Raw genomic sequence first — 101,086 nt, forward strand, 5'->3', positions numbered from 1 at the left:
TTTATGGCCAGATTATAAACTTCATGACGTGAATGAGAAAAAAAACACATATAGTCGCTAAAAATACTTAAGAAGTAATGGATGGTAAAGGTCTAATCTGTTGAAGGTCTGTAAGAATAATGAGCAATATTTATATCTAAGAGGGACAACTTTTGTAATCTTGTTAAATTTCGTTCAAAATTAATATGTAATACGCGGATGAATAAATTGAAAATACTAAGACATCTTAAAAAAACATTGCTATTTTCACTTAACGCTGATTGATTTATTTCAAAGATATCGTTTTAAAAGTAGAATATATGTCTTTTCTGTAGATTTTATATCAAGTTTAAAATAAACGGACTATTTTATGGTACCATCTGACGTGCGGATGAACATCTTATTAGCGGATGCGCTACGGCTTTCAAAGTGACTGAAAGTGAAAGAAAAGAAAGAGCAGTGACGACTAATAAAATTATTTTTCACCTAAAAAGGGAAATTTGGAGATTAAAAAATAAGTTCCTTAAGGGCCGGGTAAGATTTTATTTTCCTTTACAAATCGAACGATGCTGTGGATTTTACTGTGAAATTATAAACGGGCTATAATCCAGGACATGACAGTTTTTTTTCACGAATCATTGATCAGATGATCAAGCATTTCATTAAAAATACTAACTCACTGTTTATCAAATCTTGTTTAATTTCCTGCCAACAGAACTGAGATGTCACTTCATACAATTTATTTTAATTTGAAAACTGATAGCTTGAAGCCTGTGGAGAAATACATGTTAATTTGTAGGTCAAATGTGTCACACATATATGTAGGTAATCTGCTGGTAACCAGGAACAGATTATAGAGAACCATATTAAATATGCCTTGATGTCTATATTTTATTAAGTAATGTACAGGACGAGGCCTAATATATATACCTCTGGTATAGATCATAGGGTCTGTTCCAGAACTTAGCCATTTTGTGGTGAAGCCTAAGGTGTCTAAGCCTAAGGTTGCAACTTGCAGGAAGTCTCTAACCATACATGCTTTTACTGCTAGACAAAAGTTCTAACCATTACCAAGTCAAAGGTAGTACAGTATGTTTAAGGTAAATAAAAGGAAATAAATTGAATTGTGAATAATTGAGCATGCAAACCTTTTTTTCAAGAAAACTTTTACCGGTTAAAAACAAATAAACATTTTAAATAAACAAACAATATTTAAGCCTGACATCAGCATTTCTACAGAGAGTAGTAAATAATCTTAAGATATATAGACAAATTACAGGAAATTTCATTTCTTTTTAAAAGTCGGTCTAGTCAATGAAGGTAAAAGCTGGAAAAAAACATAACTTTGTCAGTTTATTTTTATCTTTGAAAGCTCTTATAATAAATACATTATTAATTAACAAGATTGCACAATCCGCAAAACCAAAGTAATTTGGTTTATACAGAATTTATTTTAATTTGATTGTGTAGGAAGCTATTGGCTTATAAACACACTTATGAATTCGTTCCTGGAACCAACCAGTTCTGAGCAATGAGTGTAAAGTTTCTTGCTCAAGGAAACAACGACTTGCCCTGTTAGGGTTTGAACCCATGTGGCTAGCGATCATTAGATTACTAGTCTGACACATTAACCACTTGGCCATGTTGCCACTTAACCAAAGTAATTTGATTGGTATATACTATTTTCCAGTGGTATTTAAAACCTGACATGGTAATTATTATCAATCTTTCTTTGTATTTAAAACTCAGAATATATGCACATACATGTACCTGTTACTGAAAACTCTTCATTTATGTTATTTTCTTTAATTCATGATCATATCTATTGTCTTTTACCTGTCCCTTCATCTGAAACATCTGTGATCAATTGGTTAAGGTTATTGGCTTCAAACCTCTTCCTCTCACTGAGGTGAGTTCAAATGATACAAGGGACTTTGGATTTTTTTCATTGTGCAGAAGCTATCCAGCTACCTGAGCTAGCTTAAGGATTTTGGTGGTTGTACTCCGATCATGCCTGTTTGTGCCAGAAATAATCATTTATATAATACACTTAGGGGCACCTGAGGTCTTCTCGATCAATAAAGCAGTTTTTTATATCAATTTGTATGTGATTCTTGTATGGCTAGAAGTTTTGGCTTGCAGTACTAGCCTGTATGGCTAGCCACTTCCTACATTGAGATGCACATATTGGTTCATGTGTCTAAACTTTGACATGTATTCAATTGTTTGTATACCAGTAGATGTACCGTCTAATTATGTACACTTTTGGGTCTAAGAAAACAACTTTGTTCCTAACAAATAGTATACAAACTGAAATATATATAACATTTTTTTCTTCTTCAATCCTGGAATATAAACTTATTTTTAAAAACAATGCTAAAAGTTTATAAAGCATGATGACCTTATTTCCTATCCAAAGTATTGAAGCAGCTTTTTGCATTAAAGTCCATTTATTGTATATTGTTGGGCATTTTAAGATTGCATTGTATATATATATATATAACCAGTTGAAACTGCTAGATTATAGTTGTACCTGTGGAAGTCACACTTAATGCTAAAAGATGAAAAAGGGTTTTAGTTGTAGTCCTTTGACATTTGTTGACATTTTGTTTAAATCTCAAAGCATTGGAATGATCTCTTTTCTGTATAGATAAGATTACGTTTAATAACTTTCATGAAAATAGTTCTAATTAGAGTGAGCTTGATGTATTGAATAATTTCAATAAAAGCAATCATGGAGTTATTGAGTACCACCAAGTCATTTCTCTGATAAATACTAAGATAAGATTTAATTAATGATATTGTTCATAATCAAAGTGTTTTATGCTTTGAAATGTTTTCTTTTTTAAAATCTCATTTCTTATTAACTGATTATGGCCACCAGGATGTGTTCACAAGTAAAACTAATTATCTCAGTGTTTTTAGAGACTGTGCTCTGTTTCACTTGCTGGTGTGTGTCATGTAGAGAAGGTGACACTATCTGGTGGAGATCAAGATTGTACTACTGGTACAAATTTCTAAAAATAGAAGTCAGGTCACAAGCCTGCTTCATAGTAAAAAATCAATGCAATTATAACAAATGATATCTATAGATACCTTCTTTCGGGATGCCTTCATTTATAATTTACTAAGAACTGACAATATTAATATTATGTACACACACGCACAAAGTATATCAATATATCTTTAGATTCAATGAACCAAGTTCTTAGATGAAGTTTGTGCTAGTTTTCCATTAATGTATTTTGTAATGAATATATATAATTTCAATAAACAGGACGTAATGATTCAGAATCAGTATCATGTAAAGTAGTAACTGAAGTTAATATATACTGTTTGTTTATATTTAATAAATTGATGAATGATAAAATGCTTACTTTGATGTCAAAGCCCTTTTTAGTTTGTTAAATAAGTCTCAATTGTTAAAAAGATACCAGTAGTGTGATTTTTGACACAGCTGGTCTTTTCAACATATCTTGATTTTATTATTCATTTAAATATTCATTAAAATCTTTGTCTGATGCAAAGTTGTTTTGCTAAATTTAAACAAAATTTTAACTCTGAACAAGAATACGGTATATCAAAAATTGTGCAAAGGTTAGAAAATATAATGTCTATGTACAGTTATTTTCCACTTCAACTATTAAAGTTTTTCAAGTACAGTTTTAATCTTCAAAAGGCATAATCTGAGTAATCTATAATTATAGACGTGTGACTAACACACGAGTGTCTTTAGGAAAACCAAGACGGCTGATCTCTTACCAAGAGGTCAATTGCCATGATCAATATATATATAGAAAGAATATATACAGAATAGCAAACAATGGTAACATGTGTGGATTATGGCTTCTTTCCAGTTGGTGGTATATTATCGGCACATTTGAAATAGTTAAGAGTAGCTTGCAATTTGCCTATTTACTTATTTAGTGCAACTTTTCTATCATTTCCAGTGTATTTGAATAATAATTTATAAGGTATACGAACAACAGTGTTACTTGGTGCTTTTCTGTTCAATGATTTCTTTTCAAACCTTGATTTAAATATAGCTTGCTGGACAGAAAGTGATTACCATGTAGCTTGTATTGAGCCAGGCCAATATATACTTCTATGCAGGCTGACCATGGTCTGTTCTGTTGGTAGTTCACTTTTTGCAATTTGATATTTAAATACTTTGAGTTCAAAGAATATCTCAGGTTGTGAATTCTTGTTCTTTAAAAACTGTTTAAAAGCATCAGACTTTGCTCTGAACTATGATCTGTTGCTATGTCAGACAAATTCAAAAGTCTTTACAACTAGATTGACCGCAATACACTTCAGTCATATGAAGCAAGATGTTAGATAAGGTCAGTATCCTCATAAGGATGTAATACAGAAGTCATTAGGCCTCCAACTTTTAAAGCATATACTAGAACAGTGTTGCTGTCATTAAACCTTTGATGAGAAAAAAAGCAGGTCATAAAAAATAATCAAAAAGGTTGGTTTGGCTTCCTGGACATGACAAAACAAGAAATACGAGTGTGTTTTATGTGACGTACATGACAATTAATGACACTGCAGTAAAAGCCTGTATAAATCCAGCATCATCATCCAGTAACAGCTTCCCCAACAACAGCTTGTCTTGTTATAACATGACATTGAAGGACGCCTACAAAACACAGGTCTGTAGCCTCATCAAACAGGACAAAGTATAGTTTGATGTTAATTAACACTGACAGGTGTTTCCAGCTTAACATCTGACCTAAACACATAGGGATATTATGTCTTACAAACATTTTTTGCTTCAAAAACAAAAGTATATATACTGTAAATCATTATTTTTCCTCGGGCACTAATTTTTGTGGTTTTTGTGTAAACTATGTAGGTCAATCCAGGTATATAAGATCCAACAAAATTATATTTTGGTTGCTGTACAATAACTTTTTTAACATTATTTACATTTTACTTTTTTGCTCAGACAGACTATCCACAAATTTAAGAACCCATGAAAAAGTCATTTTTGACAAAGCCACAAAATTTCATGCACACAAATTTAAGTGAATTCACAGTATGTATATACACTGAGCATATACTGTATGTGGGAATTTACTTGTTGTTAGAAAATCTTATATTTTTTTTTTAAAAGTTGAGTTGAGTAACAGTACTCTGGTGCAATTAATCACAAGCTTTGGTTATATGTCTTAAGGGGAAAAAATGATCAAACAGTTACAGTAAAGCTGAGTGAGTGTAAGGTCTGTACATTTATTTTTGTCTTTTTTTGAGTTCATCCTGTAGGAAACTTTATTAGAATGTATCCTGAAGGAAACTTGGTTTATTAGAATGTATGATCATACATTATCCTGAAGGTATCCTGAAGGAAACCTTGTTTATTAAATTGAGTTTGATGAATTTGACCACCAACTAAGCACAGTTGGGGTCACCCTGAGTGGGCATTAATACTTGGTCTGCTGATGACATTTAACATTATAAACAGAATTTGTACTATCTTATATTTATTAAGACTCGTAAACATTATTTTAATTTAAATAAGATTAAATAAGCTGAATGCTGTTTGAAAAATAGAAAGAATTTCAGCAGAAATATGTATGTATATTGATTGTTATAGAGTTATAAATGAATAAACCAGTCTTGTCTGGTTTGTAAGTTGATTCATTCAGTATACATGTACATTTTTATATTAAACACCTGTTGCATTTTGCAAAATATTGCAACAAACAAACAACAACATCGACAAAAACCCTCATCAAAACAACTATTGCTAGGTTCAACAGAGTTCACAGCACTGCTACATGTGTATATTAGCAAAGCATCTGGAAAACTTGAAGTAGTAACATCAACAACTTGAGGGGATCACCTCAAAAATTGGCCAGTGGCATTTAGATAATGGTTGTTATAGATAATGCTTAACACAGGGATCTGGCCATTTATCTGTCCATTGACCTCTGATTAGATCATGGTATTAGATCATGAGGGCATTTAATTTTTAAATTTATACATTGTTTACAGTCTATTGTGGTCTATTTGCATCTCATTTACTTTATATTGATAGTGAATTCATACAAAAATGTAGGTCAGAATTTTTTATTATTTTAGAAATGTTGCAAGTGTACCTATTGTTTTGTAAGCATTGATTATAACTGGCTGGTCCTGTGTCCTTCAAGGCCTTTAAATGCAATTGATACAGTAGAAATTTGCTGAGACTGATTCAGTTAGTTTGAAATGAGGCTCAGTTATTCTCGTATTGTACATGGAGCAGTGGTACAGTCAGTACATGTACAACTGTATAAGCAGTTGGTCAATAGTAATTGGTATTACAATAATGAAGGTGGTCAAACATTGTTCAATGTGTTATTAATGGTTAACTGTGTTTGATCTGGTAATTTGTGGTCAGACACTGATGTATTATGTATAGGATTTTCATACCTACGTGATATATTAAAACAGCTGTTGCCATACAGTTAGTTTATACAGTACTTTTCTATGATTATAACATTGAGTGATTTGTTAGACTAAGTACTTAAGGTTGCACCTTTCGCAGGAAGAAAGACTGATTTATATGAACCTTTTTACATTATGAATGTATAACATTTTCATATATCCCTTAAATACTAAACTATCCCCTGTACTAAAAATCAACAACCTCTGTTAAAAAAGACAGATTTGATAATGCACCATTTCATAGCACAGAGCAACAGATAAGGTGCGTATTTGCGTATTTACGCAATTAATTTTATAAAATACGCAATTGATTTTTTAAGAATGCGTATCAAAACCCATTAAAAAAAATGAAATACGCAATTGTCTTAAAAACCCGTGCGTATTGTCATTTTCATCACCGCAAAATTAATCTGTCGTACGCTCGTAGTTTTGGACAAATTATATCGATATGCATGCTATCCGAATATTCCCGAATCAATGCTAACTAATCAACGGTCTCCGGTCTTCGACGGTCCCCGGTCTCCAAAGACCGACTAAGCCATATCAATAAAGCATGAGACCGTAGATTTGTCTACTCAGGTCAACGGTCTTAAAAGGCCAGCAGAGACCGTTGATTTTGCGGAGACCGTCAATAATAAGGTCCCAGTTGTATCAATAGACGCTTTGAAAGCAATATGGCGTCAAAACAGTCGTAAATCAAAAATTAGTCAGAAAACGAACTTGTTAAAATATTATGAAATATAACATGAGCATTTTATATAAAAAATAAAACAATTGTGAAAAGTTCTAGTAAATTGTTAATCCTATTTTCTTTTTAAAAAAGTTTTAATAAAATTCATATCTTCATAATTGAATACCCAATTAATCTTGAAATCATAGGGTATCGAGTTTTTGAATACCCAATTAAATGGAGCCAATACCCAATTCCAAAGGAAATGATGGAGTAATACCCAATTCACTTTTAAAGCTTATCTGTTGCTCTGATAGCACCACTGGCACCGTGGGGAATAGCTGACTTTATAGGATATTAATGCAGTTTGTATATACTGTCTGCATGCATGATAAAATTTTAAAATTTTAGAATAAATTGGCACACAAAGTCATGACCACTACAAGTGGTCAAGGTCGTACAGCAGCAAGGGATTGTATTTACTGTATTTGTCATAATTATTAAAAAAAACAATTCTCATAATTATGGATTGTTACAGTTCATGTCTTGGCCTATTTTCTGCATGTATGATGGGATTTTAAAGTAATTAAAATTGATCACCATTAAAAAAATTAGACAGTAGACTGAGTTTTGTATAAGAACCACATTCTACACTTTTAAAGATCAAGGTCATACTTGGAGGTCAACTGACTTAAAACTTTTGTCATTGCTCGATGGAATGTAACAATATTTGTCTTTATCATAGTCAGAAAATGTCTTGTGTGCAGTACCCTTTTTGTGTCATTAGTCAAGCACTGAGAATTATAGTAAAGCACCCTGTCTTCAGGACAGCTGTTGTCATACATGACCCCAAGGTCAAGGTTTTACTCTGAAGTTTAGATATCATATGGCAGAGGTATCTGTGTCGATGGCAGCATTTCAAGTTGATCATTGACCTGGCAGTGTTGGGACAAGTGAAAGATTATAGGCAAAGCTCTTATTCAGCTATCCCAGGGCTCACTGCCCTGTACGTGGGTATGCATTACTTGATATTCAATTCAATTTAATATTTAAGTAACTGTCTCCATGTGTACAATCATGACTTTGTGTACTAACAAAATATATTATACACTTGTAACACACTCTGATAGTCCAAAAAGATAAATAAAATAAATGCAAGAGCAGGGCTAATTGTATTAATGTGAACAACATAAATGTTTTATCTCCGAAATACATTTATTTAGTTATGTAATACCTGGTAAAGCTGTACACTATTTATAGTCATTAAAGGACATTTTGCATGACCTAGTGACATACTGTTCATCTCCCGAGATTTAATTTCGTCCTCTCCTGTTATACATCGGGTTACGACTGGTCATTAAGTATTGAGACAAGTGATTTTCTATAATTAATTATATGGTAGAATGACATAAGTATATTCAGTGATTCAAAGCTATTATACACAATTGACTTGTGACAGTTTTAAATGACATCAGATGTTTGGTAAGTCGCCTGAGGACATATGTGTGTGTGTCGTATGCTAGATTACGATGGATGTATTAAAAAACTGTTTAATAAGACGCATTACCTATTGGGGATTTTTTTACTGTTTTTTTTCCCCTCCCAATTTGTAATTTAGATACAGAATGTGTGAAGGTTGGATTGGAGATTATTTGTGACATGTGTTGTATGAGATATTTCATGTTTTTAAGAAACATTAAAATTGTTGTGAAGTTTCTGGATTTTAGGAATTAACTGTATTTTAATTTGTGAAAAGAGAAGGAAATTTACTTTATAAAGAAGAATTCATCTGTGTAAGAGAAGGAAGTAAGTGCAGTTTCTTGTTTCTATACAAATGGAGATGGTAGTATTATATAATTATTACCTGAGCTGAAGATATTGTTATTTAAGTGTTAAATTTATCTTTAGATGTAAAGAGGATTAAAGTTTTTGGAGGTGTTAAAAAATAAGTGAATCTTTGTAGAATTCAGCAATATGTTTGTAGGTATATATTTTCAAAGCTGGTGATAATGCCAGGCTAAAATAAAAGTGTTTTTTTTTTCTTGGCATTATACAGATTAAAGTCATACTTACATTTTACTAGATTGAATGGCAAAGTATGTTTTACCTTTGAAATTTCACTTGAATTTAACATAATTTAAAGATTCAAATTCAAGTATATTTTGGACTATTTTAACCATGTTTATAATATAGAAGAGAAATATAGTTTGAATTGAACTATTTACAAAAAAAATATACTTGTTGGATTTTCTGTAGATGTAACATATATGTAATTAATGGTCTTAGTGAGTGGAGTGGGTCCGAAGCTAAGTGGTTACAGGTTGTTGACTTCAGACCACTTGCCTTTCACTCCTGAATGGTCAAATTCTCCCAGGGACTTTAGATTCTTTCATGTGAGGAAGCTATCAAGCTAGCTTTAAATACAGAATGTCTGTGGTTCTACTTACAAAAATGTACATGCATGATTGTGCCTGAAATAATGCTGAGAGGGGCAAAGTCTTACCATGTAAAGGGGTACTTGTTGTTCAGGCAAAATCTGCGATGCGGTGGCATATAGCGATTCACCTGTGTGTGTGTGTTTGTGTGTGTGTGTGTGTGTTATATAGATTATATAGTGAACTTAAAAAATCTTCTTGTAAAAATCCACTAGTCCAATTTCAACCAAACTTGGCAGGATTGATCCTTGGGTGAAGAGCTTCCAAAGTTGTTCAAAGAATTTCATTCCATGCAGAAATCTGGTTGCCATGGCAACCAAAAGGAATTATAAGAATAAATTTAAAAAATCTTCTTGTAAAGACCCAAAAGGCCTAAAGCTTAGATATTTTGCATAAGTCATTGTCTGTTAGACCTCTACCAAGATTGTTCAAATTAAAGCCCTGGGGTCAAAATCGGCCCCGCCCCAGGGGTCATTGATTTTCACTAATTGTACATATAGTAAAAACTTAAAATACCTTCTTGTAAAGACCCAAAAGGCCTACAACTTAGATATTTTGCATAAGGCATTGTCTGGAAGACCCTTACCAAGATTGTTCAAATTATAGCCCTGGGGTCAAAATCAGCCCCGCCCTTGGGGTCATTGATTTTCACTATATGTACATATAGTAAAAACTTAAAATGCCTTCTAGTAAAGACACAAAAGGCCTAGAGCTTAGATATTTTGGATAAGGCATTGTCTGGTAGACCTCTATCCAGATTGTTCAAATTATAGCCCTGGGGTCAAAATCGGCCCCGCCCCGGGGGTCATTGGTTTTCCTTATATGTATATAGTAAAAACTTATAGTATTAGTAAAAACTTTAAAAAATTTCTTCTAGCAAATGACAAATGCTAGAGGTTAGATATTTTGCATGAAACATTGTAAAGTGAACTTCTAGCAAGATTGTTGAAATTATAGCCCTGGGGTCAAAATTGCCTCCGCCCCGCGGGTCATTGATTTTCAATATATACCTATAGTAAAAAATCAAAAAAACTTATTGTCTGAAGGTACAAGGCTTAGAGCTTTAATATTTGTTAAATGATATCATCTATAGGTACTCTACCAAAGTTGTTCAAATTTTGCCTTTAGTGTCAAAATTAGTCCTGCCCCGAGGGCTATAGGTTTTTCTTATATGTATATAATAAAAACTTAAAAATCATCTTCTATAAATTTACAAAGGCTAGAGTTAAGATATTTTGCATGAAACATTATGTAGTGAACCTCTAGCAAGATTGTACAAATTATAGCCCTGGGGTCAAAATTGGCCCCACCCCCAGGGGTTATTGATTTTTACATTGATGCTTTGATGTTTGCTATATAATATCATCTATAGGTCCTCTACAGGTGTCAAAATTGGCCCTGCCCGGGGGCAGTGATTCTCATTATGTACACATAGTAAAAACAGAAAATAAAACACATGTTTTCTGAATGGGAGAAAGCTACAGCTTAGATATTTGACTTGAAATGTTGTTTCGTGGACCTGTATCAAGATTGTTTTGAATTAAACTCTTGGGTCCAAAATTTTGCCTTGCCCAACAGTGACCTACTTTCTTGTCCTTTGATGTGCAGCAATGAAATTTTGACCATGTGTACAGTTTTTGTTGTAAAATTGAACTTTGATATCAGGTGACCTAGATTTTGATGATGTGACCTACTTTCTTGTCCTTTGGTGTACAGCTATGAAATTTGAACCATGTGCACAGATTAAGATGTAAAGTGAACTTTGATTTCATCTGACCTAGATTTTGACAAAGTGTCTTACTGTGTTGTCCTTTGATGAAGTCATGAAATTTAGGCTGTGTGAAATATGACCTTCACCACCAAATTCACTGGACTCGAGTGCATTGATATATTCATACTCTGATCTTTTATTGAGTTAACAACAGATTTAACCACTAATCTGATAATAAGAATAAGATAGGTCAGGGATCTATGCATTATGACAATCTTCAAAATTGTATAGAAACAAAAAAATCTGTTCCTACACTACTATTTAGTGTTGTATTAATGCGGTGGCATAGCATTTTTCTCAAATGCAATCTTGTTTGCATAAGAATTTGTTTCATTCTGATGGTTTTTATGATGTTAATTTGATTGTATGAAAACTGTATTTCCCTTTAAGGTATTGAGATGTAATATGGAAATATGTTAGATATGATCATATCATAAGATGACTGTACGCTAAATACACATCAAAGTTGATGTATGATAGATTATTGAAACAGCTCATCCTCTCTAAGGTAACATCTGTATTGGCCGTTGAAGTAATACGTAATATATAATCATAGAAAAAAACATGATTTTATAAGGTTTTTTTCCATAAATCTGTTCATTAATGGCTGTGAGATACTGGTAAATAGAATTAAAGTTCTTTATTTTAAAAACTTCATATTGCATAAATAACTGCATGGCAATTCAAACGAATTTGGCATTTTAAATTTTAGGTAGATATTCTAGCTGATAACAACAACTATTACCATGTTTAAGATGCTTTTGCTAATTTATTGGAGTGCTTATATAATGTATATTTTGTATATTTATATGTGATGGATTTTATAATTATTTAAATTACTTAAATTATGCATATCCAAATGTCAGAATGGAGATATGCAATGCAGTATACTTCATAGTATACTCAGGTTGCATATTAGACAAGTTACTATGATGGCATGATATAAATTGTAATGTTGAGATAGAAGAAGTAAAATCATCTAATGTGTATGGTAATTCCCATTTTATGGAGAATGATTTTGTGTTGAGTTTTTAGTATTTGATTTAGTTCTCAATTTTTTTAATGATCTCCAAGAGTGATATGTGTCCTTTGAAAAAATCAGGTTGAACTAAGGTGCTTAGCAAATTTGCTCTATGCAAAAGGGATGGATTTAAAATTTATTTATGAAAGCTGTATATTACACTACAGGTGAACTATTTCAACCAGACATTGCTTGAAATCTTGCACGTTTTTATGAATGTATGGTATATATGATATGATAAGAATCATTCTGCTGCACAGTAATAGAAATAGATAGGCGGGCATAATTTCTGATCTTTTATCTCCATGGTGAAATTTCATATGAAAAAAAAAAGGTACCTATGTTGCATGTGGTTCAATTTTGTATTTGATTTTTAGCTATTCCTCTTTGCATTCTTATTGTAAAATGTTTGAAAGGTTTTCAATAGAAATGATTGCTTTCTAAAGTTGTGTGAAAGGAAATCTATTTTAAATTGTTGTGTTATATAGTAAATGTATGTAACAAAGGTTGGTTTTCATTGACTGTTTAAACATGGAATAGGAAAAATCAAAATATTGATGTCTGCATTGTTATACTGTTTGACCACTCACAGTTCATGATGATTTTTAGCTTTCTCCTGAAATGTACTGAATTTGATTTTATTTCTAATTGAATAATTTTAAGAGGATGCTATGGTCGGACCACCGTCCTTTAGTCACTGTGTACTTCCTTGTTGAAAAGCCAAAGTGTTATTTGCATTATCATATACAGTGCAGATATATTTTGATTTGATACTATCATTTAGATATGTCTTGGTTTGTGGCAGGACAGGATTGGATCATGGGAACTGAGGGGTACATGATATTACTATCCTTTCAATGAATCTAAAATGAGACCAGCATCACAGTCTTTTTCAGGATTTTCAACATTTTGTACAGAATCTCATTCAGCTTAAAATTAATGTAGTATATATTTAGCATTAGAATAGCATGTTAAGCAAATTTACAGAAAAAATAAGGTTTTTTTGTTATCATCATGCAATAAACTAGCCATGTTTCTAGGGATGTAGATTAGTTTTCACCTGTAGAATTCATGTCCCTGTTTATTACTCATTCCTCCTGCTTTTTGTCAAGATGAATAAATATTTACTGTAGCAGTTTCCCTGTTAGTGAATAAAAACTATCAGGAATCAAAGAATTACAGGGAAGTCTTGGAATAGGTGGAAATATCTGATTAAATTTATGACCCATTCATCTTTCAGCACTGTTATAATTACAAGGCTGGTTCCAGGCTTTAAGTTGAGTACCTATTTATCGCTATGCTGGATTAATGGGATGAGCCAGGTACATGTAGCAAGCAGACAATGCAAGCAAATGATCAGGAAAAAAAACAACATGTGATTAATTATTGTTAAGATTGAGTTATAGAAATCTGGAACATGTTTCTCACTGATCAGATAAAAACCAGTGTATGTCAGTAATAAAAGGTGATTTCTTTTCATTAGTATTTATTCCTGATCTATGTGCACTGGGCTCCGATTGGCTGAGTGTTATAAATTGCTCTTAATGGAAGCTATTTTTGAGCAAGCTTAGGAGCAAATTTGTAGTTTTATTCAGTGACATTATGCTCTTCTGTGCCCCAAATGATTCACAATTTGTGTCACAAAACAGAATTAATATCTTCATCAACCAGTGGCGCAGGAAAGTTGTGTGACATAATTATATTCAAACATCTAAATAGTATTATCTGTTTCTAGAAGTTGTGTTACCTGTAACGATTTAAAAAAATGAAAAACGGCTGACCTTGATTCCGGACACTTTATTTGAACTAATTTAGTCCCGTAAGACTCAAGTTTTGACCAGTGTATGATAACACTAATACAAACATCCATCTGTCTCCATTTTCACTTAGATGATGTTTACTATGTCAAAGGTGGGTCCACCTCTAAAAATAAATGACACTTTAAGTATATTACACTGGTACCTGTGTGTGTATGTAACGTTACAAGTACTTTGTGGTCACTATTACTATAAATCTATTGTCTACCATATAATACTCTCTTATCACTTTCTCTGATGTCCTAGCCATAAAAACATTTTGAATATGCACCAGTATTACTATTATTTAATCATATTTCATCAAAGTACATTTTGATAAGCATTAAAAATGTAATAATGTGTGTTTAAAAATTTATAAAACATGCGTAGACTTTTTTGATGTTTTAGATAAAGGGAATTGACTCAACCTTACATGTTACATAATGACTGTTAATATCACAAAATTTCCCCTGTATTATATAAACAATTTTTATTGTAATAAATAGATTGAAAATTGAAATCCAGCGTATAGAATGTTGATGGTCCTATGATGTACCAAGAGCCAGCCTTTCCAGTGAAGCTGTGGAGTTCTAGTGGAGTTGCTTTTATACTTTTACATTGTCAATTTTGTTTAAAGCAACTAAGAAATATAGTGTACAATAAATATACAATTTGTTTATTTTTTTCCAGAGTCGTAGCTCCAAAATGGCCACAGTTGGGGAACAAATGCAAATAAGCAACCACACATTGGATAAGGTGACGAGGGCAAAAGTTACGTTAGAGAACTACTATTCCAATCTCATATCACAGAATGAGGAACGAGAAACAAGGTAAAACAATTTGTCTTGTTGTGACAGACATTTACTAGTACTTGTAGTCACAGGCACGAGTATCGGACCTGGGAAGAAAAAATATGACCAGATTGATAAAAAAACCTGTGTTCATCTTAAAAGTGTCAAAAAAACAAAAAAAAATGTAAATAATGACCCCCTTTAAAAATATACTATAAGTTAACTGATAGTATATTTTTAAAGGGGGTCATTATTTACATTTTTTTTTTTGGTTTTTTGACACTTTTAAGATGAACACAGGTTTTTTTTTATCAATCTGGTCATATTTTTTCTTCCCAGGTCCGATACTCGTGCCTGTGCTTGTAGTCATTATTTATAGTCACTTTTGGAAACTGTAGACTAACAGGGTTAGTAAAGTTGCTTTTGGATAATCATGGTGCAATTCTCCATTCTAGAAATAAACAATGATTTTACTTGGATAAGCAAAGTTTTTTTTATGAAAATATTTTATTTCTTTGAAAATATTTTATTTTAGCCACAATTTAAATATTTGATGCTCTATACCAAATGTTATTTTCAGTCATTTTGGATCTCATTTTTAAGAATTGATGAATTTGTATGCTAGCTGGGTGAATACTGGTGGCAAAGGCTAAATCAGTTTTGATTCTAGGAGTATAAAGTTTAAGGGTACATAATATACTTAATGAGATTTAATTTCTCAAGGGTTTTAAAGCAAAATTTTTGCAGCTAGATAGACTTGTAGTATAGTTTAATCACCATGACACAGTTGGACATTTAGTTACACTAGCCTTTATCTAAACATTTTAATATATATATATATAATATATAAATCAGTTTTGACACCTTTTGAGCATATGTACAAGTAGATATATAATTACTTATATCAATATTGTTAAAGGTTACAGTTAACTATGCCCTGTGATAAAATAATATTGTTTTTGAAAGTTATCAAATAGTTATTCTTTCGATGGCTGGTATTGTCCACAAGTTTTAACATATGAGCCGCGTCACGACAAAACCAACAATGGGTTTGCGACCAGCATGGATCCAGACCAGCCTGCGCATCCGCGCAGTCTGATGAGGATCCATGCTGTTCGCTATCAGTTTCTCTACTTGCTATAGGGTTTATAAGCGAACAGCATTGATCCTGATCAGACTGCGCAAATGCGCAGGCTGGTCTGGATCCATGCTGGTAGCAAACCCATTATGTTGGTTTTGTCGTGACGCGGCTCATATTCAATCCAACTACCCTGAGGTTTCCAAAACATGGCATAAGTCCTATCAAAATAAATAATTCTTCAGAGGTTGTTAAGTTTTTTTTTTTGAAGCATTATCAGCAAATTGAGATGTGACATTTGTTGGTTTGATATAGAACATTGCACTAAACTGCCATAATTTCGTGTTACATACTTGTGATAGCAAAGGATGAAAATACATCTTGGCTGACTTTTAACACGGCAAACAAAGGGACATGTAGGGCGGAAATAATACAAGTTAAAGATATCACTTGACATGCCCTGTTGTGTGAGATAAAATAGAAACTTAAACAGAGACAGGAAATTTACAATGTTATTCCACAAAGTGGCTCAATTATCTAGTTTGTGATCTTAAACCGAAAACTTAATGTAATAAATATATGGGCCGCGTCACGACAAAACCAACATAGTGGGTTTGCGACCAGCATGGATCCAGACCAGCCTGCGCATCCGCGCAGTCTGATCAGGATCCATGCTGTTCGCTATCAGTTTCTCTACTTGTAATAGGGTTTGTAAGCGAACAGCATGGATCCTAATCAGACTGCGCGGATGCGCAGGCTGGTCTGGATCCATGCTGGTTGCAAACCCACTATGTTGATTTTGTCATGACACGGCTCATATACTGATCATTATAGCCCATCTTGCTACAAAACAGCCTTGCTTACCTACTGACCAAATTCTTACAAGTCTGGGTCAGCCCAGTTAGAAAATTTTCAAATTTTGAATTATTTTCTATAGGCTATGTGAGTTTGAATTATATATTATTACAACAATAGCCAGAGTTTAGATTACTTTTGACGAAAAGAATTTGAAATTTCTAGCTATTGGGAATGTGTATGATGAAGACTTCTTAAAAAGTCAATGCTTTAAATTTATAATTGCTGCTTTCTTTAATCTTACCTTAAAGTTCACAATGGACAGTTTTGTAATTCAAATCAAATCAAGTCCACTATTACACAAAGTTTACCGGTGGTAATGTGAAACAGTAGGTGATATTTTCTATTCCATTCGCCTTCAAAATGAACAAACAAAGAGACTGTTGCCAACATATTGTTTCTGTTCAGAAAATTTCTAGTGCATTACTTTCATATTCCAAAGAATCTAAGAATTGCCACCTTGCCAAGGCCAATTAGCTTAATGTACTTGATAAAGAGGGCATTCATTGATTGTATAGCATAAGATTTATATTTTGTAATTTATATTGTTATTATATTTAATTTTATGTGCCAATTGCAAAACACTGCTGGGTGTTGAATTCTTTGAAGTCTCTGAATTCTTACATGTAAGGAAGCTATTTAACATGTCTACTGAAGCTCTTTAGTTTAACTTCATTCCATGCATTAATGCACAAAGGGCAGTACTTGAGGTCTTTCTTCATGTATTAGTAAAGCTGGAGAACAACAGATGATCATCACAGTGCACATGTATTCCAATGGATGATTAAAGTTTGCCTGATAAGCCCAGTAGTATGAATTTTTAGTTTACTAAGAATGAATCTTTGATTATGACCTGCTTTACAAGTGGCATTCAACCCTTCCTCACTCATATTAAAATGTAAATGAAAGTTGGCTGATTCCTTGGGATGAACTGACAATAACTTTTTTGCTCATTAATTATGAGCATGCTGGTTGAAATACATGTACCGCTTTAAACTTGTTTGCAAAGTAAGAATTGTTATGAATGATGTTTAATATGTAAGTATGTAATTTATATTTTTAAGGTACCGCAAGTTGGAAGAGACGATGGAAGAAGATGGTCTAAGTGATGAACAGGTTGGTGTTCCTATGGTTACTGTAATATATTTATGTAACAATGGGCAGTATTATCATAACTATATAAATTGCCTTGTTACAGTGTTAATTCTTAAGGTGATATTAAGGATATATAAATCACATAACAAAGACAAAACATTACTACATACTACAAGCAATTGTGTCAGTGAGGGAGTGACCATTCAGTCTGTTTTAACTGGGACATTTATAACTGTTTAGAACCATGCCACTCTGCATTATTATGCAATCTGATCATACTCTTTTCTGTAATGGATTCTCAAGTCCATTTGTTAAGTCTGATAAATTTCAAATTTGAAGCCTTGGGGTGAAGTGTTCTGTATATTATGAAGCTACAAACTCAATTATTGCCCAAGAGAAGCCCAATATATGGTAAATCACAAAGGGTCAAGGTCAAGTTTTAGAGGGCTATGGCTACTGCAAAGCTTTATGTAGTATACATGTATGTGTAGAGGTCATGGTCAATTTTTAGATGAATGAAGTTCAAGGTCATTGATATTTTAAGAGGAATGGGGAAAAAAAAGAAAAGGATTGTTATTCAAGTTTATAATGTCATGATTACAAAAGTCTCATTATTATAAGCATAATAAATAGATCAAGTCGGAGGCTATTTTTATAAAATGTAAACAATTACTTCTTGAGGCTATTTTTGGTAAATAGGCTAACAATCTATTTATCTTTGTTAGCATTTTACATAATGGGGCAAATGAGGAGTGATGGTGATAGAAAGTTAATGAGATTAATTTTTTTGGCATGAAATTACATCGAAAATAGTATCTTTTAGTTAATCATTTTGCACCCAGTTCTTGCTTTTGAAAAGATTTTCAGAAGAAAAGCAAAGTTTACCAGTTTAAAAGCGTTAACTAACTGATATCTATGGAAATTTTTTTTTATTGGGTTTTGTTGACATTAATTTTGTTGACACTAAATTCATCGTGTGTGGGCTATGCTTGTATATGTGCATGCCCCTGGGTGCATAATTATGCATAAGAATATATACATAATGCGTGCAGATGTCAAATTATTGAAGTATATATTTACCCACCCATGGCCACTTATAATTGCTCAAAGGTCAAACTTAAAGTGACATAATGCTAATTTTTTTCACTGTCATTTTTAAAAAAAATTTAACTAAGTTTTTATTTTTTTCTGACTTCTCAATTGCATTGAAATAAATAGTTCTTTTGTCACTATTTTCCCTCTGATAACAATGACAACAAAAACAGCAACAACAATAATTATCTATTTGATGATAAGGCCACAATGCAACATGGATAATCATTTTATGTCCGGACTATCATCATCTAAACATGTAAAGGTTTAGAATAGATCTTGAAAAATTTGTTTTCTATTTTAAAATGTCCAGGATATGAATACAAGTGAGGGTGATTAATTATTACTTGTTTGTCATAAATCTATTTATAGTAACGAAAGGTCACCAAGTAAAGATAAGATCAAGGAAGTAGTGAAGAAATTCAAAAGTTTTACACGCCCTATTGACTTTAATTGATAGTTGATATATGACTGCGCAAATTGCTCACAAATGAATGCTTGAACACATAGTAAAAGTCATTATTAATTAATAGGCTTAATTTTTTTCAGGTTGGCGGAAATAATAACAAACTTATGCTATAAGCATTAAACCAGACTAGCCTTAACATTAGTGCCGTCTGCCAAGCTAACAAAATTTAAAAAAAATTTGCTATTGAAATCCCTTAAATGCTCAATAGACTGTTCCTAGTACAAAGCTGGGCAAGTCAATTTAACAAATTCAGAAGGATTAGAGTTGCAGAAAACTTGATGCAAGAGGAGCATAATATCATTGTTTGTAGGAGATTTTTTTTGGGGGGGGGGAGAAGAAAAGACAACCCGGATATATGAATAAGACCACTTTAATCTTTTGTTATGTTCGAGATTGGTTTCTACTTTGCTTTGCATTTATTGAAGTAGAAGATCAAAGAATGATATTTTATAAACAGGCACAAAATTAGCCATTGGATATAGAATAAACAGAGTTACAATGTATTCTTTATAGATGTGAAAATTTGATATGAAACAGGATAGAAATTGAGCTCTCCACCTCAAAGTGTGCATTTTTTTTTCAATCTTTTTGAAATAATCGTTTGTCTTGTTAAAAGATAGAAACTTTGAATGGTATTTTTTTTGAAATAAATTATTAATGCCTTGAAGTTGAAACTATTTCTGCATTGTGAGTTTGAAAGTGAATAAGATAGATCCAAAATGCAAGAGTGTTTTGTATAGTGAGTGCTTAGAAATAAGAATGTAATTGAAGAGTTTGACTTTTGCCTCTTTAGTATCATCTTTAGGTGTCAATGTATGTGAGTGACAAGTTTCATGAAAACTTACACCAGTAAATGCTCACCTTGGTTGAACTATAACCACTCAGTCAGTAATCTGCTTGAATCTAATTAGTTATTTGCCTTAAATTTGCTACAAATATAAGAGCCTTGTTTACCTGCACTTCTTCTGTGCAGTCTTACCTGAAGCTCTATACTGCTGGTATCTCAAGTTTTGTATTGTATTATTGGAATCTTCTTAAATTTGCAATGACTGTTCAAAGTTCAAGGCATCAAATTGAGACGTTTAACTTAAGGGTTAAGTATATAATTACGTGTCACCAATTGTGACCAAATGACAACTTTTATCAAATCCCTGCTGATTGTTATGATATCATCTGATCATGTTTATAAATAACTTTTTTTTTACATCACTTCATGGCGGCCATTGACATTTCTGAGCTCACCCAGTGTCAAAAAATAGTACATATTCTGTTTCTGAAGAAAGCAATATATTAATTTTCCCCCATTTTACTGCAATCGTGCCGCATTTTACCATATCAGAATGGTAATAAAACCTTTGTTAAGTACTTTTTATAGATATCCACCCCTGTTATATGACTTGGGTAAATTAAAAATGGGTTGATTTATTGACATGTGAAATTTGTGGCATCATAAATGAATGTGTCATAAATAGTCATATGACTTTGACATAGTTTTATAGACCTTGTTAACACTGGAATACAATCTTCTTCACAGAAAGTTGTACATGTATATCTAAATTGTGTTAAAAAATCATCAATATATCATTATTCCCTTTTCTTCAGTATAACAGAATCTGATGGTCAAATTTTTTGATTAACTAGTAGATTTTTCTGTCTGGCATTTGGAATGGTTCACTCAATTGGTGCATAGAGTGCCAGACCGACTTACATTTCTATGTTGTCAATTTATGTTAACTATTTAATTGGCAGACCCTTATATATCTGTGTTGACTTTCATGTAATGCACTACTATATTATGCACCAGTCAATAACTATCCCAGCATCCTTAAATTAGCCCATCTTATACCTTCCGCCTGACTGACACTGCTTGGTCAATGATGATATGCTCTGTTATCCTGCCAACATTGGGAATTCTCCAAAATGGACAGTGCAAGCGCATTTTACAGTGATTTTACATATTGTCACCTTAGTGCAATAATGGGTTTTTAACTCCTATTATATAATATAAGGACTTCACCCATTACTGCACTAAGGTGACAATATGACTGTCTGACATTCACTACTCTATCATAAAACCCTGAAAGTCTTAAAATTAAGACAAGTCAAGGTCATTTCACAAATATATAACTTGGTAGAAAATACAAATTTATTTACTTTTGTTCAAAATGTCATTTGGTCTATTGCAAACAAATTCATGGCTAGATATATTTAAATGTGCAATTGCTGAAAATCAATCTGGATGAACATAATTTTTTTTTAATAGTCTCTAAAAGTTGACTGCTCTTTTGAGATGAGGTGATATTCGAAATGTTTGTGCCTAATATATACTGAGGCCTATTTCTGACTATTAAAGTATATTTTACTGTGGTCAAGGTCACTTGATATGTTTGATGTAGGTGTATAAAGGTGGATATTGCTTGAATAAGATCTGTCATTAATCTGCAATAAAATATATCAAGATGTATACAGCAAACCTGATTAATTTGATCAATATTTAGTTCAAAGACAGTATTTTCAGCAATTTATAACTTTTCGACAGTTTAACTGATTTAATGATATCAACTACTTGATATAACTATCAAATGATATCAAGTCAAGTAGTGACTTTTTGAGAGATAGTTTTGTTATAACAAGCCCTTTCCTGATACCCTTTTATATACTGGTCTAAAAAATGTTGTTAATCTAGGCCATGATCTTGATAAAAAGAATTTAAGTGAGATAAAGTATCTAGGGAGATTTTATGGTACAATTTACTTTCAAGTGAGTAAAAACAGCATGTGCTCACTTGTTGTACAGTGTCAAGTTCATTTGAAGCACAGTATTTAAAAAAAACATTGGGGGGGGGGGGGGGGGGTGAGCACTCTCATGGTTCAATAACCAGCTCATCATCTTTCAGCTTGTACCAGTGAACATTATTTCTTCTATGTATTGCAGGCTTCTAGCTGATTAGGCATGTTGTAAAAAAAGAGCCAAAACTGCAACTTTGTCTCTGTCTATAAAATTGGTTGCTGAATTTTATCTGTAGTCCTCAGCCTATGAAATTGTATACCAGTGTGGTGGCATGATAGTTTTAGTGAGCTGAAACTTTCAAACAGATAACTCATATACATTTGTTTAATGCGCCAGTGATTGACAGTAATTTTTTAAACTCAAATTTCGGGTCAGAAATCAGACATTGCTTATCAGTATCTACAGTACAAGAAGAATTAATTGAAGGGTACATATTTAGACATACAAGATTACATGTATGCCTGACAAAATTATCATTTTTGAACAAGATTAGTAATTAATCCTTACAGACATTAAACTCAAACAAAGAAATTCAAAGATTTAAAAATAATATTCTAGAGTTAAATTTGAAAATGTTGCAACATATTTATGTTAAATTTGCATTGTCATTTCACCTACATGCAAAGTATGACCTAGTTTCTATTTCAATGGGTTTATGCAAACATCAGACGATTATGTTTTTGATTTGGTTTAAAGATTGCATTGTGTCGATTTTTAACTATTACCAGTTTTTATTACCGGTTGACCTGTAAACAATTGAATCTGTTGCACCTATGCTGTAAAGGATTGCCTTTGTTTAGTTTTTCAATTCAGGACGGTTTCCGTGTTCCAAAATTAACATTTTGACAATAATAGGAAGATAGTACTTGTTCTTTTTGTCAAATATATATTAGTAACATTTTGAAAAAGAGCAATTAGAATTATATACATGTATTTGCATGACAAAGTCTAGAAAGGATTTGAATCAGAGTAACCAGTGTCAGTTCTGCCATGTTTAAAAAGTTGTTTTTGTGCCCCCACCATGAAATAGTTCAGGGGTGGGTTGTGACATAGAGTTTACTACTTTATTCATGCACAAAATTGTATACTTCATGGTTCTGCACCTACTTGTCCAAGTATAAATGAATTTCAGAATGAAATAATACAGACATGATCATCGTAAGACGATAATGTGTCAATTGCAAGACCCAGGTCCCTAGCAGAACAAGGGATTGTATTTAGAAATTTTTCATATAGTATAAATTGAGTATACCTGGAGTTTGTGTCCAGTCTATGACTTTTTCAATCTGCATATGAAAAATGGGACTTGGAAAAAAGGTACCCAAGATAATCATAAATATACCATGTCTTTAGTGCAAGACCCAAGTTCAAGGTCAAGGTTGTGCTTGTGCTTGGCGTTTGAAGGTCAAATCCTGTGCTTATAAGTTATAACATTGGCATTCAATTGTCAGATATTTAGGATATGTCTCCACCAGTGTCAGATGATGTGTTGCTCATAATATTAATGTCTGCCCCTTCAAGGTCATTTTTTGCACTTGGAGGTCAAAGGTTAAACATGTGTATCGGCTTTCTTCTGTGCCTTAATATGACCAATTTATTCCTTGATAGATTGTCACAATTTTTATAGATGTCCTCGGCATGTCTTTTCATGTTACATAATACAGTTGTTATTTTGTTATCCAAAAACAAAACATCAAACTAAATATTATCTCTGTTAAATATCCGAACACACCTAGCTGTAATGACAATAATGATATCTAAATGCAGTATTCTAAACCATTTAGTACAAAATTATCTCCTTTATATTACTCAAAGTTCATATGTACTAAATATGGCCATCTTTAGTCAGCCACATTAGATCATTTACGTATAATAGTCTGAAATGTTTAATAATTTTCTAAAAAAATAGTCTGTTATTGTGGGAGATAATATCCATCTTGATTAACAGTTCTCCTTTACTGCATATTTTAATTGTTTCGTGGACAGGTTACCTTGGTTAAGAATAATAGCCACAATATTCAACATGGTGGTTTTGTGATAGTCTAGCTAGGGGCATTCAAGTATAGTAAGAATGACAAAAATATATTTAATTATTTATTATACTTTTGATTGTCAGCTACCGTATTATTTCGAGATTTTTATTTTTTATCTCCATAATATTGTTAATTTTGAGGTTTCTTGCTTGTTTTGTAGCCCATTTGTCCCTTAGATATACTAGCAGGTTGTGGAATGACGTAAAACACTTTTCTCCTGATTTTCTGTAGCCTTTCCTGCCTGAATTTGTACATCTAAAATGAAGTTCATATTTGTCCCTTAGTACATGAAATTCATCCCAGACTTTTCAAGCAAATAGATTTCAAAACCCTAAAACCCCTTGAGCTCCAGATCAATGTGAACAAAGTTTCATAAAGTCTAAGTTTGATCAATGCATAAATAGTGTGAATCTATATAAAGCTTTTATCTGCTAACTTTCAATTCAATTCATTTCAAACTACAACATGCAAAATGTGACTTTTTATTTTAACATATCTATAGATATTTTTGCATTTTAGGTGGAAGCCAGCTTAAATTACTTAATTTATTCACTTGACATTATATAGATCAGCAGGGGATTTCTTTTGTCAAATCATCACAATGTGCATGTGTCTAGCAATTCATTATATATAGGATCTTTAGACCATGCAAGCACATGTAATGAAATCTTGTTCTAACTGGCTTATTTCTTTTAATTGATTTTATTTTCCTGTTACCATTAACATGAGTTATGAAATTTAAAAGCAATTAACAAAATTGTTAAAGTTACTTTAAGTGAATCTGTTACATTAAATCATGTTATACTTGTAGACAACTGTTATACAGTAGTACAAATATTTCCCTAAAAATAAATCTTTTGTCATACAGAATTATTTTAGTTTGATTGTGTAGGAATCTATAAGCTTATAGGCACACTGTCGAATCTGTTCCTGGAACCTGAACCAGTACTGAGCAATGAGTGTAAAGTTTCTTGCACAAGGAAACAACGACTTAACCCTGTCTGGGTTTGAACCCATGGGACAAGTGATCATTAGATTACTAGTCTGACACGTTAACCACTCAGTCAATGATTTAATTGTTGACTCTGAATAACAATATATTAGACAACTGCAAATTCAGATTTTCTTCCTTAATTTGTGTAGTGAACTTGCCTAAATGATGTCAGGGGAAAAAAGTAAATGATGATTCTAAAATAAGGCAGCCAACAGAAGGGAGAATGGTAAACACAGTGATTGCAAAGACTGGCCATCTGGTTTTAACATGTATTGATAGCATTGACAATGTGTTACAGTATAAGCGCGGTAGAGACGCCGCACAATCTCCGTACAAGCACCATGGATAACTACTGTGTTCATTTGGCATTCCTTTTACGCTTTCATGGCACTCCTGTTGCGTTGTATGAGATGCTACTGAGTTGCTACGGTGTCCTTACTGCGATCCCACTGTGCTCTTATCAGAACACCAAGTGACGACATTTGTTTTGAGCATGCTCAAAATGTGCGCCATAATGGGTGGGTGTTCTATGTGGTGCCACTACGATGCTGTTGGAATGCTACGGCAATGTTTGCAATCTTATCTCGCTCTTCTAGGCGTTCTAAAATTTCTTTGGACGCCATTAGAACGCTTCTTTGGACGCCATTAGAACACAGCCTAAGTGTGACAGGGGTTTTACATATGTAGACAAGTCATTATTGCAGACTGCTGTAACATCTGAAGGGAAGACATTATTGCTTCAAAGTCATAGACATTACTAAATCATTCATTGTTCTCTTTAATATGAGTGTTATATGGGGTTATTTTAGTTTATACAAAGGGGAGGTCTGTATCTATCCACATTAACTATTAATGGCTTGTCTATTGTTTTAAGTAAACAATCATGTTGGGTTGTCCGATAACAAATCTAATGTAATGTAATCTACAAATTAATCCGTAATGTCTTCTTCTGTAAAATAGCGTGTCTTCCTGTTGAATAAGATCTTTTGAAATTTGCTGATCTTCATGAATTTAGGATGGTTAAGGTCAAGGCCTAATTGAGGGAATCATTCTTTACACTCAGGCAATCTGGCATTGATTTGAAGAGTTCGTTAAAGTTTGCTTATATAATGCCAGGACTGTTGGAGAAGCATTACAGCAGTATAGGGACTTAAGTACCCAACTGTATAGTTGTGCAAGGCTTGCCTCAGGCTCTATAATGGTAGCAATTTTTAAAATCATAATTTACAAATTTACTACTAAACATTCATTATTTGGTAGATCTCTTCTTTAAGGAGCTAACCTGAATCCCTCAAATGTTGTATTAACATTATGGGATGATCATTTGTATTCTTTATCAGTTGCAAAGACAGTTTTTTGCCGCAAATACCTAAGTATAGGGACTCCTAGACAAGGCTTGCCTGAGGCTCTATAATGGTAGCAATGGTTAAAATCATAAGTTATCAATTTACACAACCATAACACATTCATTATTTCATAGTTTATTCTTCATATGGAGCTCTTTTAAGGAGCTTAGTATAACCTGAATCCCTCAAATGGTGTATTACCATTATGGGAATCCAGGGATGATCATTTGTATTCAATGACAATTTTTTGGGCAAATACCTTTAAAAAAAGTTGCTTCATCTGAGGTCAGGATGTTATTTCAATTATTTAGGTAACAAGTTGAAATAATCTACATAATGTCAAATGATTACACCATAGGTTTTGAATGATTTGAATGGTGAAATAAGCAGTTTTCCCAAAGCTTAACAAGATAATGGCCAGCCCCCCTATAGTTCATTATCACATTTTGACAGGTTCAATCAAGGTCTCCAACAGTTAAATTTTACATTATGTAGTCAGTCTTTTCAATTATAAGGGTATATGGTATTATACCACTAAAAAGGGTAATTTCCTTAGCAATATAAAAATGTTACACTATTTTTGTAAATTTCAATTGCAATAACCTCTCCCTTTTACTATTACTAATTAGAATGTTAATTTATAGGTGCTAAGTTTAACATCACATGAAAATTAACACAATTTAGTACAGGTGATTACCTTATTTTATTTGAATGATTAAAGAACGAGGGCCATTGCATTTTGGCAGTAATGCATAGTACCTAACACTTAGCCATGAAAAAAACAACAAAAAAACACTGAGCCGCTCTTGACTTTAATTTTGTAAATGCTAACTAAGGAACAATAACTTATACTGAGTTAGTATCAAAGTACTGTAAATGAGTAGCCAAACTTATGTTACTACATTAGTCTCAATGATGGATCTCGATGTGTGGGCTGGCTTGCAAACTGACTCAGACTAATATCACTCAGGCAATGTTGTACTGTAGTGATTGCCAATTGCACTCATAGCACTATTAAGTACTTTTCATTCTCGACATTTATGTATTTTTCAAAATTTCATCAGAATGTACTATATTAAAGGTCAGTTAAAATAGTATGGAATGAGACATGTGCCCTTGGTGTAAGAGTTAATTTGTTTATGAAAGATTCTCATACAAACTTGTCAATTAAAATATGGAAACAATTTCCATTACAGCACTGTTAAACAGAAACTTGTGTTTTATTTTCTTGCAACAATTGATTCCCATAAAACCTGACAATGATTTGTGGTATTACTTGGTACTGTTGCAGTTAGGTTGTCAGTGCATTTCAAGAAAACTTCCCACTTAACGCAGCATTGAGCCGTTTGCCGATCAATATCGGGCATCAGAAATACAGGAAAATATTCCTGATTTATAGAAGCATTGTAAAACATTTAACAGTTTTTCTGGTGATCCCGGTATGTTTAAATTGGATAATTATCAACTGAGATGGTGGCAACAGTAAACAGTATTGATTCATTGCAAAAATAGTAAATGGAGTAATTATCTGACTGATTAAAATGTGATTTTAATGAGAATCAAAGAAAACTCAAAAAGTTATATAATGAAAACAGTCTATTTAAAGAATTGAAGAAACCTTGTGTACTGAAACACAAGAAAATCTTGTAATTATGCCATAGGAATGTTTTGAGAATAAAAGAAGTAGAAGCATTTTGTTTATTCCTAATCAAAGCAAAAATCATTCTAAACATTTATAAGCTTATTTTTAAATTTTAAATGCAATATAGTCACACAATAAAAAGCAATATTCAAAGCCTCCGGTGTTTGTTCATATAAGATTATCTTCAATGTATTGGGAAAAGCTTTATGGGGTAAGAATATATAAGAGAGAAAAAAATATCATAAGTGGGGTAATAGAGAGTTCAAGGCAAGTATTTGTCATTTATTTAATTATGTCAAACAGTTGTATATACAACCTGTCTAGAATATTCATAAATGTCTTGAACTTTCAGTAAATGATTATGTTTGAGGAGTCTTTATACACAATTATTGTATGGTAATGATGAGGTAAATATTCAAGTTGATGGGCCTGGCTAATGTGATGGGTGAATATTACATTTGCAAGATCAATAGACTTGGATATTTACCGATAATATACATACAATTACTTTTGTTATATGACACAGAGATAAAATTCTTAATTTTTCAAGCTGTCCCAATCAGAGTTAAAATTCTTAATTTTTCAAGCTGTTCCATTTCCTTTTTCATGCTAACAAACCCTTAATAAGAAGACGGAATGACCGGAAAGTTGTTTAGTTGTTTTGGCATTCTATTCCATTTTCAAGCGGGTAAATCTAAATGTTCATAACATTAAAGCTCAGTAAAATGTCTTTTTAGCTTATCTTTGTATTTTTTACAGAAAGAATGCTGTCTGAATCTGTAATTTACATATGAGCCGCGTCACGACAAAACCAACATAATGGCTTTGCGACCAGCATGGATCCAGACCAGCCTGCGCATCCGCGCAGTCTGATCAGGATCCATGCTGTTCGCTTTCAGTTTCTCTACTTGTAATTGGGTTTGTAAGCGAACAGCATGGATCCTGATCAGACTGCGCGGATGCGCAGGCTGGTCTGGATCCATGCTTGTCGCAAACCCATTATGTTGGTTTTGTCATGACGCGGCTCATATGATGTATGTTTTTGATGGATTGGCTTGTACTTGGACAGCTAATACTCAATATATCAATTAAAGCCATTTATGATTGGCTTCTAATAATAGACGGTTAAATTTAGCAGCACTGTATGATGTTATGACATACCATAGTTTTTGTTTTGTGGCAAATAGCCCTTTTAATAGACCATCAACACAGGGAAATTGGTTGTCATATAATAATCAGCTTTAATTGTTATAATATTGATGACAATTTTAGGAATTTTTCTGAATTCTGGATTTTCAAACTTATTTGTAATGTTGGTAATACTCCCATAACACTTCTCTTTCCCAATAAAAGATTTAAAAAGTTTGTGAAATACATGTCATATCATTGATACATGGAAATTTGAGTGTTCCAAAGGCATAGATTCCATCGCTTTTAATGACCAGTTACATCACTTGATATGATAATATTTGTAGTCTCTTGTTAAGATGTACTATATTATATATTTGCAGAAAAGCCAAAAACGTCAGCAACATGCAGTTAAAGAAACAGAATTCCTTCGCCTAAAGAGGTCAAGACTAGGTGTAGAAGATTTTGAGCCGCTCAAAGTTATTGGTAAAGGTGCTTTTGGAGAGGTAAGGAAATGTAAAATGATGTTATATATTTGAGCCGCGCCATGACAAAACCAAGAAAGTGCGTTTGCGACCAGCATGGATCCAGACCAGCCTGCGCATCCACGCAGTCTGATCAGGATCCATGCTATTGGCTTACAAACCCTATTACAAGTAGAGAAACTGATAGTGAACACATGGATCCTGATAAGACTACACAGGCTGGTCTGGATCCGTACTGGTCGCAAACGCACTATGTTGGTTTTGTAATAGTGTGGCTCAATTTTGTTGCTTCAATGATAAATAACAATATTGGAATAAGATTTCTGTTGTTAAATTCCAAAATTGGAAGGAGACCGACATCTATTTTGAAGTTGCAAAGTTAGAATGAAATTACAAAGCTGGAAAGGGGTGTCTGTTGTAAAATGCTCGCAGAGGTTGATGTCACATTACTGGCCCCATGGAAATAAGACAGAGGTCTTTGAATAGGATGGAATAACTATATTGGCATTTCAAGGCATCAGTTACAAATAGATTTGCATTATATGGAAAGTTACACTGATAAGTAACCTTACTTGAACTGTATTGATAAGTACTTGTCATTGCAATTTAATTCATAACCTGTTAAATTTGTGGAATAGATTTGCCCTTTGCTTTGACTTGGATGTAAAGGAATTGAATATCAAATACCAAAATAAAAAAATTGGACCACCAGCGGTATACTGGTAACAAAGGTTAATCATTTTAGGTTTATAGGGTTGAATTTTAAGTTAACTTGAGAATACAAGTATAAATGACAAGTTTTGGCAACATGCTTTTCTAACATTTTCAATCAAGGACTTTGCATAGTGCATTTATGTTTTATTAGTCAATAAAGCTTGCCATTAATAAATATTGCTGTGACAACTGTCATGAGTCATGAGTATTTATAAATATTTACTTAAATCTTAAGTTAATGTTTAACCTGGTTTTAATGTTTACATTGGTAGACGTGGCTTCCTGTATAAAAGTGTTTAAATGGCAGAAATCGTGCTTAGTTACTGGGTGAATTAATATCCTCAATAAAATTCTGGTATTGAAATCCCTTCAATCTTTGTCTATGCAAACATTTTACAAATCTCTTTCTGTTTTTGGGAAGAGAGTGAGCTTATTTTCCTTGTTAAGTTCAACTATTTTGATACATTGTTTTAAATAGTGTCCCTGTCTGGGAAAAATACTTGTTCAGTTTTGCTTTATGCAGAATCAACCTTTAATTAGTACAGTATGTAGACACACTTGTCACTGAGTGTCAATTAAGTTTTTAGCCAATGAAAAAGCTGGATTTTTCATAGATTTTTATATTTTGAAAAAGGAAATGAAAGAGAAAAAGTTGATCTGTAACTTGGCCTTGTAACCTGTCCTAGCTTATGACTGTTACTGACTGCCCCTTTTATTTGGTTATACAATACTTCCTTATTTGACTTAGCAACTGGAGTGGTTTCTTTTGTTTTTTTAATCGTCACGAAATCTGAAATCTGATTAGGTGGAACAACTCAACAAGTGGGAGAAGGAATAATTTACAAGGTTACATGCAATATAAATAATACCGACATTGATTGCTAATTTGACTTGAAATAACCTTGAATTTATTGTAGATTTATGGGTGATTAATGTGCAGTCAGAATACGGAAATGTTCTGTTTAACTTGTATTTGAATAAATAACTAATCAGTTCAGTTTGAAATAATGATTTTGTTCCATTGACTATATGATGAATATCTGTAGTTTCCTGTTTGTTGACTGAATATCATGTAGTTTCCTGTCCCTGTATGAGTGGGTATGTTATCTTGTTGTTATTGATTATATAACATAGAAATCACCTTCAGCTTTTAGATGGTTTGTAAAAAAAAAGTGTATGATCAATGTCATATATTATACATACGTGATTCACGTAATAACATTGCGTGCGTAGATGGCACGTGCCGAGCATTTTAAAGGTAATTTTCAGTCGTAAAAACAAGCTTTCTATATAGTGTCTGTTTATATATAACTTGCCATACAATCTCAATGATGCATTTAAATTGTAATACATATTTTATTGACACATGGTATAAAAGTGTCTGTAAAAAAGGCCTTTTAAATCTGAATGTGGTGAAATACTTGTATTTACATATGATTTGAATTGAATATTGAAGTTTAACATGAAGTGATTATACCTTGGCCCTGGAATCAAGTTTTTATTTTACTTTCAAACATAACAACCACCATAACTTTATTTCCGTACACTATTGACAACTTCTTGTAAACATACAGTTTTCAATAAAAAAAGGAGAATAATATAAAAAAAATACTGGCTAGAGACTGGACAAAATTAGAAGTCTTCCTTAATAATTATATTTTTTCACATATTTCCTTTGGAGAAACAGGTGGTTACGCTTGACCAAGAAATGCAGATTTCCACAGAATATTGTTGTTTAAAACAAGACAAATAGACAAACTCAACCCGTTACCCTTCGGACTTTGTGCAGGTAACTTGTTCAGCCTCCATTATCGAAACTGATTGTCATCACAGAAAAATGAAACTTTGAAGGTAGTCTGCTGACAATAAAAACCCTGATGATCAGACGAGGGTAGCCTGCACAGGTTAAAGTTAGTTTCAGTTTCAGGATTTTTGCTAAAACGGATTGATGAGTTGCACTTGACTTTGCTAACGTCCAGGTTTCAGCTGCACAAGGCATGATGGTCCACAAATAATGATACTGTCAATTATGTAAATGAAAACAAAGTATTTAAACTTGATTTTTGTGCCCCCACGTTAGTGGCGGGCATTTAGATTTACCCTTGTCTGTCCGTCCTTCCGTCCGTCCGTTCACTTTTGTGTCGCACGTAACTCAAAAAGTATTTGACCTAAAGTCATGAAACTTTACAGGAATGTTGATCAGTATGTGTAGTTGTGCACCTGGGTATTTTCGTCTGGATATTTTTAGTATTTTCAGAGTTATTGCCCTTGACTTAGTAAAATTTTGCAATTTTCAACTTGTGTCGCATGTTACTCAAAAAGTATTTGACCTAGAGTCATGAAACTTTACAGGAATGTTGATCAGCATGTGTAGTTGTGCACCTGGGTATTTTCGTCTGGATATTTTTAGTATTTTCAGAGTTATTGCCCTTGACTTAGTAAAATTTTGCAATTTTCAACTTGTGTCGCATGTAACTCAAAAAGTATTTGACCTAGAGTCATGAAACTTTACAGGAATGTTGATCAGCATGTGTTGTTGTGCACCTGGGTATTTTCGTCTGGATATTTTTAGTATTTTCAGAGTTATTGCCCTTGACTTAGTAAAATTTTGCAATTTTCAACTTGTGTCGCATGTAACTCAAAAAGTATTTGACCTAGAGTCATGAAACTTTACAGGAATGTTGATCAGCATGTGTTGTTGTGCACCTGGGTATTTTCGTCTGGATATTTTTAGTATTTTCAGAGTTATTGCCCTTGACTTAGTAAAATTTTGCAATTTTCAACTTGTGTCGCATGTAACTCAAAAAGTATTTGACCTAGAGTCATGTAACTTTACAGGAATGTTGATCAGCATGTGTAGTTGTGCACCTGGGTATTTTCGTCTGGATATTTTTAGTATTTTCAGAGTTATTGCCCTTGACTTAGTAAAATTTTGCAATTTTCAACTTGTGTCGCACATAACTCAAAAAGTATTTGACCTAGAGTCATGAAACTTTACAGGAATGTTGATCAGCATGTGTAGTTGTGCACCTTGGTATTTTCGTCTGGATATTTTTAGTATTTTCAGAGTTATTGCCCTTGACTTATTAAAATTTTGCAATTTTCAACTTGTGTCGCACGTAACTCAAAAAGTATTTGACCTATCTAGAGTCATGTAACTTCACAGGAATATTGATCAGCATGTGCAGTTATGCACCAGGTATTTTCGTCTGGATTTATTTAGTATTTTTAGAGTTATTGCCCTTCACTTAGAAAATTTTTGCAATTTTCAACTTGTGTCGCAAGTTACTCAAAAAGGATTTGACATAGTCATTAAACCTTATGGGTAGGTTGCTCAGCATATTTAGATTTGCACCTGGGGTTTGGCTTGTGGATTTATCCAGTATTTGTAGAGTTATTTCCCTTGACTTAGTAAAAAGATTGACAGAACAGTGGCGCGGTGGGGGCACCCGTGTCCTATGGACACATTTCTAGTTTTTTCATGTTTCTCATTTTGAAGGCAAATATTGGCATTATAATTATTAGAGTCCTTCACTTTAGTTAAATCTTTCTGTTTCTTTAGTTTTATCGGATTTAGATGGGCCATTGTACATTTTCTGTGGACGTTGTGGCCCGTGTCAAGGAAATATACTCAATAAACAAGTATATCAGAAACTCATTTATTGCTATTTGATTCATATACATCTTGATTTATTATCAACCAAAATGAAATGAAGATTAAACTTCCTATGAAACAGCCTAAAAAGGGAAACTTATCCTGTGTACCTGCGAAGTATTTGTTTACATTTTACAGTATTACAAGGTCTTGTATTAAAGATGTATGTTTTCAATATTGATCTCTTGACAATGATAAAAGTTAATGCAAGATTAATGTTCAAACTAGGGTTATAACAAGATATGAAATATTGACATGTGATACACCGGATTATACACCGGATTATCTGTCAAGATTCTCGGCCGAATGACAAACATTGAATGACAAGGAACAAATGATATCTCTCGGGTTTGAGGTCACTATATAAAATACTGTCTTGTACCTGAGTCATTATATATTTTAACACAACATTGTGGTTTTCTTGTTGTATAATGTTTGTCTCTTTCCTTGTAAGAGTACATATTGTGGTTAATAGATATTTTGTTTTAAGAGTTCTTTAATGGTCTTTTAAGTATTTTACCATATGGATATGGTCAATTAATCATTGTTATATAAAGATTTCCTTAGCTGATTTTACCTATAGGTTATAGGGACTGTACTCTGTGAGTGAAAGGGCGGAGGGACCCTCATTAGGCATAGAATACACATATCTACTTATATTATATTTAGGGCTTGTCTTGCAGTTGATTTTTGCGACGGACGCGCCCTCAGGCGCGTTCAGAGCTAAGTCATCTACACATGGGATTTCGTTGGCTACTATCGCGCAATGTGTCCTAAACCAATTAACAGCCCAAGAAATAGTACATGAATTTGATCCTTCAAAACTCCCATGCTTTGTCTGGATATCTTAATGTCTTCCATATTTAGCCTTTTCAATTTCAAATTAAGTTATCCAAGTTAAAATATGAACGTATATTATTGATAAAAATGTTGTAGTCCCGTAGTATTATTGCGCAATATGCAAATTACTGCTGAAACGATTTACCGCTGTCGAAAAAGTAGGACAGCAAATTATACTTCAATAAAGGTGTAACCTTTGAGTTCCAAGACATTATTAGTAGGAAATAAATATTTCTACATTATACAAAACATTATTATTAACAAATCAAAAGTTTTTCGTGACTCTAGGATAACTCGCGCATTAATAAAAGAAGAACTATTTTCGTGACTCATACCGCGGGTTTAGCTGAATATTCAGCAGTTATTAATATATTAGATACAGTACAATGGCTAGTATAAATATCTATTTTTGAAAATGCATGTAAGACACTTTACCGCCATGTAGTCTTTCATGGTAAGGAAGTTATAATATCAGTTCTACTTCCGATTCTTGTGGTTTGTTTACATATTTTACTAGGTCATGATATGAGTTAACCTTCGCTATTCTAAAAATAGATTCTGTTTCACCTGTTCTGATTTTTGGACAGGCGATTAGGAAGTACACATTAAACATGTAATTAATAAACCAGCGGATTGTAATGCAATACTTTTAGAAATGCTATACAATTGTAAGAAGCAAACAAGTTGAAAATGGAATTTAGTGTGAAGTTGAAAAGGACAACTAAACACTGTAGTGCTTAAGTGACATTTAAATTAAAATAAAAACGATGTGCTCTGGCCTCTACATCTTTACCTTGTAAATAAAAAAAATCTAAGAAATACACTATTAATTGCTGATGATTTTAACCAATTTATTTTAATGAGACATATCCAAGAGAAATAAAAATACAAATGACTTATATTTTATTGTCTGTATGCCCACTATGATATAACACGAAGCAATTCTAAATAGCATTCTCAAATGTATAATGTATTATGTTTGAAGTTTATTTGCCTGGATTTATTCTAGAAATATTTCGTTGATAGTTTTTTATCTATTTACATATCATTTCTTAGAATAAATCGATAAGGACACTGATTTACAAGTTTGACCAGAGTTTTTAGGCATAAATTTCATTCTGTATTAAAGTGCTTGAAAGTAGAAAATCTGAATTATATCAATTTGGGACACAAAATATATTGCTCTACAAATCTCGAACTTGTATGGAACAAATTTTCTCTGTTATATATTTTGTGTTTTGTTTTTTGTTTTTTTGTTTTTTTCTAAAAGAAGCCTTAATTAATGTCTCTCCGGTTGCATGTCCGTCGCATTCAGTGCTGCAGCACTTTGATTTTACTTTGCAGAGGAAATATCAGCCACAAGATTTCCTGGATATACCCAGGCAGAACTTGCTCCAATTAAGACACACTGGCTTGCCATTCATTATTGAAGCTTCTGTAATATTTCAGTAGTTCAATTATTAGTGTAATATGATAGGTCTTTCAAACTGAATTATTAGATACAGAAACTGATATTTTTTATTGCATTTTTAATTAAAGGTGAATATCTGTTGAGAGCATGATACTGGTTAATACACCTCAATACTCATGATTTTAGCGCCAGGTGTTAAAAAACTAATATATAAACAAAGATGACATGTTGTTGTTGTTGTTTTTGATAGGAAAATATGTGTCCAAAGGCACATTATGCCTAAAAAAAATATATATATATTTTTCTTTCTTTAGAAACGGCAAACATGAGTTTTATAACATTAAAAATAATTTAGATGCCTATCACCCTGAATGTGAAATTATTTGTGCATGTAGTGAAAGAACCAAAATGGAAACAAAGTATTTAAATATTTTGACTTCCATACAAAATACTAAATCACTATAACTGCCTGAAAATAGGGTAAAGGTAGAATGATTAAGAAGACATCTTGAGAAGTAATTAGGGATAAGTCGGAGTTAGTGATGATGAAGGATTACTTAAAATCCTTGTTTTGAACCTTTCGGGCTTTCAGATGGAAGCCCCATGCCTGAATTAACACATGTACAGTTCCTCGTGCCTGAATTAACACATCTATACATGTAGTTGTTCTAAGACTTTATCAACCAGACAGCAGCTGTAAAAACATCAGAATTTAAACAAAAAATCAGATTCACCAAATTTTGAGATTTGAGTTTATAAATCCTATTTCGTTCAAGCAAGAAGTTGATATGATATTTTTATGGTTTTTTTTTTATAATTTACAGATTTCATAAAAAATACACCTTATTTCATGCTTTTTGATTTGTGCGTAGGTGTAATTTTGTTTATTTATTCATGTAGATAAATTTATAATATCCGGATACACTGATTTCTCATACATGTTTATATACAGACCTGCTTAAGTTATGATTTTGTCACTTGCAGCATAATTCTGATTGATTTCCTTTATGTAACAAGTTTAAACATACTTTTTCTACTTTTGATAACTGCCTTGATAATTGCTTTAAAAGATTTTTGTCAAAATATTAAGCTTCTGAACATAGTTACCTTAAACACCCCTACTCCATTCTGTGTCTTAAACACCCCTACTCCATTCTGTGTCTTAAACACCCCTACCCCATTCTGTGTCTTAAACACCCCTACTCCATTCTGTGTCCCCATTTTGTCTTATCTAATCATTTTGAATAAAAAAATTGAAACATGTCCATCTTGCTGTTGATAATTTGATATTTGTTGTCAACATTAATTGCATATATGCCTAGTTTATTGTGAACAAATTTTGTAAATGCTCAAAAAAAAATTTGCTTCATAAATTGTTGCTATCGTTAATTGGTGACATGAGTTGGTGATTTATACCTTCTTTAGGAATGTTGAAAGTTTTATTGCAGTTTTGACAGGTTATATTATGGGCTCTAGTTAAATAGTCAATATGATATCAGATTCCATAAAAAGTATATCGGTAGATTAAGTGGATAAAAATTGAGAAATTTTGTACCAAATTTCAAATTTTATCAAACTTTATTGATTGGAAGTCTTTTAAAGCGACTTTTAGCTTTTATTTTCTGTTGGAAAAACAGTTCTGTGTTGTTTCAAATTAAGTATTTCAGTAATTTTATCCTGGAAAAGTGCATCATATCACTGTTAAGTCAACTACAAACAGCGTCTTGAGTAATGAGTGCTATTTATTAAATTATAATGTGTACATGACGTTCGTTTCTAAAAATACAAGATCCGGACACAAATAGTCTGTTTAACTTGTTTAAATATACAGAGCAGACTGGTAGTTTAGAGGTTTCAAAAGTCTTCCTTATTGCGGAAAATTTCATTTTCCATCTTAATTTTTCGATTTGAAAATTACATGTAACGATTTATCTGACAGTAACAAATTTAACCTAAAGAAAAGCTGAAGGCTCAATTAAGGAAGGTGGAGGGAGTTAGGTCCACTTGACAACTTCCTGAAAGATGCTACTTCTTGATAATTACTAGCTTCCTGCATTGTTGCCGACCTGGAACAAAACTCATAAATCAGTTATTATAAACTGTAGCACCCCTATAACTTTGTAATTGACTTTCCTTGCTTTTGAATATGTAATTATTGTTATTTTGACAAGTTGATATTAAAAAGAGGTCAAGTTAACGCACCTATAGATGAGTCTTGTTAGACTGGAGGAATATACTGTCCGACAAGTTTCGATACTTGTAATATCAAGTTTCGGACTGTGTTTTAGGAAGTGAGCGTCCATATTGTTGATTAACAATACTGAATGCTTAACACTTTTTCGGAAGCAGAATGGAAAGGTTCAAGTAGTTTGATATTGTTCTTAAAAGTGGTTTCTTCTTGTTTTGAAATGAATTGATGCAATTGAAGCTCGAAGTTGAAATTAAGTGTGTTATGTAAATTAAAGTAATTTTACACTGGAAGCATTAAGGATTTGAGTATGTTAAGCTATATTCATGTGACTAAATTGACTGTCATTATATTTATTCATTAATTTTTCTTTGAAAATGGAAAAGTCTGTTGTAATACGCTTACTCCAGATTAAGAATATTTTTTGTTTTTCCCATATTATTCAGGTTTACTAACAAATTTTTACAGGAACAGCTTCAAAAATAAGAGCAACATGTAAACTAATCTATTGTCATCGGTGCACACAACATGTATAGTGACCTGTGCACACAACAGGTAGACTAATCTATTGTGACCAGTGTACACCACATGTATATGAATCTATTGTGACTGGTGCACAACAGGTAGACTAATCTATTGTGACCAGTGTACACCACATGTATATGAATCTATTGTGACTGGTGCACACAACAGGTAGACTAATCTATTGGGATCAGTGTACACCACATGTATATGAATCTATTGTGACTGGTGCACAACAGGTAGACTAATCTATTGTGACTAGTGCACACAGCAGGTAGACTAATCTATTGTGACTGGTGCACACAACATGTAGACTAATCTATTGTGACTGGTGCACACAACAGGTAGACTAATCTATTGTGACTGGTGCACACAACAGGTAGACTAATCTATTGTGACTGGTGCACACAACAGGTAGACTAACCTATTGTGACTGGTGCACACAGCAGGTAGACTAATCTATTGTGACTGGTGCACACAACAGGTAGACTAATCTATTGTGACTGGTGCACACAACATGTAGACTAATCTATTGTGACTGGTGCACACAACATGTAGACTAATCTATTGTGACTGGTGCACACAACATGTAGACTTATCTATTGTGACTGGTGCACACAACATGTAGACTTATCTATTGTGACTGGTGCACACAACAGGTAGACTAATCTATTGTGACTGGTGCACACAACATGTAGACTAATCTATTGTGACTGGTGCACACAACAGGTAGACTAATCTATTGTGACTGGTGCACACAACATGTAGACTTATCTATTGTGACTGGTGCACACAACAGGTAGACTTATCTATTGTGACTGGTGCACACAACAGGTAGACTAATCTATTGTGACTGGTGCACACAACATGTAGACTAATCTATTGTGACTGGTGCACACAACATGTAGACTAATCTATTGTGACTGGTGCACACAGCAGGTAGACTAATCTATTGTGACTGGTGCACACAACATGTAGACTAATCTATTGTGACTGGTGCACACAACATGTAGACTAATCTATTGTGACTGGAGCACACAACATGTAGACTAATCTATTGTGACTGGTGCACACAACAGGTAGACTAATCTATTGTGACTGGTGCACACAACATGTAGACTAATCTATTGTGACTGGTGCACACAACATGTAGACTTATCTATTGTGACTGGTGCACACAACATGTAGACTAATCTATTGTGACTGGTGCACACAACATGTAGACTTATCTATTGTGACTGGTGCACACAACAGGTAGACTAATCTATTGTGACTGGTGCACGCAACATGTAGACTAATCTATTGTGACTGGTGCACACAACATGTAGACTAATCTATTGTGACTGGAGCACGCAACATGTAGACTAATCTATTGTGACTGGTGCACACAACAGGTAGACTTATCTATTGTGACTGGTGCACACAACAGGTAGACTAATCTATTGTGACTGGTCACACAACAGGTAGACTAATCTATTGTGACTGGTGCACACAACATGTAGACTAATCTATTGTGACTGGTGCACACAACATGTAGACTAATCTATTGTGACTGGTGCACACAACATGTAGACTAATCTATTGTGACTGGTGCACACAACAGGTAGACTTAATCTATTGTGACTGGTGCACACAACAGGTAGACTTATCTATTGTGACTGGTGCACACAACAGGTAGACTATCTATTGTGACTGGTGCACACAACAGGTAGACTTATCTATTGTGACTGGTGCACACAACAGGTAGACTAATCTATTGTGACTGGTGCACACAGCAGGTAGACTAATCTATTGTGACTGGTGCACACAACAGGTAGACTAATCTATTGTGACTGGTGCACGCAACAGGTAGACTAATCTATTGTGACTGTTGCACACAACAGGTAGACTAATCTATTGTGACTGGTGCACACAACATGTAGACTTATCTATTGTGACTGGTGCACACAGCAGGTAGACTAATCTATTGTGACTGGTGCACACAACATGTAGACTTATCTATTGTGACTGGTGCACACAACAGGTAGACTAATCTATTGTGACTGGTGCACACAACATGTAGACTAATCTATTGTGACTGGTGCACGCAACATGTAGACTAATCTATTGTGACTGGTGCACACAACAGGTAGACTAATCTATTGTGACTGGTGCACACAACATGTAGACTTATCTATTGTGACTGTGAAGCTATAATGTGAAGCTATAATCATTAAAGTTTGTTTGTCCTGGGGGATTAGCTTATAAATCACCCACATTTGTTGAGTTCTCGATAATATCTATTACAAGAGATTTTAACATTTAAGCAGTAGCAGAAGTGTGTGGTCTTGCTTCTTCATGTTGTGACTGGTGCACACAACATGTGACTTATCTACTGTGACTGGAGCACACAACATGTACTAATCTATTGTGACTGGTGCACACAACATGTAGACTAATCTATTGTGACTGGAGCACACAACATGTAGACTTATCTATTGTGACTGGTGCACACAACAGGTAGACTTATCTACTGTGACTGGAGCACACAACATGTAGACTTCTATTGTGACTGGTGCACACAACATGTAACTTATCTATTGTGACTGGAGCACACAACATGTAGACTTATCTATTGTGACTGGAGCACACAACATGTAGACTTATCTATTGTGACTGGTGCACACAACAGGTAGACTTATCTAATGTGACTGGAGCACACAACAGGTAGACTTATCTACTGTGACTGGAGCACACAACATGTAGACTAATCTATTGTGACTGGTGCACACAACATGTAGACTAACTATTGTGACTGGTGCACACAACATGTAGACTAATCTATTGTGACTGGTGCACACAACAGGTAGACTTATCTATTGTGACTGGTGCACACAACATGTAGACTTATCTATTGTGACTGGAACACACAACAGGTAGACTAATCTATTGTGAACTGGAGCACACAACAGGTAGACTTATCTATTGTGACTGGTGCACACAACAGGTAGACTTATCTATTGTGACTGGTGCACACAACAGGTAGACTAATCTATTGTGACTGGTGCACACAACATGTAGACTAATCTATTGTGACTGGTGCACACAACATGTAGACTAATCTATTGTGACTGGTGCACACAACATGTAGACTAATCTATTGTGACTGGTGCACACAACATGTAGACTTATCTATTGTGACTGTGAAGCTATAATGTGAAGCTATACTCATTAAAGTTTGTTTGTCCTGGGGGATTAGCTTATAAAACACCCACATTTGTTGAGCTCTCAATGTCTATTACAAGAGATTTTAATATTTAAGCAGTAGCAGAAGTGTGTGGTCTTGCTTCTTCATGTTGGTGTTTTAAGTGACGTGATATATCTTAAATAATAAATTATCTGATTATTTCAGTCAATTTAGTCTCAATTACAATATATTGTATACTTCAAGTCAATTTAGCAAGTTTCATTTAAAATTAATGTATCTAGATAATAAAGTGATTGTGTAAAGTGTGACGTTTCTGTTGATAGTACAAAATATATTACCATCGTATTAACAATAACTATTAACAATAACCACATTGAGTTCAACATTGATTGTAGTTTGGTTTATACAGAATTTATTTTAGTTCGACTGTGTAGGAATTAAGCTATAAGCTTATATATAGACACACTTTCGAATCTGTTCCTGGAACCAACCAGTACTGAGCAATGAGTGTCAAGTTTCTTGCTCAAGGAAACAACGACTTGCCCTTGACGGGGTTTGAACCCATGCGGTTAGTGGATCATTTGATTACTAGTCTGAAGCGTTAACCACTCGGCCATGCCGCCACTGATTGTAGTTTCTTAGGGTAGCATAGATTATGGGAACTGGTTGTGGTGTAATGTTGGATGAACTTGGATCCCCCATATATAGATTGATATTGACCATGATAGTCTATATATTTTGTTGGAAAAAAATCTCGAAAGTTTAGAAGAAGTGAGATTTTAAATACAAATTATACAGCAAATATAATATAAAGAATTGCAGACTAAGTTGGACTGAGTCTATTCTTTCATGCTCCCCCCCCCTCCCCTCAGTCCTCCTGCTAGCATGGGCTAAAGCAGTAATGATTCAGTCTTTAACACTTTAAAGTATTGGAATCCATGATAATTAAATGATTGACTAGAAAAAAATATCAACACTAATATGCAGGGCAAATGTATGATATTGTACGGATTTTTGTGCAGGAACTGATGCAGAGTAATTATTATTGTCATCTTCAAAGTCAAAACTTTGGTAGGAACATAATGAATCTGTATGCATATAAAATTACAACAATAAATTTTAATAAAAATAGTCAATAAAGATACAGAAGATGAGAAAGTTTATATAGAATATATTTTAGTAATTTATAGATACATAAATAGGAAAGAGGTGATTGTTAAGGTACATTTATGTTAAGTTTGTGAAAAATTAGTAGTACATTTCACCATGTCTTCTAAAGATCAAATAAGTTTTCCATTTTGAAACAGGGAGGCAATAATTAATTTGCAACAAATGTATTTTCAAGTACATTTTAGATTTAATAAAGTTGAAGGGATCCATTAAGTAATGTGCAGTTAAGATCACTGCTTTAGAATTACTCCCTTCTCATGGCAGTCATGGGTCAGAATCCTGCCCAAGGACAATAAATTCTTTCGTAACTTTATTATGGATAGGGCCTACATGTATAGTCAGTGGTGTGACTACTCTAGTGCCCACTAGTGTGCCCTAAAATAATGCAAGAAGGGGCTTCTCAGAGGCCTTCATCTGCCAGAAAAGAATAAAAGCTTCAATATGACCTTTTACAGTGTTTGAGTGTTATAAACCCCAATATAAAAAAAGAAAAGGAATATATGAAACAAAATATTGAAAGACACACAAAGTGAACTGAATTTATACGGCAGCTTTTGATATAGAGATTACCTTAAATGGTTGGCAGAATAATAAAGTGGATTTTATGAGATAAAATTGATCTGCAGAATCTGGTCATGTCTTCCTAGAAAACCATCAATACGTAGCTGATTCACTCACTCACTGTAAAACATCCATGATGCATTCAATCTTTCCCTGAATTTTCCTCTTACATAACATGCTATTTCATCATATGACTCAGAGAAAATTTTTAATGTTGTCTGAAAACCATGATAAACTAAATGATTTAAATGCGAAAAAAAAAAACCTGGAAGGAAAAATCTAAATCTTTGCGTGTAAGGTATCAAATATTGATTTTTATTGTTGTTTATTTTTTGCTCTACAAATTTATGAAAGCCAGTCATGAGGATTAGAATGATGTTTTGAAGAAAAAAAAGTATTTTGATGTTTTATTATTGATTTTTGCTAGAATTTTTTAGTTAAGTTGATATTGGGGTTAAGATTAAGTCTATTGTATAGGTTTTTTTCTATTTTTTACTTTTTGTCAAAAATAGTCAAACAGAATTCCTGAAGTATGCCCAAATTGACAAATTGACTAACAAACATCACCAGACCAGATTTAATATTGTAGATTTTATTATAATAAACCTCTTAAACAATTATACTTATGTAGACAGTTGTAAATTCAAGACATTTCCATTATAACTATATCACATGGTGAAGGTCATTGTGGATGCTATAGTAATTATGTCCAAGTTTGACCAGAGTTTATTAGTTTAACATTGTTTATCTTACAAACCATTGTTTATCATTGTATTGATTACAAAGGTAAATAAGATGGGGGAACATGTATTGACGTAAATTAATGCGATGACGCAGACATATTATGATATGTTATGTAATGCCATTTCATAAATTTATTGTTGATAAAAGAAAGGGTGAGAGGCCAACATCTATTGTTCAAAATAAAGACAAAACAAATACCCTGTATTTGACATATTTTATCTAAGTGAAGGGAAGTAAGTCTTGCTTGCAGTATTACTATCAGTATTCTCCCTTGATAAGAACTTATAATATTTATTATGTGTATGCATGTATTTTCAGGTACGATTAGTACAGAAAGTAGATACGGGTCACATTTATGCCATGAAAATACTCCGCAAGGCTGACATGATTGACAAAGAACAGGTAAATAGCGAAAGATAAATATTCATGTATCCCAGCTTTAATGGACTTAAAGACTGTATTATTCAGCAGTTTAAAATTATATCTTTTCCATAATTGAGTATATGTTTCTAGATAAAAATGACCACTGGAATAGAACTATGAGCAAAGAAATTTTTACAATCTTCATATAAAATTAGGTTCACATTTGACATTGCCCTTTATATAAAAATAGTCACTGTGTAAAGACATGCTAAACTGTAGGCGCGTCAATGAAAAATGTTTCTTTTGCACTTTACGTAGTCTTTATTTTGGGTATGTGATAAATAGAATATTATAGTCATGTAAGTTCATTACTGAATTTATTGCACTCGTTGAATAAAATAATATTTTGCTCGCCAGAGGCTCGAATAATATAATTTTATTCAACTTGTTCAATAAATTCAGTATTGAACCTTCACTCATTCAATATCCTCTATTTATGTACAATTTAAAAATCAGTCATGAAAAACATGTTACAACAATTTATTGCATAGACAGACAGGAAGACACCATATAGCTAAGTAATGTGATATTTCATGTATGACAATATGTATAGTTAAAAGCTTACATTAATTTCAGTGTTCATAGTTACTGCTTAAAAAAAGTAGAATTAAAGAAAAACCTGAATTAATTTATCACACTCTAGTCACTGTCAGACAATTTTTCAGTTTTATTACTCGGCATATTGATTTGCATGTCTCAACTGGTTATATATAAAACCATCCCTGGTTATCTTTAAGATAAATGTAACCTCACAAGTCTGTTTGTCTGACATAGAAACCTGTTCGTATAAAAAAAAGATCCCACATATTATTTAGGTATTGCATTTTTCGCTCCTCTATGGTGTCAGGTTTTCAAGTCATACACTTTGAAGGTCCACCTACAAGCTTTAGTTTTTAGCTCGACTTTTTTTTTGTTGAAAAAAAAAGTAGATGTATTGTTATAGTTATATATATTGTTATTGTTGTACCTGAATCATAACTTTTTTATTTCTTGGTGTATTGTCTTCATATTTGGCCACAACCACCCTTGGGACAAGACCTTTCAGTAGACCACACTAACCTTGACGTTCATCCATAAATGACCTTGACCTTCAAGGTTAAAAGTCCAAATTTTGCTTGTTCATGCTGTTATTGGCTATAACTTTGTTATTTTTGAATGGATTGTCATCAAACTTGAACATAATAATCTTCAAGGATATCCCTTAAAAATAACCAGACAGACCTTGACCTTCACTCATAAATGACCTTGACTTTGAAGGTCAAATTATTGAAATTTTCATTTTTTTGGCTATTATTGGCTGTAACTTTGTTATTTGCTGTAACTTTGTTATTTTTGAATGGATTTTCTTCAAACTTGAACACTATAATCTTCAAGGATAACCCTTAAAAATAACCAGACAGACCTTGACCTTCACTCATTAATGACCTTGACTTTGAAGTTCAAATTATTGAAATTTTCATTGTTTTGGCTGTAACTGGCTGTAACTTTGCTATTATTGAAGGGATCAACTTCATATTATAACAGAACATACTGAAGGACAAGACCTTGTTGTGACTTCACCACGTGACTTTACCACGTGACTCCACCATGTTACACCACCACATGACACCACCACGTGACTTCATGTGTCTTTACCACGTGACACCACCATGTGACTCCACCATGTGACTCTGACTGCATCACGTGACTGCACCACACGACTACCATGTGACTTTACCACGTGACTCTACCACGTGACTCTACCACGTGACTCCACCACGTGACTCCACCACGTGACTCCACCATGTGACTCCACCACGTGACTCCACCACGTGACTTTACCAAGTGACACCACCACGTGACTTTACCACGTGTACTATTTACCACGTGTATCTATTTATAGAATTTTCTATTTATAGAATTGCATGTTTCTATTTATAGAATTTTCTATTTATAGAATTGCGTGTTTCTATTTATATATATTATTTAGTATATTTATATATACAAAATATATAGACAAAACTTATGTGACAAGACAGACCGATTAATTTTATAAAAAGGAAACGTTAAGATTTTGTTCAAACATTTTATTGTTTGCTTTAGAGAAAGTAAAAAGACGAGCGTTGCCCCGGCCCGGCGGTGGCTCTTGTTGTTTTAATAGCTCAAATGTTATATTTGTTACATTTCTATGAACATTTCCTATATAAGTTCAGCTTTACAGAAAAAGTCGTAAGTTTATTCTATGTAAGTCGTCGCCTATTATTTGCTATTTTAAGATGCTCTAGTGTTTGGTTGTATTAAGTACTTAATTAATATTACTATTTTAGGTTGCTCATGTACGTGCTGAACGTGATATTCTGGTAGAAGCTGACCACGAGTGGGTGGTAAAAATGTATTATTCCTTCCAAGATGCTATAAATCTTTACCTTATCATGGAGTTTCTTCCTGGTGGTAAGTCATTCTAACACATGCAGGTACATGTTTATATCATACATTGTGTTCAGTAAAATATGTTTTACTCATTTCTGGCAAAATAAAATAGAAACAAAATGCCATATCTTGTCATGAAAAAAACAAAGTCAGAGAATTCCTTTGGTAGGGTCAGTTAAATGTTTAACTCTGTTATGATGTTGCATTTTTGCTGACTGTGACACCCCTAATTGTGTATATGATTGTGTAAATGATGATATTGTAGGTGATATGATTGTGTAAATGATGATACTGTAGGTGATATGATTGTGTAAATGATGATATTGTAGGTGATATGATTTTGTAAATGGTGATCAATACTGTAGGTGATATGATTGTGTAAATGATGATCAATACTGTAGGTGATATGATTGTGTAAATGATGATACTGTAGGTGATATGATTGTGTAAATGATGATACTGTAGGTGATATGATTGTGTAAATATGAAACTGTAGGTGATATGATTGTGTTAATGATGATACTGTAGGTGATGTGATTGTGTAAATATGAAAATGTAGGTGATATGATTGTGTAAATGATTAAATGTGAAAATGGTGATACTGCAGGTGACATGATTGTGAAAACGGTGATACTGTTGGTGATATGATTGTGTAAATGATGATATTGTAGGTTATATGATTGTGTAAGTGATGATCAATACCATAGGTGATATGATTGTGTAAATGATGATCAATACTGTAGGTGATATGATTGTGTAAGTGATGATACTGCAGGTGATATGATTGTGTAAGTGATGATACTGCAGGTGATATGATTGTGTAAATGATGATACTGCAGGTGATATGATTGTGAAAACGGTGATACTGTTGGTGATATGATTGTGTAAATGATGATATTGTAGGTGATATGATTTTGTAAATGGTGATATATTGTAGGTAATATGATTGTGTAAATGATGATACTGTAGGTGATATGATTGTGTAAATGATGATACTGTAGGTGATATGATTGTGTAAATGATGATACTGTAGGTGATATGATTATGTAAATGATATGATATGAATATTTCAGGTGATATGATGACACTGCTAATGAAGAAAGACACTCTGACAGACGAGCAGACACAATTTTATGTAGCAGAGTCTGTGTTAGCTATAGATTCCATCCACAACCTTGGCTTTATACATAGAGATATAAAGCCAGATAATTTATTATTAGATTCCAGGGTAAGTTTACAATGTATGTTTTATTTGAAAGGTTATTTTATTATTTAGTTACAGGTTTGTGACGGCCGGTCTGTGCAGGGCTAAGGTTGCAGTATTTCATTTTTGCATCAAAGATAGTTAGTCAGGTAACTTATAGAAGGAAGATGGTTCAACTCAAATGACTGCTTGTGTAAAGCAGAAACATCCCCTTGTGATTTGATATATGTTGATATGACTTAAAATTCAAGACATTTTAAACATGTATGTCTGAAAACATTCAACAAAAGAATGCAATTCATAGTGACTAAATTTTATACCATGTCTTAGTAGGTAGTGTTCATAAAGACATAAGGATAAGTACAATTCAATTCAACAATAAAATGTTTTTTGTTTTTAGCTCACCTGTCACAAAGTGACAGGGTGAGCTTTTGTGATCACTTTTCGTCCGGCATCCGTCCGTCCATCCGTCGTCCGTCCGTAAACTTTTACTTTAAAAGACATCTCCTCATAAACCACTGAGCCAATTTCATCCAAACTTCACAGGAATGTTCCTTTGGTGGTCAACTTTAAAATTGTTCAAAGCATTTAATTTCATGCAGAACTCTGGTTGCCATGGCAACCGGAAGAAATTTTTTTAAATATCTTCTCTTAAAATAAACCCAAGAGCTAGAGCTTAGATATTTGGCATGAAACATCTTCTAATTAGTGTCTTCCAAGTTTGTTCAAATAAAAGCCCTGGGGTCCAAATTGGCCCCGCCCCAGGGGGTCATTGATTTTCCCTATATTCATATAGTAAAAACTTAAAAAATCTTCTTTTAAAGAACTGTAAGAGCTAGAGCTAGGATATTTAGCATGAAACATCTTCTAGTGAGTGTCTACCAAGTTTGTTCAAATAAAAGCCCTGGGGTCAAAATTGGCCCCGCCCCAGGGGGTCATTGATTTTCCCTATATGCATATAGTAAAAACTTAAAAAATCTTCTTTTAAAGAACTGTAAAAGCTAGAGCTAAGATATTTAGCATGAAACATGTTCTAATGGGTGTCTACAAAGTTTGTTCAAATAAAAGCCCTGGGGTCAAAATTGGCCCCGCCCCGGGGGTCATTGATTTTCCTTATATGTGTATAGCAAAAACTTAAAAAATCTTCTTTGAAAAAACCCATATAGCTAGAGTTTAGATATTAAGCATGAAACATCTTCTAGTGAGTGTCTACCAAGTTTGTTCAAATAAAAGCCCTGGGGTCAAAATTGGCCCCGCCCCAGGGGGTCATTGATTTTCCCTATATGCATATAGTAAAAACTTAAAAAATCTTCTTTTAAAGAACCCAAAGAGCTAGAGCTAAGATATTTAGCATGAAACATGTTCTAATGGGTGTCTACAAAGTTTGTTCAAATAAAAGCTCTGGGGTCAAAATTGGCCCCGCCCCGGGGGTCATTGATTTTCCTTATATGTGTATAGCAAAAACTTAAAAAATCTTCTTTGAAAAAACCCAAATAGCTAGAGTTTAGATATTAAGCATGAAACATCTTCTAGTGAGTGTCTACCAAGTTTGTTAAAATAAAAGCCTGTTAAAATAAAAGCCCTGGGGTCAAAATTGGCCCCGCCCCAGGGGGTCATTGATTTTTCCTATATGCATATAGTAAAAACTTAAAAAATCTTCTTTTAAAGAACCCAAAGAGCTAGAGCTAAGATATTTAGCATGAAACATGTTCTAATGGGTGTCTACAAAGTTTGTTCAAATAAAAGCCCTAGGGTCAAAATTGGCCCCGCCCCGGGGGTCATTGATTTTCCTTATATGTGTATAGCAAAAACTTAAAAATCTTCTTTGAAAAAAGCCAAATAGCTAGAGATTAGATATTAAGCATGAAACATCTTCTAGTGTCTACAAAGTTTGTTCAAATTAAAGCCCTGGGGTCAAAACTTGCCCCACTTCAGGGATGTCATTGTTTTTAACTATATGTGTACAGTAAAAACTTAAAAAATCTTCTTTTAAAAAACCCAATGAGCTAGAGGTTAGATTTTAAGCAGGAAACATCTTTTTGTTGGTGTCTACCAAGTTTGTCCAAATAAAAGCCCTTGGGTTTAAATTGGCCCTGCCAAAGGGGGGGGGGGGGGGGGAGGGGGGGGGGCGGAGGTCATTATTTTTCATTATATGTGTGTAGTAAAAACTTAACATCATGAAACATCTACTAATGGGTGTCTTCCAAGTTTGCTCAAATAAAAGCCCTGGGGTTTAAACTGGCCCCGCTCCGGGGGCCTATATACAGGTGTGCGACCTCAGGGCCATCATGGCCCTCTTGTTTTGTTTGTTTTTTTTTTACAAAAAAAAAAAGGAAATTGATAGTGCTGCTTTTGGACAACATTTTCCCATTTTTGCAGTAAATAATGTATACAAATTGAAATTATACTGTATATAATATGCCTCTGAAATTGCTGCAGTTAATCACCTCAAATAAAACACTTTAATAAACAATTACTTTGACGTAATATTGGCTTGTTGCCAAATTAATTTCCTTTTATATTCAAGTAAATGGTCTATATTGCTTCAAAATAGGAATGCACCATGTGACATTGAAATGCAATTTGTGTCCATTGTCGTTGTATAAAACTATAGTGCATTATAATGTTCAACGACTATAGACATGAGGTACCTTTAAGAGTATATTGATATATATATATATATATATATATGTATATAAATAATATGTAAAGGTAATTCATATGGAAGTTCAATCCATTTTCCACTGATGTTGTGTAATGACGTACATCTCCTTATTTGAAAGGGAACAGTCTATCACTACTATAAGAGATTTTTGATATTTAAAATAGTGGCCAAATGTTGGGAGTTCATTCAGACTGTATACAAATAGAAAATATGTTGAACAATATTCTGTAATGATACAGTTATGGCTTGTGACTTCCTGTGCTCAACTTGTCTCATATTTGATGTCATGATGGTATACACAAATTACAATCTTCAGTACTTCAGTGCATACCAGTTATATAAAACCTTACTAAGCAAAATATTCAACTGCTATCAGCAAGTTGCCGGGGCAAGCCTGTTTCATTAGTAATATTAGTTACATTCTTCTTTCTATTTTGGTATTATTATTATCATTATCAAGAGACAAGTTTATTTACAGGTTTCAGATAGTCTAATATAGCTTTATACCTTCTAAATATGACATATATAATATATTACAGGGACATATCAAGTTATCCGATTTTGGCCTATGCACCGGCCTAAAGAAATCACATAGAACAGAATTCTACAAAGATCTCTCTCATGGCAAAACTGGTGATTTTAGTAAGTAGATTGATGTCTTACATATGCCATTATATGTGTATGCTTGTATATATGTTAATCACAAGAAACTTGTAGTTTAAGTGATAAATAAACATTCTTCTTCTTCTTCATACTTGATGTATTGGTACCTTTCATGGATATTTACATTTGGAAGGGGTTTCAAGGGCATTTATGCTTAAATACACTTTCTTACCTTTCTCGAAAATACAGCCATGTTAGTGGCTTTGGCTATTGGGTGGCATCCATATTGGATTGTTTACCCATATAATGCTATACATCTTAAACAGACTTGTCCATCTTTCAATTAGGACAAAACCATTCATCATTTCTAGGAAAAATTTTGACATAACTGGTACTGACTGAATAGTGTAGACCATGATCTTGGTCTGCAGTTGGCGTGTTTGATGCAAAGTTATTCCTACTTACATTTCAATAAATAACACTAAAAATTGGTTCATAAAAGTTTATGTTTATTTCTTTGATATGAAATTTTGATTATGTGTGTTAAAAGATATATTGTAGCAGTGGAAAATAAATTTAGCAGTGATTAACAAGGAACCCTAGTAAAGAAATGATTTATTTAAGTATTCTTTAGTTCTATAGATTAATTCACATAATTTGTATATTAAATTTTGCAGATTTAAATCCTATGGATTCCAAAAAGAGAATGGAAAGTTGGAAAAGAAATAGGAGAGCACTGGTATGTAGTTATGTAGTTGATGTTTTATTTTACTAGTAATATTGAATAATGATTATTTGAGCCGTGTCACGACAAAACCAACATAATGGGTTTGCGACCAGCATGGATCCAGACCAGCCTGCGCATCCGCCCAGTCTGATCAGGATCCATGCTGTTCGCTATCAGTTTCTCTACTTGTTATAGGGTTTGTAAGCGAACAGCATGGGTCCTGATCAGACTGCGCGGTTGCGCAGGCTGGTCTGGATCCATGCTGGTCGCAAACCCATTATGTTGGTTTTGTCGTGACACGGCTCATTTAATCCTTAACCTGCTGAAACAAAGTTTTTTTTATAAGTCTTTGCAACCAGTATAGAGCCAGGCCAGCCTGCACTAATGTTGCAGTCTGACCTGAGGCTCTATACTGTTGGTAGCTCAAGTTCTGTATTTTGATATATAAAAGCTATGTAACTGGATGGACGGTTCCAAATGCCAAGCAGGGCAAAGCCGGTACACAAATTGAGGAGTTAAAAGGTTTTTATACACATGATATTTTTCATTTTACAGCATTCATGGTTATTAATAATTATGTGATTAAGTAATGTAAATAATTATATAATTATTAATTAATGTAATGGAAGTGGTATAGGGGTGTGCCAACTTTGTATATAACTCAAATTACTCATATAAATTCCTAATCTATTTTTACTAATTACAGTAGAAATTTCTATATTTAGGCAGAAAATTATGGAATATAACACTACATAATCATTTATGTAATTTCAAATACATTGTTGAATTTGTTTGTTCTATTTACTTTTGGGGGGTCTTGTATTAAAATTTTAATAAAGTTGTTTTCTTAAGTTTGTAATAAAGACCTACTGTATGATTTTCTGCATTTAAATGTGACTGAATTCTGTATAAACTTTGACAAAGTAGCAAGGCATTTACCAAATACAGTACAATTATTTAGTTTGTTTCAAAATATTGTTTGTATAGGATTTTGAGAATTGTATATTTCTATATAATGGTTTATTACAGGCATATTCCACTGTAGGCACGCCAGATTATATAGCCCCTGAAGTATTTATGCAAACCGGTTACTCTAGTTCCTGTGATTGGTGGTCACTAGGGGTGATCATGTATGAAATGTTAATAGGTAAGTCTGCTATTGTACTGATACTTAAAACTATTGAAAATATAGTTTTGATGAGTTTAAAAGAGATAGTAACTCAGTCAGCATATGAAGTGGCGTGGTTTTTCTTTGGTGCCCCTTCGCACCTCCGATTTTCCTTTGCTAGTAAAGCTGGAGAGTTACCAGAATTAGTAATTTTTACAATGTAATTGGGTGTGACAAATCAGCAAAACAAAGACAAAATACCTTTGTCAGCTGGTTATATGTGATAAGGCTTACAAATTTTAAAATTGTTAACATATTAGGAATATAATATCTACATACATTTCAGCTCGTTTATCTTTAGATATGTTATAGTCTATATTTTGTGCAGGTTTCGCCATTTCTTTTCTAGTAAAATAAAATATTGTAAAGTTTACAAAGAAAATAATTAACACATTGCAAACGGCATTAACATTCCACATAAATTATCAAAAAGAGGTTAAAATTTGTAAAAAATGCCCTTACTGTGTTAGTCATGCAATAGAAATAAGGTGAAAACTACTGAAAAATCAGTCATTAATTGCGTCATGCTTGACCAACTTATTTTTGTAAATACGTACTAATAAACTTTAACCTATACTTAAATCTTGAATTTTCTTTCTTTTAAATCTTAGTACATTTCTCTAAAGTTTAATTTTCTTGAAATATTTTGACTCATCTAGAGGTATGTAGCTTTAATCTAGGATTTTTTTTCATATGATTTCAAATATAGAAATCAACTGCAAGAAAGAGAAATTCAGCTTGTATTTATAAAAGGAAATTTAAGTTTTCTGTTTCAGATTTAAGACAAAATTTACATGTGTATATTTTATGTGATGAAAGAGAATTATATAGGATTTTTTGTTGCAGGTTATCCTCCATTTTGTTCAGAAAATCCTCAGGAAACTTACAGAAAGGTGATGAACTGGCGAGAAACTCTCATTTTCCCTCCAGAAGTCCCAATATCCACTGAATCCAAAGATCTCATTCAAAAGTAAGTGAGTCTACACATGCTTGTCTATTTATGTATATTTCAAAATTTTGGGTAAATACAGATTTCTTGTTTGGGATTGTTTGTCTTCAGTAATAGGGATAAAGTCACTTACTGAAATTGAAAACAATTTCTTGGTTAAAATCATGAATGAGATTGAGTCTTTAATTTGGAAATAGGTTTCATTTTGATAACTTAGGTCAATGGTTAGACTCCTATAATGCAGGCAGTCTGACCGAACTCTATATAGATGGCTGCTCAGTTTTAGTATTTTGATATTGATAAACATTCAGGAGTATGTTTGCTAATGAACCTGTATATAACCTGTTGTATGCTGGGTAATAAACATGAAGGTGCTCTCATCTTCATTTAGCAGTTTTCATATGACCTATTTTTAGTACATTTTAGAAGCATAAGAGGGTGTTCTACTTTCTGACATCTCCATTTGAGGAAATTTCCAAAATAGCAGCTCAGTGACACACTGATTATGGTCTTGTACCACTAATGGAGTGATGTAAATTCAAAACAGGACAAAGTTGATAACACAAATTCAAATTCAAAATGTTAATTATTCATCTGTTCTCTGCAAATATCTGTCTGCTTGAATTATTTATGGACAATGTTAAAAAATGTTTTCCATAGTTTGAAGTGAGATCAATATTTATATGGATGTTATATGTTTATTTTAGGCTATGTTGTGATCATGAACACAGGTTAAGTAGTCGAGAACAAATCCAGGCCTGTTCCTTCTTCCGAGGATGTGATTGGGAACATATCAGGTACGCTAACATAACCCATTGTTCATTAGTACATGTGTATTGTTGATATGGGTCAGAAATTTGGTACAAGTGCATATATGAAGTGGGACATATTTATGACTTTTAGCTGGACTGTTTAACTGTTAAAAAAAGATAGGGCTACCCTTGGCACCTGTGCACAAGGGAATAGTTAAAGTTCTACATGCAACTTCTTGTACATCTGGATGTCCTATCCACTATAAAGATTTTTAATTGTAACTTCAGATTTGCCTTTGATATTATTATCTTTATAAAGTTTTTTGTGCAAGATAAATCTTAAAAACTATTGAAGGTGTTTACTTTTAAACTTTGTGCATATTCTAGAATCTTTATTGTAGTTAAATTTTCAAGACTCTGAACTATGATATGCAATAAAAAGACTTTTTGTAAATCTCTGCATTATAAAGGCTCTTGTCTCTTTGCTTATCTTAACTATCAAGCGCTGAAGATAGTCGCGATCCTTTGTTTAATAATTGCACATCGGTCGTGATGTATGAATAAAGTTTTACACTAAAGAGACACAATTATATTCATTATTTATAAAAAAGGAAGAAAATATAAATTGATTGTTTATTTTTTACTTATTGATGAACAAAAAGTTTTAATGATGAATGATATATATATAGTTAGTGAAACTGATTATGTTTCTCTGATGAAAGTTATACCACACATATGGAAACCAGTACGTTTTTCATGGACTTATTCATGAATACTTTGATATGAAGCAGAAATTTAAAGTGTGATGTAATGGTGTGTAATTTTGCAATGTCATGCTAATTTGTCATTCCTAAGCAAATTAAACAAATTATATATATATGATATATTAAAGCATATACATTCAGTTTTTGATAAAATTATGCCACTTTGCAAGATTTATACATTTATTTCATTGCAATCTCTAAAACATTTTACTTCAAATCTAATTTTTTAACAAACCTTAGGAGTAAAAAATTGTTTTAGGTTTAAAGCTTATAATTATGTGATGTTGATTTAAACAGTAATACAAGAAGAAAAAAATGAAAAGATTCAAGGGGACATTATGGCAAAGTGGCTGAAGTTTCTGACTTAATATCGCTTGTTTCTTTGTTCAAGGCCTTCTGATAAGATGTGATAGTGATAAGTCTCTCTGTCCTAGCAGTATGAGGGGCATTTTTGAGTCTGCCTTGACCAGTATACATCTAAACTGGCCATTCCTTCAACAATATTCTTATTATACCTAAAATCCAACCACAGAAAGGGAAGGGAACTCTTCTACAATATAGATTATTAGTTAAAAAAGATATTTTACAAGTTATATGGTCCAGTATAAAAAGTTTTAAGCTGAAGTAGCAACCAGCTATTTATACTCGTACATATAATCATGTCAAACTTCTTGATAATGAATTTGTAATACTGCAAAATTCCTTTATCAGACGAAAAATTTAAAAAAAATCATAAATTTTCAGCAGCTGGGTATATAGATAATGTGGTTACAAATATTCAATATAAGTCAACATTACAAACATTCAGTATTATAAATTTGTCTAGAAATACACATTACTAGTTTATGGTGTTATCCATAGTATAATTAAAGGTTGTTACTTTGATGTTATTACAGAGACCGCCCTGCTGCCATTCCAATAGAAATTAAAAGTATTGACGACACATCTAACTTTGACGAGTTTCCAGATGTAGACCTCAAATGGCGTAAGTGTATAGTATTAAGTTACATAGAATTGTTAATAGTGATTAATGCTGAGAAGATATCAGTAGCTTATCCGATGATCATGCTTTTACTGTGTCTGAAAACTTGTAGGCCATCTGATAATAGGTATCTTGAAGGATAGCCGAGTCAAAGTTAAAGTCTGTCTCTCATCCCATACATCATTTGTTGGAGGGCTTCTTGGCTTCGACTATGTTGATATACATGACACAACACATGACACAATACATAATACTATTTATGACAATATGAATGTTCTCGTAAAGATGTTTTTAGTACTGTAATTTTCAAGGGCAGATAACTCAAAATCAAGCATGCTTCAGGTATCATGCAAAGTTTAAAACAGTTCTTTTTAAAAAGGGGTATAACTCAAGAAAATTTCTATCATTTCACATACGCAGCTAAAGAATATAATCTTTCCCATAGAATTTTAGCACATTTTACTTTCTGACAGGAAATAAATTAGCAAGCAAATGTGCTCCTAATAACCCAAAGATTTTTGTCCCCCGCCTTTTCGAAGAAAAAAGGGGGGATATAGAAATACGTGGCTAAAAAGAACAATAGAGAGAACAATAGAGTAGCCACATAATTACTGTCCTGTGAGAACGTCCGTCTGTCCGTCCGTCACACTTTGTGTCCGGTCCATAACTTTTTCATTTATCAAAGGAATCTGAAATAACTTGGCACAAATGTTTGTTATAATAAGACGATGTGTCATGCGCAACAATCAGACCCCTACCTCTAGGGTCAAGGTTGCACTTGCTCATTTAAGGTCAACATTGTCTATTTGATGGTATATGTTGGGTCCGGTCCATAACTTTCTTATCTTTGAAGGGATTTTGTAAATACTTGCCACAATTGTTCACAATAATGAGACGATGTGTCATGCGCAACAACCAGTCACCTACCGCCAAGGTCAAGGTCACACTTGGAGGTCAAAGATTAACATAGTCATTTACAGGGTATATTTTGTGTCCAGTCCATAACTTTTTCATAGATCTTATTATTGTGACTATTTGTGCCAAGTTATTTCAAAATCCCTTGAACTATAAAGAAGTTCTAGATTCAACACAAAATATACCCTATAACAGACTATGTTAATTTTTGACCTCTAAGTGTGACCTTGACCTTGGAGGTAGGGATGCAGGTGTTGCGCATGACACATCCTCTTATTATAGTGACTATTTGTGCCAAGTTATTTCAAAATCCCTTGAACTATGAAAAAATTATAGACCTGACACAAAATATACCCTGTAACAGACTATGTAAGTATTTGACCTCCAAGTGTGACCTTGACCTTGGAGGTAGGTGACCGGTTTTTGCGCATGACACATCATCTGATTATTGTTAACAATTATGGCAAGTATTTACAAAAGTCCTTCATAGATAAGAAAGTTATGGACTGGACACGACATATACCCTCAAATAGACAATGTTGACCTTGAATTAACAAGTACGACCTTGACCCTGAAGGTACGGGTCTGGTTGTTGCGCATGACACATCGTCTTATTATAACAAACATTTGTGCCAAGTTATCTCAAATTCCTTTGATAAATGACAAAGTTATGGACCGGACACGAAATATACCCTGTAACAGACTATGTTAATATTTGACCTCCAAGTGTGACCTTGACGTTGAAGGTAGGCAACTGGTTTTTGCGCATGACACATCGTCTGATTATTATGAACAATTATGGCAAGCATTTACAAAAACCCTTCATAGATAAGAAAGTTATGGACCGGACACGAAATATACCCTGTAACAGACTATGTTAATATTTGACCTCCAAGTGTGACCTTGACCTTGAAGGTAGGCGACTGCTTTTTCCGCATGACACATCGTCTGATAATTGTGAACAATTATGGCAAGTATTTACAAAATCCCTTCATAGATAAGAAAGTTATGGACCGGACACGAAATATACCCTGTAACAGACTATGTTAATATTTGACCTCCAAGTGTGACCTTGACCTTGAAGGTAGGTGACTGGTTTTTGCGCATGACACATCGTCTGATTATTGTTAACAATTATGGCAAGTATTTACAAAATCCCTTCATAGAAAAGAAAGTTATGGACCGGACACGACATATACCCTCAAATAGGCAATTTTGACCTTGAATGAGCAAGTGTGACCTTGACCCTGGAGGTAGGGGTCTGGTTGTTGCGCATGACACATCGTGTTATTATAATAAACATTTGTGCCAAGTTATTTCAAATTCCTTTCATAAATGACAAAGTTATGGACCGGACACGAAAGTGTGACGGACGGACAGACGGACGGAGCCTATTTCTATATCCCCCTTTTTTCTTCGAAAAGGCGGGGGACAATAAGACGATATGTCATGCACAACACCTGTAACCCTACCTCCAAGGTCAAGGTCAGACTTAGAGGTCAAAGGTTAACATGATAGAATTTTAAATTTTGTGTTTCATTTTACTAGTATTTCTTTTATAAATTTATTGTTGCATTGGCAGATCTAACTGATCATAATTTTGGACTGAAAGTTCTCAAATCCATACCTCAATCTTTTGAAATACGATTAAATGTTGCACAATTTTATGCTTCATATAAAACTTCCCCGAGGCGGGGGACGTTGGTAACGCTGTTACAAATTCTTGTTATTTATATTTCAGCAACTTCCTTAGCCCAGAAGCCAGACATTGCTAAAGAGCAACCAAATAATAAAGACTGGGTGTTTATAAACTATACATACAAACGATTTGAGGGACTTCCAAAGTCCTGGCAGTCTAAAAGTTAGCAATAGTCAGTTGTGGAGAGTTGTACAACACTTGTGGAGAAAATGAACAACAATGGTGGAGACACTACCAATCATCCATCCTTCATTCATTGTGTGATTTACATGTATAATAAATTTGTTGTTGAAAAAAAAGAGGAAATTCCAATGTCAGGATTGTGAACTAGGTTTAACATGGGAAAAACAAATTTAACATTACACAGTTAGATTTAGTGTTTTGAGAAAAGAGACTTGAAATGAGTCAATATTGTACTATACAATCGACATGCTTAAACAATGGACACTTATGAAACATAGACACATTTATAAACAATTGACTTTGTCATCCGTCTAAAACTGTAATAACTTCAATTATTAATGATTAATTGATATAAACAATTGTTTAATCTGGAATTATATTTCTGTTTAGTCACAATGATTTTATCATATTCTTTATAACTAATTTGTTACCGTATTTAAAATTTGGGATGCATTTTACCATGTAGATGATGACTGGTATTTTGACTGAATCAACATTAGTGCATATTTTAGTGCATATTTTCAGGGGTTCACTGTAACACTTTCATAACTTAAGATTTGATCTTAACTCTGCTGAAATTTTATAATGAACTTGCCCTTTTTTGAACTTTTAACTTTCCACAAATAGTTTAAGACAGTGGTGGGTGGGGGGTGTATCAGATTGAGCAGTCAACAGTATGGAGTCCAGTGAGACAGTACTGATGAGCAGGCTGGTCTGGCTAGGTGGCGTAGGTCTTCTTTTACTGCCATCAGCCCTCCAAGGGTTAGGTTTGTTGAGATATGAAAGTGATGCACTGAACACTCTGTAATTTATTTTACATCAGACGAAACTTCCACTTTTTTTCCAAGTGTGAAGTATGGAAAAGATAAAATAACATAGCTATTTGAATAGTGCTTTTTTTTTTGAATTGTGAAGATTTTACAAGTATATTGTGAACTTTCACAATAATATTTTACAAGCTTTGTTGTTCAGATAAATAGTAAAATATAAAATATAAGGTAATCAGAAAGTGCTTTTAAGTGAAAGTGTAAAGTGTCTAAATTTTTGTTTAAATTTATATCAATTCATTGAAGGTAGTTTTTTGTTGTTGTTTTTTGTTTGTTTTTTTTTAAGGAAAAAACAAAACATTTTTTTCGTAAATTCATTGTGGAATTGAAAATTTATGTCATTTCATTTTTTTTTATTATTATTATTGATAACATTTATTTTAACACATCAGTCAGATTTAAGCAATAATTTGAGATGATAGAAAAAAAATAGCTGTGAACAGCACTTGCCTTGCTTCACGAAAACCAAATATTTCTGATTATCATTAAACTGTGTCTCCATGTTTATTTATTTACTAAATATAGTATATAATATTTGACTTTTAATTCATTTATTAAACAACATTGGCTGCATTTTTTTATATACAAGGAGGCAAAATCTTTTTTTTTTCGATTTTTTTTTTTTTTTTTTTTTTTTTTAACTTTATTATCTTTACCTTTCAAGTTTTTGTGTTATCTGGCTTTGATTGGTAAAATGAATAAATTAGATAAGTAAGTGGATAAGTGGAATGCAAATTAAAGAAATAGATTAATATTTTTAGTTTTGTTCTGACATTTCGGCTATCACATGGACTTTATCAGAAAATATAAAAGTTCAGGTGCATGTTACTATAGTGGCCATTTTTTTTTGGTAAAGAATGTAATGTAAGATAAAGACTGTCGTTGTTTTAATGGAGATGTCGAGGTGTTTGTATATACTGTGAAGAGTCTTTCATTTATATATGCTTCATATCATTACTTATTGTATATTTAGCAATAAAGCATGTACATTTGAGCCGCGCCATGACAAAACCAATACAGCGCGTTTGCGACCTGCATGGATCCAGACCAGTCTGCGCATCCGCACAGTCTGATCAGGATCCATGCTGTTCGCTTACAGTTACAAACCCTATTTCAAGTAGAGAAACTGATAGTGAACAGCATGGATCTTGATCAAACTGTGTGGATGCGCAGGCTGGTCTGGATCCATGCTGGTCACAAACACACTTAGGTGGTTTTGTCATGGTGCGACTCATTTCTCCTATCATTATATCACTGTCGTTCAAAATTAACCATTTTTTTTTTATTAATTATTTTCCTGTATTTATTTTTTAGCTCACCTGAGAATTGAAATAAGCTTTAAATGACATCCTCTTTTAAACCGTTCAGCAGATTTTGATGAAACTTGGGAAGAATGATCCACGGGTGCTACTGTACCAAAATATCTTTTTATTATTTTAGTTCGCTGAATAGGGATATTTTTTCTGGAGTTGTTGCCAACATGTGAGCGATTTAGGGCCATCATGGCTCTCTTGTTTTGATGTAGTGCAGGTAGTGTGTAATTGTGCATTATGTTTGTTTTTTTACATTTTTACCTGGAATAACTTTTTTTGCTGGACATAAAAGTGGGAAAGGTCTTTTATGATAAGTTGTAGACTAAATTTTCTACAATGTAAAATAAGTTTACTTAAAATTTCAATTCCTGCAAATCTGCTTAACTTTCATAAACTTGATTTTTTTTTTCAAAAAAAGGTATTTATGATCTTATTTAAACATTCTCATTAGTAGAGTATAGAAAAAATCAACATTTATTTCATTGGATATTGTGCATATTATTTATTTTGCAATAAGTTTCACTTTTGTAGCCATTTCACTTACACACACACAAAATACATTCCATACATTTTGATTGTTGTTTTAGTAGAGGAAAAAAAGGTTTCAATTGTGTTTTTAGGCTGACAACTTTGTCATGTTTTATTTTAATGCATGTTTTAATCATACTTTAACCGTGGCAAGATGTGATATATCTTGTTACCTTAGCAACCACAGATAATCTTGTTACCATAGCAACGACAGATAATCGTGTTACCATAGCAACTACAGATAATCTTATTACCATAACAACTACAGATAATCTTGTTACCATAGCAACCACATAATCTTGTTACCATAGCAACTATAGATAATTTTGTTGCCATAGCAACCACAGATTATCTTGTTACTATAGCAACAACAGATAATATGATGTTTTGTAGATGATTGAATGTGTTAGGGATTTTACAGAACTGAAAAAAACAAAAACAACTTTTATATTTGACCCTCTGTATTAAGGAAACATACCTTCAATGTGCACAATGATTGCTTTTTATAACACATTGATATTTATCAGTGGAGAATACAGTTCCCAGTTTGTACAGATTATATAGAGATTCTTGTTTTTGTACCCAAAAAAGCTAATATAGCATTTTGTATCAGATAATACTTGAAACAAATTGGGTTTTTGGAACAATTGTCCAAGTTGATAGTTATTTATAGATCTATTTAACATGACAACTTTGTCTTTTGACACTAAAACAAAGATACAGTTGAAGAATTTTAATCTTTTTTGTCACTGATTAAAAAAACAACAACAAAAACAACCGGGATTACAACATTTATCTCTCTCTTGTCAAATTGCAATCTAAATTGAGATGCTCAGAAACTAATAACATGAAGAAAATAGTTCATTTATAAACGAGTTGGTTTTTGAATGTATTTTGTGTTATTTGATAAAATACTGGATTTTATCAGTGAAATATATTTAGTATCACTTTCTACAAGACATTTGTCAAGATAATCAACTTTTCTTCCATTGATAAGCATATGATTGAGAAGATTGACGCTTCTGAGGAATATTTAAATAGATTTTTTTTATCGTCACTTTCACCATGCATGTTAATGAAAATATAAAATATATCTCACAGTTGTCAGTGAGACACTACCGTGTTTATTCAAATAGAATTAATGTCTGCTTCCTGTTATATACTTTGATGTTTGCAGTAAAGGAATATAGAGAAATGTAAATGTTGTGCATGCCTATGAAAATATATGAAAAATATCTCACAGTTGTCAGTGAGATATGGAAGAGGATGAATATATTGTGTAGGGATACTTTGAAGTTAATTATCCGATCTCAGAAAACGGGGATGTGATACAACATTGTAAGTTGAATTAAGAAATGCCATGAAAAAAGTTTTGATAATACAAAATTGTTATTTATGTAAACATGGAGATGTGTGCCATGAAGTGATTGTGTTTAAACATTTTATTTGTTACTTGATGCTGAATAACTTATCACCTGTTGATTAAATTTGCTAAAACTAATACTTGTTTTCCTTGTTTTTATACTTGTTTTTGAACAATTTTACTTCTAGCTGTCTTCGATGGAGACGATATCGATGTATCCTTTATATTTTTCTGTCGATCAATAATCAAAACACATTTTTAACAAATCGATAATTTTGATTAATTAATATAATGTCTATAAATTATGAAGATTCACCCAAAAACAGGAGGCCATGTCTGACACTAAGCTGTTGTTACATTATGAACACATTTCATAGCAGTGATGACTAAAAATGATTAGGTAAAAATCATGCAAAGGACATTTATAAACCGGACACAAGAAATTTTTATGAACAGAAGTCAGAACATATATAGTAGTAGTTTTATTATTTGTTTGGGTCGTCAGACCAAACAAATAATGGTAGCGAAATTTCAGAGTCTGATGCAGTTAATTGCAAATGCCGAAAGTAGGCCACTTTTTTGAAGCGGTTCTTTCCCTTTATATGTACACTAACGCCGAAATTATTCAGGGGAGATCACTGCGTAAAGATGGTCAAATGACAGGCGCATTAATTTTCAAGCAGAATAATTCCCGAATGGTCGAAGATTTCTAATATTGTTTTATCCTTTATAGATATACATGCTTATAATAAACTCCATGATTATTAACATCTGTGTTAAACAACAGTTAGCGTCGAAATAATTAGGGTTACAAACCCTAATTTAGAATAATATGGTTTTCTTCAGGCCTTTTACATATAACTTCACCGTGGCCGAGGTGTCTGGAGTTCAAATCCAGGAAGGCAACTCTTTTTTTTCAAGTTGTTTAAGTCAAATAAACATTGAATTGAATATCAGTGTTGCAATTAGTCTTAAAGCCAATTAACTACAACTAAAACGCTGGAAAGCACTGGTGGCACTATACAAAAACAAATTGGTTTATAATCTCACAACCTTCACCTTTCTGACATTCTGAGACCCAAACAAATTCAGCGCCTTCTGTGCTTTGATTCGGTAAAAGTGTACATGACATGGCAATGACATAATGATGCATAATGATACAATACATATAACAATAATCAAAATATTAAAGAGACTAGATATATGACATGACATAAGTATATGACAAAATATAAATATATGAGTCATGTAGTGGCCACCAATACCAGGGATAACACAAAAAAGAGGAAAGGATTCCTCTTATTTCCATTGTGGTCCCTGACATTGGAGGCATGACACAGAAAGTCATGTTAATTTGTATGAAATTGAAATAAATTCTTGTATTATTTAATAAGGCATTAATTGCAATAATTTAGTTGAGATCACAATATATCACAGTCCAAGTTTGTATCACATTAAAATCACAGTTCAAGTTTGTATCACATCAATAAATCATGAAATAGTGCATCACAGAAATTGTCAGTCAAACTGTAAAATTTTAATAAAAATATTATAAAACGTTAAATGTGCAAGCTAAAAATGGGTAAATTACTAAAGGACACAACATATGTGTGTTGTGCTTAAACTTAAGAATATGTAAAATCTGGGACTCTATTAGGACTATTAAAAGATTCAAATACTATTGAAAAATAAACTAAAATTAACTGGCCATTAAATGGGCTTTGATGGCATGCTTGAAGGTGTGGGAAGATTGAATATTTCTAAGATTTTGAGGAAGGCCGTTCCATAGTGCAATACCATTAAAAGCAAAAGATTTTCTACCAAAGCTTCCTACCTTTGGTAAAGAAAATCGTCCTGTGTCACTAAAAGAATAGCCTCCATAGGAATCTGATGATGAAAGTGCAGACACTCTGGACCTGGTACAGAGGTCATGGACCTGCTTAAAGGGGTACTAAATGCTCCTTAAGGTATTTTGCGGCTGTGTCAGACTTTATTTTATGGACATGGCAAAGAGTTATCTGATCAACTCTTTTGGAGACCGGTAACCAGTTAAGAACCTTAAATTGCTCTGGCCCAACATGTGACCTGCTGTCCATATTCAAAACAAAACGAACCAATTTATTCTGGGTTGTTTGGAGCCTTTTCTTCCAATACTGAGTCAAACTTGGGTACCAAAAAGAACAAACATAATCAAAATGGCATTGAATTAAGGACATGACCAAGAGTTTCCTAGTGTGGAGATCCAAGAATTGACTATTTCAGCCGGGCATTTGCTTTCATAACCACTGACCGTGCAATTTCTTCACAGGAAAGGTTCTGGTCCAAAGTTGCACCGAGATATTTAACTGAGCTGGTAGCCTGGATATTTATACCATTACATGAAATATTTAAAGTACCTTTTGACCTTAACTTTGGTTTTGAACCAAACAGAATAGATTCTGTTTTGCCAAGATGAATTGAAAGCTTGTTATAGACAAGCCATTCACTTACATACTCCATCTCAAGTGATAAAAGAGATTCAATGTCGGAAGTACTTTTACCACACACAAGAATCCCAGAGTCGTCGGCATACAATAAAAGTTTGTTTCTGACGACAGCACATAAATTAAAAATATGTATAAATATAAAATATGTTTATATAAAAATATATTGTACTAAAACCATCTAAACAGGTATGAAAGTGAAATATATACAAGAAATTAGAGTAAATATTGATGTATCGCTGATATTCGTCATCTGATATGATGTATGGTCAATATGCTTTGCTATAAATCAATGACGGCTCTAATCTGACACACCATTAATAGGCAGGCATAGAATCTGTCACAGAGATGCATCACCTTGAATTAAATTTTATTTCATTTTGGGTAAAATAGTGCATGTTTGTTAAGTTTATGTAACTATTAGTTTATATAACCCTGGTCTGTCAGGTTGTTAGCTTGTTATATTTAATTGAAATTTATTATAAAAAAATTTAATCATTCATATATGGCTGCAAATAAATGATTGTCATATATGCTGGGGTTATGTAAGTTTACAAAAGTGTACACTTTGGACACATAACCTGACATACCTTGGTAGTTATTTGGACATTACTAGAGCAATAAACTCAGATTAATCTATTTGTTTACTATACAATTTGATACACTGTCTGTGGCATAATGTGTATAGTGCAGCATATATAATGCATACTGGAGAGCATAAGATGTGCACTTACACTTTAGAAAATTGATTGATTTGACTAAATTAATAATGTAAGGGAGGTAAATACGCTAGGTTTCAAGGTTTATTTGAATACGTCAGGGCCCATATGGGCATGTGACAACATAAAACAGTACATACATACAAAATAATACAAAATGGCAAATAATATGTAAAAACAAAATACTACAAAATGGCAAATTATAAATGGTCATACAACTCCATGATGTAATAAAATTACAGTAATAACTGACAGATAATGGAGGATTAGAGAGAAAAATCAAAAATCATTGCGAGAAAAAACAAAGAGAAAAGACATAAATAATAAGCTAACATTATTTAAATAATAACATAATATTTTTGCAAAATATGGCAAGTTTCAAAAGGATATCTTTATTACTATGGTTCATTAATTTTTCAAATTTTAAAGCACTTGGACGTTCATAGAAATATTTATCAAGATACAGCTTTCTTGTATTAACTAAATGTAAACATTCAAAAAGATAATGGAATTCGTCGCCTAAAGAGTTACTGGTACATAGGTTACAAGTTCTAAGTTCTCTTAGAATATCATCAAACCTTCCTTTTTCAATAGGAAGTTTGTGATTCATACTTCTAAATTTAAAGAGAATTAAAGCTAAATTCATATGTAACTTGCTGAGGTATGGCTCAAAACAAAAATCCTGTTTATAAATCCTGTAATTTAGACATTTACTGGAATTATTAATTGTACTTCTCCAATTTTGCATAAAATGATCACGCAGTCTTAAGTTGACAGTATTCTTGAATGAAGCAGGAGATTCCACATTTTGATTTATCCAAAAATGCGACAATCCAAGATCATAAACAAAACAGACCCAATCTGATTTAATATTATTCAGAGTATATAAATTATGAGTTGTTCTATATAGAATGCTGATTATCTTATCATGTTTAGAATTAACTATTTTACCCCAGTAATTGAGAACTCTACTTTTAATTTGTGTTGAAAGTGGGGTAATACCCAACTCTCCATAAATCATAACATTTGGAGTACTCTGTTTCAGCTGTAGAATTATCTTTAGGTATTTTAATTGAAATTTATCCACAACACTCACATCTTCAACACCCCAAACTTCACACCCATACAACAAAAAATGGGTGCTATCATTGTATCAAACAAGTGTAATTGCATATCTATTGGTAAATTAAGTATCCTAGATTTCCTAATTACAGAAAACATGGCTTTACGGGCTTGATCAATAATGAATGTTTTAGTTCTGCTGAATTTACCATTAAATGAAAATTGGACACCTAAATATGAGAAATGCTCAACAATTTCAAGGACAGTCCCCTCATAGTGAAAGTTAGGCATATTACGCAAACCTCTCTTGGTTTTCCAAAATATAATAACTTTGGTTTTATTTGTATTTACTTCAAGATTCCAAAGCTTGCAGTAGTCAGACATAGCGTTTAATGCTAACTGAAGCTGCTGCATGCGAGCTCTCTGACAATATTACAGTGTCATCTGCATACAATAGTAAATACAGTTTAAGATTAACTTCCATTTCATCATCACTTAACATATCATTTATATGTTCTTTTAGAAACTGCAAACCTTCATATTTATCAGACATAAAATTAGTTAGATCATTCAAGAAAAGAGAAAACAATATTGGAGATAAGTTTTCACCTTGTCTTACTCCAGTATGACTAGTGAAAAAATCTGAAATTGTATTATTCGAACTAACACATGACTTAGCTTTGTCATACATATTGTGTATTATTTTAAAGCATTTCCCATCAATATTGTAACTTAATAATTTATGCCACATGGCAGTGCGATTTACAGAATCAAAGGCTTGCGATAATCTACAAATGCACAATACAATTTTTTTTCCATGTGCTAGATATACGTCCACTAGAAGTTTTAATGAAAATATGTGATCAACAGTACTATAATGCTTCCTGAAACCTGCTTGTTCTTCACATAGAATGTTGTTTGATTCCAAGAAGTCATTTAATCTGTTTTTAAGTACCGAAGTGAAAAGTTTTCCAAAGCAACTGAGTATTGTTATGCCCCTGTAATTATCCGGATCATTAACATCCCCTTTATTTTTATACAATGGTAAGATAACTCCCTTGCTCCACACATCCGGAAAGATACCAGAGTCTAATATATAATGTTAAAAAATAGCTTAAGTACAGCCAGCAGATTATCAGGAGCATTTTTGAGATACTCATTAATAATATTATCAAATATAGATGGACTTTTATTATTCTTAAGCGCCTTTATAGCCTTATCTATTTCTTGCTCAGTAAATTGCGAATTCAGTGCCTCATTAAACATTGGTAAGTTGTTAACATTAAAATTATCTACGTCATTTTCATTTCTTAAAATATCTGCATTCAAATTACTGAAATGCTCATGGAAAACCTCATTAGAATGATTAAATATGCACTGCGGAGTTGTCATGCCTGTTGAAGCTTAACACAGCCGTTACTTAATAAAATTTCTATAAAGCCCGCTATATTAAATCAGTGAAATGACCCTTTTACGATAATAATTCGAAATTTCATACCAAATTTCATACCGAGGTAACAGATCATAACATAACGTTCATAAATACCTACAACGTGTCATACACGGATGGAAAACTGTCTTTTGGAAAAAAAAACACCAGAAAACTGGACTGTTACAAGCTTCAAACTCGGCAAACATCTAGACATTTCATGATTTCGACAGTGCTTTATGTTATTAACCATCTTACTGAAGGAAACTGCTTTTCTTAAATACATGTCATACTTTAACCCTTTACCACATATATACGCGAAACAACGCACTTTCGACCCCCCCCCTTTTTGGGGCCTCAAATAGTGAAAAAATGTCCTATTTGGGCCCTAAACATAGGGGGGGGTTTGAAGGGGGGCGGAGTCCCCCTCATCGCCAAGAAAATTTTGGACTTGTGAGAGGCTAAAAATGACCCCAGGTCGACCATAATGTAACGTTTAACCAAAGCTGAAAAGCCTTTGACTCTATCTCAATCCCTTGAGAAGTTGCAGCACTTTGAAATAAATTTTGATGGAAAAAAATCGAGGCAAAATAGTGATTTTTGGCAATTTTGAGATGTCCCCTCGTTGCCATGGTAACAGGAAATTTAAGACTGAGCATGTCGTTACAAAGGCAATGGTCCAGTCAACATTTGTGCCAAGTTTGATTAGTATTGAAGCATTTTTCATAGTTTCATAGCAGTTTGAACTTGTAACAGGAGGCTTTTCAGTGAAAACGGCCATTTTTCACAATATGCTCATGGGGGAAAGGGTTAAGAAAATGTTGCCCTGCCCGTGAATTTGCAAAATGTACAGAAAAATGACTGTATCGCTTTCAGTTTTATTATACCAATGTTTACCTATGTTTCATGGCAAAGTAAAACATGTTTGCTCACAGATCGAATTTTCTGTTTGCTGACAGAATTTTAAACTACTTCAAGAGCCGATTAACTGAAGGAAAATTATTGGATAATGATAAATCATGTGCGAAACTGGGATATTTAAAACAACACCACCACCAACAGAAAGCCACAAACAACATGCAGCAGCACACAACAACAACAACAACAACAACAGCAGCAGCAGCAGCAGCAGCACTTCCACCCATGTTATTATGAACGAAACAAACATTTTTATGTTCTTTATGGGCTATATACTATAGTAAGATATCTTAATATACATAATTATACGTGACTAGCACCTGTGGAACGAACATTGTGTTTAATTTGAACATACCTATTATAAAGGTAACATAAAACACTGCGATTTTCATCTTTACCATTTATGTTCAAGTTTCTCAATAAATGATAAATCGTCGACTTTTTCAAAAGATGCAACAACAGAGCCATTTATCAGGTGATCAAGGTCATGTGATCAAGGTCAGGTGATCAATCTCACGTGATTAAGGTCACGTGATCAAGGGCAAGTAGTCAAGGTCATGTATTTTCACTATAAATAGGCGAAAATGTATAGTTTCACTATTTCATGTAAATTTTTTCAAATGAAAAGCACGTGATTTTTCAACGGGTCAAAATGAAATGTTATACCGGCGGGTACAGCATTTCTTGAGCAACATACCCGTCAGATGCCCACATAACAATGGGAGCAGCGAATATAATGTACATGTATCGACTCTACATATATATATTTGTTAAAGATACTATTTTGATGAGTCCACCAAGACCTATTGCATCTATTTCTTTAAAAGTAAGCCATTGAAACAACTTTGATTATTTTCTTTACATCAATTTAAGACACATGGCGCTAATATACATATGGCATATGCCGGTAGTATATAATAACACAAGTTATTTTCCAGACCCGTGACCTGCCCTATATATATTTCCATGCTAAGGAGGGATATTGGCAATGCTAAAGTACAAATGTTTTGATAGAATAAACAATATATTTGCAGCCACTGTTGAGATTTTTAGAGTTCTTTTACTGGTTTATAAAATACGAGGAAGTGGTGATGGCAATTTGAATGCACGTCTCTAGCATGGTCCTCAATGTTACAGCGGCAATACCGACAAATTGTAATAATAAAATGCATTTACTTCATTGAGTTACATATCTGGGATACAGTGTTGTATATTTATTTTTTAAAGTACACATGGACATGAAATTTTTAGTAAATGCAAACACATTTCTGTAAGACTTTTTCTTTTATTCAGAGACTTATATGTGTATAAACAGTATACATAGCTTTTTTAAAAACATATTATATGTGTACATTTATACATGTACTTGGCAATATGCAGAAAGGAATATTAAACAAAATGTATGAAAATTAAAAATTAATATCATTAATATTACTTAATAAAATGCGCAATTCAGGTCTTATATGCTTATACGAACAAACCTGTAAACAGAGACCACTCTTTTAGGTGAAAATGTGAAAACATGGTCTTTCAAACAGAATTTGAAAGACCCTGGTGAGAATGATGAAATAAAAAAAAAGGCACGGTCGATTAAAACTTGTGAATTTAGCGATGTATTATAACCTGTCAATTAGTAAATGTAATAACAAACGTTTAAAATACAATATTTATGATTTAACAATTGGTCCCTGCCAGAACTTGTCGAAGGTTTGACTCATACAGTGTTTATTATTTAACAATTGGTCCCTGCCAGAAATTGTCGAAGATTTGACTCATACACTATTTATGATTTAACTATTGGTCCCTGCCAGGCTTGTCGAAGGTTTGACTCATACAGTGTTTATGATTTAACAATTGGTCCCTGCCAGAACTTGTCGAAGGTTTGATCCGAGTTGCTGGACTCGGCTGGTAGCTGGAATGCTGGGATTTCTTCCGCTTTCTGTTTCAGTACCTCGTGGTGTTTTCGCGCCTCTACCTGTTTTCTGCAGCACCGGATACAACTAGGAATATAATCAGTTTAAATTAAAAAAAACAAAAACAACAACACCAAACAACATCAACAGCAGCAGCAACAACAACAGTATTAACCACCTCCAAAAAAACATCAACAATAAGACAACAAACAACAAACAAACAAACAAACAAAACAAAAGAAACGAAATAAAAATACCGCATAAATATCCTGACTCATGCTTTTTTAGTTTGATACTTAAAAATCTTGAAATGGGCCAAGACCACTGAGACTTGGTATTTTTGGTATTTTACTTCAGGAAAAGGAGTTTATGTGGCTTTAATGAAAATAACCAGTTTGGTGAGCACCAAATTAATAAACTATAACAGTAACTTCACTAAAATTAATCGTTTTTTCTGTTGAAAGCCTTTCATAAGTACAATATATAATTGTATCATAGTTTGGGGACCTTTCTGTTGAAAATGTGTCAGAGTTAAATCGTATACATATACATGCACAGTGCGTTAACTGGAGTGCAGGTATTAGTTACCCGCACTCCAGAGCATGCCCATTGACTGGCTCATTTTTGCTGGGGTTTACTTATTGTGACGGAAAAGAAAGGGAAAGCGACAGAAATATCATATTCAGATGCTCGTTCATTGGTTACTTTTTCCCGGGGTTTCATGTTGTGACAACAGGGAACGTGTTTTTATGTTTGACTATGATACAAAAGAGAAAGAACATCAAAACACTCGGCAATCTGATTAATACTCGGGGGGGGGGGGGGCTACGCCCCCTCGTAAAAAATCAGATAGCCTCGTCTTTCGATGCTCTTTCTATTACTTATTTATCATTCCATCGCATTTTACCTTTTCTCAGTCAAATTACATAATGCAACAACGACGACATGGCAGGTATCTAGAAAAAGAGGTCCATGACCCACCAATGTCTTTCGCTGTTATCTTTTTTCATCTTCTTAGACAGTGGATGCAGACAGTGCTACGACAAAAGAGTATTTTTGAGATACGTGCGACACAAAATGAGAATGGACGGACGGATGGACGGACGGACGGACAAGGGCAAATCTATGTGCCCCCCTAAAGTGGCGGCACAAAAATGTAATAGTTTTTGTAAGATTGTGCCCACCTGCAGTATCTTTCCTGTGCAACATATACTTTTTGAGCAACGTAATCGGTTGCCCTGGATACTCGCTTATTCTTTCTGCACCAGAACCAATAAATGAGAAAGGCGGCCAAGGTGACCGTGATTACACCAAGACATATACCTATCAGACGAAACTGTTTCCAGCTGAAATAAAATAATGATGGTTGTTATGTATTAAAAAGCTTTATAGATAAACATAAAACATTTTTTAAACAACTTTATTTTATAAAGGAAGGTCGACCATTGGGACTATTTAGAAACCGTTATGAATCTTAAGTAACCAATTTTGTTCTATGCATTGATCTATCTCGTTTTTATATTTTGTTTGTGCTGTTGGGTTTTTGACGTACCGTTACTTGAAAGGTCATATGGCGACTTTCCAGGTTTATTGGTGCTCGAAGAGAGCTCACACGAGCCCCTCAGTGCATTATTCAGGCACGAGCTGGCAACTGAGTACACTACTTCCATGCCATTACGTATCTGGATAGTTTCCTCACATGAAATAAGTTCCTTGCGGGATTTGAACCATCAACTTTGCGGACCAGTGGTTCGAAGTCAAGGACCTTAACCATTGAGCGGTGGATGAAATTGTAAGCTTAATTAATTTTAATTTCTTTCTTCAGAGCTTGGTTAGCGCCTTATTCGCGTTTTGAATTTGAGTATAGATCTGAAGAGCAGGTTCAAGAGCTAGCTAGATATTCTCTCATTTAATAAATTCTGAATGTCGATCTCGCGCTCAGAACTATTTCTAAATATTTACGATATTTACTTAAAAAAAGGTAATACTGATCTACTACCCCGACAAACGGCAATCGCCCGACTAATGCATGTTTTATAATCGATTTTAGATCTAGTTCTTAGTTCTATGCTGTCTTTTAAAACTTCATTCACAGAGCTAGTTCGATAGTCGACCTAAAAATGAAGTTCAAACCTCAGGATAGGCTCTGAATTCTAGGCCATATCCATTTTTATGCTTAGTAAAATGTGTATCTTAATTTCGGAAGTTCAATTCTGAGCCCCGACTGCTTGCTCTAAATTATTTTAGAGACACTGTTTGAAATGATGGAATAAAAAAAGTTGGGTGTTCTACTAAGGATATACATGTACATACTTTCCTCCGGGTTCGCAGCAGCCAACTGCATCGTCTATCTTACAACACTCGGTCCTACCCATCTGTACCTGTAAGTCAGTGCTACAGTCCATGTAGTTTGAACCATATGGTTCCAAATTTTTGTCCACAATACAATCAGGATCATCATATTCTGAAGAAGTTAATGAAAGTGTTTTAATTTTAATCGATTAGATATTTTTTATATAACTAACTGCCTTTTATTTATTGCCCATCTTACAAATCCATCGTCGGATACCCACGGTTGATTAACATGTAACTTTTTAATAGTTCGGCCGTGGGTATCCCACGATGTAAAAATCAGGTATGTAACATTAGCACAAAAAACGACCCGAACCTGTTACACGATGAAAGTTGGACCGATGTTTTCATCCAAGATAAAATATCATACTTTGCTTTTTCATGGAAAAGTTCAAACACCGCGAAAATCTGTAAAAATCTTATTTTGACTTCCTTTACGAAAAAAAGATGTAATATCATTTAAACTAAAATGGAAATATTCTGGATTATTTATTTCATAAGAAAGACAAAATATTTATTAAACGGGTGTCCTGTGTGTGTTTAATCAATTTTCTGAGAGCCATTATCGATGAGTCGGTTTAAAGTGTCGGTGACATTTGTAAAGTCATACAAGAACAAAAACAGCAACAGCAGTAGCGGGAAAAACAATAACAATAATAACAACAACAATTAATAATAATAATAATAATAATAATAATAATAGTAATACATTTTAATAATAATAATAATAATAATAAAATAGTAATAATGATAATACATTGTAATAATAATAATAAGAAGAATAATAAGAAGAAGTAGAAGAGAAGAATAATAATAAGAAGAAGAAGGAGACGAAGAAGAAGAACAACAACAACGTGTTATTTACCTGCTGCTGATGTAAATGTCAAAAGTAATAGGAATAATACACAGGTTATTCCAGTCATTCTGCTGCAACCACTATGTCCACTAGTCGTTGAATGTTTGTTTTGTACAATTTAACAATTTAATTATTCTAAATAAACTTTATTATCGACTTTCAATACTCGAAGAAAGGCTATTCTGTATACTGTAGAACTGTAATTGTAGAATTTAGTCAAGCGGGACGGTCAAGAGAAAGAACAAAACTAACGATATGTCGTTAAAATCTTTACAAACATACTTGCAGTGAGATTTAGTTTAAAGTTTCAAATGATTTGTTCCGGGTGATAAGATAAAGAACACATGAATTTGTGTCAGTAACAGTAAAACTAGCATCCCTCGTGAAAATACTATATTACTTTACTGTACGAAATGTTACGCCCCCGAGTTGGGGCAGAATGACAGCACGGATTTCGTCCAGAAAGTTAAAATTCCTTTATAATTTACAGCATATGAGTAGGGTTCATTTTAGGGGCGGATTCCAGGATGAAATGGCACGGAATCTGGCACAAAATATGTTAATGAGCAGAAAAATGTCCGTGCAGAATTTTGAACGGATTTTTAGGCACGTAATATTTGGCTCGGAATTTTCGGCACACGGATTCCAGGCGGAAATTGTACGTAATTGGGCACTTAATATGAAAATGAGCAGAAAAAATACCCTCGCAAAATTTTAAACGGATTTTTTTGGGGCACGGAATTCAGACTGAAATGGCACGGAATCTGGCATGAAATATGTAAATGAGAAGGTAAAAGTCTGTCCAGTATTTTTCACATGGACTCCAGTTGAAATGCCACAAAATATTGTCCATTATAAACAAAAATCTTGCTTAGCACATGCACCTACATATAGCATATTTGAGTCATTCTTCTGAAAAGGAGTATTGTCTATATAAAACATACATGTTTAAAGTTATGTCAATAACTGATACTTTTGGGTTTTCAGATTCACTTAAGATTTGCATTACAAAGATACATTTTATTAAATAGCTCGATCTTCTTAAAATGGGTTTGTTAAATAACAAAACCTACCCGAGGACAGCACACTCAACTTTTCTCAGTGTTCTATATACATAAAACTCTGAGACAAAAAAAAACACATAACGTTGCTAAAAAATTGGTATCATCTGTCGTTCATGACAATTAAACATACATACCAGGTTTAAAGTGAATAACTCAAACAATGACACAATGAACCTTCACATATTGGTTAACCGACGCCGGGGCTTAAGCAGAATTCAACATTTAAATGGTGAAACATTGAATTTAGAAACATCCGAAGATGTGTTCACACGGCTGTTTGAAAGCGGTGTAAGGTCCCCAAATAAAAGAATGAATGTGCCCTATCCGTGATAACAATGGTCGGAACTAAATAAAATGGAATTTTGAAAGGTGATCTGAAGTTATGAAGGATGCATACCATAGACAAGACATCAAAAGACAAAATTTAAAAAGCAGGCAACATACTCGTATATCCTAAGGGTGATTATATACAGTTTTCAAGTAGGAATACTTGAACCAACCAAGATAATAAAGGCTAAATAGAAGGAACTAAAAATACCACAAAACATGAATACACTACAATAATGTGGTGCTGAACAATCCTCAAGGATCGAAAATATAACATCTTTGATTAAATGTACCGTATTGAATGTAGCCTGTATGTCTATAACAAAATCCATTAATACGGTCCCCGCAGTTTAAACATATCAAATTTGATGACAGCGGTTTGAGATAGAAAATGAATATACTTGTGGACATGTGGATGTTTGTAAAGACAAGTACATTAGTGATTGGTGCATATACATGTAGATTTATCTTACTAGAATAGCAACTGTGGCCATACATTCATTGCACACACACAGCCAGGACAATGCTAGATATCTGTACATTTGGATAAGACTATATACTAATTATAAAATATGAAACGAGTTAGTTTAAAGTATGTAACACTGGCTTGGGTGACATCGAGTCTGCTTAAAAAAAAATTAAGTTTAAATGTGTTCTTACATGCTTGAATATTTGTATGTTTAGAAGTCTTAACATAGAAAAACTTGAGTAGTGACTACTTATAAATTTTAAAAACAGAATAGTGTTACCTGCGTCCGATTCAGTTGTTTTCAGAACAGTCATAAGCAATAGGCTCACCTGAAATATAGGTTAGGTCCTGGTCATTTTAACATACGAGCCGCGTCATGACAAAACCAACATAATGGGTTTGCGACCAGCATCCGCGCAGTCTGATCAGGATCCATGATGTTCGCTTACAACCCCTATAGCAAGTAGAGAAACTGATAGCGAACAGCATGGATCCTGATCAGACTGCGCTGGTCTGGATCTATATATGCTGGTCGCAAACCCATTATGTTGGTTTTGTCATGACGCGGCTCATATGAGCATTTTACAACATTACAAGTTTAATATCTGTTATTATAATTGTATTATGGGCAATGATTCTATTCATACTATTGGGATGATAATAGTAAATAACAGCTTTTATTCGAACAGAATATCATTTCAGAAATCTGATTGCGTATTCAACTCTCAAGGTTATTTAATATCATACTCAAAAAGTATGTACGGAAATTAGAGATTCACTGACTTTGATGAACACAGATGATGGACTTTTGAGCGTATGACAAGAACATGGGTGAATGTATTAAATGAAACCAATGTCATACCTAGGAAGGAAACATCAGCGTCCTTTACAGATTGACATTATTCATAGAAGACAAAAAAAGTGAAATCAGAGGGTTTTAATTTATTCTGAAATTAAAAAACAACAACATATAATTATGTTAATCTGCATTACACAAGTGTAAGAAAATTGTTGAACTTTTAACTACAGTATGTGCACTTCCTTGATAATTTGTGGAATCTTAGTTCTTTGTAGTATTTTTCTCCATCCATTTGGAGCAATATCGCTTCATTCGGAATGCTCCGCAGATTGTTAATAATCATCTCAGAAATAAGATTTGAATCACATGGCTTTTGTTTTTGTAAAGCACCAGTCGCAACTTCTAGGTTCTTTCGTCAAACTTCGGGATAAGGAATATGGATGCATAATAATTGGGAGATACAATAATCTTACTTTGTCCCAGATACAACGGGACTAACGTATGACAACAACATTTAAACATTATAAACATATAGTCGACTTATGTAAAATAAATGTATGCAGTAGATATACAAGTAAAGACAAATGTTTTAAAACTTATTATGGTGTTAAAAACTATTCATTTAAAAAGTAAAAAGTTTTTTTCATGTACAAATTAGCGTTTTGTAAAAACCGAATGCATAAAATGTTTACTCATTGACGATATTTTGGAATGGGCTTTAATTGTATTTCAAAAGACATGTTTGAATTAAACATTTCAATTGATTCTGATTACCAGATATGTTTGTAAGCATATTATCTCCGAAAAAAAAAACCCACATATCTTCCATTTACGTCTATTCATTGTATTCCAAGTCTTTATTCGAATATTGATATACTCGCAATGAGTAGTATTATATTACTTTTTAACATTCTCATAGTTATTTTTATTGTAATTGCCATCTTTGTTTTACTTGTTTTCTTTTATGAACCTAAATATCGAGGTTTTGAGCTGCTATATAATGTAATCTTTAGGCTAGAAAGGATAATTGATTCTAAATTCTCAATAGATAAGTAGTTTTCTTTTGTTTCCCATTTTCATTTGTAACCCTGATTGACAACAGATTAAAGGTATTATGGTATTGTCGCTCTCAGAATTTGGTTTAAGTAATTTCATTTATTTTCTCAGACACTACCGAATTTACTTTAAATGTGGTTTATTTGTTTACTATGATCATATGATGCAATATCAAAGGGCAGATAATCCTAGATATTTCTAATTACCTCCCTTTATTAACATGAAATGTAAATTCGGTAATATCTTTACAAATATACATGCTAATTTAATGCTTTTTGGAACTTACAATATTGATAAATCTTCATTTGAGCATTATATTAAGGTTATAAAACCATTTAAAAAATTGAGTTACAGGTCCTTTAAGAATTTTAAAGATAATTATAGCTAAATGCGCATGATACAAATCGCAGCATAATTGGTGAGAAAACGAAATAGCCAATTACAAGAAGATCAGTCATACTAATCCTTTCAGTCTACTAAATGAAAAGAAAAATCACTTTTTTTGTTGTGGATGGAAAACCATTATACCGAAAACAAGCTAATGGGCACATATGGTAAATAACTTGGACTCGCAAAAGATATAGAATATGCGCTTGGAATCATCAATTTTGATAAACCGGAAATTAAAAGCAATTTTGCTTTTAACAAGGATCGCTAGTTTGTCAGGAAACAACACTTTTAGAGGAGTTACACTAAGGTCGAACAGTCTAAAAAAACATTATAAATTGTTTTACATAGATTAACTTGGACACTTAACGCAGAAAAGAATGCACAACATAATAATTAATTCGATTCCATGCGATTTCTAACATGATTTGAGTTGAAAGCGTTTAAACGCTTTGCACTTTTGGGATATTTTGGATATTTTGCGTAATTAAAATGATTATTCTATAAAGACGAAGTGAGCAAATGTTTTGAATTCCCAGACAAACATCAAATGGTACACAAATCTCGATAGAATGTTTGTCAAAAATCTGAGACAGTTAAGTCCCTTTAAGCATTTACAAAAGGGATAGGACACTATGGTTCCAACCAGCAAAATTATTGCAAACATAACCAGAAAATAAAAATAAAACCCCTGAAAATCTAAATGGATACGGGTTTTATACAATGATTAAACATAGGTGGTGCTTGGCTATCTAGCAACTTACCACGTGTACCACTTATGTATGGAGGGCGATCGTTGCCAAAATTCCAGACATGTAATGTGTTCCTTTTGAAAACTACTTTTGAAAATGCGAACATGTATGTCTAGCATTTTTTATTGCATTCGTGCACAGCAAATGATATGCCTCTTAATCCAATCTTTTAATTGAAGGCACCCGCTTTTAAATAACACGTTTACATGTAAATCTTAACAACTGACCTAACATGGAGAACAACCACACATTTACAAGTTCGTATCTACCATTGCATATAATACATAAGCATGTTTACACACTTGTAAATATATATCTGTACCTGAAAAACACAAATGAAATGTAAAACTCGAATGCAGAAAATATAATTTAATAAAACGTGTTCCAGTCGTAGAACTACAACAGTACGTTTACACAGTTACATGTTTAAAATGACAAAAGTAGATTCACAAAGTTAGACGATTCTAAGTCATGCATGACGCCCCGCCTCTCTCTGAGTATTTGCGATCTTCTATCACGGAAATGTACGGACAGGTATAATACCCGTCGCCTCACTCCTATTTCTCAATAAAGTGAAGGAAAACACGGCGTCCATTCTAACTTTTTTTATTTCTATAAAAAGTCCAATATTATTGGTATCAAATGAAAGATTACTCCATAAGCTTTCTATGAGTGCCTCGGAAATAAAAATGAATTAAATAGATGTATGGAATTTTTAGGGTTTTTTTACTCTGAAAATAACACTCTCGAATTGGTTAGAAAAACACGGCGTTCCCTCGAAACTTTTTTTTAAGTTCGTAATATATTTTGATAATTTTGGATTGAAATAAAAGTGTGCTTCATACGATTTATGATATATAATTATATAATGCCTAAAAATAAGAATGAATTAAATCAAACTGAATTAACTTTCGTTAAAAAGTTTATCATGTTACTTTTTGTAAAATAGAGAAAATAAGAATCCCTAAAGAACGCTCAAAACGACAAAATTGAGAATGTTGCAGGCCCAGTTTGATTGAGCCTGCTCATGGACGGTAATGGAAAGAGCAAGTTATCGTCCACGCCCCCTAGCACCGGCTTAAGCAAAATTCAACATGAACTGGTACAATTTTGAAACATCCGCAGATGTGTTAATATGGCGATTATCATGGAACCTTCAATGTGACACGTAAGTGCCATACCATGAAAAACGGCATATGATCCCCAAGTAAAAAAAAAATTCAGTAAGAAAAAAACATGGCGCCCCCTACTTACTTTTTTTATTTCTTGGTCAATTTTGATAATAAACAAGATCATCAAGGAAAGGCGGCGGAAAATTACATAAGAATTGCAGATTCGGTTTGATTGAGTCTGCACATGAAGGATAATGAACAAGTGACGATTATCATGGAACCTTCAATGTGACAAGTAAGTGACACGCCCCCTAGCACCGGCTTGAACGGTACTCAATTCTCAACACTTAATAGCGCTGGCATCAATGATCCCGAAGGACCAGAAAAACACTGAAGTGAAGTACGGGGCAACTTTTTACAACTGCCACACGGCACTTGGCACCTGCTGTTGTGAAGTATTAAAATCTGGAAACAAAATGATCCCTCGGAAGCATTAATCACTACAAAATTACATAAGAATTGCAGACTCGGTTTTATTGAGTCTGTACATGAGGGATAATGAACAAGTGCAAAAAGGTTTTATTCATACTGTAAATACCGTATTAAAGATTGTAGATATGTGCTACGGATAAGTATTTTCTTGATTTCGGAAAGGAAATCTCGGTGGCCGCTTAAAAATCCTATTTTTGCAAATACTTGCATAGTTTTTGTTGAAAAAAAAATTTGTGCCAATACATTTTTCAATGATACCAATTAGAATATTGGATGGTTTTTACATTATCAATAAAATTACTCCCTTGAAGTTGGTCATTGTTTCCCCTAAAAATTTCCAAATCGCCGATGTTTCTCAGGAATATATGATAAACAAGATCAACAAGGAAAGGCGGCGCTCAATGAACGCAACCCTACATGACCCAGCAACAAGAACAAGTGGCAAGAAGCCCAGGCGGGCCCCAGACAAAACACAGGACAGGGCACTAGGCATAGCACGGACAGGCTAATCACTAAAATGATAAATAATTTGTAACTGATAAGAACACGATGTTAAATAATAAGGTAATGCACAAGTTATCTTCATCATAAATGGTAAAATCGGCAATTTTCAAGTGATGTTGCTAGTGACAAAACTTTTGTAACAAATGCAACATATATATGTTATGAAAAATGCCGTATGTTGTCCTTCAGTTTTATTTAAAAATATGGGAGAGGCGCCGTTTTATACCTGTCCGCAATAGAAGGTCGTAAATACTCCGAGAGGGGCGGGGCGTTATGCTTGATTTAAAATCGTTTAACTTTGTGAATCTACTTTTGTCATTTTAAACATGTTACTTTGTTAACGTATAATTGTAGTTCTACAACTGGTAACACGTTTTCTTAAACTCTATTTTCCGTATTCGAGTTTTACATTTCATTTGTATATTACAGATCTATAAGTGTGCAAACATGCGTATGTATTGCATGCAATGGAAGATACGAACTTGTAAATTTGTTGTCGTTTTAGATGTTAGGTCAGTTGTTACGATATATATGTAAACTTGTTATATAAAGGCGGTAACCTTCAATTAAAAGATTGAATTAAAAGGCATACAATAAAAATGGTAGGCATACAAGTTCGCATTTTCAAAAGTCATTTTAAAAAGGAACACTTTACATGTCTGGAATTTTGGCAACGAACGCCCTCCATACTTATGAAGTGACACAAGATAATATATTATATAATCAGTTCAATGAAAACAAACGCTTTTCTTTAGCTTTCGACGTTTAATCTTCTTCAGAAAAAAGTACGTTTTTTGTTGTTTTTGTTTCTAAGATAATATATTGTAATGCATTAAATAAGCTCTGTGGTGACATAATAAGTACAATTAACTTGAAAATGTTCACATATTTTCTTTAGCCATAGATCGGTTTGCCGGAAATAATACGTACGGTCATAACTGTGCAAAAAGATCAACGTTTTTATTTCTTCACAAAACTGTATTGGTACTCATCGACGACTCTCTTTGTGAAGCCCTTACGTTCGAGAAATTATCTTTGACATTAGTAAAGCATTCAACAAAGGTCTCCTTTCATATCAGGATCTTTATTGCTTTTGTCAGAAGATAACCTCTCTGACAGAAAACGAAGGACATACTACTCTTGTTTAAGCAGGAGCATCTCAACATCTCTATACTGGCCCTTTAATCTTTATTAATATTTTATAAATGACATGGTAGGCGAAATAAAATCGTTCATTAACCTCTTACAAGTCTTTCTGGAATAGTTGAACATGTATAAATAGACAGAAATAGTGAGTATCATTTAATACTTTTGATATATTTTCTCCGGACTCAAAAAGAGTGTCTACAGATCAATTTCTAGATTATCACCAATAAAAGCTACAACATTGTGAATAGTTTAATAAACAAATTCAGTTATCTTATTCTAGAAATTACACATATTATACATGTTTTAAGTCATTATATGTTTGTTCCTATATGAATGTTCTGTTGTTTTGGTTTTCTATTTCAGAAGGCCACATTGGAAATAAGATATATATGATAGCTTATTATAGATAGATGATATATTCTTAATGTGATACCTTCTCTAAATAAATATATTATTAAAATGATAATTATTTACTCAGTCGAAATCGGAATCACTTCTTGTAACCAGAAAGCAAAACCGTCAGAATCGTCCCTTTTTACAATGATTCCAGAAGTTCACACATTGGCGTCTTCCTTTTCGATGATTATACATGGCATATACATATTAAATTCATCACATATTAAACTTCGGACATGGTCAACATTATGTATAAATTGAATTTCTCTCTTGAAAAAATTATTTACATTGCATTCAAAAGATCAATTTTGGAATATAGTCATATGCCTTGGTGTAATTGTACCCAATACGAATGTGAATTATTAATAATATTTAAAATGAATGTGGACATCAGGATTAAACAAACTTCACACAAACTTATTATGTTTTACAATATGCAGTCGGATATCTCTTTTCTTTTATATTAAATCCTGAATAATCCTGATCCCGATATAATTTGGGAAACTCTCAAAGATATAAGAGGAACACCCTCAAGGACTACCCTGTACCTGCTTGTAGTTTTTATTTGTTTGGGTCGTCAGACCAAACAAATAATGGTAGCGAAATTTCAGACTCTAATGCTGTTAATTGCAAATGCCGAAAGTAGTCCGCTTTTTTGAAGCGGTTACTTCCCTTTATATGTACACTAAAGCCGAAAAATTCAGGGGAGATCACTGCGTTAAGATGGTCAAATGACAGGCGCATTAATTTTCAAGCAAAATAATTCCCGAATGGTCGAAGATTTCTAATATTGTTTTATTTTTTATAGATATACATGCTAGTACGCGCCATGATTATTTACACAAGTGTTAAACAACAGTTAGCGTCGTTACAAACCCTAATTTAGAATATTATGGTTTTCTTCAGGCCGTTAATATATAGATTCACCGTGGCCGAGGGGTTTGGAGTTCGAATCACAGTTAAGGCCACTCAGTTTTTTTTTCAAATTGTTTAAGTCAAATAAACATTGGATTGAATATCAGTGTTGCAATTAATCTTATAGCCAATTTACTACAATTAAAACGCACGAAAGCATTGGTGGCACTATACAAAAACAAATTGGTTTATAATCTCACAACCTTCACCTTTCCGACATTCTGAGACCCAAACAAATTCAGCTCCTTCTGTGCTTTGATTTCTTTCCGATTGGAACCTATTGTGAGTTACCTACGTGAAGATCAATGTTCATTAGGATTTCAGCAAAAGGAAGCAACAACGAGCAGTCTGTAGATACATTTTCTTGAAGAAACAACAACAACAACAACAACAACAATACACTATTCTTAGTTTTATGACATATAAAAATATATTCACCAATAGAAATTGTTAATATACAAAATCAGACAAACAAGCATATATTGGCTGTATAAATACAAAAAAACAACAAATTCTTTATGTACATATGTAAAGCATATCTCAAATATAATCAATTTATTTTTTAGAAAATTCTTTTAGCCATCCACTAAAATATACATATATACATTTTTTGTTTTAATATATATTTTCACTGATATACAATAAAACAAGGATGTACAATAAACTATCATTATCATGAAAACACAAGATTTCCTCTTAGAGAATCTTGAATGAAATCGTTTAATGTTTTACTAAGATAAATTACAATGTGTTCAGATGTTGTGCAACACATTTTGTCCAGGAAAGCGTTGTTTTCTAGTAATAGAAAATATCAAACATCAATATCAAATTCATAAGTATTGTGTGAGATGAAGGTGAAATGAGCACCACGGTAAGTATAAACGGACCAGTATGTTTCATTATAACTCAAATTGAACAAAATGAATTATTTACCGCTGAAAAATAATTTTTAAAGTGAAAATACGGAAACTGAAAATACGCATTTATTTCATCAATGTTTCTCAATATTTCATTTTTAAGTATAAATAATGATATAATTATATCTCCGTTATTTGTGTCAAATTTTATTGTCTTTTCGGTCCTTTCCTTCAAACTTCGGAAAGGGGTCGATGTTGTTGTTTGTTTTGGTACATTAAAAAATTAACAACAAAAGTAACACATTTGTCTCAGTCTATGAAAAACAGCAACATGTGAACTTCCATTTCCGTTTCTTTGACTTCAACTTTAAAAAGTTCTTTTTTCCATAGACTTTAGATTGTTTTGAGAAATGTTTATGGTTCATTTTTACCCATTCGATTCTGACTGTATTGGTGGTCATGTTGGCGCGTACAACAGGATACAGTTGTGTTTCCTCTACAGGTGCGAACATAGTTGGTTGTTCTCGTATCATGTTAGGGTAGTAGCTCTTCATCTGAATTAAACGGAAAGATGTTTTCAAATGGCCCAAAGAGAAACAAAGCTTAAAGCAACATGCCTCCAGAATCATGCTAATTTTCATGAAAAAAATGTATTTAAAAGTATTATATTGTGTGATGAGAAAAGAAAATGATTTACACATTGCAAACAGTACTTGCAATTCATTTAAATTCCAAAAAGAGGTCGAAATAAGCAAAAATAGCCCTTACTGCAGTAGAAATATGGTGATAAATACTGTAAAATCGCACATAACATGTGAATTATTACATGAATTTTAAATCTTTTTATTGTTCTTAAAACCTTAGAACATTTTTTACAAGTTTAGTTATCATGAAATGTTTTGGCTAATCTGGAGGCAAGCAGCTTTATTAACATGGTTAAAACTTTAATCTTTTCGGAAGTTATTTTTCCATTTTGCTAGGTCTGCCATCTTCTTTGTTTTGTTTTGTTTTTACATGATTTTGAATCTTTTTATTTAACTTCCTTTTTTAAGGTCCGAACAATGATCTTATCGATTATATATAAACAGTTTTAAGTAAGAGATGACTTTGTACCTGTTTACATTTTTATCAAGTTTTGTGAAATTAGATGCAATCTAGAATAATTACAGATAATAGTTGCATATTTTTTATGAATATTTTCATAATATTTTTTTTTCATTTGTATTTTTTTGTCTATATATCATTTACAACGGCTTTTACAGACAATCTGTGTACTGAACAACCAGGCTTGAGTGGCTGTTGAGATTAACTTATTATGATTAAGCGGACAAGGATATACCGCTACAAACCGTGTATGGAACATTTCTTTTAATAAGTACAAGACGATAATACTGTATATCAAATATAACATTTAATGAAAAAAAATAATTGTACCAGGAAGACATCGTTAAACTATTTTTACAGCATATCTACTTATCATACATGTTTTAAAGTGGTCTACGTACAATATTCTATAAATATGATATAAAAAGTAAAAAGAAACAACAACGAAAAAACAACAACAACAAAAAACAACAACAACAATGCTAGCGTACCACATTCGGATTGCATATTTCAGTTACACAATATGCCATTTTATGGAAGGCCTCAAACACATTCTGGTCTGTTTTCGCGCTCGTCTCGTAATAACCAGATGCAAGCTCGCTATCTGCTAACTGAAAAAAAACAACATTATTTTGAATAAATTAGTTTTACTATGTTACTAAATACTTTGTACTCATGATTAATCTGTAGATGATGAGTTCAAATCGCAAAATGTAACATCCATTTAAATTTCATATCCCTTCTTTGTACAAACATATGTATTATAATGCGTACTATGTATTATATTATAATAATTAGTGTATTTCGTCAAATACATCTTTGTATAGGTGGCCTTGGTACGATGTTCGTCATAAAAATGGAAGGCATTATAACGGACAAGGTTTTCTTTTAATTATTTTATGTAAAAAAACAAGATTTAAAGATGTTTCTCTATTATATAACTATGATTTGTAATGTTTAAAAATCAATTGCGCTGACTCGATGATTTTATGCAATGGACCTTAACCCGTCTTTACAGTTGTATATGCAATTGTATAACTTGTAAATTTTTACTTGTTACCACAAAACGAACATCAAATTTCTGATGACGAAGGAAACATTTATAGGTGCCGACAATGTAGTATTCAAAGCACAAGTGGGGTGTGAAATACTGTATAACCATAGGCCCATTTGTCCCATAAAGAAGTTTAATTTTACTTGCGGATTTGAACTAACATGGTTAAATTCAAAATTTAGCAATATTTTTTTTTGTTTTGAACTCCAAATTTATTTTCTTCCTAGTTATTCTTGTTGATCGAAAACTTGAACATTTTACACTTGTATAGACATTAGTTAGTGAAGCAGATATTTACAATTAAACAAGGACATTCATGGAAAAGAATTAATATAAGTGTTATGCCTGTTTTCCAATCCATATTTACATGTGTAACACATGCTTGTAAATTTGCTAAATAAAATATATTTAAACAGACCGACGAATGATAGCCCCAGAACAACTATACATGACAGTTTTTTAATTCTCAGTAAATAGAATTATTTAGATGTTTCGAAAAAAAAAACTACCTTCAACCCGTCCTTTGTCTGGACTTTTCTTTGTGTCTGGAGATCACATTTGTTTGCTAGTAGAATAATTGGAACAACTTCATATTTGTTGTGTGTCTGTGCTATATCCTAAAAGATAAACAACAACAACAACAAAACATTAATAATTAGAGAAACTAAAAAAAATTATCAACCTATGAAGTAATTTAACTTCCATTGGGTCAAATGCAAAACTTTTTTTTAAAAAATGGCGGACAGCCTGTCACTTGGGTTGGATTGAATAAATTTCTTCGCTCGGTTTCATGCATTAAGAATAATTTTTTTACGGTTATATAATGTAACTTTTTTATCTTCTAGTAGTGTTGTTTATTTATTAAAGCAAACTATCATTTTTAGTGAATATTATCATCTTCATAATTAATATCGTTCAACTTATTTTAGCTCTAGTCTTAATGTCTTTTGAGAAAGTCGTCTATATTTGGGAAACAGATTTTAAAGGCACATTATGCTTTAAAATCTATATTTTTCATTCTTTAAAATTTTATAATTAAGTTTTTTTAAATGAATTTAGAGCATGTTTCATGTTTACAACTGAAGAAATTAGCACTGAACGTGTAAAGATAGCAAAATGTAAACATCCATACAAAATACTTATTCACTATAATTATACCCACTGCCAACAGAGTAACAATAGACAAATGTTGTTCATGTACATGTTCATATGGAAACTGAGTATTTCTTGGAAACTGTAGAACGAACAATATCAAAAAATAAAAAAAGTTTTTGATAAATAAAATTTATAGCATTTCTGAGGCATTATTGGCCTTTAATTTTCAAGGTGATATTGAAGAAATGTTTTCTAACTTCATATATGTACATTCCAAAACAATTACTTCGTTAACGCTACGAATCCAATATGATAAATGGGAAAATGTTGACTTATTAGTGACGTCATACACCATAAAAACACCTTTGACGTCTTTGTACTGCCATCTGTTGACAGAATGGAATCTTTCCTGGCCAGCAGTATCCCTGGAAATACAAATATCAACAGATACACAAGATCAAGTGCTTAAATGTCAAAATACCAATAACAAAAGGTAACAAATATTTGTGAAGTGTTTAAATTAATTAGGACTTGAACTATAAATTACTGAAGATAAGTTCAGTAGAAGTCTGATGCTCCGACGTTTGATCGAAAGATTACTTTAGTCCACAGAGTTCCGTTGGGGCAAATGTTTCTTCGCAGAGATCTGCGATCTCTTATATATACTTGAAATGCCGAAACGATAAGCCATTGGAGCGACAAGACGATATACATATACCGAAGCGACTGCCAACTGCGAAATAAATGTGTTCTCGCATCGTATCGTCGGTTTTTCGCACATCATCTTTTCGTCTCTTCGCTATTTGCGACATTGACCTTGATTTTTGAGCCTAAAACCTGAGATTTGCGTGTGACACATCGGCCAAATGTTCTATGCATTTCTGCATAATTATTTCAAATTTCAATCTATAAATGACAAAGACATGGACCTATCACGACCATCTATTCACAATCATATCATGACTGGACGTTTATGCCGAGTAATTTCAAAGGAATGACAAAACTGTGAACTTGACACGACCTTAAATGCACTTTTATGAACAATTCAAATCATGATTTTGGAAGTACATGTACATGTATAAACTTATGAAACTGACTACACACGCAACACTGTCTCTGTATGTGCGCAGAGCATTTATTGAAAATTATTTTAAAATCAATCCATAAATGACCAAATCATGGACCGGACAAAAAGCAGACAAACAAATATTGTAACATATGGGTTTCATGTTGCTATATTGTTGTTCTTTTTCGCTACATTGGACCATTATTAGCCACATGAAACTTTTACAGAACAAATAACAGGCAAAAAATACTGTTACTTTAATATTTTTACAAGAGCGTCAGAAAGCCCAAATGTATGCACACACAGACGGACAGACAAATTAAAAATTTGACGACTCTCTTCGGGATGGGGACAAAAAGAGTCTTGTAAATATGTTAACAGTAACATGTATACTAAACAATATTAATTAATCAGTCGGTACACGTTTATAGATAATGTACTTACCAAATTTGGAGTTCAATTAAAGCCCCATCAACCTCAAACTTTCGTTTCACGAAGTCCGGTGCTGTAATAAAAAAACTAAAAATAGTTACAAAACTTTCCCAATGTATTGAAAGAAATAACTGAACAATATTAGTTAAAATATTTACTTATTATTGCATGGATTTATGTCCAGCTTTTTTGTTAATTAAAACCAAAACAATACCAACTAACATTTATCTTTAATTTACAAATATAAAGTGACATATCACATTGTCCGTGCTTGAAGATTCGAAGAACTTTTCACTTAGATATTCAGATGTTTATCCTGATACTATTATGTCAATAAGTAATACTTCTAAACCATAAGATTAACATGTATGACAGAATCAACTGTACAAGCTCAGAAGTACAATTCAAGTTTTAAAATATTAATCATATACATGTATATACACGATAATAGTGCAAACTGGAGTTATATAAAGTTATTTTTACCAATTGACGGCATTATTTTTACCAACTGTCGGCATTATTTTTATCAACTGTCGGCATTATTTTTACCAATTTTCGGCATTATTTTTAACAATTTTCGGCAATATTTTTACCAATTGTCGGCCTTATTTTTTCCAATTGTAGACATAATATTTGAACCAACCGTCGACATTATTTTTACCAATTGTAGACATAATTATTACTAACTGTAGACATTATATTTTAACCAACTGTCGACATTTTACCAATTGTAGACATGATTTTTACCAATTGTCGGCAGCAGTTTATCCTGAAAATCTCGACCACTCAAGCATCTCAGTAACGCTGATTTACCGACCGAGGAGTCTCCTAGCATCAGAATTTTGTAAGTTGCAACGCAATCTGCATCGCTTAAAGGCATGTCACACAAATGGTGCACTCCTACCAGAGTTTTTACTTTGTATTTGTCAACCAGTAAACTGACCCATCAAACGGGAATAGCATTGATCTACCTGAAAATATACAGATAATTATTTAGAAATATATCCAAGAAATGCACCACTAAGTTGAGGGATTCACTTATGTGGCTTTTGTAATACCAGAATTCTATATCGTATTGTTAGTATTGTATTGTAAGCCAAGAAGATATCACTGTAATGTTATGCCGTTACAACATGTCAAAAAAGGTTATTACTAAAAATAAATGCATGCTCGTATGACAGACATGCAGACAAACTGAAATTCTAACAAAGCAGAACTTAAGTTATTGCACGAGTGTACTCTCGCTTTGTGTAGTTCAATATGATATTATGGGTTTACTATACATTGTAGAGTACAATTCTGAATTTTATGAGACGAGAACCTATATTGGACGATGCTCTAGCAGCTGTGTACGAGATGAAAATGAAATATTGGAGATTCGGGGATATATGCCGCGACATCCCTTCCCCAATTTATTTGAAAGCCAAATGTCCACCTCGAAACATCAACTGAGTTGCAAACGTCTAATAAGATTTTTAATTTGGGGTCAAATGTCCTAGGTGCAGCCAGCATATTAAAATGGTGTAAGAATAAGATTTTTTTGAAAGATCCTGTAACACATTTTTTTTTGGTTTTAAATCGTAAATATGATGCTCAATATAAGATTTGTCAATATTGTAGGCTCCAAAAAGCATTATTTATAAAGATATATCCGAATTGAACATTTACAATAAGAAATGAATGCATATACAAATGTATTTTAATGATTACACATATACATTGTAATATGCACTAACATTTGCAGTACATATTTTACATATTCTTCGATGTTTGAAAACTGTTTTATTTGCATAATTTTGTACATATATATAATTTTACTAAGTGTGGTTTACCACTTTGATCACAACCTACAGGATCTTTAACAATTGAAGTATAAACTATGGATTAAAAACATTCAAGTAGAGTTAAATTAGATAAAAAATATAAATTTGTTAAGTGGTTTTCTTATATTATATTCGCGAATATTTCTATTGTAAAAGATGAAACAAAAATAATACTTTATAACCAAACTGAACTTGGAATCTAAGGATTTGTCAATTGCATACATAAAGATATCGTGAACTTTTGAGGACCCTGAAAACGAAGAATGAGGAAGAACAACTTAATAATCTAATGATATAGTCTTGTAAACAAGGATGTTATCTTTGTACTACATGTACATATTCATATGAAAAGAAAAAAAAAACAATCAGTTGTGTGTATTACGAAACACTATTAGTTTCCAAATTTTACACAAAATACCAGTTTAGATTTGAATTGAAGCACAAAGAGAACAATTTAAAGCTTACGTGACTATTCTTAAAGTTTTCATTCCAAGAATGTAGATTTCCAGTTGAATTACATAATAAAAGGGGTGGGGTACAGTTGAGGTATGACCGAGGGTGTGAGCGAGAAGGGGTCAAAATGAATTTTCTCTTTGTCATTTTCGGCATATTGTAACATCTTACACATCAACTATTTTCAGTAGTTTGTTTTGATTTTAATATTAAAACTAATTATTAAAATGACAACAGTCATTGATTTTTAAATACAATAAATTTACTAAAAGCCAAAAGTGATCAATCACTTTTCATCTTTGCATCAATATAAATGATCTGAGCATTCGTACCAAACTAACACTTGGAGAATAATAAGTCGAGAGGTTGTTAAAGTTCTGTCATGTTAACATTAAGAAGAAATATTCAAAATGATCACAAAACGTACATTGTTTTAAACGACTTATTCAACACAGTTGATGCAATATCTTCGTACACTATTCTTAAATTTGTGTATAATGTATTCAGTATAGACTTAGAAATTAGTCAGTCATACAAATAGTTAAATTCAACTAAAGAAACTCCCGAAAACAAATGATATTCAATCATATCCAACTTTCTAAGAATAAAATCCTACAAATTCCAATGATTCATCATTCACAGAGAAAAATAAGTACAAGCCATGTGCACACCGTGAGTTGATTTGTTTCTGTTTCTGCGCACGATTAGTTCCAATTATCAACAAGAAAAGCTACGTCTGTTGGCCTGGTTAACTACAAACGTATATTTTTTATCAAAGGTAAAATTGTGCTAGCCTTTTAATTTTTCTGGCTCAGAAATTTCGTGAAGAAAGTCATACTCTGGCATTTCTTTGACGTGATCAATTATATTAACAATTTTCGATCTTATTTTGTAATAATCATTAAATCTACGATTTCCATTCAATATTTCTTAAGTTTAATATATATAGCACAAACTACATAGTCCCACAAGTGGGTCACACAAGGTTTCGAACCCACAAACTGCAAATATATGTATTCCATATTTTTACTCGGTTTTACAATGCAACCATATTCAGTTTTGATATGAGAAAAAAAATCCACAGAACTTTCAAATAGATTCTTTATCGCTGGACGCGTTTTAATATCTACGGAAGAGCATTAGTGCCAGGTGTATGTTTTTTATTAACTCGAAATTTCGAGTTACTAACTCGAAATTTCGACTTACTAACTCGAAATTTCGAGTTACTTATCTCGAAATTTCGAGTTACTAACTCGAAATTTCGACTTACTAACTCGAAATTTCGACTTACTAACTCGAAATTTCGAGTTACTTATCTCGAAATTTCGAGTTACTAACTCGAAATTTCGAGTTACTAACTCGAAATTTCGACTTAGTAACTCGAAATTTCGACTTACATTGCACGACTTTCATTGGTTGCCGATGAAAGCAAGGATTGAATTCAAGATACTTTCTTTCGTGTGTAGTTGTTGCACATTGACAGAGCACCTTTAACATTTATTTAACAGAACAATTTTATAGGGTCAAATTGTCCACACATACTGAACATATCCTTCGCTTTTTTGTGGAGGGGGGGGGGGGGGGTATAAAATCACACTTTCCACATTTCCGTGTTAACACGGTGTTTCTTTTTCTTAAGCACACATACAACCATCATATGGAGAAACAACAAGTCCAAAACCCACCCTATTGTAAACTGTGCAATATCATGTGTTAAATAAGTTTTAAATGACGTGTATAGGCCAGTTAGTCTGTCACGTTTCTTTATACTAATAATGTTTTTGTAACATTATTCATTATTTACTAATACTTTGATTCATATTGTGTTGATAAAAGTTGATAAAAGTGATACTTGTTATAATATATATGTTGGGAACAATATAAAAGCATCCGATTTTACAAGAAATATAGTCAGTCCAACAAGTTTGACAACGGCCTCAGCACGCCCTATTTTGGCCACGCCGCGATACTTTCCTCAGATGTCTCACACGTAAAGTATAGGATCGGTTTTTTTACAGGGATGAGAAGAATATGATTAGTGAAAAGATATGTTCGAACAGATGGGATACAATACAACGTCTGAAGAACGCCTGAACGTACAAATTAAAGGAAGCCTTGTTTTTTTAGGTCGGGTGTGTACATGCCATTACTAAGTTTAAGTTAAATTTCAATAGTTTTTGTCCAGGCATCCGTTTCTCCATCTCCATCGTTCAAAGGCACTGCCTACTATATCTTATACCATCTAACTAATAACTTTGGCCATTCTTGTAATGTTAATAAGTCGAAATTTCGAGTTACTAAGTCGAAATTTCGAGATAAGTAACTCGAAATTTCGAGATAAATAAGTCGAAATTTCGAGTTAGTAACTCGAAATTTCGAATTAGTAAGTCGAAATTTCGAGTTAGTAACTCGAAATTTCGAGATAAGTAAGTCGAAATTTCGAGTTAGTAACTCGAAATTTCGAGTTAATAAAAAACATACACCTGGCACTAATGCTCTTCCGTAAATATCCCATCCGTCCAGGTGGTTTTTTACCCCACATTTATAAATGAAAAATGTTTTACTTTACCATAGAAACAGCTGCCGAAATGTAAACAGAATGTAACGGTTCATCTCCAATATATAAATATATATACATAAAGTTAATTTAGATGAGTTGAACTCAAGTCAGAGATAGACAGGCTGGGAATTAACACATTTCTTATTGGAACGCAATAAAAAGTTATGCTCAAAGATAAGAACATTGAATACATGACGGTCAATTATTTTTTTCAGATGAAAATATAATATACATTCCAAAATGATATGGTTCACTTGCTTAAAGGCCCAATATGACTCAGAAATGCTATCACTTTTATTTCTCAAAACCTTTTTATTTTTGGTACAGTTTTCAAAAAAAAAATACTTATTTGCCATAAAAATGAGCTATTTTTGCTTTGTTGGCAATTGCTATAATTATAGTAAATTAGTATTTTGTATGGAAGTCTTTACATTTCGCTACCTTAACGACACATTACTGCAAATTCAGCGCTACTTTCTTCAGCTATTAAACATCTTATATAAACATATTATATGCTCTAAATCCACTTTAATGCATTATTAAACACATTTATGCCATTTCTTTTTTATATAGATATGGATTTCTGAGGCATAATCTGCCGCTTCACAAAGTCGAATGGTACGAAATTAATGAATGCAGTTTTTTTTTACTTGCAAATCATAAATGTGCTGCATTTATATCCATATCTCTTTGATGAAAAAGAAAACAGCAAGCATAAACAACAATGGTGCAGTTTTGATGTTGTTTCTTTTTTCATTACAAAAATCATAAAACGCGCTACATTCATATTAATATCTCTTTGAAGAAAAAGAAAACAACAAGCATAAACAACAATGGAGCTATTGTATATTAGGTATAGACATCATTAAGAAAAAGGTGTGTGAAATAACTACTGACGTTATCTGAATTAAGATCTAAAATTCTGCTACTGCTACTAGTGTTATGAAAAGTCTGTGACAAAGAAGCAGTGTTTGTAGAAAAATGCATTCATTGGCTGAAAAAAACAACAGAAAAAAACAAATAAAAACTGTATTGTTTATATTTTGAGTGTAATTTTGTTTTGAACCAGTTTCTGTTCATTCATTCATCCGTCGGTATATTTACGAAATAATGAAATATCCAGGTGCCATAATCATGTGTCCAAATAATTCTTTTATTGTTGTCGGTTTTGTTTTTTGTTGTTGTTTGTTTTCATTTATTTATTAGTTTTTTTTGTTATTTTTGTTTTTTTTTTTGGGGGGGGGGGGTTTCAATCCATCCATCCATCAATCCATTGATTGATTGATTGATTGATTGATTGATTGAGTGATCGATTGGTTGATTGAGTGGTTGATTGATTCATTGATTCATTCATTCATTCATTCGTCCATTCATTTTGTTATTGTTTGTTTGAACTTCTGTGGGTTTTTTTCTTGTATTTTTTTTATTTTGTATGTGACAAGTTTTATTTATAATATTAAAATGATTCGTTGTATTTAGTACACGTTTAATCGTTTACAAATGCCGGAGTAAATAAAACACAAGCAATTTTTTTTCATGAAAAACTTAATATTCATTAAAGTTTATCCGGTATTCAGGAAACAGAAATATTCTTATCAAACGTTAATTAACTCTGACATAATTGACAGCTACTTGTTAAAAAATTTCCGTTAAGAAAAAGAAGGGAAAAAAAGAACCACGGATACAGGCGGGTTAACTATCGATCACAGTGAAAGCTTAAATCGTAAATGCCAACTTTGGCTATTTTAACACCATAGTCGACTTTTTTGCTATGGGCAAATAAATATATTTTTTTATCAATTTTAAAAAGACAACTAACACACATTATAACATTTAAAGAAAATATATACAGCCAAATAGATCCTAAAAATAAGCCATAAGTAGTAAGTGCAACGTAACCTCCGAAAAATCTAAGATATACACGAACAATTTATGTACATGCTGGCTGGTGAAGAATATCTTTAATATAAATTAGAGCAACTTCATTTGAGTAAATAATTCAACCGGTCGGGCTTTTTTTATTTTCTATTTCAGATCATAAATAGGTAAACATTTATCCGTTATCCAAATGGAACCGCAAATGTGATTAGCCTTTACCTCCAGTATAGAGCCAGGACAGCCTAAACAAATCCGTGCAGTCTGACCAGACTCTTTATACTACTTGCTGAACAACTTTAAATTTTCATCTTGATAAATTAAAAATTAATGATGAACGGACAGTTTAAAATATGGAAGCCGAAATAGTACCATTTAAGAAATTCTGTAAGCTGATGATTACAGATGTAATAGTACAATCTACTTCTTTAAGTTCACGCCTTGACAATTAACATGTGATGGTTGATGCATATGTTACACAAATACATGTATTCCAGAAATGCATGCTAACTCCTTATGTTGAATACTTTTCAGGAGATTAAAAAAGAGGCCATTTTTATTCTAAAATTGATTTGTGCGAAATAGCTAATAGATTTTGCATTGTGTACATTTGTATGCTGATGACCCATCGCTGTAGACCGCAAAAAACTAGCGTCCGTAAATAGGTAAATGTTAATTGCTAAATCTCTATCAAAAACTCCCATCATCTGAACGCATTAAACGGAAATATACACCTTATAATACAATGAAGATCATTATAGTATAAATGTATCTTACAGGAAAATGAAACGACAAATTAAGATGTTTTGCATGCTTCGCACGTTAAATATAAATAATCAAAATTTCATCCAACAGATACAATTAATCATTATTAGATAATTAGATAAAAAAATAATAAAAACATCGCCGGTAACAATCTCATCTAATAAAAAATGAAAGAGTATTTTTTAAAAAAAAAATTACATGCTCAGCACATAGACTTATGATAGAAGAAGGTAGATTTATGAATATTGACAGAGATCAGATGTCCATTTTATATGGAAATAAGGAAAGAACATTTACCAAAATATTATTGCTCTTGGCCTACTTTATATAAATTTATATTTTTAATAAAAATTCTAAGCATGGAACTGTTAACAGATTATCAACGCAAATGTATTACGTGATAGAGCGAATAATTGATTGTTTTCATATACTGATATTGTTATACATTACATATTATTTTTTACAAACATATATTGAAATACAATGTATATGTATTCTTTATAATATAAAAATGTTATTGTAAAAGTAATTTGTATTCAGTAACTACATAATTTTTAAATAAAACTTGGGGGTATGAAACAAAATCTTGCATCTTGAAACATACGTAGGTTAGGAATAATTCAATTCAGTAAATAATAGAGCTCTACATCGTAATTACCAAAAAAAAAATATTTTTCAAGCAATTTATATCAAATCTATATGTTATATCATAGAAAGAACGTATTACATACTCGTATTTTACGAAGTTTTTATTCCTTTTTACCGAAAGTTACCAGATGGTACTTTTGAGCTGTGTATAGTCTAATCTGATAAAAATATAATGATGAAGGTCATTTGAATGATTGCACCCGTGCAAAATTAACTGTATTTCCCAAAATTTCCTTTCATTTCCTGAAAGCAGTGCAGACTGTATTTATAAACAGTTAAATTTATGATATTATAAAGAAAACGCACATTAACATATTGTGTACTATATACAAATGTAATACACGTATCTATAAAAAAAAACCTGAAGTATTGGACTTCAAATGAATATATTATCATCGTCGTTATCAAAATGATAAATACAAATTAAGAAAAACTTACCAAATATATATTCCTTTGTTCATATGACACAAAGTTTAAGTATAGCCTAGTGTCTTTATAAAACGACGACAAATTGTAATCTTCGCTTAGTTCCGGTCAGCACATTGTCAAATAATTTATATATTATATTCTTTCTTTTATAATTTAGATAAATGTTCATTCAAACATAAAATCCATTTTTTAGACAGAATGAAAATCTTCTTTAATATAGATTAAAAGATATGTACGTAAAATATATCCCGATACGCATTTGTCATAAAAATTAACTTTCAACCAATGCACATATAATGCAGAATAAATCTTTCGGACAATACAGAATAGAATAAATCTGACAAATGATCTACGTTTAATTAACGCAACGGTTAAGGATGCTGTGTTCAGTCGAAAACGTTCACGCGTGATAAATCATTAATTACATCAGGTCGACATAGCAGTTAAATTAACTTATCAATGGAAACAAGGGGATTTGTCAGTATCGAATTATTTCTGACCTACACCTTAAATGATTTAGCGGTCACTCAATCATGATAATTATGCCTGTCACCTGACATGGTATTGTAAAATAAGCCACCATTTAACAAGTGAAAATAATTGACCATTAATTACATATCAATTTTTTAGTGTAAAAATTCACAAGTAACAAAATGGTAAATTTATCAGATACATAGTGATTTCAAAATAACATAACTTAATCCAATAAAAACGCAGCAAAATACCGTGGGGTTAATCCAATAAAATTGAGCAAAATACCATAAGTGAATCCAATAAAATTGAGCAAAATACCATAAGTTAATCCAATAAAAATTGAGCAAAATACCATAAGTTAATCCAATAAAGATTGAGTAAAATACCGTGAGTTAATCCAATAAAAATTGAGCGAAAGGGAAAGTGTAAGTTATATCAGTATAAGTATGTGCATAACTTAATCCAATAAAAATTGAGTAAAATACCATCATGCAGTTACTCCTATAAAAATTGTTTAAACCTTTAATACCTTGATATTTTACGAGCGTTTATAAAACTCTTCACAATTCACTTATTTCCTATTCTCTGATTGCCAACTTCAAGAATAATTCAGGCCAAACGTTTCGCTTTCATAAATCAGGAAATGTAAAAGAAAATCCAAGAAAGCAGATAAGAAGATCTTATGTCGAAAGTACGCATAATTGGGATTTCCGATGATGCTATGTTTTTATATTGAAATAAGTGATACTCGGAAAAGAACAATTGTGCTATATAACGTTTATACTTGTAAACCACTTGATACATAATCTTATATTATTTTTTTATATTAATCTAATTAATAAATTAAAATTAATTTATTTATTTCATCCTTAGTTACATGTTACAATGAATTATCAGCGTTCTTCAAATGAAAATCATTATTGGAT

The 101,086-nt window shown here is 32.7% G+C and overlaps 3 protein-coding genes across 4 annotated transcripts; 1 reads left to right on the top strand and 2 right to left on the bottom strand.

Moving 5' to 3' along the window:
- The first annotated feature begins 348 nt into the window (after positions 1 to 348).
- Positions 349 to 64,509, top strand: LOC132713159 (serine/threonine-protein kinase tricornered-like). Of its 2 annotated transcripts, XM_060695644.1 has the most exons (15): positions 379 to 513; positions 1,670 to 1,690; positions 14,798 to 14,937; positions 17,896 to 17,947; positions 29,804 to 29,926; positions 45,216 to 45,299; positions 47,627 to 47,750; positions 48,803 to 48,957; positions 52,138 to 52,240; positions 52,879 to 52,940; positions 53,958 to 54,075; positions 54,943 to 55,066; positions 55,753 to 55,842; positions 57,458 to 57,546; positions 60,200 to 64,509. In XM_060695644.1, exons 2-15 carry the CDS (start codon positions 1,688 to 1,690, stop codon positions 60,322 to 60,324), a joined length of 1,392 nt encoding a protein of 463 aa, XP_060551627.1. In that variant the 5' UTR covers positions 379 to 513; positions 1,670 to 1,687; the 3' UTR covers positions 60,325 to 64,509. The 2 variants fall into 2 exon arrangements, with proteins under 2 accessions (XP_060551628.1, XP_060551627.1); XM_060695645.1 differs by lacking the exon at positions 1,670 to 1,690 and having other exon boundaries at positions 349 to 513.
- Positions 64,510 to 72,312: 7,803 nt separating this feature from the next.
- Positions 72,313 to 76,170, bottom strand: LOC132713168 (uncharacterized). Its single transcript, XM_060695653.1, has 4 exons — positions 76,113 to 76,170; positions 75,209 to 75,359; positions 74,080 to 74,241; positions 72,313 to 72,982 (listed from the first exon to the last, which is right to left on the bottom strand). The coding sequence occupies exons 1-4, from the start codon at positions 76,168 to 76,170 to the stop codon at positions 72,823 to 72,825; spliced, it is 531 nt and encodes a 176-aa protein (XP_060551636.1). The 3' UTR covers positions 72,313 to 72,822.
- A 9,754-nt stretch (positions 76,171 to 85,924) lies between these two features.
- On the bottom strand, positions 85,925 to 100,829 carry LOC132713160 (uncharacterized). Its single transcript, XM_060695647.1, has 7 exons — positions 100,690 to 100,829; positions 91,881 to 92,104; positions 91,146 to 91,206; positions 89,922 to 90,060; positions 89,050 to 89,157; positions 87,978 to 88,097; positions 85,925 to 86,936 (listed from the first exon to the last, which is right to left on the bottom strand). The coding sequence occupies exons 2-7, from the start codon at positions 92,011 to 92,013 to the stop codon at positions 86,697 to 86,699; spliced, it is 801 nt and encodes a 266-aa protein (XP_060551630.1). The 5' UTR covers positions 92,014 to 92,104; positions 100,690 to 100,829; the 3' UTR covers positions 85,925 to 86,696.
- Between the last annotated feature and the right edge of the window lie 257 nt (positions 100,830 to 101,086).

Source organism: Ruditapes philippinarum, unplaced genomic scaffold (assembly GCF_026571515.1).
Source record: "Ruditapes philippinarum isolate M1 unplaced genomic scaffold, ASM2657151v2 ctg312_1_1_1_1, whole genome shotgun sequence".
Taxonomy (NCBI): domain Eukaryota; kingdom Metazoa; phylum Mollusca; class Bivalvia; order Venerida; family Veneridae; genus Ruditapes; species Ruditapes philippinarum.

Coding starts and splice junctions, on each gene's coding strand:
- LOC132713160 (XM_060695647.1), bottom strand. CDS start 92,013: ATGCCTTTAAGCGATGCAGATTGCGTTGCAACTTACAAAATTCTGATG. Junction 89,158..89,921: donor GGATTCGTAGCGTTAACGAA/GTAATTGTTTTG, acceptor TTTATCTTTTAG/GATATAGCACAGACACACAA. Junction 86,937..87,977: donor AAATATGCAATCCGAATGTG/GTACGCTAGCAT, acceptor CGTTTAATTCAG/ATGAAGAGCTACTACCCTAA.
- LOC132713168 (XM_060695653.1), bottom strand. CDS start 76,170: ATGACTGGAATAACCTGTGTATTATTCCTATTACTTTTGACATTTACA. Junction 75,360..76,112: donor GACATTTACATCAGCAGCAG/GTAAATAACACG, acceptor TAACTTCTTCAG/AATATGATGATCCTGATTGT. Junction 74,242..75,208: donor TGCTGCGAACCCGGAGGAAA/GTATGTACATGT, acceptor ATTTTATTTCAG/CTGGAAACAGTTTCGTCTGA.
- LOC132713159 (XM_060695644.1), top strand. Junction 14,938..17,895: donor AATGAGGAACGAGAAACAAG/GTAAAACAATTT, acceptor TATATTTTTAAG/GTACCGCAAGTTGGAAGAGA. Junction 52,941..53,957: donor AAAGAAATAGGAGAGCACTG/GTATGTAGTTAT, acceptor GGTTTATTACAG/GCATATTCCACTGTAGGCAC.